This window comes from Strongylocentrotus purpuratus, unplaced genomic scaffold, assembly GCF_000002235.5.
Source record: "Strongylocentrotus purpuratus isolate Spur 01 unplaced genomic scaffold, Spur_5.0 spur5_scaffold_7, whole genome shotgun sequence".
Classification (NCBI taxonomy): Eukaryota; Metazoa; Echinodermata; class Echinoidea; order Camarodonta; family Strongylocentrotidae; genus Strongylocentrotus; species Strongylocentrotus purpuratus.
In genome coordinates this window covers 28,742,212-28,886,390 of record NW_022145613.1, presented here as the reverse complement: position 1 = coordinate 28,886,390, position 144,179 = coordinate 28,742,212, and the positions used below count along the sequence as shown (strand labels likewise).

General features: G+C 38.3%; 6 protein-coding genes across 7 annotated transcripts; 2 read left to right on the top strand and 4 right to left on the bottom strand.

Annotated features, from left to right (window-relative positions):
- Positions 1-60,601: 60,601 nt before the first annotated feature.
- Positions 60,602-76,710, bottom strand: LOC579208 (peroxisome proliferator-activated receptor gamma). The gene is made up of 9 exons (XM_779336.5): positions 75,583-76,710; positions 69,407-69,847; positions 67,524-67,666; positions 65,593-65,669; positions 64,761-64,914; positions 64,161-64,360; positions 63,130-63,404; positions 62,021-62,187; positions 60,602-61,430 (listed from the first exon to the last, which is right to left on the bottom strand). Exons 2-9 carry the CDS (start codon positions 69,739-69,741, stop codon positions 61,099-61,101), a joined length of 1,683 nt encoding a protein of 560 aa, XP_784429.4. The 5' UTR covers positions 69,742-69,847; positions 75,583-76,710; the 3' UTR covers positions 60,602-61,098.
- Positions 76,711-78,379: 1,669 nt separating this feature from the next.
- On the bottom strand, positions 78,380-84,455 carry LOC765071 (methyltransferase-like protein 27). Of its 2 annotated transcripts, XM_030975005.1 has the most exons (6): positions 84,121-84,455; positions 81,952-82,074; positions 80,968-81,106; positions 80,317-80,409; positions 78,917-78,989; positions 78,535-78,643 (listed from the first exon to the last, which is right to left on the bottom strand). In XM_030975005.1, coding segments are annotated over exons 1-6 (567 nt in total). In that variant the 5' UTR covers positions 84,259-84,455; the 3' UTR covers positions 78,535-78,642. The 2 variants fall into 2 exon arrangements, with proteins under 2 accessions (XP_011675534.2, XP_030830865.1); XM_011677232.2 differs by lacking the exon at positions 78,917-78,989 and having other exon boundaries at positions 78,380-78,643.
- A 2,014-nt stretch (positions 84,456-86,469) lies between these two features.
- On the top strand, positions 86,470-88,832 carry LOC105443436 (cAMP-dependent protein kinase type 1-like). The gene is made up of 4 exons (XM_030974509.1): positions 86,470-86,717; positions 87,060-87,201; positions 87,570-88,239; positions 88,651-88,832. The coding sequence occupies exons 1-4, from the start codon at positions 86,470-86,472 to the stop codon at positions 88,830-88,832; spliced, it is 1,242 nt and encodes a 413-aa protein (XP_030830369.1).
- Positions 88,833-95,990: 7,158 nt separating this feature from the next.
- On the bottom strand, positions 95,991-110,368 carry LOC105440606. The gene is made up of 4 exons (XM_030974815.1): positions 110,045-110,368; positions 102,010-102,161; positions 97,122-97,319; positions 95,991-96,323 (listed from the first exon to the last, which is right to left on the bottom strand). The coding sequence occupies exons 1-4, from the start codon at positions 110,118-110,120 to the stop codon at positions 96,090-96,092; spliced, it is 660 nt and encodes a 219-aa protein (XP_030830675.1). The 5' UTR covers positions 110,121-110,368; the 3' UTR covers positions 95,991-96,089.
- A 5,376-nt stretch (positions 110,369-115,744) lies between these two features.
- On the bottom strand, positions 115,745-124,987 carry LOC754379 (COP9 signalosome complex subunit 8). The gene is made up of 7 exons (XM_001185403.4): positions 124,882-124,987; positions 121,610-121,680; positions 120,669-120,717; positions 120,009-120,144; positions 118,779-118,886; positions 117,675-117,737; positions 115,745-116,754 (listed from the first exon to the last, which is right to left on the bottom strand). Exons 1-7 carry the CDS (start codon positions 124,936-124,938, stop codon positions 116,675-116,677), a joined length of 564 nt encoding a protein of 187 aa, XP_001185403.2. The 5' UTR covers positions 124,939-124,987; the 3' UTR covers positions 115,745-116,674.
- A 205-nt stretch (positions 124,988-125,192) lies between these two features.
- On the top strand, positions 125,193-135,421 carry LOC587071 (MPN domain-containing protein). The gene is made up of 13 exons (XM_786825.4): positions 125,193-125,345; positions 126,488-126,675; positions 127,460-127,606; positions 127,812-127,883; positions 128,398-128,584; positions 129,490-129,574; positions 130,102-130,198; positions 131,448-131,520; positions 132,055-132,300; positions 132,790-132,860; positions 133,430-133,519; positions 134,627-134,719; positions 135,219-135,421. The coding sequence occupies exons 1-13, from the start codon at positions 125,342-125,344 to the stop codon at positions 135,294-135,296; spliced, it is 1,431 nt and encodes a 476-aa protein (XP_791918.2). The 5' UTR covers positions 125,193-125,341; the 3' UTR covers positions 135,297-135,421.
- Positions 135,422-144,179: the final 8,758 nt, after the last annotated feature.

Below are 144,179 nucleotides of genomic sequence, written 5' to 3'. Positions count from 1 at the left end.
ATGTTTCAAGAAAGCAGTGACAATATCAACAACAGATGTGTTTATTTGGCATTTGTTGACGTTGATGCTTGATACAATATTACACATAAATATCAGCGATTAAAACGAGCACATCCTTTCACTTTCACTCACAAGACGCTTGTAAGACAGGGACCAAAAGTTAATTTCCTCTAATTACGCTATGAAAAAGGCGGGAGCGATTGAAAGTCGTCAAAGATTTATCACCGAGAAGCCCGTTTAAGCGGAGAAAGAGAGAAAGCCGTGTTCAGAAAACGAGCGACATCGGGCGATGAAATGTTGGGAGTACAAACGTCGGAGCGTTTCTATCAGAAGTCAGCGAACACTAAATGAAACTCGACTTTGTCGCCGAGTCGAGTTTTTATCCGAATTACTGAGGGGAAAATCACAATACGAATGAGGCGAAAAGAATTATGCTGCCCTCATGGGTTGTGGTCTGACCGAGTACCCGTCAATTATTATTGGTAGGGATGGGGTGGGCCGTTGAAAGAGGGAGAGACTGTAACATTTATACGGCTTTACCGCTGCCAGATTTTAGGAAGTGCCAAGAAACGAGTCAGCTGAGTGAATGGAAGGAGGAGGGGAGAGGAAAAGGTCGAGATGAATCTTGCCTATAGCAAATGTTAATATTTCCCTTGCTTTGGCACGCTGGTCTCCTCGATTTGATACCTAACAGATTGGAAACGACGATATACAATTATGTAAAGTTCGATTCTACGTTTCATACTTAAATCACAGCTCTGAGATTGTAAAGTATATAAACAACAATATTGTTTCGTTATGTCAAAAACAGTATCAATGTTTAATGGGAATAACGATCGGTACTTTCATCCTAATATAATTTTCCGATGGCATTATATTCGAGCCCTCAATGCATCACCTACCCTCTTTATTTGCCCCTCCCCCCCCCTCTCTCTCTCTCCTTTTCTATCACTCTTTCTCGATTTTTCTTTCTCTCCATCTCCACAAACTCTCCTTCTTTCTCTCTCTCTCTCTCCCTCTTTATATATCTCTATCACGTCTGTGTTTTGTTTTGTTCTGTGTTTTTTTACTCTCTATAACCATCACTTTTCGTCTGTCTCTCAAAATGTATGTTATGTCTCTCTACCCATCTATCTATTTATCTTATCCTATCTAATTATCTATAATATATTTGTGTTTGTTGTTTGTTTGACTATGTCTCTCTCTCTCTGTCTCTCTTTCTCTCTCTCTCTTTCTCTCTCTCTCTCTATCTCTCTCTCCCCTCTCTCTCTCTCTCTCTCTCTCTCTCACTCTCACTATCTTCCGAATCAAACCAACATCCCCCACATTCAGGAAATAAGGGATTCCAGGACTTTGCCAGGGGGTAGGCTTTCGCAAATATATGACAGGAAAAGAATTACATTTTACGTGCCTTTTAGGTATTAGAAAAATGACAATTCAGGCACAAAAGTACAATCGGAGGATCACTAGTTTTTTTTTTTCTTAAGGTGTGTACGATTGGATTTCATAAGGGGCATGGCCAGTTCGTTATTCCGCTTAAATCCACCAGTGATGCAACCAATCTGTCGCTTTCAATCCGGAGTCGAAGTCGTCATTGTCTTCCATCCACTGTGCTGAATGAACGCCCGGGAGCACACGGTCACGATGACGAGAAAAATCAATCAACGTCTTCGTCTCCACTTGACCAACTCTTAGCTAATTGTATCTACGGTAGTGGAATAACGAGCTTACGATTATTAAAGGTTCGCTAGGAATGTCATTCGCGGGTGAGCAGACGTTAAGGAAACAATGGCTATGCTTCAAGGCGGCTGCTATGCAGGGGGCAGGCTAGTTTGGGGTGTGGGTTTTGGTGTAGTGTGGGCATGGGTACCGGGTGTGGTGGATGTGTTGATGCTGGTTTGGGATGTGGTGTGATGGTGACGGTAGCGTTGGTAACGGTGGTGTTAGTAGTGGTGGTAGTGGTGGGAATGGTGGGGGTGGTGGGGATGGTGGGGATGGTAGGGATGGTGGTGGTCTGGATGATGGTGGTTGTGGCATTTGTGGTGGGGGTCATTTTATGCGGAAGTAACATATTATTCGCGGACGGGACAAAAAGAATATCAACTTGTGTCGCATATCACTTTTTATGACATAATTCACTTTACCCTGGAAATCAAAAGTGCATATTCAGACTTTTTTGGTTCATCACTGACGATTAGATAAATTCCAATCTCAATTGTTCATGGTAGACGGAACGTACGGTTCTGATACAGACTTTTAAAGATCGGGCCCAAATCATGCTAAAAAGTGACTTCATTCATAATTAATTTGATTTGGGCATGAAAAACCTATGCTAGTTAAGTTCTTACCAATAGTAAATACAGCTCATGGATATAAACAGTTATTAATTTAATGCCCATATTTCATATTGTATATCTCATTCGTGTAAACGTTTAGAAGAAAAAAAAAGAATCGAGTGAAAAATAAGCATAAAAATGAATATGTTTATAAAATAGTTGTTACAGGTATATAGGTCGTGGTCCTTATTCCATCTTAGTTAGATATGAAACTCCTATTCTGCAATGCCTCTGTAAATCATTATGTTCATGAAATATGGGAATGGCTGTGCAGCGAAATAGGCATTTTTAGTGATGTTGTAAGGATAAAGGGAGGGCGTAATGCCCTGTTTTATGAAAAAAGTAGGGACTATTATGTATGAAATAGAATCTAGGAAAGAAAGTATTGATTGTTATGATGATCTTATTCTAAGCTATTCGGTGTAATGCATTCGGAAGAGCAAAGTTTTATCATTACATTTTATATAAGTTACCCCTAAATTTCTCGAGTTCTTTTTGCTGTATATATAGATATCATTCACTTCATTACCTTTATGAAAGTTCGTCTCATATCCACTAAGTGTTACCCCTTTTTATGAATATTTCTTATAATAACAAGTCACTTTCTTCCTTTTATATTTATGTGTCATTCAAGTGAGGGCTGCAAGCACATCAAGTTTCAAACCCATGCTGTTGCCCTCACATATCATGTCTATCTTACTCATTTATATGCATTAAGCATGTAACTTAATTTCTTAATTTTTCTATACAAGGTCATATATTCCGGTGGATAAAATGTATGAAATATGAATGGATGAAATGTAAATGTTACATTAGTACACATGGATATGTATGTTTGAAAAATATGATAGAGAAATCAATAAATCAATTACCAATCAAATCAATTATCAATAAGTCAAAATGTTTGTCTAGAACAGGTATTGTATACCTGTTCGTAATTTCTCCTATCCTGTCTTTTATTGATGTCGCTCTTTCTTTCTAGGTAAACTCACTTTACAGTGACATCGGCTGAGATAAATATCTTTTGAAGATGACTGGAGTACTTCGTACTCGGTGGTGCTACAAGTGTTTTATTTAACAGTGAACATATTGTCGCTCATCTTTGGTTCATGAAGTAAACAACAAAATACATAGAAGTCGATATGATCACTTCATTTTAGGTCATATGTACTTAATTTCATGATGCAACAAACCTTGGGTGCTAGTTGAAACACACAATTTGACAGAAAAGCCCTATAGTTGCGCTTTCTTTGATCCGTTCTCAAGCAAAGAGCTCATCATTAACAATTATAATGCTTCACAATTCCTCTTTAGCGACTATAAGTGCCATCAAGTACCGATATTTAAAACACCGCGCTTTATGCGCATCCTTATGTTAAAAATCTCGAGGCGAAACTTAATCGTCTGCAAACAACATCTAAATAAACCGCGTTATTATCAATTCTAGAAAAATGCACTGAAGTGTTCGGCTGGCGGTTTCACAAAACATTCATCAAAAGAAAGATGTTGACCTGAAGGATGTTCTTTAAGATCAATGCGTCATTTTATAATGTTAATTTTCACACTAGAGTAAGAGTCATCTCATACCGCCGATTGTTCAAGCACTCTATTCCATTATAAACACACTTAGTTCGTCGAAACGAAGGTTATGTTAAAAGAAAAGAGAGGAAGGGTTGTTGTATTTTGGTGCTAATTACGGCGGGTTGGGGACTTTGTTGATGAAAGACAATGAATATCCTTACATTTGAATTACAAATCTCGGCCTTCGACTTGTCTCGACATTTTTTCTTCTTTTGTTAAAAAAGAAAATTAATTTCTAGAGAAGAGAATTACTTGCGGTGTGAGAGAAAGGGATGATAGTCGAGAAGACCCAGAGTGAAATAGGGAAAAAGGTTTTTTGTTATTTCATTAAAGTATATTTATTATATATGTGGAGAAAAAGTATCAATATTCACGGGGGAAATCGACTTACTAAGACTTAAAGGCATGATTGCTCTTACCATTTTCCTTTTGATGATTAAACAACATGTACAATGAAAAATGCGGTTTTGTGGAACCGATCTGTCAAGCAAATCTGAGCTGTAAGTATTTTTTGTCTTGCTTTGATACTGATTGTTTACAAGGCTTTTTAAATTGATTTTATATTATTTATTGTATTGTTCTTCGTATCATTATGTTATTTATTATAAACATCCTTCCGAAATCACTTTTTCATTTTTATATTTATATGTTCAATTTTGATCTAACATCTCCGTCACGAAAAACAAACTGCACTTTACCAACTGTCCCGTTCACCCCCCCCCCCCCCCCCCTCATTGTATTTATTTAATTGGTTTATGCTCACGGTTACTATTAATTGCGAATTGCGAATAATCCTAATTGTTTTGATTGAATTCAATAAAATTTGAATTGAATTTTTATTGAATTGCAATATTGCCAAAATAATGTTGTGATGGAACTCCGTAGTCCCCCCCCCCCCCCCCTCCCCCCCCTCTCGCCACCCCTTTCCCACCTAATGCGGAATTATCTACTCTAGGCATATTAAATAAAGTATCAAACTCAACGACTATTCAGGGCTATAGGATGTTTAGGAAAAAAGAAAGCCAAAAGTGAGTGAACAAAATAAGTCCTGCTATCATGAAGAAAAAAACGAATTGAGACCAATTTTTGTTGAAAGATTTTGTTTTTTTTGAAGAAGAAAAAATTTGTTATCGAACATTCTGTTTTGTCTTATTTGACGAAGCACCAAACCATGAAGTAAGAAAAAGAGAAAGGAAAAATCAATCCGCCATTAGCGCTCATGATGAATGTTGGAATGAATTCCGCACAACATAATCGTCTACGTGTGTGCTTTGACGTGGTTAGCAGCACGCCAGCTGCAACCGAACACCGCGCGGAGAAATCACAACCTAGCGGATGATTAGATGGAATTAGCCCAGGTGTTCCCCGAGGATGCGCTGCTGGCAGGCCATATATGTTCTTACCACCCCACCAAAGGTCATGGGAGGGTATACACGGCTTGTGGCCGGGGAGATGGACAAAGGGAGGGAAAGAGAGAGGAAGAGAGAGAGAGAGAGAGCGCGAAATAAAGAAAGAAAGAAGGAAAGAGGGGAGTAGGGAGAGAAATAAGGAGAACAGAAGAATGAAAGCCTAGATAGAGAGAGAGAGAGAGGGGGGGGGGGAGAGTGTGAGAGAGAGAGAAGGGGGAAGGGAAAAGAAACAACGATATATAGAGAGAGAGAGAGAGAGCGAGAGAGAGAGCGAAATAAAGAAAGAAAGAGGGGAGTAGGGAGAGAAAGAAGGAGAACAAAAGAATGAAAGCCTAGATAGAGGGAGAGAGGGGGGAGAGAGTGAGAGAGAGAGAAGGGGAAGGGAAAAGAAACAACGATACATAGAGAGAGAGAGAGAGAGAGAGAGAGAGAGAGAGAGAGAGAGAGAAAATATATATAACGAAGGAGAACAACATAATGATACATTGTTTAGACACATTTTAATATTTGTAGTCCTTTCTAACAATAATGTTCAAGCGATAGGCAGGCAGGTAATACCAAGAGGGTTCTTTTTTTATAAGTCTACTATTAGTATAAGCCCATATCCCCCCCCCCCCCCCCTTTCCTGGAAATGCTGGCACTGTGCATGTACCATGATAATACAAATGCCGCTTGAACCTTGACAACTTTGTTTTGATTTAATCACACAATGACATATAACATATCTTGGGGTAAAAAAAAAAGAAGAGACTTCCATGACATTGGTGGTCAGTAAAGCGTGTATGGATTAATATACAAATAATGCACTGCAGTGAGGGCATTAGTAAGAATTACCCACACAAGGGACCTTTGGAACAGTCTAACACGCCCGAGGCGATAGCCGAGGGTATTTGGACTGTTTCAAAGGTACCCAGTGTGGGTAATTTTACTAATGCCCGAACAAAATGCTTTGTATTATTTGTTTCATAAAATTATGACGTGGATCCTTGTTATTTGATAAATCACCCTCCTCTCTCAGTCCGTACATTACTAATTATAGGCCTACATTTATGACTGTTCTAGATCTAACTTAGATAACTAATGCGTTTTAAATTCCGCGGCAGCCATTTTCGCGAGTAAAGGTAAAAATAAATCTCAATGGTTGCCATCGCAAAACATGATCGCCAATGACCGGTCATTACCATAGGATAATGACCGGTAGTTATCCAAATTTCGCGTTAGGCTAAATAAATGCATGGTCACGTGTACGCTTTCAGCCAATCATTTGATTAGGATCTACGTCATCATTTTATAATAAGCATTCATTCTTCCATTGCTACATCTCATAGTGTATTTACAGTATCCGTTTGTTTTAGGTTATCTTTCTTTTTTCATAGAACGCACTGTATATGCCATAAACATATCATAGGACAGGTAGGAATTATCATTTCGCCCACTGCCACAATGGAAACTGTAACTGTCATGTCATCTGCTAAATAAAACAAAAAAGCTCTAAAATCACGCATTTACGAAAATAATGCCTCGTTGAGGAGAAAAACGAGAATGATTGAAAACTTTTGGGTAGAACCTTGCCCGAGGATCTAACCACCGCAATTGAGAATATTCTGTGACCATCGAGCAGCTGCATTCGTTTTCAAGGCCAACGACGCTTTAAATTCGTTGGGCCGCCTGTAAGGCATGTTTTTACCGCATTTTAGCCCTTTGAGAAGAGTATCATGTGATAGCAGACGGCTTTAAAGACGATATCAAATGTTTGCAAAGATCATCATTTCCTTGTACTGTTTGTGCAGGAAAGGCAGATGGATTGTATCCGATTTAATGCGAGGATGGTAAAAAAGAATAGACAAATGAATAAAAGAAACACCAAAAGGGAATGTACATGTATATGATGTGCGCCCCTGGGACTATCTCTCTCTCTCTCTCCCTCTCTCTCTCTCTCTCTCTCTCTCCCCCTCTCTCTCTCTCTCTCTCCCTCTCCCTCTCCCTCTCTCTCTCTCTCTCCCTCCCTACCGATTTATCTTAGCTTGCCGTCTGCAACTCTTGCGCCCCTGGGACTCTCTCTCTCCCTCTCTCTCTCTCTCTCTCCCCCCTCTCCCCCTCTCCCCCTCTCTCTCTCTCTCTCTCTCTCTCTCTCTCTCTCTCCCTCCCTACCGATCTATCTTAGCTTGCCGTCTGCAACTCTTTCGCTTGTATGCATAAATGTTTCAGTTTCAACCCATCTCTCTTTCACCCTTTAAAATTACCTCCCCTAGGTGCTTACTGCTCACCCCTCCCCCCCCCCCCCCTCTCTCTCTCTCTCTCTCTCCCTCGAACACACAAACTCACACTCTATCTATGCTTTTTTTCACTTTATCTATCTATTTTCATTTTTTTTGGTTCTTCTTTGTAAAACTTGATTTGTCCTTTTTGTCATATATGTCTGTTTTTTTTTAAAAGTTTGTACTTTTGTACCTCTCGCCCTTTTTCGGATGAATACAAATTGCCATTACTCCAAGCAATTTTCAATCATACAAGCATTATTTGATACATTAGTACGTAAAATAAACAGTATATAATACAGAGATTTGTTTGAGCTTTTAAGACAAGGATTCATAAACTTCTTTACTTCATTGTGATAAGATTATGCGATTAAAGGCGTTTATTTTTTTTGTTACGGTATACGCTTTATCCGAGATCTACTTCTCCATCCCTTCAATTCCAGGCGCCATTTTGTAGAAGTGATCATTACGACGGAGGAAACCTTCTGGTAGCTTCCGTAATAAAATGAGACCTTGGTTTTACTTTTCACCCGAGGGATGAGACTGGCTTCCTTACAACAATGTAACACGATTCGGATCGGATATCAAAGAACCGGACAATAATAGGGGGTCGCTTGATATTAGAAGGGGGTCGGTCTGCTTGGTTTTCTTGCCATACAGAGAAGCACCAGTAAAAAATAAAAATAAATAAAAGAATAGAGTTGGAATTCTTTTCTCCTTTGATTGTTTGTACACGAGTATTTATCATGCAAATAATGTATACGAATGAGCTTATTATACGATCTAATCGCGTTCGAGTTGAGGCTGTATGTATATATACAATATTTTAAGGCGCTTATTGAGCGCATTAACCCGCATTATGATACGATGACGCGGATCCTAATCAAATGATTGGTTAAGAGCGCACAGGTGACCAAGCATTTATTTTGCATAACGCGTAATTTGGATAATGACAGGTCATCCAATGGTAATGACCGGTCATTAGTAAAATCATGTTTTAAAACATCATTTCATAAAACAAATAAAACATGATCTTATAAAAAAAATAATACATATCATTTTGTTCGGGCATTAGTAAAATTACCCACACTCGGTACCTTTAAAACAGTCAGAACACCCTCGGTTATCGCCTCGGGCGTGTTTAGACTGTTCCAAAGGTACTTTGTGTGGGTAATTCTTACTAATGTACTCACTGCTGTGTATTATTTGTATACTAACCACTATACGCACTGGTGCAATTCGCGTACTTCGCGTACAAAAAAAAACAGTATTAGAAACAATTATTGTGCGCCGCTTCATGAAAAGAACGTGCGATAGTGTCAGTAAATGAAACACACGTCATTGCGTTTGACCTGCTCTAAAAGAAAAAGGCTTTGCGAACGCTAGAAATTCGAAGCAATATTTATATTGTATTTTCCACTCCCTCTTTTGCTGCGCATCGCCATTATATGATGCGTAAAAGCAGACGACGCCTCGTGTGCAACGCGTATCATTTCTACCCTTTTCTACTGCCACCACTTACTGCTACCGTACTGTACAGTAGTACTACTACTAATACTGCTGCTGCTGCTTCTGCTGTTAATTATTCCACTGTCTAGTACCACGTTTAGGCCTAGTACTACTATAACTACTCAATGAAATATTACAACTACTACTACAGCTACTACTACTACTACTACTACATCTCCCCTACTTCTGCTACTACAACTACTGCTACTACTACTACTACTACCTACTAGTAGTTTGCCTATACTATATTTGCTACTCCTACTGATGCGGCTGTTGATGTTTATACTACCACTACAGACACACACGAAAATTGAACTACCAAAACCACTTCTAATGCCTGTACTAATCCCCTTACTCACATAGGAATTCCACGCATGCCGGCAACTAGCCGATATCGATCGCATTGTCGGTTAAATCGATCTCGCCTATTTCCCCTTCGGTTTGCCGCGCGCTTAGGTTTCCTTTGGGTTTCCGTGCGCCGTTATTGACGTTTGGCTGGCGTAACAAATCTCGCCCTCTTTCCAAATCAGAGTCTCCCTTTCTTTTCTCTCTCCCTCTCTCTTTCCCGTCCTCTTTCTTTGTCCTCTTTCTATCCCTCCCCATATTCTTTCGTTTTCTCTTAGTTTGTCATCAACATGTCATCGCCATCGCTGACCGCGATGCATAACTTAGGTGTAAGGTTCAAAACCCAGAGGAAAGTCCCTTGATTTGATAGCTAGTCGACTTTCACGCTGTCCTGCGAGACTCTACAACCGTTCACTCCTCCTGCGACTGGGCCATTATACGCGTTTACAAACTGCGTGTGATTTCGTCACGATGCTGCTATCATTTAAACATCCGCGATTTCGTGGAAAAGCGAACGTAAGACGACCTCAATAACAATGCGATGGAGCCAAAATCCTAGATGCCTTTGAATGATAACAACTTCGAAAAAAAGGGGAAAGGGTGTTACGCGGGGGGGGGGGGAGAAGGAACGTGAAAGATTTATGAAGAACGTAGCATGAGAAGAAGTCACATGCCCTTCTACCAAGAAGTTAGTAACTTCTTGCTTCTACCACATCGTGCCCGCTCGATCGCTTTGCTCTCTTGCATTTCAGTTTCGTAGACCCCCCCCCCCGCCTCCTCTTCAGTGACTGAAACCATGTTTGCCATGTTTAATCATAAGAAGAGAAACCGCGACAGAAACCTGTTGTACAAAGGACTGTCAGTGCAGGACAGGAGAGACGCCTATACAAAAAAGTGTCATAACCAACTCCTTTACATGCGTCACGAGAGAAAAGGCAGGTCTACGTTACACCACGTTTCTCATCCATTACATCCAAGGTTCATTCAAGAGCAGATTAGAACCGAAAAAGTTCATTCTCCTTTGATGAAGACCTTACCGGGTATTAGAAGCAAAGCCTAAATTAATCCGCATATAGAGAAAATCGTAATCTAAGGACCATTGCATACGCGGTGTCATTTCGTTTGCGTTACTATCTGCGCCAATCGAGCCCGTGAATGCAATCAGCTCATACGCTATTACCCCAAAGCATTTATGGAGCATTGTATATTTTGAATTCACCTTTTTCTTCCATTTCAGTCTCTCATGGCGTGTCAAAAGCCACGGCAGTCGCTAATACAGATCTACGTCAGGCAGAAGTCGCTTCGCCTGCAACGCGCATCAGATGTAAATTTCACAGTATATAGCTTCGGAACGTAGCCATTTTATTCATTCAGCAACATTGACATCATGACTGATTCCAAGTATCCAGGGTAATTATAAAGAAATACGATCTCCCTCGAAATCACCGCCTGAATAACTAACTATTCCCCCTTTTAGGAACCTTCTATACGGTCAGAGACCTTTATTGTGACTGTCAGAGTGTCACACATCGAAAATGGCACGCAGAGATTCGACCAACCGACACAAAATGTCTATCTCCGCGAAGGCTAACTCATGGATTAATCATGGATTGCAGCCACCGTTTACATCTTTGAAGTAGGGTTGCAAAACACTGAACGCATCAAATGCATGCAATCCGCATTTTGATGTGTTTATAGAACTGTCGGTATACATAAAAAGTGTAAATAGAGATTTGTTTTCTTCCTGAAAGCGTAGTAAATATTATGTGAAATGCTTTCATAGCAGTTTTACAACATGACAAATGACAAGCTGTATGAACGTTGATTTTATTTATTCAGAAATTCAAGAGATAAAATGGAGTACACAAAAAAGGGTTCTGAATTATATAAGAACTGCTTTGCAGAGGACATTGAATAGGAAATATGTAATGTTCATAGCATTATCAATATGAGTTGAGATAGCATATAAATATTGACAGCTTTGAGAGGCATGGTTAAAAACTATTGCCCAACATGATCTCTCGACTGTACTTTGACCCAAGACAAAGTCGAGAGGCACAGTGCAGTATCGAGATCCACGAGGAGCTATAGTTTTAACCGTAACTCGAAGAAGAAAAAAGGCAGTCAATGTTTTTTACAGTTTCCCCCGTATCAATTCTCAAAAAGATGAATTTGGACAAGATATGCCTGTCTAAAGCTATGGTCACATCCCCCAAAAGTATCCTGCTCGGCGACCAGGCGGCGAGTTTTTAGCCAATTTTGCCCGGGCACCGCTTATTTTTAGGGCATCGCTTGGTCGCCTCTGAAGTTTTAGCGTGGAGTTGAAATTCGGTGGCGCCTGCTCACTTTCACTTGCCGCCCTGGCACCGACCCGGGCACCGAGCGTTCGCCGTCGAGCGATTTAGGTAAAACAAAATCGAAGCCGCTAGCTCAAAGACTGCCGAGTGGTCGTCACCCGGTCGCCGCTAGGAGATCAGTCGGTCACTGGGCTGCGAGTTAAAAATTGATCGGCCACCAGGAAATTTCTTTAAAATAAGCCGATGGCCGGTGAAAGACCGACTAATGACCCACCGATTCCCGATGGGTCATTAGTCGGTCACTGCCGGGACGCCGCCCGGAGAAGATCCCCGATTTCACCCAGTTTTTATATAAATTCGACCGGCGAACGAAGGGAAATCAACAGGGTGCCGCCCAGGGATCACTGGGGCTCTACAGCCTGCTCGACTTCTCCAAAAATCATTGGGCGATGCCTAAATTCCAGCGGCGACCGAGCACGTTACATATCGTCGGTCGCCGCTCTGAGTTTTGACCATAGCTTTAATGCATCTAGCGAAATGAATCCGTCTACAAAAATCATTGCGCGTTTCTGACTGCGCGTATCCATTGTTGATTTCTCAAGCATGCAACCATTGCGGCCTTGCATAGTATGCGCAAGTAGAACTATTGCCCAGCAGTCAATAGTGAATCCCATGCCTACATGCAGCTCTAACCAATCAGAGGCCTAGAATCTTGATAAGCAGTATATAGTACATCATGAACGTTACTCATGTTCATTCAGAAAATCAGACGAAAGAGAGTACATGGATGGGTAGATATTGTCTGAAAGAAATCTCAGAGTGGAAAGGGAACACCTTTGAGATGTACACACCGTAGCCAATACACGTGATACATGTTACTTAGACTATTTGATTTGATAAATGAAAAGACAGAAACAAACAAAAACAAAAACAAAAGTCAAAAAAATTATTCGTAACATAAAAAGGGGAAAGAATTGTTGCAGCAGAGAAAGATCGAATGTGCGATTTAAGTAGTTTCCAATTATTCTTGCATCCCTCCGTTAACCAATAAAGAAGGAGGGAATGACAACACACAACCTGAAGGCTAATAGATTCATGTGATGTATTTCCACTTTCATTCAAGCCTTGAAGCCCGAAGATAAATGCATTAGGAATGCCCAATTGTATGCACTTTCTGCATCCTTTTAACATTTTAACACGCGCGGTTGTCGGAAACTATCGATCCATACCCTGAACGTGAATCGCATCATCGCTCAAATAGAATCGTTTACCTTTGATTTTGAAAACAATAAGTAAGGAAGAATAATTTTATACTACAATTGGCGGATTCAAGGGTTGCAAATGGCCCATCCCCCCTTTTTTTTATTAAAACCTAAGTAGTTTGCCTTTTTTTAAACAAGAGAAAATAAGCCACATCCCATTATGTCTTGTGCCTCTATGGATTTTTTTTTTGGGGTATAATAAGTAGAAATCAAATGTCACAAAGTTATTCAGACGGAGGGGTTAAAATGATAAATATATAGACACATTGCCAATCATTAAAATCGTCCTGGATTAAGAGATTGGTAATTGGCTCAATAGATAACAATATCCTCTGTCTTTTGCAATCTTTCTTGCCTGAACTGCAAGGTTTAAACTTATATATGGGAAACAATTTTTTTCGGGAACTGTCAGGTAAAACAAAGAACCATTTTTGGAAAGAAATGTTCATGGCTTATAGTACGCTCTTGTCCATGCATTATGATAACATTTCTTGCCAACTCTTATGGAATAATGATTACATTAAAATAGGCAATAGCTCAATATATAATATAAAATTGTGTCAAACAAAAGGGAGTTCGTTTTGTCAATGATATTTTTGAGACAAAAGGTAATTTTTTTTCTCTCTGGAACATTTTCAAGAAAAGTATAATATTCAAATAAATGTTCTTTTTTATCGTGGATTATGCGATGCAATTATACAGGGTTTAAAAATTGTACTATTTTTAACAATGTACCACAACCTCTTTTCCCAGATACAAAATGGCATTTGTTATGAAACGTATTAAAGGATGTTCACATACATGTATCTATGCAATTTTATTAAAGAGAAGAAAAGGACTATGTAAAAGTTTTCTTAAATGGAAATGCATTTTCGACCTGAATGATAAGAGTTGGGAAACATATTGTTTTATTGGATTTAATTGTACCATTGATGTGGGCTTACGATGGTTTCAGTTTAAAGTTTTGCAACGCATATTATATACGAACGATCTACTATTTAAAATGAATTTAGTCCAAAGAAAAGAATGTACATTTTGTAATGAACAAATTGAAACAGTTATACATCTGCTATGTGGTTGTACACATGTTAAACAAATTAGGGATAGGTTAGAGCACTGGATTTATACTGGAACCGGAAATAAATTAACATTTTCATTACAAGATAAATTATTTGGTTTAAGAGGTTGCAAAATAAAGAAACAAGTGCCCGACTTTGATAATATTAGAGTTTCGATTATAAATTACTTCAAGAACGAAAAGTATATTGCAAATTCGAGTTGTAGAAATAATAAATTCACAAGAAAGTGGTTTCAATTCAGGAATTTGTTTATATAAAATGATATATTTTCTGTATTTTGTTTTCTTTCCATGAATATCAGAAATGAATTTTTTTTTTTAAGTTTTCTGTTAACTCAACTGTTCAACAATACGTGTATCTTCAAAAGCCAATTATATTGATGTTATAATGTTAGAATATATATTTAATTTGTTCCTAATTAATATCAATAAAATCCCTGTGGACGGAAAAATATGGAGAAAAAAAGAATAATTTGTTGTGTTTACTTTTGTCGTGTTTTGTTTAGTGTTTTATATGTATATATTATTTATGGTTCTAGGACACCAACCCCCTGCCCCTGGACATCCACCCGCCTCCCGGATAACCAACCCCAGTCAACTACCCCCTAGGACAACTACCCCCTAGGGCAGCCACCCTGTAGGACGACTACCCCCGGGACAACTACCCCCTAGGACAACTACCCCCGCACAACTACCCCCAGACAACTACCCCCTACGACAACCATCCTCTAGGACAACTACCCCCTAGGATAGTTGTCAGGGGGGAATTGTTGACTGGGGTAATTGATTGGGGTGGTTATCCAGGGGGTGGATGTCAAGCGGGTAGGTGTCCGGATACGATTATTCATTGTTTTGCTTTTCCGAAACCTTTCGTAGTTGTCCCCACCCCCTGAAGAACCCCCTGGATCTATCACCGAATACAATCGTAGGCGCAATGATTCGATATCCATTACAATAAATGATATTCAGTTTTAGCCGTATAATTCAGTGATCCAATGTATTTTCCGACTTGGCGTGACATGACTTGCGATCAAATGTTCATTCAAAGAGACTGGTAAAAAAAAAAACTTTTGAATTGCCAAGATGAACAGATTTCTCCCTTTCCTTCATTGTTCTTTGATATAAATCTCAGGAATTCGTTACTACCTGATTCATTCTGAAAAACAGAGTTAGCTACAGCATTAATTGGATAGTACACGTGTAGTGTTTTTAAAGTGTTTTAACTATAAAAATGCAGATTGTGAAACATGGAAGTTTAATAATAATAATAATAATACAGACATTTATAACGCGCAACATATCCACCCAGAGGGTGCTCAAGGCGCTTACAATGAGCTACATAATATACTTAGATACAATTTTGCTTATACATTACATTACACATGGTTATAAAAAAGAAGAAGATGATATTAGTTAAAGTTGGCAATTAGATAAGTTTTCAGGCTGGCCTTGAAACTATCTACTGATTTACAGTCGTTAAGTGTGTTAGGGAGACTGTTCCACAATCGGGGAGCTGCTGAGGCAAATGCTCGATCTCCCCATGATCGTCTGGTCTTAGGGATGATCAGAGTTGATGTATTGGCGGAACGCAGACCAGAACGACCAGGCTTGCGAAAGTTGAGTAGAGAAGAGATGTACTGTGGCGAGGAGAACTTCAAGGCACGGTATGTGATCAAAAGGATTTTGTAGGTGAGACGATGTTCAACAGGAAGTAAATGCAGGGATTTAAGGACTGGAGTGATGTGGGCGAACTTGCGTGTATATGTCACTAGACGGGCAGCAGCATCAGTGGCGGATCCAGGGGGGGGCCCGGGCCCCCCGGGCCCCCCCCCCCCCTTGAGAAAAAAATCATGTAAAATCACGTGATTTTTACCTTTTTGGGAGGTTGGGCCCCCCCCCCCTGGCGCTCAAGGGGGGGGGGGGGGGGTGCAAATTGAAATTTTTTTGAGGATCAAAAAAAAAAAATTGTGCTCTATACCCCCCCCCCCCCCCCCCCCCCCCCCCCCCCCCCCCCCCCACTGAGCGACTTTTCGGCCGGCGCGTTTTTCAAATTTTCGGGAGCAAAAAAAAAAAAAAATTGTGCTCTATCCCCCCCCCCCCCCTCCCCCCCCCCCCCCCCCCCCCCACTGAGCGACTTTTCGGCCGGCGCGTTTTTCAAATTTTCGGGAGCAAAAAAAAAAAAAATTGTGCTCTATACCCCCCCCCCCCCCCCCTCCCCCCCCCCCCCCCCCCCCCCCCCCCCCCCCCCCCCCCCCACTGAGCGACTTTTCGGCCGGCGCGATTTTCAAATTTTCGGGAGCAAAAAAAAAAAAGTTGGGCCCCCTCCCCTAAGAAATCCTGGATCCGCGCCTGAGCAGCATTCTGAACAAGCTGGAGCCTCTTAACTTGAGACATAGGGATGCCATAGAGTAAAGAGTTACAACAATCGATGCGGGATGTAACAAATGCAAATACATGCACAAGCTTAATGTTTAATGTGTAATGTAATGTTTAATGGAAGTGGTGAATAATGAAGATAATGATGATGATGATGAATTATTTCAAACTGTGTGACTCAATCTTCCATATTACAGAGACATGCTCCCTGCCCACATATTTTGTTTCCGAGAATGTCTCCTGGTTAGATCACATAATCAAACAAAGCCAGGATATATTCACTATAAATAAGGAATTGCATTCTTGATTTCTTCTTTCTTTGAATTTCGTTCACCGTGCGGATTATGTTGAATGTTGTGTGGGTTAGGAAGTCTCTCTTTGTTTTTGTATATTATCTCTTTCTGCTTCTCTCTCTCTCTCTCTCTCTGTTTCACACACACACGCACACACACCCATAATTTCACCCACACACATATATGAACACGTTTTATCTTCTCCTCTCCCTCTCATTCCTTATGCAAAAACAACCGCACAACGCAAAAGCACACACACACAGTCTCTTTCTCTCTCTCTCTCTCTCTGCCTCTCTGCCTCTCTCTGTTTGTATGTCTGTCTGTTTGTCTCTCTCTCTCTCTCTCTCTCTTTCTCTCTCCCTTCCTATGAAAATGAAGTTTCTCAATCTCCGTCCTCGCCCCAATTATAGTCTCCCTCTGTCATAACTACACAAATGCGCAAGAGACAGCTACATACAGTCATGTTTACCGGATTCCGCTTTCTAGTGCCTCCCAATATACAGCTACCTGCATCTTACTACGGTCCAAAGCATGCACTTGAGAATTCCCTTTTTTCTGAAATTCTCTGATGTTTCATTAAACCTAAGCAGGACCTTACATCTCCCAAGAACTCACACCTGTCCATAACCTTCAGTGGCCGTCCAAGAGGAAGGCTTCTTGCATGACATATTTATGATAGGAGTGGTTCGAGAGTGTGGTAATTAGGAATGATTAGGACCCGTGTTACACTTAAAGAGAAGGTTGAGTTGTGAGTTGAAAAATAATTTGTGAGCGTTATCACTGTATTATGCAAGTGTGCAGAACATCAGATAAAAAATGTTCCCTGAAAAGCATGTTTCTTCAAACGCCTCAATATTCTAAATATGGCATGTAACATCATACAAATCGGGACGGATTTTTATGCAACATGTTCGTGTAGTCCCATATACATCTTTCTGTGAACAGTGCTTGTAACTTTACCAAGACTTGGCCCAATTTCTTATCATTTTGATGATTCCAGAACCTTGCAGTACACACCAATATTTATTTGCTAGATGATCAACCTTTTTCTGATCGAGAGTCCACAACGTTTCTTTCACTATGCAATCACATGACCAGAACTCAAATTTATCTTTAAAGGCGAAGTCCACCGTGATATGGAGTTGGGTTTAAGAGTAGCACAACAAAAACGAGAGGAACAGGTCAGTGAAAGTTTAAGAAAAATCCGATTGAAAAGGAGAAAGTTGTGATTTGTTTAAGTTGAGATCAATCAAACACAAAATGGTGACTCTGTGACGTATATTGCGAGGTCCTTCCCCATTTGCTCTGTACTGAAAGAAAACAGCAACGAATTTTTTTTCCCTACCGAACATTTTCAGTCATACATGCACCCTTAATATAAGAATTGCAATTATGTTACGTTACAACCTCTGAAGGAAAGAAATCTATTCCGTCATTAATAACTAAGAAAATGAACGTTTATACATTCTCTGTACGGCACACATTTGAGAGAGCCTCGCAAAATACGTCACAGTGTTGCCCGTTGTGTTTCACTGACGACAACTTCAAAAGTTCGTAATTTTCCTACTTTAAATTGTATTTAGCTCAAACGTTCAATACTTTGTTTCTCTCGTTGTTCTAGATGTATGAACACCAGCAATTATTAGGGCAAAGACTTCCCATTTAATTAGGTCGTGTTATAAAATATCAAGATATTGCCTTTATACCTTGCACAGAGTCGGATACAGTAAAGGTATAGTGGGAATTGGAACTCGAAAAATATGATGAGTTTTTATATTGTTTTGTGTTTGCTTTTTTTGTTTAGTTAATTTTTTTTAAACAACTATTTTCTGTTTTCTTCGGCTTCCTTTTATCTATTTGTTTACATATTTGGTAATGTGTTTCTCCTTCTCCTTTTTTATTTATTCATTTTTTCTCCTATTTGTCAATTTATAAGTTTAAATATTCATTTTTGTTTACTTATTTATCATTCATTTATTAACTAACTCATTAATTAATTTATTTATTTATTCATTCATTTATTCATTCCTTGACACAGATATTTCGGGCTTAATTTGCCAAACACCACCCCCCCCCCCCCCCCGCCGCCGCCGCAAAAAAAAAAAAAAAAAAAAAAAAAAAAATCCGATGAGATTATCCTCCATTTGTCACTGTAACCTTGCAAACAAAATTAGATACACTGAGTCATTTTCTTTTTTCTATTTAAAACCATCGCCAAATATATAGCAATAGCAAAAGTAATATGTTGATGATCTCGAACGATAATAATGATAATATCGTAGCAAATTTTTTAAAAAGGATGGACAGTTCGTCCCAGAATAGTATCCATTAATATAGAATTATTAGCAATATATGATCAATACCTTGGCAGAGAGATAAAGCAGGTCCCAAGCACATTTTCTAATCCGAATAGTCAGTAATATAGCACCTCCGCTTGTACACCCGTTCCATTAAAAGGTCCTATTTCCCGTAAAAAACGATATAAACTTACAGCTGGCGCGTTTTTAGAAAAAAAAATGATGTAAGTTCTCAATGATCATTTTGCTGATGACGATGATTATTATTTTTTTCATGAGTTATACTGCTGCACCAATTTCGTTCATTTTTTCACCCGTTTGTCCACACCTGACTATCAAAATTGACTTATGTTACTCCGTCTTCTCGTTTATTTTTTTTATTTTTTTGCATTTGCATTTGCGAGAGATATCGAATTTTCATAAATGATATCTGATATAACTACTGTTTAATTTCCTTCCATTGATATCTCTCTTTACCCCCCCCCCCCCTCCCCACCTCCCCTCTCTCTCTCGCTCTCTCTTTATCTATTTCTTTCCTTCTCTTTATCTCTCTATCTCTATCTCTCGTATTTTGGTTTTTCTGGTATATCAGTCATTAAAGGCAGGTATCTAACATGCCATTACTCGGGTGACGAAATCGGAGATAAAACGTTTGAATATTCATTTGAAAATAATCTTTGTTTTTAATCCGAAAACACCACTATTATTTCAATCAAAATTCGATCTAAATTAAGCCATCCAAAGGGAATCTACAGATAAAGAGAAACACTATCCCCGCTTTTGCTCAATTTATCTATCTCCATTTTCCCAGCAGTACAGACGTTTTTTGTATAGATATTGTAAGTTTATTTTCTATTACAAGAAACTTATCGGATTATGAATTTGATCTAGCTGACATGCCCTCCTTTTTATCAAGTAGTATTTATGACATGGTCTTTAATTGATCAAATTTCGCTTTCATATTAAGTTGCTATCTTCTACTCGCATGGGGATGAGTGTACGGGTTCATTGAACGGGTAAATATGGCGTCGGTAGATATAAATGTATAGTTTAAATCTGTGTTTTCCGTGATGGATGATTTCATGGTCGCTTAGGGAAATAAAGCAAGCTGCAATTCGCATTGTATCTTCTTTTTTGTAGCCCATATGCTGAAAATACAATGTAAATCCATGGTTATGTGATATATTAGGAGAAAGGTTAATCTTTTGGAATGGCGCATCCGTTAAAAACAATAGTCGTTCTTATTGTACAGATATAGGAATATCAATGTGTTTTTTCTTCTTGACAATACATTTTAGGGGCATACTCACAAAATCTATTGCTATTTTATAGAACAGTGTTTAAAGTCTTTCCATTTTCTGGATATTCCTGTGCATATGATGTCATTGTGGCATATTATTATTTTAACCTGATGTGTGTGACGATCTGGTTTATTTAAACCGTATAAGCCATAAATCTCTGTGTAAGATAATCTATTTATTCATGATTTCTTTTGAAATAAAGGGAGGTGTAGTCCCATTCAAAGCCATCATGGGGGCTGGTCTGCTTTGATACAAGATACACAGTGTATGCAAATATGACATTTTAAAAATGGTGCATGATAAAATTGATAACGGTATATAAAGGGCTGCTACTCGAGAAAAAACATTATAACTTGTTTTAAAAAAACACGAAAGTGTCCATATTGTTTATGCCTTGGCCACCAAGCCATATCGAAAACGTGGTAAGGAAAGTATATTGTAAAACGATGTAAATCATTTCATTCATAATTTAAATTGCTGAAGGAAAATTGTATAATATGTACATCTTTATGCGTACACATTGAAATCGGCGATTAGTATGTAGTGGATTAGAAGAAGAATGCTCCTACCTTTGCAGTAATTGTGTCATCTGCACTTTTGCAAACTAATAATGTCATACTAATAATATTAATGGAATCATATCGAAAGGACAAAGTAGTTCTCATTCCAAATGCTGGTCTTTTATCAGTGGTGTTTCCGGGGTACGTAGGGGAGAGGGCCTTGCATGATTTAAAGTGGTCGCTAGCATTGGCGAATCAGAAAGAACTCCACCGTCTTACAACCGTTTGCAAAGGCTTACGACTGTTTTGTAAACGCTTGCAACTGTTGCGGACAAATAAATTCGCAAAGAAATTTTGAACACGTTCAAAATAACAAGAAAAGCTTTTTGCGAACTTTCTTGCAATCTTTTACGAACCCTGGCGAAATCCCAAATTCGCTGCGTTCGCAAGCATTCGCTGCTTAGTGAAATAAACATTAATAGAAAAAATGGGGATCTAATAATTCGAAATATAAAGGGGCTGTTGTTGTTGTTTTTTTTTGTTGTTGCTTGTCATAGGTTTTCCAAACTTGTACCTAGCCCTCTCCCATCAGAAAAAGAGATACATGGATTCGTCACATAAATTAATCATATCCTTCCTTCTTTACCAACTGATATTGGTGGGCTATGCATGTAAATCGGGAGAAATGTGTTTAACAGAAGTGTATACACAGTCACGATGATCAAAATTAATGAACGAGGCTTCGTTTTAATGTGGCGCTGTAAAAGCTTGTCTATTTGTTTAAAACCAAATACGCAGGACGTATATTTCAAGCCACGACGGTAAAAATGAATTGACTATCTCTTTTTATTTTAATATCTTTTTTTCCCTTCAATTTCGTAAAAATATCGAGCGATGGATAGAGTGCAATCTGGATCCTCACTTATCTATTTTTTATTTCCACTTAACACAATAGCAAATATTTCCGACAAATTAAGGCAATTTCGAAAGCCGTGTGCGTCACCTATCGAAATCTGCAGATATGACAATGACGTATCGTAATTATTGTTTTGCTCCAGTTGTATTTTATTTGAACTACAAAGCGATGGTTGGACTCACAATAATTTATTTCGAAAAATTATGAAACGTTATTCTCCTAAAATCATTTGCATGATAAAGTCATTAATCTCTGTAGCAAGATTGATGTTCTGAAATTACATTATGGTGTCCTTTAGAATTCTTGATTGGAGGCAAAAGAAAATGGATTATGCACATCACTGATCGGTAAATTATGATCCTACTCATTTATGTCACCCCCTTGAATAAAATTTAGATTTCCGCTTCTAATAAATTTACATTCAATTTCTGTAATTATACGAGTCAATGATATGTATAGAACTGATACATTGCGATTCATGATTTATATATAATGTCATGAAGAAAAAAGAAGAAATTTTGAAAAATAAATAATCAACGACGGATTATATAGATCAAAACGTAAATGTATATATATTCCGAGAGAGTGGATTATAATATAATGCTAGTATGATGCAAGCCTCCAAACTTAGTTCTATATAGTAATACACATGTAATTGCAATCAGACAAATTATGATAACGATGATAAATAATGGCAGAATTTACAATTAATTAAAATGATGGTATCCCTTAGTATATTTCTAGGTAAAGAGAGTGCATGATTCCAAGTTAAACAATTTCAAAACAAGTAAAACAAATATGAGATCTACTATGGGGCAGAGGCAGATCCACCCCCCCCCCCGTGGCGCTAAAGGGGGGGGGGTGGAATTTTCAAATTTTAGGGAGCAAAAAAAGTTGGGCCCCCCCCCCCCCTAAGTAATCCTGGATCCGCGCCTGCTATGGGGACAAGAGTTATATACAAAATATTAACAGATTGTATTTCCACAGATGGAATGAGACTTTCAAAATATTATTTTATCATATTATATTTATTATACTATTATAAATATTGATAAGAATAAATTGGTTATGTTGACTGCAATAATATCTAATGAAGCAGAATCTCAAACGGCGGGTAAAAGAAAGAAACAAATCCTAAACTTTTTCAAATGACTTTCGTCTCAGTTGATCTTTTTGCCCTATAAAAGTTTTGTCAGCTGTTTTTCTAATCTTTCGAGTTTTCATTTCCGTTTGCTTATTCCCTTTGCTTGTGATCAAGTTGCTTTCAAAAAACATATTCTTTATTGTTTTCTTTAACATCTTTCTAACAAATACAGACCGCGATACCCCGCTGGTAATGTTAGGAATTTGCCATCAGCTCACCATCGTATATATTTTCCAATCTCAAGTTTCATACCTATAAACAAGAATCAATAAATCCAATTCGATGGCCAATTTCTCAAATTCCTTCTCTAAAAACCTTCATGGCTGCTAGCCGGCACGTAGTAAAACTCCATGGCAATGTTTTAGGTGTTCAATTTCTTTTTTATAAACGTGACTGAGATAAAACAGATATATGAGTCGCTCAAGAAAATGTTTAACGGCAGAGTGTTATCGATTGGAACGCATTGTAGGATGTATTTTCAAGGGTAGTTGCCTGCTATTTAGTACCAATATTGCAGCCAGAAAAATATTGTAAAATATTGTTTTAAGAGTTTCCAAGAAAGGGACAGTTCTAAAGAAAGATTAAATTACATGCTTTACTCCAGCTACCCAATTCGTGTTGATTTCAAATACATATGGATCTCTTTACAAAGTGAACATGTAAGTGCCATGGTTTTAAAGATTGTGGCTTTAAGAAGTACCTTTACTGTTATATTCAAGGAAAAAACGGTTAGAAATCCCATTTCTGAAAGTTAAAAAGCTTAGAGTTACAGTCCCGACGATAATAAGCAGGTCTCGACACATTACTTAACCACAAGTACATCGATTGTTTTTTCTTTTGCATCTTGAAACTAAACATTTGAAATTGAAATTATCAAGTATTTCTTCTGATAACGCTCATCTAATTCAGCATTACAACATCAATCGACACACTTCTTAGTCAGAGCAACGATAACGAATCCACAGCAAACAATTTTTGCAATTTTAGGTGATAAAAACACGACATTTTATGGAATACGGAGTAATAGATTCCACTTTGGAGAATTGTCAATGATTTGTCAACCTGTATATTCCGCTGCTGGTCCATGCATGAAAATCAGAGCTTGTTTTATTGCCTTTATAGTTATTCATCAAAATATGTAAAAAGTACATGCTCTAGATTCAAAATGATATATGCATCGTGAAACTCATAATTCAGCTTGCTTATTCATATTTCATTAAGGCCGAATACAGAGGTTGGAATATGGAATAGATGTGTAATATTTCGGTATTGGATGGGAACTTAGAGAATGATATACATGCATGATTTAAAGCTGGTATTTGGGCTCGCATTAGGTTATAGACTCTCCAATCTCGATCAAACTAATTTCCTGCGAGTGTCATTACGTCTCAAACGAGAGTGTGCGCTTATTTTCCACCTCGCGAAAGTAAAAAAAACTATTGCGCACTCTGGTTAACACATCACGTAATTGTAAATTAGCCCATAGGATAGAAGTTTACAAATAACCCTTTTAAATCTTAGGCAGAGAGGGGCCTTCAATTTGACCGGTGAGACTTAGTTAAAAAGAAATGGCTTCGAAATTGGCGAATAAACAATATGCCTAATTCATAAATATGGACTTTCTCTCTCTCTCTCTCTCTCTCTCGCTCTCTCTCTCTTTAGACTAATCTAAAACATTTGTTTAATTCGACTCCTCCCTGTATTTCTATACTCTTTCAACCCAAATGCCAAGTATCAATTATTAATCTACGATAGGAATCACTATCTGTCATACGAAAATGATAACAACAATCACTTACCTACTTGTTACTTACGTGCATCCTTTTCAAACGTAATCATCTCTGATAGTGTTCTTCCTTTGAAAAGTGTGTCCAAATTTCGTTCACCTCCAAAGACAAATCAAGGTTACTATGAGATGAAACAGATTGCAGATGGCCATGTATCAGTGTATAGAAAAAACGGCGTTACTGTTGTGGACAAACATTGACTGAAGCTGAATCCATGTAATAAATGCATGATCAAACTATTTCCTACAGAGATGATGGAAATGAATATTCCACGCAGAAAATATGGAAAGGTGAAGAAACAACTATAACATCAACAAGAAAGCCCACTGAACAAAGTAAACAAATGAACAGGCCTATCAAATTGCAAATGTTCAAGTGTTTCTTTACCAGGATGTCGTACGATGCTTTCTCTAGTTACCCTGTAGAGATGATCGAAATTGATATTCCATGCAGAAAATATGGAAACGTGTAGAAACACCAATAACATTAACAAGAAAACACATTGAACAAGAGGGTCATATCAAGTACAGGCCTATCAGATTTTAAAATTATCCAATGGTTCTGTACCAGCAAGTCGTTCGATGCGTCCTCTAGTTACTCTGATGAGCTTCACTGTGACTAGTAGATATTAAAGGCCCACTGCACTACTTGTAGCTACCTGCGCCCTCTATACAACAAACAATGCCTAATCGGTGACCATTGGTCCCCCATGATCCTCTTTTTCTTATGTTAACTGAGAGCCGAGTTGATGAGATAACCACCTGTTCAGTGACCTTGCAGGGCGGTCTAATCCCTCCTGTAAACTATGGCAGATAAGCTTTAAGGTGAATTCGGAACAATTTATCAGGCACCTGCTTCCTTTGAAGTGAAGAGTTTATTTGTTTTCCTGACACCATCTTCATTCTAAAGGTTTGGAGATGATCATCAACAACACGACACTTTAAATATAGCGCGTTGTGAAATACCATGTACCAAGATGATTTCTGACCGTCTTCTCTCTTATAGTCATGATATTTTGAGACTTCAAATAGTTTCAACGTGCCTGTTTCCTTTTGTGACGCGTTGCCGCAATAAGATGTGACGTATCATGTAGTCTTGGTTATTTTTGTTAAACATTTGAGGAGTATAAACCCTCAGAGACAAGTTGTTATGAATATGATATGATAAATTAAAAACCTCAGCGTGTTGTGAATGTTATCGGTCTCACGTTACCAACTGCGGGCCGCAGGAGGTAGAAAATTGCACGTATGCTCCTAAAATGACATCGTTTGTCAAATTGTATTCTGTTTTTGCCACCTGTTGTGTGTAATATATACGATAGAAAATAGTAAATTGGGTACATATTGGGTGCTAGATGCAATAAACATCAAGATAAATAAATGTGGTAGGACTAGGAGTCTCAATGACATTCTTGACACGTGTCTCCCACTTTTATCATCTGAAGTAGTCGTATAGTTTTATTCCACGAAAATGACGTTAAATGGAGGCCCCGTGTAAAGGAGAGTCACCACATGTGCACGTTAAGAACCCAATGCAATATTCGTATAAGAGTAGGGGGAAACCCCGGTGTAGTGGTTCACCTGGATAATGCAAATCGGTTATTTCGGGAGGAGAGACCCGAGGGTTACAGTGACTCATTTCGCTTTTCGCCTCCCAGGCACAGGTGACGCCAAATAAATAATAATAATAATAATCTATAAAATACAAGTCATCCTTTTCTCCCATACCCTCCATCTGTGCTTCCCATGTAAAGATCACTTTAAATTTCTCTTACATTAAATTACTCTTATATTTCAAAGTACAAGTATCTTTGCTCAATTCTACTACTTGCTGTCGTGGATAACACAACATCTCTTTTTTCTTCTATGACCATCGTAACTAAGTATTTTAGAAGATATTTGCGATATCAATTTGTGGGTAATTTAATTATGCTCTAACGTAAATAATTTTGTGATGTTATCAGACAAAAAGGGAACGACATAATTATGTGGAAGTAAATGAGCTTTTGACTTTCAGCAGACACACTACATCTTTTTTATGAGATGAATTTCAGTGTTCTTGGTCTACTTATATAGTCGTATTCTCAATCAATTACGTTTCCATATAACCCACTTTTGTTAACAATGTCGAGTCGAGTAAGGCCCGCAGTTTTTACCACTCCCATCCCATTTATTTCTGGATACCCTGTATTCACGAAAGTATTTCGGGTTCTGTTTCCAATTCAACCAAGATTGAATATCAATAATGCAATAATGACATATTAATGCAGGAATAGTCGTTTGGAAATTATAATTTTGTGCATTGTCACAAAAGGTTTGACGAAGTATAGAATGTGAGATAATGGTGATGTATCGTTCCAATTTCAAATAGATGGCAGCATTGAGGAATTATGAATGAGTAACGCACTATTCTTATCTTTCTCTCTTCTTCCTAACATTCCGTATTTGTTGTCACAAGAGTAAAGCTCTCTGCGTTTGTCCTTTTCTTTTCATTGTTTAGTAAATCTTATGCACGCTTATAATTATATACGAAAAGGAAATTAAGATTTATTAAATGTCACCTCACCTTGACCATCTCAGCAGTCTGTTGTATCAGACGAGCACTGGTGAGATCGTTCCCGGCATGCACTATCTAGGAGATCGTCAACCCGCGAAAGTAGGCGATTGAAAAGCTGAAGAAACGTTCACAGTTCATTGAATGCATTTTCCCCATCTCTGTCAAGTGTCTAAAAGGTTAGTAGTGGATACAATGTTTCCTCTTAGAGGTGTAGCGTGAGAGTCCAACCTTTAAAGGGGCACCGGTATAAGGAGGGGGCGGCGGCATAGGTCCTCCTCGACGGATGAAAGAAACAAGGCTACAAATAATAATAATAATAAGTAGAATAATGATTTTGTTTACCTAGGGAAAACTAATTAACACCAATACTGTATCCTCCTGAAAGCATTGCAATTATTACTATTACCCCTAGCAAAAGATAGGCACCCATTTACACCTGATTGGAGAGTGGCCAATTTGGATTAATGTCTTGTCAAAAGGTGGTAATGTCGGACTGGGGTTCGAACCCTCAACCCTTGGATCAAGAGTCAAGTGAATGAACCACAACATATTCACATGGAAGTGTCGGTGAGGGGGGTCTTTAGATCAATCATGCTCTAATAATTTTCATCTTCTCGTTTTCCTTTTCCTCACATTTTCCATATTCTGTTTTGCTGCTTGTTGTGGTTGTTGTTTCGGCATTATATACATGTAAAGGGAATCGTGATCCCACCCCTGCTGCAAACGACACCGGGTGTCGCATATGTACCCATGCATCCAAATTGATCTTATGACTGAGATTAACACATTGTCATACACATGTTAACCGCTAATACCATCATGTCACTCAAAAGTCGTTGTTAATTCACTTTGTCGCTTATCTAGTCGATATAATGCAGCGTCAGCAAATGTGGCAGAAAATCAAAATGAGTATTAGAAAGTCACCAATGTATTCATTGAATCGAATAATTGTATCATGTGAACGTTTCTTTCTATTGATTTTCCTGTTCAATTCTTTTCATTAACGATAAGCAGAGTTTGAGCTAAGAGAAAAAGAAACGCAAAATGCACTTTTACGAACATAGTTAGTGAGTGGTGTAGGCTTTACATTTGTGATAATAATAGTAATACTGATAATAGCCACATTTGTATAACGCTTAATATAACCTTTCAAAACGCGTTAACTTGAAATCATTAGTACCCCGGTCATAGGATTCAATAAAATAAAAAAAACAGTACATAATAGTGCACACGCTCCGCCCCCTTTGGAGTGTTCCGGCCAGCCGCCTGTTTACTTGGGCGCACATGCCAATCCAACCACATAAACATTCACATACTACCAGGTACCCATTTAACACCTGGGTAGAGGGTGGCAAATGTTGCTTTGGCAGGACATTAGGGCCGCCGTGGGACTCGGACCACAAACCCTGTGATTCACAGCCCGATAATATTCTCATGAGAATGTTAACGTGGAAGCTTACCGTTTCCTTAATTCTCTGCTATGTCAACAAAAACCTCGATGAAACGGGGTCTTCACTTTTCCCCTCAACGGCAGTGTTGACTGTGTTAACTGGATGCATCCCAGCTACCAAGGTTCACGTGTATCTCGTTCAAATTTTAGTCAAAGTAACAGGTAACAACTCTGTTCTTGAAGGTGTGATGAAGAAACACAATAGCCCGAATTCACAATGGGGGTTTTGTCGACAAACCTAGATATATGTGCGTCATATGACGCGTTTCGACACGTTTCAACTAAGGTTTAATAATGGAGAATCAAGCAATACATTCGCCCCAGAAATTATCCTCAATACAGATTCCGTTTGAGCACAGCGGTGCAAAAATTCCCTTTAGTACAGAGAGGTACGTGGTGTAGAGTGGGTGTGTATTATCTCTTGGCACACCCCAAAACAAAACCTTCTACATGAAATGCTTTACAAAGTCATCATCAAAGTATGGTGGCCCTGAAGGGACATCGCGAATAGACTAAATCGTGAAAAATATGCGATAAAATTCACGATATCGTCAATTTTATCGCATATTTTTCACGAAGAAATTCACGAAATTGACGATATCGTGAACTTTATCGTGAACTTTTCACGATGAAATTGACGATATCGTGAATTTTATCGTGAAAAGTTCACGATATAAAGTTCACGATATCGTCAATTTTATCGTGTACTCTATCGTGTACTCTATCGTGTACTCTCCTGACGGGCGCTTCGTAAACAAAACCAGCCCTAGCTGGGGGAGACAGAGAGAAGGAAAAAAGGGAAAGGGAAAGAGAAGATAAAAGGAAAGAAAGAATAATAAGAAGAAAAGAGGGAAACGGGGGGGGGCGAAGGGCTCTTGCCTCCTCCTCACTCCCCCCCCCCCCCCTCCCCGCCAAAAAATAAATCAGAGAGAGATACTGAGAAGGGAAAGGGAAAGGGAAAGAGAAGATAAAAGGAAAGAAAGAAGAGGAAGAAGAAGAAAAGAGGAAAACGGGGGAAGGGCGAAGGACTCTTGCCCCCCCCCTCCCCCCCCCCCCGCCAAAAAATAAATCAGAGAGAGAGAGAGAGAAGGGAAAGGGAAAGGGAAAGAGAAGATAAAAGGAAAGAAAGAAGAGGAAGAAGAAGAAAAGAGGGAAACGGGGGCAAAGGGCTTTTGCCTCGTCCCCCCGCCCCCCGCCAAAAAATAAATAAGAGAGAGAGAGAGAAGGAGAGAGAGAGAGAAGGAAAGGGAAAGAGAAGAAAGAAAGAGAAAAACGAAAAAGAGGGAGAATAGGAAAGAAAGGAAAAGAAAGAAAAGAAAGGAGGCAAGAGCCCTTCGCCCCTGTTTCCCTCTTTTCTTATTCTTTTTCCTCTTCTTTCTTTCCTTTTATATTTTCTTTCCCTCTCCCTTCTCTTTCCCTTTATGGCGGGAGGGGGGAGGGGGGGGTAAGAGCCTTTCGCCCTTCCCCCGTTTCCCTCTTTCCGTCTTCTTCTTCTTTCTTTCCTTTTATATTTTCTTTCCCTTTCTCTCTCTCTCTCCTATTTATTTGTTGGCGCGGGAGGGGGGGAGGAGGCAAGAGCCCCTCTTTTCTTCTTATTCTTCTTCCTTTCCTTTTTTATTCTCTTTCCCTTTCCCTTCTCTCTCTCTCTCTCTTATTTATTTTTTGGGCGGGGGGATGCAAGAGCCCTTCGCCCCCGTTTCCCTCTTTTCTTCTTCTTCTTCCTCTTCTTTCTTTCCTTTTATCTTCTCTTTCCCTTTCCCTTTCCCTTCTCTCTCTATCTCTTATTTATTTTTTTGGCGGGGGGTGGGGAGGGAGGAGGCAAGAGCCCTTCGCCCTTCCCCCGTGTCCCTCTTTCCTTCTTATTCCTCTTCTTTCTTTCCTTTTATATTTTCTTTCCCTTTCCCTTCTCTCTCTTATTTATTTTTGGCGGGGGGGAGGAGGCAAGAGCCCTTCGCCCTTCCCCTGTTTCCCTCTTATTCCTCTTCTTTCTTTCCCTTTCCCTTCTCTCTCTCTCTCTCTCTCTCTCTCTTATTTATTTTTTTGGCGGGAGGGGGGGGAGGTAAGAGCCTTTCGCCCTTCCCCCGTTTCCCTCTTTCCTTCTTCCTCTTCTTTCTTTCCTTTTATATTTTCTTTCCCTTTCCCTTCTCTCTCTTATTTATTTTTGGCGGGGGGGGGGGGGGGGAGGAGGCAAAAGCCCTTCGCCCTTCCCCTGTTTCCCTCTTATTCCTCTTCTTTCTTTCCCTTTCCCTTCTCTCTCTCTCTCTCTCTCTCTTATTTATTTTTTTGGCCGGGGGGGGGGGGAAGGTAAAAGCCTTTCGCCCTTCCCTCGTTTCCCTCTTTCCTTCTTCCTCTTCTTTCTTTCCTTTTATATTTTCTTTCCCTTTCCCTTTCCCTTCTCTCTCTCCTTATTTCTTTTTTGGCGGGGGGGGGGGGAGTGAGGAGGAGGCAAGAGCCCTTCGCCCCCCCCCCCCGTTTCCCTCTTTTCTTCTTATTATTCTTTCTTTCCTTTTATCTTCTCTTTCCCTTTCCCTTTTTTCCTTCTCTCTGTCTCCCCCAGCTAGGGCTGGTTTTGTTTACGAAGCGCCCGTCAGGAGAGTACACGATAGAGTACACGATAAAATTGACGATATCGTGAACTTTATATCGTGAACTTTTCACGATAAAATTCACGATATCGTCAATTTCATCGTGAAAAGTTCACGATAAAGTTCACGATATCGTCAATTTCGTGAATTTCTTCGTGAAAAATATGCGATAAAATTGACGATATCGTGAATTTTATCGCATATTTTTCACGATTTAGTCTATTCGCGATGTCCCTTCAGGGCCACCATATCAAAGCCATGCGACAAATATTTCAAAACATGTTTATTGCTTAGTCAGTCGGAAAAACTATTTGTGATGCAAATCATATATTTGGCCCGAGCTAGCTATTTGCCGTCCCAAATATTATGAACGAAGAATAAATACAAGTAAATACCAATGTTCTTTGGTCTTTTTATAGACCTCGGCTGTCAACTTCAACTGTGGTATGTGTGTGTAATTGTTTTTGTTTTTTTACAGACGTGCATCAATCAGATATGATTAGGGACGTTTAGATTTGCGTGGACTGATACGTGTGAGGTCCATTCAAGGCAGTGCATTAAAAGAACGTCGATCGTAGCAATCCCCATTGTCTTCGTGCGAATCTAAAAGTCCCTATTGTTTACGTCTGTGGACCGACCTTAATAGGGACTTTTAGATTTGAGTGGACTGAAACGTGTGACGTCCATTCAAGGCAGTGCATTATTAGGACGTCGATCGTAGCATAGACCTATTGTCTTCGTGCGTATCTAAAAGTCCCTATTGCCTCAGTCACACCTTTGCGTAGTTGGCTTGCGTATTGCTGCGTATTTATGGCAAACCGTTTTAACATTTATTCATATTTCTTGTTATCACAAATTAAATTCTTGATATTAAAAAAGAATTTTTGAAATCAGAAAATCGAATTATTGATATCAAGAAATAGGAATAAATGTTAAAACGGTTTGCCATAAATACGCAGCAATACGCAAGCCAACTACGCAAAGGTGTGACTGAGGCACGTCATCATCCGAAAGACGTGACTTAGTTTCGAACCTTCGTGCTCGGCTGAATTAGTTTGTAACTTCCATTGTTAGCTGGATTACAGGCGCACGCCACAAAGGTGAGGTATGTAGCATAGTTTTATAGTCTAAAAGCACAGACTCTAATTTGACACTCTACCACAATCATAAAGCCTTGAGCAGAGCTAAGACGCGTCGGTCTCTGACTGTATAAAACAGAATCTTGGCTACAGTGGGCGTTGTGGCGTGCGCCTGTAATCCAGCTAAAATTGAAAGATACAAACTGATTCAGTAGAGGACGCATGTTCGTAACTGAGTCACATCTTACGGATGGTGACATTTGAAAATCTCTCTCTCACACACAAACGCACACACACACAGTGCCAGTTACGTACCGCGACAAGGGTTGGTTCACTGCGAACCAGTGGCGTACCTGGGGTACTCCGTCAGGGGGGGCAAGCGACCGAAACAAACAAAAAAGGCGATGCTAATTTTCACTTCTGGCGAGCGAGCGAGCAAAAAAAAATCTTTAAGTAACGTTTGGTATATGGATCCGGGCTAACTCGGACCAGGGGACAACTCGGCCCAGCTGCAAAAACGGTCATTTTTTGTCATTTTACCCTAACTCTAACCCTAACTCTAACCCTAACCCTAACCCTAACCCTAACACTAAACCTAACCCCAAACCTAAACATGCAAAAACTGACCGTCAGTTTTGTACCTGGGCCGAGTTGTCCCCTGGTCCGAGTTAGCCCGACTCCTGGTATATAAACTGGTATTGTTGCAAGTTGGGGTGGGAACATTCACTTGTTAGCGACGTTAATTTCATTTTTTTGCAAACGAGCGTAGCGAGCAAGAAAAAAATCACTCCTTTTTTAATAATTGCCACTTAAACTTGGTTCAATTGTCCCATGCAGGGCGCGGGAACAATATTGTGTTTAGGGTGATTTCATACCCATTTTAGCTAGCGAGCCTAAATACATCTTTCTCTCAATGAATTGCTATATAAAATTTGTTTCATTGTTGCAGGTCGGGGGCGGGCACAATCGTGTTTAAGGCAATGTCAATCCCATTTTGGCGGGCAGGCAACCCCCTACATTTCTCTTTTTAATGATATTGTAGCAGGTTAGTGGTGGGCACATAATTCCACGAGCTAGCGAAAAAAAATCACTTCTCGTTTATAGGGAAAATATGGTACATACAACTTAAGTTCATTGTTCCATGTCAGGGACGTGATTATTAAAAGCGGTGTTATTTCTATTTTGGCGAGCGAGCGTAGCGAGCGAGCAAAAAAATCACTTCTCTTTTGTAGGGAAAATATGGTACATAAACTTGGGTTCATTGTTCCATGTCAGGGACGTGATTATTAAAAGCGGTGTTATTTCTATTTTGGCGAGCGAGCGTAGCGAGCGAGCAAAAAAATCACTTCTCTTTTATAGGGAAAATATGGTACATAAACTAGGGTTCATTGTTCCATGTCAGGGACGTGATTATTAAAAGCGGTGTTATTTCTATTTTGGCGAGCGAGCCTAGCGAGTTAGCAAAAAAATCACTTCTCTTTTATAGGGAAAATATGGTACATAAACTTGGGTTCATTGTTCCATGTCAGGGACGTGATTATTAAAAGCGGTGTTATTTCTATTTTGGCGAGCGAGCGAGCAAAAAAATCACTTCTCTTTTATAGGGAAAATATGGTACATAAACTTGGGTTCATTGTTCCATGTCAGGGACGTGATTATTAAAAGCGGTGTTATTTCTATTTTGGCGAGCGAGCGTAGCGAGTGAGCAAAAAAATCACTTCTCTTTTATAGGGAAAATATGGTACATAAACTTGGGTTCATTGTTCCATGTCAGGGACGTGATTATTAAAATCGGTGTTATTTCTATTTTGGCGAGCGAGCGTAGCGAGCGAGCAAAATTTTTGTAATGATAATTGGTTCATAAATTTTAGATTTTTTTGTTGCAGGGCAGGGCTTACACAATGATGTCTAAGGTGATGTTAATTCCGTTTTGGCGAGCACGAGCACACCAAAACTTCTTTGAATAACGTTTGGTACATAATTATTAACTGGTTGTTGCAGGTTGGGGCGGGCACGTTAGCGGTGTCAATTCCATTTTGGCGAGCGAGCATAGCGAGCAAGCAAAAAAAAAATTCTCTTTTAATAGAAATTAATAAATAAACTAGTTTTTATTGGTGCAGGTCAGAATGGACGCAATCGCGTTTAACGCGATTCAATTCCTTTTTGGTCGAGAGGGCGAAAAAAACTCTTCCATTTTTAATGATATTGTTGCAGGTCAAGGGTGGGCACAATTGTTTCCAAAGCAATATCTATTCATTTTATTCGCGAGCAAGTGTAGCGAGCGAGAAAAATGAACTCTCTTTTAGTAACATTTGGTACATACACTGTGTGTTATTGTTGCCATGGTTGCAGGTCGAACTGGTCATGAGGGTACTTTTGCATTTTCAAAAGTAGAATTGAAGGATTTGGTATAGGCCTACACTACATTTTCAGGAAAAAAAACTGTACGTTTTCAAAATATCTGGGGTCAACTGCCCCCCCCCCCCCCTGGTGCGTACGGCCATGGTCTTTTTTTTTTAATTTCCCCATTTTTTTCCTTTCCTTTTCTTTTCCCTTTTTCTTCCTTTTCTCTTCTTCTTCCTTTTTTCTTTCCTTTTCCTTTTTTTCCTTTTTTCTCTTTCTTTCCTTTTTTTCTTCCCTTTTCTTTTTTTCTTTTTCTTTCTTTTCCTTTTTTTTCTTTTCTTTCCCCTTTTTCTTTTTTTCCCCTGGAGCCCGTCAGGGGGGGCACTCTGCCCCCCCTGCCCCCCCCATAGGTACGCCAGTGCTGCGAACTAGGTAACATACGGTATAAGATTTTTTAGATTTCCCCAGGATCATACCGGTTTACGGGCACAATTTTCGCAAGGGGGCTTACACCTTTTGCCTTACTATCAAATGTTCCAGGTTAAGAACTTTGCGAATAAGCCGAAAAACAATTTAATATGGTAAAAATTGTATATAATTATCTGTAAAAAATCAGATAATTTAAGAGATAGAACAGACTTGCAAACTCGCACATCGAATTCGCTGCCTGAACGTAAGCTGATAATAATGTTGATAGGCATATTTCAAATTTTAGGGCGGGGAGAGGGGAGAGCTGCAACCGCCACAACCCGCCGCCGCCCGCCCCATCGTAAAGCTTTTGGTTTATATAAAGCTTTTCATTTTATGGGTTTTTCATATGGTACTCTTTGATAGTGTTTCACAAAGACTAAGATCGACTTTAAATACTTTGATAAGGAGCTAAGCCTATTGATCAATCAATCACGGTGAGTGATGTTGTTTCGGCACAACTGCTCGATTTTTTTTTAACAAATTGAACTCGTCCTTTTTTAATTGGAAAGGGGACGTTTTCGTTTTCAATTCCAGCACTAGCAGATGTATAGATGAAAATGAAACACATATATGTATGTATTGTCTTTCTGTCCGTCTGTTCGACCACCAATTTATCAATTCGTCTATCTATTAATCTATTTATCGTAATTGCTTTGTAAGCTGAATCTGAGCTAAGAGAAAAGGAAATACAACATGCACGTTGTTGAGTGGTATTTCCGCTCCTTTCCTCAACCTCCATCCGCATTGACCAACTACATGTACCTAGATCAAAGGAAAAGGTCGCGTTGAATTACCGATATATTGCGAAAACAAAATGCAAAGCAAAACGACAGACGGCATGATTCATGGCAACAATATTTCATTCATGTTTTGTACAACCAACGTTTTTCAGAGGTATAGGAATATTGTTCATGAAGACGACTCGTTGATCACCACAGTAATGATATTGTATTTTCTTCATTTAGCATCGGTTATTGGCTGCGGCAGATAATACACAGCGTCTATTTACCTTTCTTGGAGGGTCGTGGACAAGAACGTGTATTCCCTTGGGCCACAATGAAACAATAGCATTTGGAAAATCATTTCAACGATGTCCGCAAGTTGTTTATAGAGCAGTGAGACGTTTTAATATTGCCTCATAGTTGATATTGAAGAGTAGACTGTGTTCTAGCGAAGGTGAAAGTGTTCTTGTTATGCCATTGTGAAAAATCATATTCCGTGATTACAAGTTGTTAATGCCTTATTTGTGTATGGTCCCATATACACATTTTAGTGTGTAGTGCTTTTCACCGGATGTCTTTTTTTATAAGGATAATAAGGACAACTAATTATGATTTTGAGGGTTCCGAAACCTCATAGTATTCTCCTTCTTTTTTTTCTTCTTTTTTTTTTGGGGGGGGGGGGGGAGGGTCATACAGTTCCGGGCATTTTCTTTCACAATATAAGCCTACACATGAATGACCGGTACCAAACACTATCTTTAAATGTCCATCCTAAATATATTCTTGAGCTTACTCATCAAATCTCTCAGGCATAGAGAAAATCGGCATGGAAACAGGAGTAAGCGAAGCATGAATGTAAGATGCGGAAAAGCAGAAACGGTCAGTGAAATCATCATCGTATAATGTTTACAAATACTTCACGAGTCAGCTTCAGCCACTAATACGCAACAAAACTGAACCGAAGGTGTTGAAAAGGGGGAAATGTAAAGGGAGGAAATGAGATCGGATCACTTTTAAAGCGTGAAGAATCACTGCATAGGATCAATTGAATATTTAATAGAAATTGAGACATGTTAGACGGACGTTGATACTAATGCTAGGTTGCGTTACTTCCGAGAGAGGAGTTAAAGAGAGGACGAGAGAGTCTAAAATTGATAGACAATTAGATTAAACAATTTGGGCTCCGAGGATAAGAGCGTCAGCAGACAGGTAGACGAATGTTGATGTTGATGGTTAATTTACGACACAGCTCAGACAAAAAGATTGTGATCAGAGGTAAATACAATTTATTAGGGAAGTATTTCCTTATTCATCGAATCAAATCATGAGAACTTGGGTGATGGATGATAAATGCCATACCGATCCCTTGTCCGCTTCAGATCGGGCTCCAATCATTTTTTGCCGTTCTAGAAGGATGCAGGTAGATGTTAATACAATGTACATCATACAGGGGAGGGGGGTTTCACAAAGATCCTAAGTTGGACATAAGAATTATGAAAAGCCGTTAGCATCTCTAAAATATATTTTGTAAAAGTTATTTTAAAAGGCATAAAATGTTGAATCAAATTATTCATGGTTTCTATTATCAAGGAGATTTCATGTTCTTGATGTGGAATATGTAAAAAGTCTAAAATTCTTGTACTTTTGCTTTTGAATATATTTTATTTAAGACTACGAATGGCTCTCCATAATTGTTTAATCGAACTTAGATTTAAGTTCGACTTAGGATCTTTGTGAAACACCCCCTGGTCGCTTACTAACAAGCAGTAATGCTTTCTTAGCAGTCAGGTAAAATAACCACTACTAAAACATTAACCACCACTAAAACATCCATGTATGTATTCAGAGAGATGGGGGAGGGCACGGAGGGAGGAAGAGAGGGGGGTGGGTGCGTGGGAGGCAGAGAGAGTGTTTGGGATTAGCTAGAAAGATAGATAGATAGACACAGAGGAGTAAGAGATACAAAAAGAGAGATATACATATATTATAATGTTATGGCCATCATAACAGGATCACATGCCCTTCAGTAGTATGTAACATTGACAAGAAACCAAAGCACACATCTGGTGCCAGAAGATTTAGATCGTTGTCATGGGAACGCTCTCACTCCTGGTCATACAAAAACTTAAGTTAAAGATGGAGATCGAGTGGTCTCAGAAACCTTCTCTCCGGGCGGTTTGATGCATTAGGTTCTAAGCAAGCATTTATCCTCCCAACTTTGCTTGGTATGTGTAAGCACGGTTGAAAGAGACAGGGCGAAGAGAAAGTTGGCCGTATAAACAAAGGACTACCGTAACCGCCAGTCACACTGTCAATTTGGAATTGGAAACAGTTCGGGTTGAAATGCAGTCAAACCTGTTTATTAAGACCATCAAAAATGTGTCCACTGTTGGCAGGTGATCTTTATAGAGAGGTTCCTTGCACACATTTCCTTCTAGAGGGATGGAATGTGGGTGGCCACTATAGAGAGGTGGCCTTTATGGAGAGGTGGCCACTAAAGGCAGGTTTGATTGCAGTTTAAAGAAGCCAAACTAATCAGTGACATCAACAGGAATATGATCTGGTTTTGTTTGAAACAGATAAGGCCCTTTTCGTGGAATAGTCCACTCTTGAACACACGAAAAACGCACACCCTCCCTGGCTCGCGGATGCACATCGCACACTGACAGGTGTTAATGTTTCTAAGTAGCTCTATTTTACCATTTCCTGTATCATTTTTTTCGACTTTCATGCTTTTTCTTTTTCTTTTTTTCTGCGGGGACGTTTTGGTTTATGAAAGTGCTCTTTACATATTCTATTACTCTGTATTCATACTCTGCTATTACGAGGATGATACTAGACGGATAGGCATTATTACAACAAAAAACCTCTTTTGAAAGAGCACTCAAATTGGGAAATCATTTCACTGTCACCAAGCCCTCTAAAACTCGAGTAAAAGGGCTAGCCACTTTAATAAATGATGATGATGCTCATGATGATGACGATGATGATAGTGGTGGTTATAACGATAATGATAATTATCACCATCATCAATAACAACATCATCAGCATCAGCATCAAAAGGGCCTCGAGTCCAGTTCCTGAAGTAAAACAGCGTTACAACGACGACATATTTAAGACATTCCCAGCAATGACATCATTGTTGCATTGAACGTTCTCTCAATTAAACAAATATATATTATATACGATTACGTTGTGATACTAAATTATGAACACATATTATAACCTCACCTCCTTCTTTCCTTCTCCAACACTCTTGAACTTGTATAGAATTTCTTCGATTCGTGTATGGGTTTGCTTTATTTTGGGCCTTTTCTCATTCTATTTCTTTTAAATTATATGTTATCTAAATATCGATTCACCTGCAGATCTGTACATTATATATTTATGATGCAAGTATATAATTGAGAATGAATTCATTTAATCCTCCTTCGACATAATCGGATTTCTCTCTCTCTCTCTCTTCTTTCTCTCTCTCTCTCTCTCTGTCTCTGTCTCTGTCTCTGTCTGTCTGTCTGTCTCTCTCTCTCTCTCTCTCTCTCTCTCTATCTAATTATCTTAATATCTATTTCCTGTTCTCCCTCTGTCATTGAAAATATGCATAATGTGAAAGATGATTTTTCCGAATGATGCATTCTATATGACCACTGTGACCAGATCTAAAGGGGTAAAAGGGAGGAGAATATATTTATTGCACGTAATATAGTCAAAGTAAGTGACACTCACAGAGGAATAGAGTGGGTTCATCCACTGGGGGGGGGGGGGGGCACTGTCGTGGGGGTCGGGGGGGGGGGTCATCGGGAAGTAGGATAGTAGGTATAATAAATGAGAGCAAGCAAGGCAATAGAATGATGGGGATATAGGAGGAGGTTAATTTCAAGTCATTTCCTTTTCCTTTCTTCCCCACTTCTTTCTCTCTTTTTCTTCTTTTGTCTTCGTCTCTCGATAGGGCGAGCCCCTTGCCCCCTTGCCCCCTGAAGCTACACCACCACCGGGGTACTTTGTTTGACAATGGGTCCCTCCTGCGCCTCTTTGGTATGATTGTCGCTTCAAGCAACATCAAACAGGACGACAAACAGCGAGAGTTGACACACCGAATCGTGATGTGAAATCTATCCGTCAAGGTTTTCCATTCCTCTCACTGCCTTTCAAATGAAATTAAGAGATCTACCCGCTACATTCAGATCTAAAAAAAGGTCCAAGCTTTTCTCTATTTCGGTGAAATAGTATAGCAAAAATCATGAAAATGCAGTTAAGTCTATGACATATTCATAAATGATAATAAGTAATAATCGGGGCAGCGCCAAGAGCGTCACAACGTGACGGACGTGACTTTTGAGCGCTATATATTAAGCCACCATGATAAATTGTATCATTATAAAGCTAAACAATAAATCTGACGATGATCATGGATGATCACGGAAGAAAAGGAAAATATCCAACGAGGCTATTTATCAAATATGGGGTTCGGGTCATTATGTGGAGGCTCGTTTAAAATATAGGCCTATTTTGAATTTGTTTTGGGGGAGTGAGGGGCTTAAATTCAAGCATGTGATTAATTTCTGGAGTAATGATTTTAAATAAATCTAGATTTTCTTTTTTGAATTATGAATTAAATTGATACTGATATTTTGAGAAAAATGCTCTTTGAAATTAAAATGTATCAGAAGCCTGTTTCAGTGTGTAATTTGTACTCCATGTTTCAAATCCATAACAGCGTTTCGTATACGATAAAAACGTAATCCAACTTTAATACCAACAAGTAATAATCTAATATAAAGCAGAAAATCAGAGAAGTTCATTGGTAAATTGGACATGAAATTGGAATGTTATGAATTTTTAAAAGTAGTAATCACTACATGTTTGGTTACATCAAATTGGCTGAATCCGTATCGTCATTTTGATGTAGGACCTGGCAACTTTCCTTTTTGTTCCAACATACAAGCTAATCAAAATGTTTGGCGTTTTTGTCTTCTTAAAAAGTGTATGACTCGGGAGGGTCTCTTCTTTTCAAAGAACCTTTAATAATATGCTATCCATAACATATTTTGAGTGGTGCCTCGAGGAAGAAGGGGAATAAAAACAGTAATTGATTATATTTTAGAACCCGACACTCGGGAGAGATGTCCTTGAATCGTCACAATCCACCGACAAACTTGCCAATATAAGATTCGCATAGCTCAATTCGTTATCTCACAATATAATTTCTAACATTCATAACTCTCTTAACTTAAATCCCTTTTATTTCAATCCTTCACCATTCTGTTTATGTCATTTGTCTATTTTCAGACAAATGAATTTGTCACAAGGGTTGGCTTGCCCTTTAAGGTTTCCGAGCTTGTTAGGATACTTACGGTGGAGCAATTATTGTAGTCGGATCATATATATCGTAGAACGTCTTCTAAATTCGAGTTTTGTAAGGTGAAATTTAAACAATCTATATCATGGTATCCCCAATTTCCATCAATTTCAAGTTATACACACACCCACACCCACCCACCCCCCTCTCTCTCTCTCTCTCTCTCTCTCTCTCTCTCTCTCTCTCCCTCTCTCTTCCTCTATCACATTGGTAGCTTTATCTACCCTCCCCACCCCCATTTCACATTTATTTTCCAATGAACAAATTGTTTTACAGAGCACGGGATACTTTACGTCATTCCCTTCGTTTAAATCAAGGCATGTTTTTCTTTTCTCTCTTTTCTCTCTTTGTATTGACTTATCTGTATTTCCCTTCCCTCCCATCGCTAGGGGATAGGCCTAGGGGCGACCAGGGCATCTCAAATGTTACTCTGACCCGGTTTGTTTGAAAACAAGAAAGGGGGGCCGCATGTTTGGTCACATTTTGGCGTTCACCTCCGCTCTGCGTCGTTCAACGAAGGAGTTGTGTTGCGCAAACAGTTCATGGCTCTCTTAGCCTATATACCGCCCACTTCATATCTGAAAAATTACCTGATACTTGTTGCACAAGAGGCGTCAGTGACCTGACCTAGCATCAAGAGGAACTGCGTTTGCAGCTGCTACGGCTTTTTAAACTCGAAATGTGACAATGAATACAAAGTGAGAACAGTGCAAACTATGCTGTTACTGCTATGTGTAGCAGGCGCGTAGCCAGAGTTTGATGTTTGGGGGGCACATACATGTAATCGATCGAGGTCAAAAAAAGGGGTCTACAAAATTTCAACCGATCCTGGAAATTTTAGGGGGGGCACGTGCCCCCCCGTGCCCCCCCCCCCCCCCCCCCCCCCCCCCCCCGTGGCTACGCGCCTGATGTGTAGTAGTTATCTTTCCAGCCTTGATTAGCTCTGGTGTATAAACCCAATCGAAATTACATCTCGTGTAACAGGTATAAGATTGGTATAGCAAAGCATAGGGATAGCGGCGCGTTCACTTGGTCAGCTTTCTGTCTTCGCCTACAAAATGGCTCAGGCGACCCGGTTCGAAACAGAGTCACGTCTTTCGGATGGTGACGTTAAACGTCGGTCCCCAGACGTATATAATCATATATGATTGATGCACGTCTGTAAAAACCCAATTCAACACATACACACATGTTTCGTGAGCCACAGATTTGTATATTAGTATTAAGATATTGATGTAGGACACAGACTATTTTCATTTAAACTTACAGAAAGGACTCTTTTGCCCATTTTATGTTGGCATAATTTGATTTAATAACGCAATCAGAAACAGTTACCTCTGAAAAGTTGAATACACCCAAACGAGCTAGTGGAATTGATAAGATGAATGTTTCATTTTTTTTCTTTCTGCAAAATATAGATTGCAATAATAAATGGACAATCCAAACTGCGTAATATGTATTGTATTTTAAACAAATATATACAAAGAGAAATAAATACAATTCCGTTCTGCCGCAGGAAGAATTCATTGAGGAGGGAAATAGCTTTACTAATTTTATCATTTTATTTGAATTTTTATGGCCATTTATTCTAATGCAATTACGTTTTTTTTTACATAAAAATCAACAAATTGGTAACGTATGACTAACGGCGCTCCAGGTTTCAAAATATAGGAATGGAATATAGCTAGAACTAATGTCATGTAATCAAATATAATGAGATTTTTGTTTTTACGGTGAACAATAATGCTTTTGATTTACTTGCTACCTAAAGGCCCGGTCACACAGGGAGGACGCATGGGGAACGCACGGCCAGCGCATTGGAAATTTGCAATTTGGGCCAGTGCGTTGTCGTTCGCTAGGCGTGCGTCATCATTCGTTACTCGTTCGTCGAGCGCGCTGGACCAAAGCTGGACCAGCGCTATGCATGCGTCGTCATTCGCTGTGTGCGTCGGGATTTTTTGAGCATGCTCAAAAACGTGCGCCGAGCTCGACGCATGAATATACACGCCAAAGGCACGCCAGACATGCGACGGAGCGCGCTAGACCAGCGCCAGACATGCGTGGAGCGCGCTAGACCAGCGCCAGACAAACGCGGAGCACACGCCCTGTATACGCACAGCGCGCTAGCTACACGCCGTGCATTTTGTGTCAGCTCGCTAGCTTTTCCAAAATTATGACAAAAGTTAGGCACACGTTCTTTTCAGATTTCCAATGCGCTGGCCGTGCGTCGTAGAACGCGGTGCATGCGTGGACCATTCGTCCAGCGCGCTAGCAACACGCTGTGCATTCGTGGAAGTTGTTTTCATATGCGCTCTGTGTGCGCCCTGTGTGCGCCCTGTGTGCGCCCTGTATACGCCCTGTATGCGTCCAGCGCGCTATGCATTTGGTGTCAGCTAGCTGTATAGCTTCGACAAAAGTTGGGCGCACGACAACGCACTGGCCAAAATTGCAAATTTTCCATGCGCCGGCCGTGCGTCCCCCATGCGTCCCCTCTGTGTGACCGGGCCTTTACATATAAACTTCACTTTTCTATATTTCTATATTTTAGTTTATATACTTAATATGATTTTCACCTGAATGTTAATCATTCTAGCTATGTGGTGTAAGTCTATTTTCTTTTAAAACGAAGTCCGTACGATTGAACTGGTATCAAAATAAGTCGCATCTGGCGTCATTTTGTATCAGAAGTTGCAGTCAAGTTATTGTCAAGCAGTCGATTCAACTGTCTGAGGCTTGTTGTAAATCATCCAAATATAAATGAATTAAGAACATTAACTTTATCATATCATAATCAGTTTCCACCCCGAGCAAGATTTGTTACATTCTGTCATGGAACTGCTATTTGAACAAAGGCTCAGAATGCATTAAATACTTGACGCCTTATTTATTGTTAAATTTACCCGTGTTCGCTTGAGAAAGAAAACGCCTCGTATCCCTTAAAAGTAATTATGCACTGCAATGCGCGCGCAAATCACTGTAAAAGCTGATTTCGATTCAATGAAAAGCTAATCATTGCGAAGACTGTAATGCAAGTTACCACAATCCAATCAAGTAATTTATTTACATGTGAAGCAGTCCCGGAGCCTGGGACTTTTATCGATTCGCTGCGTCCCACGGGGAGCATCAGGCAATAGGATTTTCTTATTGACTTTGAAGCTTTAGCTATCCCAGCGAAAAATGACGGCACGCACGGGTTGGGATAGCCAATAAGCAGATAAAGGCCACAAGTGAGCGGGAGAATTCGATTTTTTTTCTTCTCCTTTCCAATTCTTATTTTAACACTTGACTTCTTTTTTATTTTCTTCCCGGGGAGGAGGGTAGTTTTGCTTTGGATTGTCGCGGAGACCACGGTCAGCCCTTTATAGTGACAGGTGGGTTGATAGGGAAGAAAAATAAAGAATTCTGGAGCGAAGACGGAGGACGGATAAAGCGATTTGGGTGATGCGGCTAACAGGATGAGAGAGGAACTGGCGCGGTCTCGAGAGTTTTGGGGAGTTGGGTTGATGAAGGAGCGCTGCATGATGGGATTGAGCTGGAATGAAAACATGGTATTTCTTCCGGATGAAGGCTTGATGCTTGATTGACAGATCGCCTGTTTGTTGTTGCAGTGGCCAATAGGGGTATCATGGAGGAATACCACGAGATGGTTTATTTCCAAAATGCGGCCGACGTATTGGTCGAGATGCCTCTGACAATGACTTTCTTGAAAATAAATGATGAGTACGGTGATGACCACGCAGATGTTAATAGTTTAATGATGACTTCATGTAACGGATGGTTTAAAATGATGTTAGCAGCAAACAGTTACATGTTTGAGAGTTAGAAGCCTGATCTGTGCTTTTAATTAAACTTCAATCACCGCATGTATCTGACTGCGCATTCCAAACTTATTTCCTTTGTTGCCAACATGTAATAACATTCAATTGTAACAGTGAATGTTATTTGTTTTGATGGCGAAGATATAGGAGAAAAATACTGAGCTTAGTATTTCATCAAACATGTCCGCCTCCCCCCTCTCTCTCTCTCTCTCTCTCTCTCTCGCTCTCTCTCTCTCTCTCTCTCTCTCTCTCTCTCTCTCTTTCTCTGTCTTCTCTATCAATCTAACTTTTTGTATCCGATCTCCCACTCTAACTCATGACGTCCCTCTCTTTCTCTCTCTATCTGTCTCTTTCTCTCTCTCTCTCTCTCTTTCTCTCTCTTTCTCTCTCTCTCTTTCTCTTTCTGTCTTCTCTATCAATCTAACTTTGTTTTAATCCAATCTCCCACTCTAACTCATTACGTATCTTGCGTTTTCCTTTCTCATGCAATTTCATCGATACTTTTTTCTCTTATCTATCCACCCCACCCCCTTTTCTCACGCTCCCTCTCTGCTTCCAACTTAAATGAAAGGTTATTGTATATTTTAACCCAAATAAAGCAGGTATATAAACTAAAATTCATGACCTGGCTCACCTTAAGCACACCAAATTCCTTGAAAGCTCACCCCGGCGTCACGGGTTACAGAACTTTTCAACTTGCGGTCAAGAAGTCGTTTAATTAAGCCGACACACGCGTCTTAGCAAACGTCGTTCATCCCCTGTGGCTGGGACGCCGTACACCGTGCACGTGACCAACGCAAAACAACCAATGGCAAACGAGATAACGTTATGTGTATCTGTGATAATAAAACAGAGGAAGTATGGCGTTTAAATTGAAATCGTTATGAGAAAAAAAACTCTTTCTACATTTCACATTATAATGTTGATCTAATATATAGAGAGCTAATATTAATTCCGCATCTCTCTTTCTCTCTCTCTCTCTTTCTTTTCATCTCTATATATCTATCCCTCTCTCTTTCTCCCGTTGTATATATGTACAATGTACTCTCTCTCTCTCTCTCTCTTTCTCTCTCTCTCTCTCTCTCTCCCTCCCTCTCCCTCCCCCCCCCCCCCCCCTCTCTCTCTCTCTCTCTCTCTCTGTATCTCGCCCAGCCCTATATCTATCTCTTTTTTTAATTTATCCTTGTACCTCCCTCGCTCCTTTTCTCATCTTTTTCTCTCCCATTTCTTTAGTGATTACTTTTGAACATTTTGTAAATTCTTTTTAATAATTATTAAAATAACCACATACTTTGATCAGGATTATCAACGTTACATTCGACATGACTTGTATGCCTTCATACCACTTGTTCTATCATCACGATTATACTCACATACCATGAAAATCATAAGCATTTGAATGGAGGAAGCTCATTGGCCCCTTGGGAAATAAAACCTCTGGAAGTGAAGAAGAAAAAACGGAAACCATTTACAGCTCGTGATATAGGTAGCCATATTGATAACTCAACAGGGGATAGACGGTGGGGGCGTTAGTACGTCTCAGGGGATATCTAAACGATACGAGTCCGGGTATGAAATTGAAATTAATCTCCGCCTTGTAATTTTCTTTTTGATCCAAAGTGCAAGGCTCGCCAGATGTGTCTTTTGGACCTTTGTTTAGGAGATAGCAATTTGGTCAGGAGCTTCAAGGTAAAGTCATTGATTTGAAATCACGAAGATTTGGAAACTTTCATTGTCGTTATATTAAAGTTAATACCGCTCAGAATTTATTGTGGTACATACATTTTGAAATTATCCCGTTGTCTACCGAAAGAAATTTTAGTCTTAAAGGTATAATTTGTTAAGGTGCTTCGTTAATATTGATAAAAAATGATAATACAAAATAAAAGACACGTCACAAGTTGAATGAGAGAGAAGAAGCCCGCTTCTGGATAATAATAAATGTCGTAAAGTATGGAGATAAGAAAGTTCGATAGAGGGTGTTTTTTTATCAATATGTATGCCATTTCCTTATCTTGGTTCAACACAATTTAGGATAAACTTTGTGTTGACCATACGTCTAGAGAAAACCCAGGGCAGAGGCAGATTTGACATGAATTAGGAACATTCTGCTGTTTTACTCTAAACTATATAAATGTTGTTGATCAAAGCGTCAAACTTATGAAAAATGATAGGCTATAATAATATGAGCATCTTTGACAAAATTGAATTATTTACTGCTTGCAAGGATGTTTCATTTTTAGGGTTAAATCTGGAATTCCTTTTTCTGTGACTCACACTGTTTATCACCAAGAATGATATTTACACACATTGTTAACGTTTATAATAATGATCATCATAAATAATATTTTTCAGTCTACATCTACATGTAGGCCTATATCTAATAATTGCAACGTCATTTTAAACATACATTTATACTTTGTTATTTATCATGTTGTATATATATATATATATATTCAAATTGTTTATAGGTGTAAAGCGCAGAGAGAAATTTTCGATCTATTATGCGCTTGATAAGTATTTTTCTATTATTATTATCATTATTTAGGATATAAACTGGGGCTCTTTTTTCGTGACTCTTACCGTATATCGCAACGACTAAACTTTATCCACATGGACAACAAAGATAATAACATTCATCATAAATAATATATGTTTGACTAAATCTCAATGTATATCTTCTCATTGCAATGATATTTTAAATTGAATCTGGACTTTTTGTTTTCGTGACTTACACTCGCTGCTACTAGTCTTTACATTGAGAACGAAAACAAAGATGATCTTGGTCGTCATAAATTGAACTCGAAGGCCGGGGCAAACCAAACCGTCGCGGCGGATTGGCACCTCCACTGGTAATCATCGACCATGGCACAAATATTAATCGTTTCTTCCGGATTTCAAAGAAATATGGCAGGCGCCAGGGGGAATACATTGACCAGGAGAGGCTTAAGGGGGAAATGAGTTTGCTTCCTTTGTTAATGTAGAATGATGTATTCAATTCATATAGGGTTTGTTTTAAAGGACATAACTGCTATATTTAGCCTCGATTGATAACAAGGTGAATAAGGTTATCGTGATATTTACTTTTTACACTGAATGCATTAGGCAAAACCGTGTCACTTCAGAATCTACTGGATAAAAACAATGCAAGGTCTAGAAAATAAAGTGAACCCTTTTTCTCCCTTTTTTGTTATTCGCTTAATCGTATTGGGAAAAAAATATCTAAAGCAGTTTAAAATTAGCTTTATTACCAACATAGGCTTAAATCAGTTGCTGCTTTCTGTGGTTTTCGAAAGGTGAACATCAATATTCATTGATATCTTGGGACTACGATGGCATCATCGTGATGAAGAATACGGACGATAGTTTATCTATTATAAATTTAAATTTGATTTAATCTAAAGTGGTCTATTGATTTTAAAAAGGCACATTCAAAATAGCAGCAACAATAAGAACAATATTGAATTTCATAAACAAAAACAAAATACTATTGAAAAAAAAGGTTCGATAAAATACAGTAATATGCACAGTAATATGCAAACTAGAAATAACATTGCACACACAAAAATCCACGAGGAAATGGAAAAAGACAGACGACATGGAGCTTGAAATAGACGAAGAATCAGAAATTTAGGTGGCGCAATCGAAAACAAATTAAAAGCGGAACAAATTCAGAAATACATGAAAAAAGACAATGAACAAAATTCAGATTCGGAAGGAAAAATTGTTGACACTGTAATAAGTTTGCATTAATTAAAATAACTGCATATTAACATTTGAAAGTACTGATATGATTTCAAAGGATATTGTCTTATCTTTTTCTTGAATGTATAAGGGGAAAGGTTCAATTACCTCGGGCAACATGATCACTATTAGTTTGTTTTTAAACAAAATGTGCAAATAAAAACAGATGTATGCAAATAATTTTAGAGGAAAAACATGAACATTGTTTACATCACAAATCGATGATAACCAGAACCAGCAGAATCTAAATTCACATGTCCATTGCGACCTTGGCATTCATTCAAAAGTCACTAACCCAGTGAATCGGCGCAAGGCACGCACAAACAAGTGCAGATAATTATGAAGGCAATATTGCACGGCAAAACATGAAGCTAATAACATCTACCAAGGTAATTATTTTTCCTCCGAAAGACAACGTTAACCTCACCAAGAAATTTAAGAGCTTACAAGAGAGGGTCCTTCTTCTTCTTCTTCTTCTCCCTTCTTAGGGCCCGACAGGTTCCCGAGTAACACCTGCCTCGTAATTACCAGGGGGGAGACTGAGGTCTCCTTTCTCGATCGAAACGTCATTTTACTCCTCACCGGTTTTCCATTACAGCGCGTATCCTGTTCTTATTGAAATTAGAGAGTCTTTCTTCAGATAGAAAGGAAAATACGGAAGAGGTAAAACAAATAGGGCGGAAAAGGGAAAATAAGAGAAAAGACAATTCTTTTGTTGAAGTATAGTTTGACTTCGAAAGCTTAGACACATGTTGATCTTGTTCTTTTCTAACTGTGCTTGTAGATTTGGTAAAGTCTCTCGCGGTAATTGAAAATGGCTGATTCTATTATGATAGATGATATTCGCAATCTTCACAAACTCACAGAGTAAAGATAAATCCCTTATGTGTGATTATCATAACCTCATCCGTCAATTTATATAAAACGGATAATGTATTCAAATATTTAGGACTATGAATAATTCGAAAGCAATATCAATAATAATCTCTATACGTTTGATGACAATTACTATGATGATAACGTCAATATAAGTGGAAATTCTTACGCTACTGGAATAATAGCTGTGATTATGATGATAAAAATATTATTGATAAACTACAGTACCCAATTTTCTTTGCAAGTTATTACCGAATTCTTCGGTAGTATGGAAGTATATTGTTTCTGAATTCTATCATTGTCTGTTCGGAGCCAGTATAACACATCTACTTTAACACAAACAATCTTAATAACAAGTAATTGAAGTTCTCCGTAGACAGTTATTGTCCTTTGCGTATTAAACTGACCTTATTATTTTTAGGTTGTCTTAATTTTCCTTCACGCACCATAATTCATAAAAATTGCGCTTTCTTATTCTTTAAGTTTTTCAATTTTTTTGAGGCGCATTATACGTTTATAATTACAAAGTACATCAATTGGGTGATAGCACATGTACATGTACACATAATCCTCAATATCCACAGATCTTTTAGATATGGAGAAGACGCACTTTGCACATTTGAGAATAATCATTGCTATTAAAAGTAGTATAGGTTGTTCATCAATACCATTTTTGTGCCTTCTTGAAAATAATATGTCTATAGTGCATGATTGAAGAAGGGCATTTATGGTTTTGTTTTCATTAAAAAAAAAGATCGTAACTATTTTCGAGAACTCAACCCAAGGGCAATTTCAATACCATATTGTATGTCACATTGAAAATTAAGGTCTGATTACGTAATATCTCGTTGTCATGTTCGCACATTTAAAAAGGGGACACACACGAGTATTAAAATTGCCTAAGGTTGATTTTGTTGCAAAGAGTTGCAATCGTGTTTGAAATGGCCTTTATATACCCATGCACAGATAGTATCTCGGAACTGGCTTATTGCAGCTTAATTTGAATCATTAATTGCTCACTGCAGAACATTGAAAAAAGAGAGAGTTCAAAGGCAGGGAGATAAAGAGGTCGCAAAAAGGAGAGCTCTGGTATCGAATGAAAACCAATCTCTTCATGGTAGACGTAATCAGTGCGTTGGCGAGTTCGTTTTCACCTGTTCGTGGTTGATGTGGTATACGATCGTCGGGAGTTAACATAGGCGCCATCGAGATTGGCGAATTGATGCGGCAAAAGCTGACCTATCATTGTTTTTTATCCTGGACTCGGTCATCACCGCGGTTGAAAACATTCCTCTCGATCTGTCTGTCTGTCAGGTCCATGGTCTCTCTCTCTCTCTCTCTTCCTCTTTCTCTCTCTCTCTCTCTCTCTCTCTTCCCCCCCCCTCTCTCTCTCTCTCTCTCTCTGTCTCCCTCTCTGTCTACCTGTCTCTCCTCTCTATGTCTGTCCCTCTCTCTCTGTCTATCTGTTTCTCCTCTCTCTGTCTCTCTTCCTCTCTCTGTCTCTCGTTCTCTCTCCCTCTCTTTGTCTCTCTCCCTCTCTCTCCCTCTCTCTCCCTCTCTCTCTCCCTCTCTCTCCCCCTCTCTCTCCCTCTCTCTGTCTTTCTACCTCTCTGTCTCTGTCTCTCTTTCTAGATTTTAAAATATGGCTCTCAAACTTTTCCCTCTCTGTCGCCATCTTCTCCTCCCCCCCCCACCCCCTCTCTCTCTCTATCTCTCTCTCTCTCTCTCTCTCTCTCTCTCTCTCTCTCTTTCTCTCTCTCCACCAGTTTCCCTCTCATTTTCCTTCTTGATTTTTTTTTTGTTATCCAATGCCATTAAGTCTGCTCCCCTCCCTCTTTTTTCCCTTCTTTCGGCTGAGATCATGACTTACCCATTAGAACATTGAAAATGGCCTTGTGCGTTGCCTCGCAAACGCACTAATTACCTCTTCCATGAGGAGATCGGCTTTCATTCAACACCAAGAGTTTCCCCCTTTTTGTGCTCTCTTTATCTTTCGGCCTTTCATGTTTCCTTTTTACGTTCTGCAGTGAGCAAATAATTACCAAGATTAAAATGTAATGGGTCGGTTCAGAGAAAACTACCTGTGCATGAAAAGATAAAGGCCATTTTATTTTAAATACCATTGCAACTACTTTACACAAACTATAAAGATGAATCAACAACCAAAGGCCATTTCAATACTCGCCTGTTAAAATGTGCTATAAAAAATGTTACATAATCCTACACGATTTCGGTCTCGAATACAAAAGAGTATTTGAATTGCCCTGAAGTTTATTTCTTGAAATCCCCTGCGATTTTGTTATAACTTTGGTATAAGTATAGTATTAGTGGTAGTAGCGATATAACGGGCAAACCTGCGTGACCACCTGTCTGCGACGACCATACTGAGTGTTTCCCTTGAAGAAAAAAAAACATTTTGAAACATGTACTAAAGGAAACTGCCTATACAGACCAACTTTCTTGGATCCCTTATGTGGTCTGTATAGACAACTTTCACTATAGTTGTACCACTACTACTAGTAGTAGTAGTAGTAGTAGTAGTAGTAGTAGTAGTAGTAGTAGTAGTGGTAGTAGTGGTAGTAGTGGTAGTAGTGGTGGTAGTAGAAGTAGTAGTAGTAGTAGTAGTAGTAGTAGTAGCAGTAGTAGTAGTAGTAGAAGTAGTAGTAGTAGTAGTAGTTGTAGTAGTAGTAGTAGTAGTAGTAGTAGTAGTAGTAGAAGTAGTAGTAGTAGTAGTAGTTGTAGTAGTAGTAGTAGTAGTAGTAGTAGTAGTAGTAGTAGTAGTAGTAGTAGTAGTAGTAGTAGTAGTAGTAGTAGTAGTAGTAGTAGTAGTAGTAGTAGTAGATCTAGTAGGGTGTTGAAATAGTACTCGAGTGAAATTTTCGAAATTCTTTACGATCGACATAGTTCCATTCTTACTTGCTGCCTGACATGCTTACATCCGTTTCTTCTATGTAGCGTACTCCTCTTTGTCCAACTTGATGATGAGGAGAAAGATGGAGAGAGAAGGAAAAAAATCGCATCGTCTCGACCATCGTTCGGCCCGAGGATGCCAGCAAATCGCATTAAGGCGCGCCAGCTTCAGGTCATGTGATTCACCTCCTGTGTCATGTGATACGACCTGCGGGTGTCACCTGACAATTTATGCCGAAAGTTGAGAAATGCACTTCGGGCTATACGTTATGGCCTGGAATTGGTGTTGCTATTCTGATTTCTTTCAACATGAAACATAAGAGCTACAGAAACAATATTTCCATCATTAAGTCAGGTGAAACAATCAGTTGACGACTTAAGGCGTTGATATAATAATTAAGTAACATGACAGCCGTAGGCATGTGAGCAAACACGTTTGAATATATGTTGATGTGCCTCAATTCGTTCTATAAATATATAGATAAAATGATTCGATTAAAGGGTCAAGAGAGTCTCGCAACATCCTAGTTTCCATGTAAAAATATGTATTTTTGTTCACATGACTACTTTGATAAAGGTTTAATAACAAGTTTAAGAGAGGTATTTTAGTGCCCGCCCCCCCCCCCCCCCCCTCCGTTCCGAGAGAAGAAAAATAAATTGGTTGGACTAATTTATGTTCTATTATTTTCTCCTTGACTATGATACAAGGCGGTACTTTGTTTAAAATCGATCACAAAACTATTATACTGAGGCAGCATGTGCCAAGAATCAAAATAGCACTAAAAATATGGGCAATTGTTTTAAGACAAGACAGTGTACAATTTGACATGTCAATTCGATACTAGTACACCAGAAAGCTGCAATTGCTTACATTGAAAACACGGTCTCGTCAATATTAACATTACATGCTGAAAGGAATGTAAACCAGTAATGTGAGTCTCATTATTTGTCTGCCAGGGGTCTGAAAATGAATTTATGCAATTAGAGTGTGCAGTTAGTTTCTAGTTTTATAGAACAGCCTCCCGAGTCGGGAAATGAAACCTGTGCTCTCTCATGGGGCTGTAGTGTAACAGTATACATGTATGAGCTAATAATACTTTTGCCTCGTGTTTGTGTATGGGAATCTGATACTCATGAGGACTTATTTTTCTATTATTTTTTCTCTTTTTTTCGTTTACCCTTGCAATGAGAATGGAATTGGTTTCCATCGGGTCTAGATTTAGTTTGGAGTTATCGATGGTGTTTGTTTGGAGTTATAGACGATGTTTGTTTCGAGAGGGAAGCGTCGCAGTCATTCTCGTCATTATGGCCATCACAATTCTTCTTCATTTCATCATCATCGCCCTCGGGTTCATCATCAACACCATTATCATTACCATCGCCATCAACAACAAATAAGATATCAACCATCGTCGTCATCATCACCATCATCATCGTTATCATTATCATCATCATCATTATCATCATCATCATTATCATCATCATCATCATCATCATCATCATCATCACCATCATCATCATCATTATCATCATCATCATTATCATCATCATCATTATCATCATCATCATCATCATCATCATCACCATCATCATCATCATTATCATCATCATTATCATCGTCATCATTATCATCATCATCATCATCATCATCATCATCATCATCGCCATCATTGCCATCATCATGACCAGGACTAAAGGCATCATTGTCGCATTATTCTTTCCCCTATTTTGTAGTTCCTTTTGTAGTTACGGATTAGTTAATTTAATTACTCATTATTCCTAAGTATCATTTGAGGTGTTCACGCTTGTACAAGCATTGCTTTTAAATGGACCCCTCTGTTTCCAACATATATTTCTTACAATTGTTTTAAATGCTTATAATTGATTTGTAATGTTTTGTTGGAAACAAGGTTCCTGGCCCTGTGAAAGAGATTTACGCCCTAGCATTCTCGTAGTAGGTAGCTCCGTTTCTTCGCAATTCGTCCACCAGAGGACCATGGGTTTCCAGAGGACGTAATGATTACAGTTCCTCGATGTTCTTAGCTGTTAATACTGCCATTTGTCGAATTGTTGGGCCCTTCAGTCAATTAAAACATTCAAGATTCAAGATTCAATATTCAAGATTCTAGATTCAAGATTCATGCATTACATATCTAATCTTCCTTTTAGCTCTCCCTCTTAGCTCTCAGGAGAATGTGTATTCCATGTGACATGAGTATCTTTTTATATACATGATAATACTCTGCAGATTTCTACCCACACAGAACAAGACGCTATAAAAGCTCCCGATGAGAAGGCTGATGTCCAAGTCACCAACTGCCTTGGTGAATTCTTTAGTCCCTAGGTGATGCTTTAGCCATAAGCAAAGAACATGACATTGTGTTTTCGTCCGTAGCATGGCACACGAAAAACATCGAAATAGATCAATGTTTTTTTGTTAATTATAATTTCTGCTATTTTTGTGTATGAGGCCCTGGGGGTAAGCCCTCCCCCCCTCCCGTTTCCTCCCAATAGCAGAACTCTACATAGAGCTCCATAGTGCTGAAAGTGCTAACAATTTCTTTTTCTTCGGAACGCTGACTGTTACAGAAGAGAACATTAAAATGAAACAGGTCTTTTCTGACGAAACAGAATCATGCAAACCGTAAACCTATGTGAAGCATGAACACGTAGTTCTAACATTTATGACAGGAATTATAATATATGATACAAATCTTTTGTCTGGACTAGAGTATAGAATACTTTCAATCATTGAAGTGTGCAAGCATCGCTCTTAGGTTAGCCGGTTGTATTTCGAAATGCATAATATGACTGGGGAAATTATTATATTGGGTGGGGAATCGGAGCCTATTCCTGCAAAGTTTTTGAGAAATTTTGGAAATTGGATGGATAGTAATTCTTTAAAATTTTGATATATTTAGAGGCCCTTGTGGATGTGGGTATGAGCACTAGAAATGTTTTCCCTTAAAACACTTCTGTTCTCGAGAAATTGAATAATCAAAATTTACCGGTGCTCCCAAGTAGCGCCTAAGGCCATTCCATGGTAGCTGCGAACATGAACATCTCGGAATATGCAGTTCTGATATATAATTTCCAAACGGGAATAACAAATCGGTCGATTGTAGTCAAGAGACATTGTTTTAAAGTTAAAGTAATGTCAGCCTTGAGAGGGAGTTATAATACATCATAAAGAGTATGTTATTTACGATTTCATCACTTTAGACCCGATTTCAGCCTCGACAATCATTGAATATACTAAAATCGCATATGCTTCCAATATATTCATTTCAACCAAATTCATGACCCCATACCAAAATATTGTGTCATCTTTGAATTAAATCTCCATGAGTATGCCCGTCCTAGGAAAAAAAGTTTCTTCCTTAAAAGACTTGCAGGTGCTTTTTTAATGTATCTTTGAAAAATAGATCGTAAGAATCCGCCGAGGCCTTCTTCTTCTTGCCCTCTAATAAGTAAACTGCTATAGTTTTCACTCACTACTCAGACAATGATCTCTACAAATATATGATGTTGTCATTTTGCCATGTACACATTAATAATAATAAATAACAATAGCCTAATAGTCCACTCCAAATTTTATTAAACCGAAACGGAAATTCTTTTTGCCCAATTGATCGTGAGCCCGGCAGCCACTGAGCAGCGCCAGAGGAAATAGCATGGAAGTGAATTCATTGGCGTTATAACTAATACTGATCCGTTCTATGTGAAGAGATTTGCTTTTAATTTGGAAGAATAAAATTGAGGATAATACGCACAGCTATCCAACCCCACCCTCACACAAATCCATCCCACCCACGCACTTACGCACCACTTGAAGGAAAGTTCCCGTATTATGTTTCGACGTGGTACTTGTATGTTTGTAACCTATTAACATGCTCTTCAAGAATCTGTTTTCCAATGGCAAGGATCTTTGTTGATATTTACACACCCACACGCTCACGCACACACACGCACACACACACTTTTGCACACTAACACATACACACGCACTCACGCACACACACACACAACCCACACTATGTACAAAATAATAATTAAAATAATTGAAATAAAAGTCTTTAAGAGTTCACTTTTTCACTATTACCGTTTTCAATTTTGCAATTATGTTGCCAATTAAAGTTGTTGCATGGGAATGAAATCGTTTTCTTTTTTTGTCAATGGATTAGATTTTTTCTCAAAAGAAATGAAACATTATAGCATAATGCACTTCGGTCAGATCAGTTTCAGGATAACCTGTCACGCCTGTTCTAATCATAATGATGAAACAAATTCTCTAACAAGACTGCTTCGGGTTTCATTAAGGTCTGTATCGAATCCCCAGATTGTTATCGTTTGACCTACATATTCATCCGTTAGCAAGCGTATCTCAAGCTTATGTAGGGGCAGGCGTATGTCCATTTCACTTATCCGCTTGCAGATTTGTGTTTAATGTGAACACGAGGAGTGACTGAATATGGTCAAATAATGGGAAAGTCCAGGTTATTTGCGAGTTAACAAAAATTGACAACAAATCGTTTACCTCATAATAAGTTTTCCCTAAATTAAAGGAGATTTCGTGGTATAGTGGTTCATTCACTTGGTTCTCAGTCCACGGATTGAGGGTTCGAATCCCAGCCCGGAATGAACATCTTTTTGGCAATACTTTTATCCACTTTTGCCTCTCTTCACCCAGGTGTATATGGGTATCCGGTATGCATCAAAAGCGCTACATTATTGCCCGACAGCTATGAGCGAAATGATAATGCCGGAGCACCAATTCAGAGTATCATACATAAAGGATATCCTTATCATCATTTACAGTGGGGCTAATAAATTGATGCAATCTAAATAATAAATAATCCTATATCTTAGGTGGAGGGTTATTGTGGGACAAAATAGCTTGGCCTTGCTCAAGTACAAGGTATACGAGCAATGAGGTAGAGAAAGACGAGCATGCTGTCAGCTTCGGCTATACTCAAAACTCAATTCAGTTCTCCCCTCTTCAAAGCAAAGTTAAACAATAGTTTACTTCTAAAGGTAATAAAGTTGACTAGCAAATCTCTGTTGCTCAACATAATGATGTCAAATGTTTAACTTTTACATCGACTTACCTACTGATTTGGGTAATGTAATTTAGGCTGGTTTCTATTTATATTGCACAATTATTGGTACGAAATAGGATTTAAATCATTTCTATAGCCTCTCAATCACACTTTGACAGACAAAACTTGTTCCACAAAGCCAACTCAGGCATCAGATTAAGTTTTCATATTTCTTTAAATTTCATTATATTACAATACGGGATAACAGAGGATGATAATAATATTTTTTTTAATATAAATAACAATGAGAAAAAAGGGAGTGTTCACTCCCCCCCCCCTCGTTTATTCAACGGCTGGCTGATACGGCGCTAAATGAATGTCACGATTTTTATTTTAAAAATTGCCAGGGGAGGGGGGGGGGTGCATTTTCATTTTTAATTTTAAAAAAGGTAGAATTATTGTTACCATCTTTTTTTTCACCTGTTTTTCCCCCATTTGTAAACACCTGAAGCACAGATAAAGGGTGTCTTTAAAATTCTAAAACACCCCCTTTTGCCGGGGGGGGGTGTTTGAACATCTAAAACACCCCCTTGTTTGCCAAGGGGGTGTGTGAAAACCCAAAACAACCCCTCCCCTCGATACGCCAATGTATGTTTGTCATGTACTTTTTTCAGAAATGAGATGAGTAAAGTTAATGAACTGAACTGATTAGAGATGGCGCACTTTAATAGAATGTCTTCGTTGAGGATTGAGTTTGATATGACAAAAATGACAGTGGCTAGTCCCGTTTCTGTTTTCACGACTTCAAAATAAACTACTATTAAGCATTAACCAAATCATGCGGTATCTGTAGCATTTTTTTTAATTCAGCTATCCGTTGTGGTTTAACATGTTTAACATTATTTGTATTCTTCATAAAACGATAAAAGACCACGAATTTGTAGTTCTATACTTGCAGCAAAAATCATAATATCATTAAACAGAAATATCGTATAAAACACATGAAATTAAAGATTACAAGTAAATAAAACCTAACCAGAATATTCCATCATCTAGGCAACTTAGGAATAAAACACACACTCAAGGAGAAAACAAAATTGCTAGAAGACAGTTATAAATTTCAATATAAAATCCATAAAGAGTCTTGTCCACTTAAAAGTAAAATTGTGCATTGTTGAACTGAAATGTTGGCATTATTATAACCATAACTTTATACACAACAAATAATCCTAATATTTTCTCTCCATCCTTATTTTTTCAGTTTTACCGTTGAAGAAACGAAATAAACAAATCTTTTCAGGAATGAAAGCAGAACCAAAATTATCCCCCAAAATGATTGTGCAAATCAACAAAGCACTCCACCTCCACCTCCACTTTACCGAAAGACAACAAGGCGATGAAAATTATCAGATTATAAACACATGAAAAGTTATTTTAAGGTAATTTTAGCAAAACGAAATATTAGAAATAAAAATGCAACGAAAGAAAGAAGCGAGGTATCATTGTTTAGAAGCTGATTCGATCTTCTTACATTTAAAAATTAACTTGACTTCTAATCAAGCGGCGAAGTATAAATTTATATTGAGATTGTATTTAAATCCTATAAGTTTTTAAAGGAATTGACTCAGTCTCGCTGAGAAATTACGTTCCCTTTACACAGAAATGTGTATGTGGGACTACAAAAACATGTAGCATTGAATTTTGGTACACAAACTTTTAGCTCTCTCTCGTTATATTTCGAATAAGGATAGCATTTGCATTCCACTGGACATATTTATCTGTGATATCTTTTGTACACTAACATAAAATCATAAAAAGAATGAAAAAGCTCACCAATTAATGTTCCCTTTCCCAAAATCCAACTTTCTCTTTAATGAAGGGAGTGGGTGTCTACATAAGATCAAAGTCTTGATAAAAATTCATAATCGCTATGTTCGCAAGTGGTCTAGCGTTGAACTAGACATTTAAGGAGGCATGAAAGAAAGGGCGGCGACCCCGATCCTACTAGGTCAATGAATTGCGAATTAACAGGTTTCTTCATATAGTTGGAGTATGTTAAAAGACGTCCTTTGGTCTTCCTTTCTCGTAGCCATTCTCGTGCCTCCATTTCTGTTTTTTTATGCTCGCCATTCGATGGGGGCGGGGGGCACCCCACCCCTCCCATAGCTACATCACTGATGCCCGCGTTTTCATTGTCAGCCCACATTTTATTCATTATGGCAATTATTTTATTTTTTTATATATATTTTTAATTTTGAGAGGGGAGGGGGGGGGGGTTCTCTTCAACTTTACACTGTAAAATGCTGAGATGATTTTGTGCGTTTAAACTACAATGTGTGGGGAATCTTTAACGAACCGGTAGACAGAGCCATTACTACATTATAACACATCAACAAATGAAAAAGAAAAAGGTTTCACAATGTTTACATCGAATAGCCCAGTACAGTAATGTTAACACTACCAATTAGAGACAAAAACAATATCCACTTTCATGTTATATTCGAAAAGAATCTTTGGAATAATCAAACAAGTTATTGAATTTCAAATGAAGAAATTAACGTTGCTTTGAAACTGATACAATGATAATATATTCTGCTATTTCTTCTAGTTTCAATCATCACACTGTGATATTAGACCAAATCCTCTTAAAATGTAATTCAATTACAAAAATGGTATTTTACCAGAATTCATCAATATCACTCAACTGTATATATTTTTTTTACAAAATCGTGTTAAATCACTAGAAACATTAGAAAATATCATGTACACACGAATACAATCAACAATGATTTTTGAATTCTTTGTCATTCAAGTTCTCCCAAATTTCGAAGGGGATGTTTCGTCATCCAGGGCAGCGTTTCACAAAACCGTCATTAGTGCAAGTTCACCGACATCCCATTTGAAACTCATGTTAAACTTAATACACGAATTTCAATGGGATGTCGGTGAACTTGTACTTATGACGGTTTTGTGAGACGCTCCCCTGGCGATATATATTTCAGTCTCAAGAGAGTTTCTTGATTGCAAATCATCATGTCTGAACTTTGACCCCGGAGATCAGGAACAATACCGTGAAATCTCTGCACGCAATGTATACTGTGATAAGGGCAGACGTGAGGCCACAGTCGGCTTTAATAGAAGCCGGTTGGATGTGAACATGAACAAATATGTTGTGACGTAAATATGTTTTATTGATCGTTTCTAGGCTGCTGTCCTGAGCATACAAGTCTGGAACCATTAGGCGTTTCGACATTTTGTTGGGTCTATTCCAACTGTTATTAGTCAGAGTACGAAGTTTGAGGATGCAATCTACCACGACACGAAACGCTGAACCAAGGAACCCCTTTCTAAAAAGTGTTTGTGCAGTCTCCGTTATCTCCTTTGCCTGTGTTTCCTTCCTCGCGCTCTTGGTATACCTTCATTCAATAGTGTCAATTCACTTTGCGGCATCGTAGAGTCACGTGGACATCGTGGATTCGCCTGTTTCAGCCATTTCCGGCGCGTTCGGCGTCGTTTGCTCGTCCGTCTGCAGCCAAACGATACTCCCGTACACCTCGTTGAGCAGCGGGCTAGGCTCGGCTGGCAGGTGACCGTTGCATCGCATCTTGATCTGCTCCAACCGCGCTAGATGGTCAGGTACCAAGGTGCGAAGGGCCACAGCCACGTCCATTAGCTTGGCGTAGAGGTTGCTCCGGTCCGGGTGGTTCTTCTTCACCTCAAGGTACAGAGTTTGTGCTAGGTGCTCCTGGTGCCGCTCAACAACCTCTCGGTCTACAAGACCTTCCCGATCTGTAAAAAAAAAATGCCACTCTGTTTATTAGAAAATATTAACTCGTTGAGACATATTTTGACAGGACGTCACTATATTAGAAAATACTGTTTTTTAAAGCCCGTCTACACTAGTTTAGCTAGGAGGATTAGACATCCCTGCAAGGTCACTGACAGGTGCTTTTCTCATCAAATCAGCTCTCAACTAACATAAGAAAAGGGGGATCGTGGGGGACCAACAGGCACCGATTAGGCATCGTTTGCTATATAGAAGGCGCAAGTAGCTATAAGTAGTGCAGTGGGACTTTAAGGCAACATACATTACTTATTTCTCATGTATCATTTAGAAACATGCGCTCTCATGAACACGGGAAATTTCTATGTTTGTACAAAAGCTGTGGGAGCGTTCCTCATGCATGAAATGGCACGTGTTGACTTAAAAAGATTCGTAACATTTTAATGTTTTCTCACAAATTTAATAAAAAAGTTAAATTACTCAGTTCGCAGGTTAAGAAAGTATGCGCCATAATGTTTCAGCCGAATTTGTTCCCCCTTTCCCCCATCTCAAAGAGAATCAGCGCCGCTGAATAAGAACACAAGAATTCGATTACCTGGCGAGTATAGGAGGAAGGTACAGAAAACAGCCTTCTCCTTGTCCGTCAAGCCCAGCTCGTTGAACATCTCATAAAACATCATCTCGGTCGTGTAAGTGGTCACCTTCCCGAACGGGGAATTCTCCGCCACGTCTCTTCGAATGTAGGTGTTGATCTCCGGGAACCTAAAACAAAAATGTAACATGCGATCAATTGTATTGACGTCATTTTATTCAGTGGCCTTTCTTCTCACATGAAGATGTAAGGTGGTTGTCCTGGAATTAGTGCGGACCTGGGGAGTGTTTCACAAAGATGAAGATCGACTTTAAGTTGGACTTAACTATGGCAGGTCGTTCATACCACTATAGTTCCTCTAACCATTCCTGAAATTGGTCTCTCAAGGGACGTTCAAAGCATGGTCACAAATCTTCATAATTTACCTTTTTTGATGGTTCATTGTTGAAGGGAAAAATATTATCTAAATATCATAATTGAGAAACCAATGATGAGAGCAACCAGTGGCATGAATAGCCTGCTATAGTTAAGTCTGACTTAAAGTCGATCTTAGTCTTTGTGAAACACTCCCCCTGTTGTTGAATGACGAAGATTAAAGCTGGATGTTCTTGCCACAGCAGGTTCAGGGTATGTGTAAGAAATATAGGTGGAGTCGTGTTATAGCGATTGTTATTTCCCCCATCGCTGCTCTCCTCTTTTAAACTTTTGATTTGTTTTGGAGGAAGAGGTGCCCATAAAGCCTAAAGCCCAAGTAACCCTAAAGTAACCGAATCGGAAGCATAACCCTTACGAAGTGTATCTTTGGCGAAATGCCGACGGAACAAACACTTTGGGGACATCGCTCAGCCCATTCCTGTACAGTTAACACGACCGCAACTATTTTCGAAAAACCAACCTATTAAATGCAATTGTAATGGCCTTGTATGTCACCTTCGGAAGTGTGCGAATATTACGTAAACCGGATGTGATTTCTATGGGACAGACAAGATTGCGATTTTCAGTTTCCCTTACAGGTTTATTGAATAAGATATTGTAAAAATGAATCTTCCCACCTTCGAAACATTGGAGCCCGTGAAAGTCTACCGACAGCCGGAATTTCATGAATTACATACCTGTAAACACCATGGTAGTACCTGCTGGCACTCAGTGTGGCGCACACCTCTAGGGCGGCACCCTTGAACAAGGTCAGCTGATCTGAAGAGGAGAGCCGTCTGAACTCGGGGAGCTGTTTGGCGAAGGTAGCGAATTTCTCGATGGTGACTTCCATGCTGACGAAGCACTGCTGGGCCATCTCGGCCCGGCTGGTGATCTCCTGAGGTGGACCGTCTTTGTTCAGCTGCATCCCCTCAATGACGTAGGTACCCGAAGGCATATGGGCTGTAAAAGGCTGATGGGGAAGAAACACGAGAACAAAGTATTAGTTTCTACGCAGCTGCATATATTTCACATTTACATACGTCTTCGAAACTAGACTGTAATAAAAGACCTAAATATTTTTATGTATTACGTTGATATCAAAATTTTGTTTCGTTTCGCATTCTAAATGTTCCAGGTGGATCGGAGCAAGAGACGACTCGGCGAGAGCTTATAATTTGTCCGTTGTGCCAACTTTCCATTCTTCGATGATTCCTCCATGAAAAATACCTTGTTTACTACAACAATCCCATTAAGTCATCGAGTCGTCTTTAATAACGTAGATGAGTTTTAAGACTTAGTCTATTAGTAGGATTTGAATTTCCATATTTTGCCTTACTCTCTCTCGTATTTGTTTCTTTCCTTCTATCTCTCTTTCTTGCTTTCTTTCTTTTATTGTGGGGTGAACTACATGTTTATGCCATGAAATGGTACTCAACCATCTGAAAGGGAGGCTGCTCATTTCATTACATTTATTTTACAACACATCATGTCAAAACTCCTTTATTCTATTTTCTCTCAGTTTCCAAATAGATACTTTTCCAAAGATGACAGACAGGGGCCCGTTTCATAAAACTTTTTATCTATAACAAATGCTTAATTTCTATGATAAATTTGCTCTCTGCCAATCAGATGCCTTGGTTTCAGTAGCTTATAACAGTAGCTTGTAACTTGTTATTGATATCAAGTCTTATGAAACAGGGCCCTGATCCATTGGCAGTAAAGTTACCCTTGAGCATCGCTTCCAGAATTTCTCCAAGTCCTCTTGCGTCATTGCACAGACTATGTCATTGAATTGCTGGGCGATGGAGTCGACGAAGACCCGATGCGTTCTCTCGTCCTCCGTCTCGTGGAGGACATTGTCCTTCTCGTCCAGCTCTGTCTTAAGTTTGAGGACTTCGACCTTCGGAACACGTCCCATTCGAACGGCTGATTGGCATTGGAAGTGAACGTAAACGTGAAAGAGTCATTTACATTTTTACAAATATAGGTTAGCTATCTTGGACTAGGCTATGAATGCTGCCCGGCACGATCACAATTATCATTAGACGTTATTAAAAAACAGCACGTGACTTACGTCAGAAATTTTAAAAGAGATCACGTGACATGAATTTATTGATGGATTTTGTTTCATGACGATAAAAAGATTATCATGTTTGAACTATGAAATATAAAAGCTATTCAAACTAAATTCGGAAAATGAATTAGGAAGTAGTGAATTTGTGATTTCCGTTATTGTCCTTTGAGAATGTGAGCTACGATCGAGGGACTCTCTTACGATTCCCTTACGATTCTCTTACGATTCCCTAGTGCCTGCATGGTAACCTACCTGTAGAGGACATGCCAAGTATAATGCACTTTTGGTATCTGCAGTACTGGCACTTGTTCCTTGTACCTATGTTGACGATGCAGCCGTCAGGTTGACCCCAGTATGGGCAAGGCTTATAATCAATCTTCAGTCGTTGGGTTCTTCTAAAGAATCCCTATGATATAATATAATCAGATATCAAGATAAGAAGCATCTGGTAATATACGGTATACGGTATACGTTTTCAATGGATCAATATTTGTAGTAGGTCAACGCGTTTAATTTATTTGAGGACGCAAGACTTGTAAGTACTTGGGTGTGGACAATTTGTGGTTTATAATTGACATTTTGAACTTTATCAAAGTTTATTTATTGCAGACAATTTTCTTTAGTTTCACAGACAAGATAGTATTATGCCTTGTTCGTCATTTAAAGTACTTAATAAATTGTATTACATTTATTTGGTTATGCTCAGTTTAGCAAACCGTACGTAGGTTGAAGCTTATCTTAGGATGTTTGTTATAAATGCGTCATCAAATATTTAACTGTTTGGATCATATGAAATAAACTTCGTATAGCATGTAATTAATTATTCAGAATCCGTCTCAATCCAAATCTAGGCTTTACATCAATGGCAAGTTACAGTGTATATTACAAGTTACTGATATATTCAATTCAATTCCTTTATATTCCATTGAAATTCAAAGTAAACAATACATAGAAAATGAACAGCAAAATCGGAAGGACCCCAAGATAAGCAAATCTTGTGAGAATGGGGCCGTGTACAAAAATAAACAAACATGGAAATTATAATTGAGAACAAATTTCAAAATGAAATGTTAAAGGTCTTTACCTTACACCCTTCGCACGAGTAGACACCATAATGCATACCAGAAGCTTTATCACCACAGATCTGACATCGGATAATATCTAATGATGGAATAGCAATAAATAAATCTGCACTGTTTCGAATGTGATATAATTGTAAATTACTTCCAAAAAAAATTAAATAAATGGGAAACCTATCCAGAAAATCATCATTAGTGATGGAAATATTATTCATTTCATTTCGTCTCTTGAATGATTATATCATCAAGGTAATTTTGTCCATTCAATGCCTGAGACAGTGTGATAGAAAAATGTCGTCGTTTTGAAAAAGAAAATCACATCTAGAAAGTTGCTTACGTTGGTAATTATCGACTAATTTCTGAAAAAATATAATATCTTCCTACGGATCTGAGCCTAACTTGAAGCTACACACATCTGTTCAAATATTCCTTGCAAAAATAGCTTGCAATATATTTACAAATAATAACATAATTACCTAATACCTAATTGAAAGCAAACATTCTGATACATTATCAAGATAATGTGATGATTACAGTACTCAACTTATGTTTCTTCGTATTAATACCATGATCACATAGTGACCTACTACATAAGGAAATGAAATAGAACGACAATCGCCTGATGAGTATGAGACCATATTGCAAGTAAACCTACTGATATAATTATGATTATCAAGATATGATGATTACAATACTAAACATGTGGTTTATATCTTGTAAGACCCTCTCCCTTATCGCAGTCACGGAGAGACCTACTTTTTTGAATTACCGAGGTACTAATTCAAAATTGAGGAAACGAAATCGAAGACTTGGAGAGTATCCATCAACATAATTTATATATGCTGCGGTTATCATGGTTACAGACATGAATTTCCTTGGACCTATTCGCCATTACCAATATTCATTATGGAATATTACAAATATCTAGGTCAACGCCATGTTATCAACATGAAATTTTGTATGTAGAATGAAAATTCGTTCCCATGCCTTTCTGTACATACACATACATGTATAGGCTTTCATTGACAGCATGTTTTGTGGAAAACTGAATGACAAAAGGATGATTTAAGGGTTCATGATCGGCTCTAACATATTATAACTGAGACGAAAAGTGTAACATTTGATTATGCATGTAACACAATAAGGTGAAATCCATATAAGAAGTGTCTTGAGGACGTCATACTTGTATCATTGGGATAGTAATTTAAAATTTATAGAACATAATTTTGAAATGAGTATAAAATAAATATATGTCTAAGGACAGATGCTCCGGGCAAAGATTTGATCCCTACACCTCTAGATTCAGGTCCAAGTGAATAGACCGCTAAACTTGTTATAACACTCTAAGTTCCAAGGTATTCGAGCCCTACACATATATATGTATAGTCAAATGAGTGAACCACTATACCATGGTCCTTCCCTTGGTATATCACTCAAAGGTTCAAGCAGGGATTCGAACCCCAAATCTCTCTATTTAGAGTCAAATGAATGAACCACTATACCACGATGCTCTTCTCCATAATATGACGACAAATATTAAGATTTCTCTAGCTATTACTGTGTTTATATTTCTCCCTCAACAAACGCTACGTGGTATTTCCCAGATTAACGGAATCCCTCACTTCAAACCCCCCCCCCCCCCCCCCACTCAGTGTTATTTAGGGTACGCATGTGGCGTGTTCCCAGCGACCCCCCCCCCCCCCCCCCTTTCAGCAAAAGTCCGGTGTGTAAAGTCAATACGGGTAGACCTTTTTCTTTTGTTACGAGCCGGAGAGTTTGGGAACACGCATGGTATCCCTCCGTTAACCCAGTTTGCAATCCTAACCTACACTAACCTACCACCAAACCTATACTAAAACCCAGTTGCAATCTTAACTCTAACGCTTTAATATTTATGAAATAAAGCCTATATCAATAATTGATAAAGATTTTGTACCTGAATACACGGGATCGTCTCCTTTATTTTTGTTTTTTCTAGGTTTTCTTCTGCATGCTGTCTTTGTTTCTTCACATGTGGAGCTGCATTTTACTTTCTTAGTAGGAGTCGACTCCTTCTTGAACTTGCATTTGACACTTCCCCTGAAAATGAACAAGAGGATATTTTCACTAAACACACTATATACTTACTGGGGGTGTTTCACAAAGACTAAGATCGACTTTAAGTTGGACTTAACTATGGTAGGCCGTTCATGCCACTGTTTGCTCTCACCATTTACTGGCATTGGCCTCTCAAGGGACGCACAAATCATGGTCATAAATCTACAGATTTTTTTAATTCTTTTTTATATTTCATTATTGAAGAAAAAAATATTATGTAAAGATCATAATGGCGAGAGCAAACAATGGCATGAACGGCCTGCCACAGTTAAGTCCAATTTAAAGTCGATCTTAGTCTTTGGAAAGAAGTATAAACGAATGGTGAGCATATCCGTGTATAATCACCCACAAGCTCTATTACGGTCATTAATTGGGGTTTTGTTAATGAAAGAAATCAATCAATAGATTGATTCATTTGAATTCAAAATGTAAATTTTGCTAAAAATTCATCATTCATGTCACATATAGAATGACTAAAAACGTTTAAAGTTCGGTTTATATTCACAATCCGTGACAATCTAATTTGTCAGATTTAGGATTGTTTATCTTCATATAAATTTTAACCCTTTGGAGTTCCGTTGCCTTAGATGAATTTATTACTCATAGATATTACTGCTCGTAGCTCTGTTCAAATTTATATTTTTGAGCGTTTCCTCTTTTTTCCCTCTTTTTCCCCTCTTTTTGTTAGGGGGTGGCATTATTTACCATTTCTACCGTGCTGTTTATAAAATGGTATGGATTCGGTAATAGGGTGATGATTAATTAATAATTTTGGGGCGTTTCCTCTTTTTCCCCTCTTTTTGTTAGGGGGTGGCAATATTTACCATTTCTACCGTGCTGGTAAGGCTTCGGTAATAGGGTCATGATTAATTAATTATTTTGAGGCGTTTCCTCTTTTTTCCTCTTTTTCCCCTCTTTTTGTAAGGAGGTGGCATTATCTACCATTTCTACCGTGCTGTTTATAATAAGGTATGGATTCGGTAATAGGGTCATGATTAATTAATAGGCCTATTGGTCGGTAATGACGGTGATCTTACCATTGCCATGGTTGCATTTGTATATTCCATTACCTTTGTACGAACTTTCGGCTTCTGTTTTTGATCAGAGTGGTTTACAAAGTAGGTTACCTATTTGCTCAGTAATTGACCTACTCTCTCTGTCTCTCTCTCTGTCTCTTTCTCTCCCTCTCCCTCTCCCTCTCTTTCTCTCCCTCCCCCCCCCCCTCTCTCTCTATCTCGCTTTCTACACGGTATCTCTCTGATGAACCTGGTAATATGATAAATGCATTATTTTGAAACGAAAATGAAACTTTCCTCAAATTATATGATTCTCGAAACAAGAATAACCACAATTTGTCAACGGCGATATATTAAAAAAAAAAAACGGAAATCAAAGTAATACACAGCAAAATCTGAATAAAGTCTGTCCCAGCATGGATACAAAATGCAAATTCAGAAACTTTGGTAGAATGCAAATCGGTAACACTAACGGCCTGTACCCTCCAATCCCCCCCCCCCTTAAAACCAATTTGGATTATCTCAAGTACACAAGTACACAAGACACTGTGCCCCAATATTGTGTGCCCCCCTTCAAGTGTTACACCTAAACTATCTTTGTTCGTTTTGTTTTCGTCTTTAGATTTTATCAGAATACCCCCCCCCCCACACACACACACACACACACACACCACTACATCCATGGACACGCCTTTGATGTATTTACCTGTTTGGTGATTCTGCTCTCGAGCTTGATACATTACACGTCTGCGACGAGATTGTGTCCTGCTCCGTCGTATTCGTCGTTGTCTTCGTCGTCGTCGTCGTCGTCGTCGACTCCCTGTCATTCACCATTTCTTTGCCGATCATTATCGAGTCGTCTGAACTCGACGAAGAAGCCTCCATGTCTTCGACATCATTGTCCACTTCGAATGGGTGATTTTCAGGCTTGACTTCTAAGAAATAGTCGTCGGTGGTTTCGACGGTGTCCATTTTGGATTTTCCTGTTGAATCCTGTTTACCTATCTGGAGCCCGTCATACCGTACCGTAATGGAGTCCATGGTAGAGCCGGATAAAATATCAGTTGTATTTGACCAAATTTCACAATGCCTCTGAAATCATTCCTTAGGTTTTACTTGAGTTATTGTAAAATAAGATCAATGGACCCTGAAAAATAAAAAAAGACATAAACAAAAGTGACAGCAATTTTCAGTCACAACCTGATGAAATATATTATTTAGAAAAAGAATAACATGAACATTATCACACATTTGTAGAGTTTCTATCAGCACTGGGGGTCGATTGAGCAACGAAATGAAGTGAATCCTGACGCACACATGCCGAAGACCATTAACACAAATGCGAAATGGCATAAATTTAGTATCGTCATGGTTGAAACTGAAAACGAAATCATGAGACAATATTATTGCTAATTAAACAATCAAGTTTTGTGATTTATCGCTACAGTACGTGTGTCTCATATTTATTTCATTTGTATAGATCCTGTTTATGAATACATTGTAGCATTTAAAGGTAAAGACCAGTATTGGAAACGCCCCAATTTCAAAAAATGAAATGGAAGCTCTCATTACCAATCATGTGAAAGAATATGTTTTGACTAATACATGATGATACAAAATTTGCCGGGAAACCGCCTACTAATTCATATATTTGGTAAATTTGTTTCTCTCATGGTCTGTGAGAGATATAGGGTAGTCCCATATACATCTTTCTGTGTATAGTGCTTGTAACTTTACGAAGAATGGGCCAAATTTCTTATCATTTTGATGATTCCAGAACCTTGCAGATGCTAGATGCTAGATGATCAACCTTTTCTGATCGATTCCACAACGTTTCTTTCACAATGCAATCGCATGACCATAACTGCTCTTTACCTTTACGAAGAATATTTATTCTTTGAACCAAATATATATCTGTGTTTGAATACTCGTTGTCCTCGACTTTTGAAGGTTGTAAAACAACCATTTCCATGAAACATTAATTTGTAAGGCCGAAAACTCGACTATTTTATATAGGCCTACAACAAAATATTGTGCCATCGGAATATGATAACACGTATGCACAGGATGTTTATCAAGTGGAGAATTCCTGAGTGGCATAACAAGGAGAGAGAGAGAGAGAGAGAGAGAGAGAGAGAGAGAGAGAGAGAGAGAGAGAGAGAGAGAGAGAGAACAAAAACAGAGAGAGAGGGAGAGAGAGAGAGAGAGAGAGAGAGAAAGAGAGAGAGTAAGGGATGAGGAGGGGAGGGTGTAAAATCAACGTTTGATTCATATGCAGCTTCCTTATTTGGGGAGAATGTTAATAGGTATCCACACATGTACGTGTCGTTCCGTATCAGACCTTTTTTCTGCAGTAACTGCTTTAATATCGATTACCAAGTCTGGCATAGGTTTCATAATGCCAATTGAGCAACCAATTAGGCCTATTAACAAATTGCAGAACAGTGGCTACTCCTTTCCCTGCATATCGCACTCCCAAAGAACAAGGCAGGGAGAAGGCTGGGAAATCCCCATTGATATCTAGGTCGACCTTGTACCTTTGAGCTGAAGGTAACTTTCAGCTCAATGGTACGAGATTGGAATGGTACGTGACTGACGTAGAAAAGCCGAGATATCTTCTTGAAAATATATAATGTCAATATTTGTTTTCGACGGATATTTGCAGTAGTCACTGTTATAAAACAGGAGTGCAGGAATTATAATGCACAACCCCCTACACACCCTTCACAAGGTCTAGTTGTATTTTGCGAGTCTCAAGATGCTTATATCAGCTATTTTGTAGTATGCATTTGTATGTACCCGTAATCTATTTGTACTACTGTCTATGTTGATCAGGAATTAAATACTTCCACAATGGGAGCACTGAAGTCTTAATTGCATTCATGAAGAGTGCCAGGAAGCCCCCTCCCCCCCCCTTTTTTTTCCTAATTGGGTCAAGTTTATCATTTTAACTGTCTAGGGGATGGATTGCCCTTTTAGCACCAATCATCCCTCCCCCTTCCTTGTTTCCTTGGGGAAAATTCTATAACTGTGACTGTAAAAGGGGAAATGCCCTCAAGTCCCCCCCCCCCCCCTCTCCCCTAAAAATGATGGATCCGCCACTGTTTGAACAGACTGGTACAATAGCTGCAAAGTCCTAGTAGAATAAATATCGTGAACTACATATCATTTCAAAGTCAGAGTCCTTAAAAAATTGTGATATGGTATAGATGTATTTTTGTAAAGGTGTAATTTGTAGTTTAAACACTAAATAGCATCAAAATAATCGCTGCCAAGTAACGATCTTTTCCATTTAGAAAATTAAACTAGTAATTATTTACTTTTGAAGTATACACATGAAACCCAACCCACACAGCTTGGTTTGGGAAGGAAATGCGACAGACGCAGATTTCTGTGTTTAAAACAAATTAAATGGTAATTATTCTTAATACGAATATCCAAGCATGTCAGGGGAAAATGTATTTTATTTTCAACTAGTTTTGTATTATAATCAATACCAGCAAGCTACCCGGGCCGGGCCCATAAACTAACAGTCAATAAACTTAATATGCCCTGTGTATATAGTTAGTCGACTATCTTTACATAAAATTAGTAAGGTTTTATTAATAAGGCCCCATAAAACCAAGGCCTAATAACAAAAATAACGTGTTTCTCGTCCGGACTTTTAAAAAAAAGGAGGAGGCAGAGCATCGCTTTTTACTATTTTGCTAACAAATAATTTGTTTCACTTTAGAAGCTATTTAAAAGAAATGTATAAATTATATCACAGCTTTTTTCTTTTTTTTTTTTTTTTGGGGGGGGGGGCTTTAGACTTTTCTTTTCTGAATAGTAAATAGTTTTTTAAAAAGGGAGGCGGTGACCAAAAAGAAGATGGGCGGGGACGAGAAACACTTCATTTGCGTAATTTGGCCTAATGATGCAGGTGGAGATAGGCATATTCAGCCGAGGAATTAATTAGTATATAGCGTGATACATGACGAAGAGATCATGCCTGGCTGGTTTCAGATTTCACATTCGGTACTACCAAGTCTTGCTCTCGTCATTTTTTCTCTGCACGCTATGTACAATACCGCGTTTCTTTTGTAAAATGTGTCATGTGGCATACAGTATACGCATGTAAAAGAGTTCGGGGCATGTTTACACCTGACCTTGAACACAAACGCTATTCATATGTGCTTTTCTCAAACATTGTGGACGCCGCGGCGTGCTCCAAGATTGTATGGTGGTATTGAGTTGTGTTATTAAAGGTATAGTATTCCTTTCACAGTCCAAAATATAGAATTGTATGACTTCATGCAATGGTATACGTCACGAGAATGATAAAGGTCAAGGTATCCTCTCTGAACAGGGAATTGAATCTGACTTTTCGTTAAAATTATCGACTGTTCGATTTCGAATGGGAAATTTGACAGGTCACAAATATATTAATTTCGCTGTAACACTGTGTATAAGGCACCAGTGTTAACAAATGGAATATTTAACAAAATTAACATAACGAATTCAATCTTACCACTTTTTTTAAATTTCTTTGCTGGAAAGCGGAACTGACTGATCTTGTTTAAATGTAATTAAATACTCTTGTTTGAAGTCACATGAGTATCTTTAGTACCTTTAGTTTTCCCGAGTGTACTACGCGTAAAAATAAGAACTTGTTGTATTGCCCTTTGCGACCGGCCCAAAAATCTGAAAATCTACGGTCGGCATTTAAAAAAAGTATTTTTTAGATTTTTTTTAAATAAATGAATAAAAAAAATATGTATTTTGTTTGTTTAAATGGGATATAAATGCATAAAATCAAATTATTCCAAAATTCTCACTCGTGCAAACCATGGATAATTATGAGGTGAAAAAGATATCAATGGAATGATGACGTTGAAACACATGTATTAAAGCATTAAAAACTGAGAAATATCAGCCAAAAGAGGGCGGGAAAAAAAGAAAAACAACAACAACATTCGAATCTGAAAAATATCGGCCCAAAGAGGGCGACCAAAAAAAAAGTAAAAAAAAAACAAAACTTTTCCGACCGACCGACCCATGTTTTGGCACCCAAAGGGCAATACAACAAGTTTTTATTTTAGGCCTAACTGCTGTTGACCTGTTGTTGACCTGTTGTTCCTGGTTGACCTAACCTGCCTATAGTGGCCTTAAAATTGTTATGTCGGTATTCCGTTAACTAATACATAGCTGTTGATATGGGAGGCACACCTCAGAAAAATTATCGGGTAGCTGACAGTAGCCTATAGGGATATATCTATAGGTGTAGGGATAGCTATGTCCATTTATATTATGTTTCAGGATCTTACATTGCCAGAATACAGCCCATCGCACATTATGATCTGACTATATACGATCCGATTTTGGAAGAATTTACAATACAATTTGATAAGAACATTCAAACTTAAGTAATAATCTTAATGACCGGAGGGCCGAATGGTCATAAGATCGAGCAAACAATATATGTTATGGTATTTTATGCTTATTTGCCATTAGAGGAGGAAAGCTAAATCAGCTCATAATCATAGTGACGTCACAGGTCCGGTCGGGTTCAGGGTGTCATATATACCCGGATAATGAGTTTTTGTTTCTTTCCTGGTGCTTAACCTTCAACTTACGAAGTGCGCCCGTGTTACACACACGCACGCTATTAAACATTAGGATACATTCCTTTTGATCTATTTTCTCGTCATTCGATATACTCTATCTCCAACGTACAACATAACCGCAGACGTAAACGTGTAACCAATCCTTAACACACGTATACTGAAATCTCAAAATTGATATCTAGGCCTACCTAAGTCAACAAGTTATTCATAAGTCACATCGACTTATAAATTGCTCAATTTGTTGCCTTCCTCATGGCCAGTGACAAAGTTACGGTGGGCATGGGGGCAAGTCCCCCCCCCCCCCCTACCATCACCACCATAAACTGACGGGAAAATGGGGAAGGAAAGAAGAGAAAAGGCTAGAGAGGATTATATTTCATGTGTGTATTGTATACAAGCACAGGGGTTGGGGAGCCTGTACTTCACTATAGGACCGTGCATAAATAAATAAAAAATCATACAACATTACGAAAGCATATTATATGAAAATATAAAAATAATAACAAACTATGTAGAATAAAACAGTTGATAGGGGAAATACATAAAAGTTTACAACCCCGAAACACGCGATATGCTTCACTCGTCAATGTCTCTTTGATTCCGTATACTTATTTAGGATACGTTTGAAATTCGCAAGGTGGGAAAGAACAGAACTTCAATTAGCGATATCAAAAGGAAATATTTCCCCGAAGTTATTGAAAGGCCTACATAATGACACAAAAACTAGTTTGATTAATACAGTGAGCCTACATTAATGAATCAATAATGCTGATGCCTACTTAAAATTTTAAAAAGGTATTACTTTATAGCTATCAACTTGATCTTGGTATGCATTTTCATCAGCTTTTAAAATAAATTGATCCCTTTTCACTTGAATCGAAGAAGAAAAAAAAGACAACTTGTTATTGAATAAAACTGTATCGGGCTGACATATCACAACGCAGTGGAACACTGCATGGGCATGTGGTGCCATCTTTATTTGCCACATGTAAACATTGTACAGATAATGCGCAAACATTAATGCAGTTGCAATCGGGAACAACGTCACGGGGGCAATGTTTTGATAAAAACTGCTCAGTCTGAATACATGGGAAAGCTATAGTCCTAGTATGTACAGAGAACCGTCTGTAATTAGATTGAGTGATAGTTCCGCCCATTATTGGTGGCGAATGTTAACCAAGTGTTGTGAGATGGTTGGTAATAGTCTCGATCATAATAACAATGATAATCACCGTAATAATGTCATAACCCGGAAGAGAGAAAAAATTATACTTACGTGTAGAACGCAGTCCCGTACCAATAGATCTGTAGAGTAGCCTACGAGAATTAAAACGTTGATACAATCATCATGTTGCAGATAATAGTAAAGCCTGTATGAATTTTACCAGCAGCGAATATTATGAGTTCATCTAAAAGCTAGTCAAAACATGTTCATGGTATACTCGTGAAGCCTTAACGTTGACCGCTGTAGAAGTTGGCATGGTTGATGGTATCGTTTGCGTAATTAAACTCAGCGGTAGAAAAGCGAGTTCTTGCTCATTAGTGAGAATGTAATACAACCGCGTGTCATATTTTAGTACCTTTATGAGCAGTAATATGATTCGCCTTGGTTACTGCTCTCGTGTTGTCGTAAAAGCACATTCATTACGATGACACGGTTCAAATCCTTTGGTTTCTGCCACATACATACGCATCGGTAGGAAGCACGGCAGTGGTAGTAAATGAAGAACTATTTTTAGATCAGCTACACCGATGTCGCCTTCTTCGTATAGCTCGGTTATTAATAACAGTTATATAGATGTACTAATATTGCTTGTGATGATCTTTTATAGACCAACGCTAGCAGATGGTAAAATATAGGTCCACACGGGGTGTGTATATCAAAAGAAAGCAATATGTGATTGCGTTTGGATAATGCAAGGTGAACTTGAAGAATAAAAGCGAGTGAGAGAGCGAGTGAGACTGGGAGAGCTAGAATTTACGCGACCTGGTTTCAGCAAAACACTAGCGGTACGATTTAGGACTCTGTGACGAGCACAAAATTATTGAGCAAATATCAGACAAATAATGCAAACAGAGGAACAATCGCATAATCATGACTGTGCGGATATCGAGCAACGTACAGCAAAAAATATGAAATGGTTTGGAGTGAAAAAGGGCTAAAAAATATCTGATAGAAAGAAACCAGAAATTGTAACAGTGATGTAGATAGGTATATGAAAAAGAGAAAGGGGCGCACAGAGCTATATAAAAGCCTGAATAAATACGAGAGAGGGTGGGTGGGAAGAAAGAGAGACAGGGACAGGTATAGAAAGATAAACATAAACACACGTATAGAGAACCATATTGTGTTAATGAATTGAATTGGAGAGAGAGAGAGATAGAAGAAGAGATCGGAAATGAGATATAGAGTAAGAGTAAGCTTGTGTTTGTGTGTGTGTGAGAGAGAGAGAGAGATATATATATATATAGAGAGAGAGAGAGAGAGAGAGAGGGAGAGAGAGAGGGGGAGGCAGGGAAACAGAGAGATAGAGACAAACATACACACATAGGCAGAGACAGATAGACAAGGACAGAGGCAGACACAGACAGACAGACAGACAAAGTTAACATACACAGACGAGGAATGGAAGAAATGACTTATGGAATTGAATTGAAGAGAGAGAGAGGAGGGAGATTAAAATGGAGATAGGGGTACTAGTAAGTTTGGTGAGTGCGTGCTTGAAAGAAGGAAAAAGAGGAATATAGAGACAGGGAGAGAGACACAGAGAGGCAAAGAGAGGCAGAAAGAGATGAATGAATTAATGGGTTATTGTGTTGGCCTTATCGTATTGACACAAAGCAAGCTTAACAAGTTCAAAGTGCATTATATTTTCAGATGCGACCCGAGTGTGAATGATCACTGAAAGACACAGTGATGATACAGCGAAAATGAACAGACAAACAGATATGTATTAGTGTCGCTATTACTACTGGAATACCGATGGGGTGCTTTCGGGGCTGCACACCCCTCCCTCGTAAAAACACAAGAGAGAAAGAAAATGACATGAGGAAAGAAAGCAAATATAGAACTTCTAGTAACGTGCGATTGTAGATCTATAAAAAGAAATAAACGTTGTGTGAATGAAAACAAATCACTAGCGCCCTCTGTTTATCTGATGAAGTACAGTATCTTTTCTGTTCAGTGCAACTTCTTTTCCTATTAATTACAATCGTTATATTCATTTCAAATCATATCAATTCATGTTTTGTCAAAATGTGTTTTATAACCTGATCACTAAATTGGACTAGTTTACTATTTCATTTTTTTAAAATCCTCTTTAATGGCAAAAAACGACATTTTTGCACAAAATAGTGTACATATTGTGGCATAACCGGGCTCTGCCGGGTAGCGTTCTGCCTTGCAGTCTCTCAAAACCCGGTCCACGCTCTCGACAATCATTCATCAACTATATCTCTCAGTGGGCTCTCACAAAAATATATCGTGTAAGAATAAAGTGAACTAGCTCTCATTCACTTACTCCCGCAATCACTGAATGCCTGACAGGAACTCAAGAAATAACACTTGCACAGTATATCTCAAGTCAAGTAACTTTACTCGTTTCTGGTAACGGACCTTTCGCAACGACAGGTCAACGCTGACTGACCGACATCTCACGATGTCTACATATATATTTTACAATTAACTATAAGGCTCCCTATGTCTTACTAAATTACTAGACTAGTTATGCTACAATATGAAAAAGTCAATTGATTAAAAAATTAGATTTTTAAAACTACATAATTATAAGGTCCTGGAAAACCAACTTTGTCGGTAAAATTAAATAATTTGTACATCCTCTTCAAGCTCATTTCCTCTTCTTTCATACGACACCGTATTGTCCCCGAAATTTGAAAATTTGGCCGATCGATATTTCGTTCCGTTGGGGGGGGGGGGATAAGGTCACCCTTTTTTTTTGGTCACCCATTAGCACAACTTTGTTTAACTTTTTTTTTAATTTAAAACAAAATGTAGGGGGGGGGGGTCCTCAAAACCACACCCAGGCAAAATTGAGGGGTTCGACCACCCCCCCCCCCCCCCCCCCTTTGCGTACGCGCCTGCGTGCATGATTATGTCGAAGTTTGAAGTTTTCGCATGGTAATGATGACGATATCTTGTTCCACTGCCTCGTCGCCCTCTCCCACACCGTCTGGTCTACTGTAGTAGATCCCTCTGCCGTCGGAAAGGCGCTCCCATTGCCCGCTGGTCACCCACCCCTCCAAGACCGCCTTCACGTTGAAGTTTTCTCGTTCCATTTCAAGTCGCGATCTACGGATAAACATCATAAGGTACCCACCTGTTTAAGGAGAAGAAAAGGCACGTGCATTTTTTTGGTGGAATAAGAAGTCAACATTCATGAAATTCTGGCTTGTGTGGAAACAGAATAACTAAAGAAAATAGTTCAGAAACCGAAGACAGAAATATTTTTCGAAGAATCGATTATTATTTATCTAGGAAAGAAAGATATGATATAATAAATTGGATACTGAGTCGTTACCAACAATTTTAAAGCATTCCACGACTTCTAAAGCGTTCAATCACCTAATGGAAAGTATTGTGACACACTTACTAAGTAGTGTGACGATATTTTTCCACGCATGTCTTCTCCGTGGCTCCGTCCCTATTGGCTATGCAGTATCTGTCTTTAAATACAACATGACGGCATTTCTCAATTTATAAGATGGGGCAGACATTTTCAATAGCAAAAGAACATGTAAGTTTCCCATAATGACAAGCAATAGACTGCTCTATCATTATCTGACCAATAGCGGATTCTCCTAACTTCCGAACTTTCAAAAGTTCTTACCTTCCTTACAATGCCTGGTTCTTTTTCAAACTTTACTTAAGTTTCTTAATAATTTTCCCGTTTCTACAGGCTAAGCCAACTATCTATGAAAGGAGTATGACTAAACGGATACAAAAAAGTTCAACTGGAAAATGTACAATAGTAAGCTGAACGATATGAAAATGCATTCACAAAAGCATTGGTCAACATAAATATTAATAATCATCTTGATAATAGTAATTGGTGGGCAAACTTCACTCAATTAATATTTTTTAAATAAAAAATGATGACATTTTATCCGTGAAGAGAATTTTCAGCCACCTTGTCGGCAAATTCGCCCCTCCCCACGACACCCCTTGTATTTATTTCAGCATTTATTGCATACGTGATCGTACAAATGGTTTTTAGTGGATGCGTCATGGTATAGTGGTTCATTCATTTAAATCTCTATCTAACGGTTGATCGTTCGAATCCCAGCCCGGCACTAACGTCATTTGGCAAGACTCTCCACCCAGATGTAAACGGGGAACCTGGCAATAGCTGAGGTAATGGTAATTACAAGGCCTGTAGAATGAGCAGTAATGGTATTGATGTGGCTATCCCAAGTAAATAAGTCGACCAAATTATTATCATTTATTAAAGGTACTGTGTCCCATTTGCAGGCCAAACAAATGAAAAGGTTAATTTAGAACTTCCCTCAAAACAAAAGGGCTTGAAAATGGCTCTTTGCGGGAAAATAACGACCGTACGTTGTCGAATCGAATTTAGCGATCGCGCTCGTTTAACTAAATATTCGTATATTTGGTGCTGCGCAAAGATTCAATCAGTTTAATTTTGGCCATTATAAGAAGTGGGTTATTAATGTAGACACACTTTTATGTACCCTTTACAACTCATTTTATGTATGTTATTACAAACGAAGAAGAAAAAATCAGTCAGTCGCGCAGTAGTGTCTGACGGTTAAGTCTAGAAAGTAAAAGGGTTTCCTTGCATAATTTGAATACTAGGACACTGCTAACGTTTAAATTTCACAGATAGGACAGACGTGACATATTTATAATTGCTGCAAAGTTCTACAGAATTTGATGTTGGCTGCAAAAGGGATACACTGCCTTTACATAATTATTTATTGTTATTGGATAGAGAAGAATACCCTTATAATGGCTCCAAGAAAAACAGATTACCTGGGGATAATATCCTGTCGATCTCATAGAGTGCAGTATGGTTGATTGTATTGGGCCCAAATACAGATATAGACATGACGACATCAAAGGAACCTGTATCATACAATACATAATTGATAACAATACATAATTGATAACAATACATAATTGATAATAATAAGTAAAACAAAACATTTAAGAGCGAAACAAAGTTCTTAAAGTTGTAGAGTTATCTAACTTCTAATTATTAATTGAAGTATTTTAGTACGTAAATCAACTGCTAAATTTGAAGCATCATGCTTGCTCACTTTTATTCTTTCAACCTCTCTCTCTCTATCTCTCTCTCTCTCTCTCATTAAACACAAATTCTTTTGCAAATCAAGACGTAACGTTAACAGTCACATGACTTGTGTGTCGATAAAACAAGTAAAATGTTCGGCCATCTTTTGGTTTGGTTTGCTTGAAAAACAAAAATGAATATTAGAGACTCAATTTTGAACCAGCCATTTTTCAGTTAATGGGAAATTGTAAACCTTTTACACAATTTGAGATGGCTATACATAATGCAATCTTCAAATTGGCAAATTGTTATTGTCCCTTTGATATACTGTCGTTCACCTCTCCATTTTCCCAAAATTTGTCTGCACTGGAATGTATATTCTTGTTACGTACTGTCATTGTAAGGTGCATTGAGGCCGATGCCAAATCTATGCTTTTCAAGCTCCAGATAAACCTCTTTCTTACGACTTTCCTCCAGGAAAGAGTCAGCTGCGTCAACGCCAAATGTGTTCATGTATCCTAAAGATCTAAGCTGCATGTTGGAGTGAAGAATATGGAGTGATAGGTATGAAAGTCACCTACGTCAGCACCATATGTCACTTGCGTCAATGTGATAAGTGTTCATGTATCCGTAGAGATAAAGTCACTTGCGTCAACACCATATTTTTTCACAGATCCCAAAATCGAAACTGCATTTCAAAGTTTTAAAAAAATGAAGTGTTAACTATAAAAAGCCATTTGCGTCAGCACCATACATCAATTGCGTCAACATCATATTGGTTCACGTATCCCAGGGATCAAACCTGCATGCCAAGATGACGAACTTAGAATAATAAGTATTACAGTTTCTTGCGTCAGCACCAAACCTCACTTGCGTCAACACCATGAATAAGTCACATGTATCAGCGGAATGACGCCTCGTGTGCAACAGACATTACCTAGACCGAATGTTTGATTAAAGATTAAACCGTTGAGGTCCAAGCATGCGATTACAGTGTAACGAAACTTTATCGAACAAGTGAGAAAGTCTGATTATGTTTTTAGATTTGGTGTATAGCCTATTGTTAGGTTATGGGAATCACCAAAACGAGAAGAAAATGACTCGATCTCGCTGACTGTCAAATGCACTGGACACAGAACTGGGTTTCTGGGACTACACACCATGTGGCATAAACGTTCGGTCCAAACTTGTTAGTTGATCCTCGTCATATATCAGAATATTCGTACATTTAAGGAGCAATACTTCAGGAGGGACTTTTCAGCTACAAAATTCTTCTAAACTGTTGGAAAACAGAACGAGAAAGCTTAACAATCATTTTTTAAATCTTAATTACCAGAACTCAAAACTTTCTTTCAGACTGTCAAAGAAGTTCCTACCTTCTGACCAAAGAGGCCGGTGCCACATCCGAAATCCAGGATCTTTGCATTCTTGTCTGCCACAAACTTTATAACGTTATCGCCCATTGCTTCGTACCCTCCATACCCGAGTGTGATCATGTCCTTTTGATATAGAAAGGAAGAGAAGGGAAAGAAGAAAAAAAATGTAATTGCACTCATTTGTGGTTTGTTTAAAAATAAAAATAATAACTTAATAGATTAAGTTTTTTTTAAAGGAAGCCTCACCCCAAGAAAATAACTACCCCTGGCACAACTATCCTAGGGCTAGTTATCCGGGGTAGTTATCCTTGGATTTTCAACTGGTATCAACTGGAATCAACTGGTACCAGTTGATTCAAGTTGACGGAACTGGAATATGTGCCAGTTTATTCTACTGGTTTCAACTGGATTCAACTGGTACCAGTTGAAGCCAGTTGACACAACTAGTAAACTTCACATCCACCAGTATGTCCCAGTTAAAACCCATTGACTCTACTGGCATGCTGAAAACAACCAGTTGATTCCTGTTGAAACCAATTAACCATACTGGTATTAAATTGTTACACCAGTTGATACCAGTTAAAAACAATAGGCCTTACTGGTACATCTACCAGTTGATTCCAGTTTAAAACCCATAATACCAAAGTGGACCATTTTAGGCCAGTTGTTTCCAGTTGGAACATACTGAAATCCAATGGGTGTAGTGGGTACCAGTTGATTCCATTAACTATAGGCGTATACTGGTATATTATTAGACCACTTGATACCAGTTAAAGTTAATGGGCCTTAATGGTAAATCTACTAGATAACTACCAGTTGCAGCACAGTGGCCAAACTGGACCACTTGATACCAGCTGATTCCAGTTGGAAACCAGTAGATGATTACCAGTTGATTTACCAGTTGAAAACCAGTAGACGATTACCAGTTGAAACCCAATAGCTGGTTACCAGTTGAATTTACCAGTTGAAGTCAATAGATGATTACCAGATGATTTACCAGTTGAAAACTAGTAGATCGATGATTAAACCAGTTGCTTTACCAGTTGAAAACCAATAGATGATTACCGGTACCAGTTGAATTACCAGTTGAAACCAGTAGATGATTGTAAGTTGATTTACCAGTTGAAACCAGTAGAATACCAGTTGAAAACCAGTTCATTGTATCCTGTGCATATTCATGCTTAATTTGCATATATTTTCACAGAAAATATAATTATCATGATCTGTCAAGCAAATGTGACAATACACATCAAGATTTATATTATCTTAGTCAATCATTGACAAATATTATAAATGTCTGAACATATTTTACATCTAATTTAAGACGTACAAATAGATATAAAGATAATATGTAATTAGTAACCAGTAAAAACATGTATAATTTTGTATATATGTATGTACAATCTCTACATTTGTTAATTAACATTATACTCGACTGTAATTCACTTCAAATGATCTTTGTGATTGGGCAATTGCAGGAGTCTATACAAAAAATGGTTTAATTGGTGGCCAGATGTCATGCAACATGGATTATTGATTATCAGTTTATTGATGTTGAAACCAGTTCACTTAACTGGAAACAACTGGTACCAGTTCCCAACTGGTGGTATCCGGTCCTAACTGCTACCAGTTGATTTCAACTGGTACCAGTACCAATTGATTACACTATACAAATTTCCATATTGAAACCAGTTCACTTAACTGGTACCATTTCCCAACTGGTGGTTTCAACAGGTCCTAACTGATACCAGTTGACAACTGGTATTTCAACTGGTACCAGTACCAGTTGATTCCAGTTGATTCCACTTTACCAATTTCCATATTGAAACCAGTTCACTTAACTGGAATCAACTGGTACCCAACTTCTTTTTTTTTTACCTGGAGGGGGGGGGGGGGGGGCTAGTCGTCTTAGAGGGCGGTTGCCCGAGGGGGTAGTTGTCCTAGGGGGTAATTGACTGGGGGCGGTTATCCGGGGATGTATGTCCAGGGGGTATGTGTCCGGATACGCTTTACTTGATATACTCAGTTAACAAAACATGTATCTAATGTAAGAAAAAAATACATTCTTCAAGGTATGTATAACCTCTAATTATATGAAATGAAATATCAAATAATTTAAAACGTAACTAAACTAAGCTAAGAAATATAAAATATGGGTGTGACGCATACCTCGTCATAATAGTGAGCCCAGGCATCATAAGCTTTATCCGTTTCCTCGTCTCGAGAAGCAATAATAGTTCTGATTCTTTCCCGAGCGGGACAAATGGAATCGTCAAACTGATATGCAAGATGGCTGCTGTCGGCCATATCTATAATAGGGACTTTTAGATTTGCACAACGACAACGTGGATTGCTACGATCGACGTCCTTTTAATGCACTGCCTTGAATGGACGTCACACGTATCAGTCCACGCAAATCTAAAAGTCCTTAATGCTGTCTAGTCAACTTCTGATGAAATTCGGGCCCGAGGAAGAGGATGCAGATGATACCGGTCAGAATGATGATACGCCAAAATGCCAACTGGGATTTGATAATCTACAACGGGAGTAGTCAAAGGCTTATCCAAAGTCTTTTCTGTATAGGTCCATGATAAGCTTCTTATACTCCTACTGCACTGTACATGTTAAGAATACAACAACATCACAAATCTTGTTTTCTTTTTTTCTTCAGAGTCGGTCCAGTGCGTTGCATGCATACAAATAAGAGGCCCTTTCCAGGTTCCACTCCATTCAAACACACAATAAAGGATCATAATTACGAACGTAACATCTATTTACAGCAAGTGCGGTTCCAGGAGAGGTTCTTTTTTAATCGCGAGACTATGCATGACTGACCGCTTGCACCCATCTAACGAGGCGCGTACACAGGGGGGGGAGGAGGGAGGTTTTTTTTTTTGGGGGGGGGGGTTAAAGCCCCCCCCCCCCCCTTTGGTATTTTTATGTGTGTAACCCCCCCAAAAAAAACAAAAAACAAAAAACAAAAAAACAAAAAAACAAACAAACAAACAAACAAACAAACAAACAAACAAACAAAAAAAACCTAAAACCCCCTTAACCTTGAATACTTTTTAAATTATTGAAAAGAGAGGAGAGGAGAAGAGAGGAAAGAAAGAAAGAGAAGGATAGAGAGAGAGAGAGGCAGACAGAGAGAGACAGAGAGAGGGAGAGAGAGAGGGGAGAGAGAGAGACAGAGAAAAGAGGTAGAGAGAGAGAGAGTACGTTTTTGTTTTAATTCTAAAACTCATTTGTGAAAGAGGTGAGATACAATTTTTTTTAATCCATAAACAATTGTCAAATTTCCTCATAAGTGAGATTGCCCACCGAGGGATTTCCACCCCCTTGTGATATATGTTTCACGTTTTATTGAGTCAAAACAGAGTAACAATATATACATTTGATTGGAGGGTAACACAATTTTAATCGTAAAATAACAATGAAATATGAATACGGCAGGAATGCAGGCAGCCACAAAAGATATTTTATTTCAAACCTCTAATTAGCAAAAATGAGTTGCCTGTTAGTATTCTCTTTTTTACTATACGGTATTCAAGATCTTTTAGTTGTAGAAATATAAGCTTTAGAACCTTGAAAACTGGGGATTTTGTTTTAAAATTTGCACATATAAATATAATATTTAATCAGAAGAAACAAGTATGTTAGATTTATCATCGTCATGACCCCTATGTGTTTTGTCAAAATAAATAGTTTGAAATGAAGGTGGCACATGGCCCCCATTGACCCTCCAGTAATGGATTTCCCGGGGTATCTTTCTACCCGAATTTCTATTCAACCTGCCAATCGAACTCTGGTAGGTGCGAAGCGCATGCGTAGAAGTCGCGCTACCACTGTGACCTCATGATGCTACGCTCCATAATCCACGCTCTAGCTTTCATTTACTGCGTTCGGATTGGCTTAAAGTTTTTCCTCAATGACGACACAATGGTTGGTATGGGTGCGCGTTGAATGGTCTCTTTTGTCAACAAACCGTTGCGCTTTGTGTTCAGTTTTGATCTAGCTTCCGAGTGCACATGTTGCTTCTTTTGAAGTGCTTTCGAAACTTTCTTCATTTAATCAGCGAATTCAATCACTTTCTTCAAAAGAGACTTCTCCCGAGATTTCTACTTTGTGAACAGGTAATTCAGTCAAAATTCCCTCTCTTCCACATACTAATGGTGACGTAATAAACGGAATAATAATATATAGTTGCCATATAATTCCAATTTTCATAAATGTTATATCATAGGCCTAAGTGTTGTATGTATTTTATCCAAAGGCTAATGTTATACGCGAATTCAATGATAACCCTACTTACTGGTAGGCCTATGCCAAATAAAGAAAAATGTATGTACGGACGATAATCAAAGAAAATATGGATGAAATAAATGTGAAAGAATATTTGAGAACCGTTTTTTTTTAGTTTTTTTTTAAAGCTTCTAACTTAATTTGCTACAATTAAAAAAAAATGACTCCAGAACTGAATATCAATTAATTGGTAGATCAATCGTAAAACCTCTGACAATGGTAGACATCGGTATGTCAGCTCAGAGAAAGCGGAGGGCTCAACAGATTGCAAATCGCCGTCAAAGACTACTGGGACCAGTGTCCGACCACGGGGATGAGATCATTCAAGCCATTGAGATAGTCAAAGCCGTACTGGTCAAAGCTAAGCAAGAAGCCCAAGCTTACCCCGGCGGAGATTTCCCCGAGGAATCGAAAGACCAGCAAACTGGCTGTCCTCCAACCTCAACGGTCATCCCAAAACAGAGGTACAGCAAATATTTCTCTGTTTTTTCTCCCTTCTTAACATGTAAATTCGGAATTTAATTTGTTTATGATACATAAATGAACTACCATCGAGTAGAAAACTAAGTGTTGTAATTAAGCATGACGATGCCCACAATATTTGAAAGCCTTCTTGTATACTGCCGAGTCAGAAGATCTCAATACATTTTACATGAAAGTCATGAATTCGATGGTTATGCACTTAAGGATCTGTGAATGCCTCTAAACATTTATATTCGGTTTAAGAGAGGACCCTTTTTTGTATATGGGTGGTATTTATTTATTGCCTTTGTGGAATAATAATTATTGTGTCTTTTTCAAAACAGTAATACTCTTGAGCCTGAGAAATCGGCCCAGCAGAACAAGAGTGTTGATGAAGAGGTTATCCAAATGCTGCAACCTAAGGTCTCATGTCAGACTCTCATACTCGATGACCTCTTGACCTTTGACATGGGATGGACTGTAAAGGTATGGAAGTCAAACTTCTTTGTTTAATAATATAAATGTTGCTTTCATGATCCATCTAAAGAAAGACAGAGGATGGGAGCGAAACAGAGAGAGAGGGAGAGAGAGAGAGGGAGGGGGGATAATGTTTTTAGCAAGAACGGATATATCCACTGAAACATTGGATGGACTTAGTCAGAATTTTAGTCCCGATTAAAAGATTAAAAGTTATAAATTATCAGCTAAGAGATTTTGGGAAATAATATTTCATCCCTTCTCAGTGATGTTGTAGTACTGATGTCAAACACATGGAATTTACTGCTGTATTATATTATTTTGATTATAAGTAGCTTGCTTTAAATTTCAATATAATTTTTTTTTTCTCTTCACAGAGCTTCAATATGCTTCAAGAAATTGGAAGGGGCAGCTATGGTCGGGTTGTTATAGCACGTCATCGTTCCACAGGCGCTCCTCTTGCCATCAAAGAGCCGTCATGGTCAGACGACTTCGCCTCGCCTGGTGAAATGGTTGAAGAACTCAAGGCAACCAGGGCCAGAGCAACAAAGGAGGCAATGGTTCAACAGTTGTTGTCAGGCAGCCCTTACTTTCCCAAGTTCTGGGGTACCCTTGATCTCGGTAACGAACTCTGCCAGGCCGTCGAGTTCGTGGGGTGTAAGAAAACGGGGACTGGCTACCCTCTCCACGAACCACCATCGCTGTCGATGTGCAACGTTGTCAAGATCGCAGAGGACATCGTCAAGGGAATGATGGAGTTTCATGAACATGGACTTCTTCATAATGACCTCAAGAACGATAACGTGCTCCTGGAAAAACGTGGCAAAAGATACAATGCCGTCATCATCGACTTCGGGATGGCAAGTTCGATCACCGCCCCACCGAAAATGGTCCGAGTTACCAGAGAAATAAAAATGGCGTATGTACATGGAGGAGAGGCAGACTATATAGCACCTGAGGTTGTTCTGGATGAGCAGCCGACATCCATCGCTTCAGATGTGTTTTCAGTCGGCCGTATACTCTCCGATATGGGAGAGATATTTGGAGGTAAAACTGACTTTTATACTTATAAGTTCGTAATTATAGTTATCTTTTTCATAAAACGAGATAGGTTTACGAAAAAAAACTACAGGCATGTAAACATAATATGTGTAAGAAACCTGCTCAGTCTGAATAAATTTCTTCCCAGTTCTTTTCCTAAAAAAGTTCACGACGGCGCTGTATCGTGGGGGCTGCAGGTACATCTAGCTTTAACCTGAAGCTATGTCTATATCTAAATTATGTTAATATGCATTCGAATTTTATTTTCCATGGTGTTTTATAATTGGTCAATCCCACATTCATGCTCATAAATAGTGTATATCAAAGAAAACAATAAATATTTTTTATCTTTTTTTAACGAAATAATTTGTGTAACGCCTCTTTTATTTTCTATTTTCTATTTCTTTCTTTCTGCAGGTCACCGTTCTCCCGCGGTTCGAGAACTGTCCAAGCTAGGAGCTCAGTGCATGGCTGACAATCCAGACCATCGCCCTAGCCTCGATACCATCCACAGTCAAATTACCAAACTCCAACGGCTCAGTAGATGGAGGCGTGTCAAGCGATGGGTTGCTAAGAAACTGCATCTACGTCGAAAGTAATCGGACACAATATTTATTATAGCATTCATTAAAATAAAAAAGGGATTTCTGTGTGCATTTGTTTTTTTTAGAGATACTTATGTTGCATGATGAACGATACAAAAACAGATAAAAGAAAGATAGGGTAAAGGCGGAAAGAGAGTGAAATTCGATATACAGATCGATCGATCGATCGAGAGAGAGAGAGAGAGAGAGAGAGAGAGAGAGGAAAAGAAAGCAGATAGATAGAAAAAAAGGGAGATGACAGAGAGGGAGAGAGAGAGAGATATATAGAAATAGAGAGAGAGAGCGAGAGAGAGAGAGATTTTGAGAAAAGGAGGGGGAGGGGCACGTATATCATCAAATCTCTTTGGGGAAAAACGACATCTTTGAATAAATACATATAAAATCATACCAGTTCAATGAATATGAAGATTATGAAGGTAAAACAATAAACCAAGATCCCTTGTTACGACTACAAAATATCGAACAATTTTAATTGTTGTTGTATTAAAAATTACATTCCTTAGCAAAACTATTGTATACTATAGAATTTTCCGGAGGACGATCCCCCTAAAAAGATTGAGGGGGGACGTCCCCCCCCCCCCGGATGCGTTATTTTTTTCGGCGGCACAGATTTGGGTTAGGTGCGTGTTGAGCCTATGGGAAAGTTTAGGGTTAGAGTTAGGGTTAAATAAAGACCTCTTTTTAAAAAAAAAACACCCCAATCTGTGCTGCAGAAAGAAAATGACGCCCCCCGGATTGCCGCCAATGCACATGGGTATAGATGGCTCTGGTAACCATACTGTTAGGCTGCCATCTAGTGGCAAGAATAGGATTTCGGTATTATTCCATGTACGGAAAGCTACACCATGCCCCACTAATAAATTCGTCATATGCAACAATATTATTCCAATCAACTTGCATATCTCTTATTTTGTGTGTACAAGATTTGTGCTTGAGTAAACAAGTAAACAATGGACTACTCTGTTGAGTGGTTTGAAATATTACTATTAACATGCAGAAAATTATTCCTTGATATCAAGAATTACCATTGCTTTACAACAGAAAATCATTTATTGATATCAAGAATCCAATTTTTGATAGTAAGAGATAGGAATAGATGTAAAACACGGCTTGCCATGGACACACATGATAAGTGGACGTTCACGCCGTTCTCGTCCACTCAATCTAAAAGTCCCTAATAACTCGGAGATAGCACTTCTAAAAAATGACCCCAAATCACATCCCATCACTGATTTAATTTGCATCCGTTTTCCTTGCCATGCCATTCCCACACGGTGCTGACTCAGTCCTACCTCAAAAAATAGGGACTTTTAGATTTGCACGACGAGAACGTGGACTATCCTTTTTAAGGCACTGTGACGTCCTTTTAAGTCAATGTGACGTCCTTTTAAGGCACTGGCAGTGACGTCACATTGCCTTAAAAGGATAGTCCACGTTCTCGTCGTGCAAATCTAAAAGTCCCTAATGACGCCTCGTGTGCAGCAGCCATGATAACAGAAGAATGAACATGCGCCGGGTTACGTCCAACTGAAACCAGGGCCCTGTTTAAACAAACTTTTATCAATAACACGTTACAATTATTGTTATAAGCTACTGAAATCGTGGCATCTTATTGGCTGAGAGCAAATTTGCTATAGAAATTGAGCATTTGTTTTTTGTTATAACAAGGTTTATGAAACAGGGTCCGGGGTGGCCAAAGAAGACGCTGGTCGTGCTATAACGACGCAGTGATCTGTCATTGACTCACGTGTATGATGAGCCGGCTGGTGAGACTACAATAGACCTAATATTTTGTTTTGCAATAAGCGTGCAGTCATTACAAATAGGCCTATCATATGATATCATTTCTTTTTCTGCTTCTTCTGAACAATGAACAAACAGATAAAAGATAATTGAAACTTCAAGGTTTAAAATTTATTGTTCGTATAATACAGAAGACATCATTTAATTCCAAACACGAACATTTGCGTATTTCGTTTGCGTATTTCAAACTCATTTAAGATACGGTTCAATTTATTGTTACCTTTATGATCTGCTCGATATCATGATGAAAACTACATAATGATCATACTGATATTCTTCAACATTTCAACATTTCTAGGCGTATTTATATAAACGAATTTAAATAAATAGAAAAAAACGTTTTACAAAAATACTAATTTAAAAATTCTGTTTAGATCTTTTCCAGACGATTTCATATATTGACATAACGCATTCTTCAAAATAATACAAATACGAACACAATTTATATTCTGGACACTAACACCATGTTTTCTCAATATATTTCTTATTCCAGTTCACTGGAAGTATCATGAAGTTTGCATCATTGCTTTATTTTTATTATTAATCAATCATAAGTAATCACTGCTTTAGTATTGACACTTTGGCTAGGAATGGGCACGTTCACATACGGGGAAGGCTTCAGTCATTCGCTAGGCTGTATTAAAATCCGTGTTCGACAGGCATTATACGCTCGTCGACTCAGCTAGCAAATTCAGTGGAACCTCGATACATTCACAAGTTAAGCTTATAACCAGCTTCCATTGGTTATCCTGTCAAGGTATTTTTTATTTTTTAAATCATAATTCATCATCTATCATCTTCTTTTAACCTCCCTTCTGTATGGCTCTTGCTCTCTCTCTCTCTCTCTCTCTCTCTTCCGTCGCTCCCCTTTCTCTCTCTCTCTCTCTCGTTATTTCTATCTCCCTGTCCCTCTCCTCCCCCTCTCATTCTCTTAATATTTTGATGCCCCCTTTAGCTACGCCACTCTACTGAAACACTCATGGCAGTGCATGGAACATACTGAACGCGTCTTTATCGATACGTCATCTATAAGAACAATGCACAGTAGATGAGAGCCGTTAGAAAGGTAATTTAGTAAAGTGGTGAAGCACGCACGTATAAGCTAAGGGCATTAACTGCCATGAAATCGCTTAATTGGCTTGTTCCTTTGAAAAATTATATATAACCATGACACGTGTATATTATTAGCAACCTTTGTACCTTACATATTTCACACTTAGTAGTAGCAATGTAGGCCGGTATTCATCATAGCGTAACTGTTTTCCAGATTCAAGTAGACAAATTGTTAGTCCCCTTAATAACATGGAGCGCTAAGTGTCCACCACCCCATCATCCCGTAAAACTATCATCATTCTGTAAATTAATGAACAAACAGAAATCACAAGCTGAAATCAATTTCTCTTATCATTTCCCGACATTTTATAATTTTGTTTAATCGTTTGCTTTTAGGTAATTTACAAAAAGAATTATTGTATATCGAGTTTGGAGATGGTCATCCATAGATTAAGGTACTGGGTGAAACTTAGCCCTTAAAGGGGCTGTAGCATGACGATACTGCGTGCAACATACGCGAAACCGAAGCGTGAGGAGAACTTCGGTCTGTTTCGCGAACGCTAGCGCGCGCTGACCCAGTTAAAGGTAATACAAAGTTTTGGGAAATTTTGAAAATTGCGTGGATAGTGATTCTTTACAATTTTGATATCTTTGGATGTTCCTGCACAGTTAAAAATTTAGTGAACATGTTGTTTAAAAGTTTAAACAACTGTTGATTAACGGGTGACCTGATCTAAGAGTTGTTTAAAATGTTAAGCAACTCGAGTTGTTTAAAGTTTAAACACTTAGTTGATCAACATTTTGAACAACTTGTTTAAAATCACAATTTAAACAACTGGTGTTGTTTAAAGACGGTTGTTTAAAACGGAGCTGTTGTTCAGTGGGGGTTGTTTACACCAACTGGGTTGTTTAAAGAAAGTTGTTTAAAAAGGAGCTGTTGTTCAGTGGGGGTTGTTTACACCAACTGGGTTGTTTAAAGAAAGTTGTTTAAAAAGGAGCTGTTGTTAAATAATAATAATAATATTGGATTCTTATATAGCGCACGTATCGACCTTGCAAGGTCCTCAAGGCGCTCCAACATTACCCGGCTATGCTAGGCTGCCATAGGACATTAGTTCCGCGGCGGGACTCGAACCGTGGACCTTGTGATCGACAGTCCGGCGACGTTTCCACTCATCCACGACACGTCTACAGCTTGGTTGGCCATGATTTGAAACAAATCTTTTAGCCAACACGCACTTTACTGGCACGTGACACATGACGTCATATGTAAACAACACTGTCTAAAAGCTCTCGTATAGTAAATAAAGCAGTCATTAAATTTTAAACAGCGAATGTTTAACAAAATTACTTTCGTTTCGAGCAACATTGTTTACAATTTGTTCAACTGTTGTTTAAGATAGTGTACAACTGTAAGTGAACATCACTTTTTTAAGCAGCGTTTTTACTGTGTGTGGATGTATTATAAGCGCTAGAAAATATAGCCCCTAAAACACTTCTGCTTTCGAGACAGGTTGAATATAAAAATTCACCGGTGCTCCCGGTAAATGTTGATAAATTCCAAATAGCGCATACGGCCGTAAAATGGTAGCTGCGACCATGAAAAAACTTTGTAATACCTTTAAAGTGACTCGGTAACATTGTTAATACTTACTCTCTGACATGCAAAAAATCCTGAACAAATTCTCAAACCACAAAGATATCTATGGTTTTCTTTGAAGGCGTCGATGGGAGGCACCCTCTAACAGTGATTAACAGTAAACTCTCCCAACCATTTTTTAATTTTCCCAACCGTTTTTCCATGAGAAAAATACATAAAACAGGCTATACAAATCTGTCAACACTTAACTGTCTGGAATGTAATGTAGAGCCATTTTATTGCTTTGTGACGATTTACATTCACCTAAAATGTAATTAAATTGTCCTTGTCTTGATGCTGAACAGGCTTTGACAAGTAGCAGAATAAAAGTAGAATAATATAGTTGGGAGAATTAAGGAATCGATCAGATCAGTTTTCCCAATTTGTACCATGAATAATGATCCGTTTTCACTCAAATTTTCAGATTATCTTTAATTGTACATCTAGCATTGAAGTCACTACCTTAGCACCACTATCTCTCATCAGAACAATGTTACAAAGTCCCTTTAATCAAGTAAATTCGTTTACGTGCAGTTGTCCAAAATAAGTCGTAGATGTCCATATAGCTCCGTTTAGTCTCATTTCACAACGCCCCCTATCGTCAGAGTAAGCAGCCATACATGTTAGCCTATAGACGTTTTTTTTTTAATCGTTAAAAATTCATTTTTTGTTTAAACGAAAAGCACATCCACCCGACGTACGTTATCACTAGCTCTTTCATTGGAGCCCTCATGTCTCATTGACTTTTGAAAGTTCACCCACCGTAATTTTTCAAAATAGGTTGCAAGCTCGCCATTGCCTACAATACACGTGTGAAACAAGTCGAACTTTGGACTCAGTCTGCCAAGTGATTGTAAGATTATAGGTCAAGCACACGAAGGATAAGAAGCATGAATTATCAATTATCACTTCTGCTATGTTTATTATGTCCATTTCATCCAACCCCCCACCGTAATTTTTCCATTTAGTAAAAGCAAACATTTTGCCGAGTTTAGCAAAAACATGAATATTCATGAACGGTCAGACAATACAGCCTTTTAGTACGTAACGTATAGTGAATTGGAATGGGCGATGATCCGTCCAGGAGGTAGAGGTCAGTGTTTTGTGCTGGCAAATTAGACAATCGGAGCAATATGGTTAACCAGTATTTGCCATGCTATACCCCCCTTTAAATTGAGCCTTTTTTTATCATCAGTCAGTTACTGCTTAGCCCTTTATATGCCATTCATATCTAAATACTAGTATACTAACCCTTTTTTCCCTTTCTAATTCTTTTATCGTATTATAAGATTTAGGCTCACAGAATGCGTTTGTGTAAATGTAATTTAATGTCACATTGAAACAGGAAACATATTATTACAAGGAGCAATTACAATACACTAGGCTGAATGTGAATTGCATACATTAGTTGATGCTTAGTAGCAGGCACGTAGCCAGAGTTTGATTTTTTTTTTTTTTTTTTTTTTGGGGGGGGGGGGGCACCTACATGTAATCGATCGAGGTCAAAACAGGGGTCTAAAAAAGTTCAACCGATCTTGGAAATTTGGGGGGGGGGGCACGTGCCAACCCCCCTCCCCTCCCCCGTGCTCCCCCCCCCCCCCCCTCGTGGCTACGTGCCTGCTTAGTAGAAGTCAGCTTACCTAACAACAAGTAACACACGCAATTTCTATTCTGACAACCGAAATGAGGTTATTCGTAACAAGGCACTTCACAAAGGAACACGAATTAAATTTGATTATAATGGCCTATTGCTTGTCATGTAGCTCGATACTCGTGGCTCCCCTCCAAATATGCAAATTGGCTCAATCAGTAGCATCATAAAGGTTTTGTCAAGGCATCATACTTTGAAGGAGGTTCCATCAGACCTGGGTTTCATTCTGTTTCAAAATAAGGCTCGTTCTCATTACCCTGGACTGGTAATTGCATGATTTTGATATCCACTCTGCATGTGTGTAAACACTCTTCCCCCTTTTGTTGAACAATATTATTCCAGGCAATTTGGCACGTACGAAGACACTAATTACAATGCTACATACAAGGTGGGCATGAAATTACCAGGAAGTTTGTCAAACTCATAATTACCCCCTCTGTGCCCCTGTTGGACAATGTTTACCCATCATTTTTGTATTAGTACACAGACCAAAGATCAATTCCTGGACTTCTCGTATTACTATTAGAGTCAATTAGACCCTTCATCAATATACCGTATCACAATGATTACATTTCTATTTTCAGTTAGATTAATTTACATCAGCAGCGGTTCTATAAGGGTTCGTGAGGCTCAAGCCCTGAAATTTTTCTTTACCCTCCCCCCCCCCTCCCCCCCCCCCCCCCCCTCCCCTCTCCCTCCCCACCCTCCAAAAAAAATATAAATAGCCTAAGCTTAAACAAGGCACATATAGAACAATAATACAAGAACTCCCACGCCCCCCCCCCAGCCCATCCCTCAACCCTCCCCCCCCCCCCCCCCAGAAATTGTTATACCGCACCTGATTTACATGATATGTGTCTATTTATTTCGGGGAATATTACTTTCAGTTATTCATAAAGGTCCATTTCGGTAGAGTACCATGTAAGCTATACAAAAATATATGAAAAAAAGGCAAAAGAAGAGAGCCTTATGCCCAGCCAAGATGTCCAAGTCTCAAAGAAGTATTCCGTGACCGATGACATGACATATTGGTAGTTTCAATAAAATAATGATCGATTTACTTCAAATATTGCTTTGTAAGAACAAAGAAAAAGAAAAAAACGCGTCATCTCATATCAATTATCCATTCATCCGCGCGTTCAGTTTGTGTAACGGTCGTCACGGTGTTTAAAGTGGCGTAAAAGTAGCGGTAAATTTGTTCCCTTTCACATCGACTCGTTGTAGAATAGAGTAATTTGGTTGACGGGGTCGTAATATCACTGCAGTCAAGTTGGATAATCCGAGGGGTAGGTGTGATGCTGGTGACGGACACACTGCTCTTTGTTTTCCAGGGCGTTATCTGGAAAGAGACAAATTAAACATGATCGTAAGGAATCAACAACCAATCAGCATAATGGGGCTATTCGGACACAGCCGTGCACGCTTCGCCACTTATACACCGATTCCGGCCATTAATACACTTTCTTCTCCTCTTCTTTTTCGATCGTTTTCCACGATAATGGATGGTGTTATATGTCAAGTTGAATTTGTGTAAAATTTAAAATTCGTGTAGCTTGATTTTGTATAATTCTATATATTAATAGTTATAATTGTACTTATCATAAATGGGATCAGTAGATCTGTGATATTTTTGTATTTATGTAAAAATGCTATTGGTGATAATAGTATAATGTTAATATTATAATAATCATAATATTGTGCTCCGCGCTGAAATATTAGAGTGTCTAGGATAGTATGAAAGTGTAACCTATTTTCATCTCATGTGCTATCTTCCCGAAAAGGCCCGAAGAAGTTTCTAAATTGTTGCTATGATTTTCTCTCTATTGTAAATTTGACATTTCAACTCAAGTAGTTTTGTAAACTGCATTTTGGCACTATAACTAGAAGTTCGAATTTATTATCCCCTTGTTAATTGTCAGGTAAGAATGCTCCTTCAGGTTTGGATTTGAATAAATAAAATAAATTTGAAATCTGTTTTTAAGATTAAATTTAAATGACTAAACAATCTTTAAACGATTTTATTTATTTATTTATTTAGTCTTCTTTGAAATACAAGGTAGTCCCTTTATAGGGTCATATGGCCTGTTTTTCGACGGAGCCCTGTAAGCAAGTGACAAAGTACATGGTAATGATTTACCAGATAGATTTCCTTTAGACCTCCGTCCCCTTCGATGAACACGTCTAGATTAACGGCATGTTTTGTTACGACGAACGCCACCCTGCTTGGAGACGAAAGATAACTTGTTCTTACGACAGCAGTCATCACCCCGACGCCGCCCGCCAAAGATAAGTCATTGGGCGCGTAGATCGTCTCCTCCACTTCGAAAATATGGAGCTGAAAGAAAATAATATAATGAAATAAAAGAAGGTTCAGCAGGTTGGAGAGAAAAATGTGACCAAAATCTCATTATTTGTATGTCAGTTTGACAGAATATCATATTAGGATTGTCCCCTGAAAAGTTTTGCTCTTCAAATACCCTCCTATTGAATTCTAGCTTTGATTGAAAAATATCAGAAATGTGTATACCAAAGTGCCACGTGTTTATGCGGTCCCACATGATTGTGTTCAAGTATGCTTTTCAGCGAGGCCGAGTAAATTTCTTGCCAGTTGATGCTTCCAAGAATCTCACAGAAGACCCTGGTTTTTATGTACAAAATAATAACCTAATCCTCATAACCACAAAAGCACAAAGTTCGGCAATTACACTTGACTTTCGTATTTTATTATTACTATAATGCCTCTTTTGATTACGCTTCTGGTATAATAACGACTTTCAGACGAAGAGCGGGGTTGATTTCATTGAGTAATATAAACATTAATCGGCTGATTTTCAGGTCAGAACTAGCCCTAGTTCGTGTTTTAGGCCTTTAATGGTTTAACAACAATTGAATTTTCTCCCAGGGAGCCTAATATTTGATTTTTACACTTGACTTTATTTTTTTTTAATTATTACTTTAATGCCTCTTAATATGATTACGCTTCTGGTAAAGTGGGGTTCATTGAGTAATATAAACTTAATCGGCTGATTTTCAGGTCAGAACTAGACCTAATTCGTGTTTTAGGCCTATAATGATTTAAAAACAATTGAATTTTCTCCCAGGGGACCTAACAATTGATTGTTTATTTCTCCATTAAAAAAGCATAAAGGCGGTGAATTTTTTTTTATAATGCTCCGTCCTTGATGGTGAGAATATTCGATTTAATAGCTAATTCCTGCGAACAGTGGACTCAACCAAGCGTAATCAACTCTTAAACGAATTTGTCATGATTCTTGGAATTTCAATTTGTTACAAAGTATTAAAGAGCAGCAATGGCGAACGATTGTCGCAAAAATTAAACAATCGTTGCTTAGTTTGCTTTTCCTAAAAAATTACCATGAGACATCAAGCTTCATAGAGCTATGATCGACAAACATGACATTGTCTTGAAAACATCCAAAAAACATTACAACTAGAATGAATAAGAGATAATGCGATCAGTTTGACCATGTTATTCATCCAGTACCAAATACCCAAGCCAAACTCGAGCCAGATGCAAATAAAGGTAAACTTAAAGACATTTAATTTATGACATATTTTCTATTGTCATGATTGTATTCTCTACTTATTTCTTCTTTATATTTGTTTTAAATTTAAAATATGTACTCTAATGTTTCTACTTTTCTTTTGATAGTATTTCAGCAACGAATCGAGAGTTTTGGTAAACATATTGGTTGTATTATAGAAATAAATCCGGGGCATAAAGATAATTAAGATAATAACAATAACAATAATAATAATAATAATAATAATAATAATAATAATAATAATAATAATTACGATATTTTCTATTATAGCAACAACACCAATCCTCCCTCTCTCTCACATGGTGCATAAACACCAATGATAATAAATATAATAATGATTAGTATGATACTGCTGATATTACTACTACTACTTCTACTACTACTACTACTACTACTACCACTACAACTACTACTACTACTACTAGTAGTAGTAGTAGTAGTAGTACTACTACAACTGCTACTTCTGCTACTACTGCTACTACTAGGATGAAGAATATGACGAAGAAGGAGAAGGAGAAGTATCATTTAATTTTGCGCGATATTAGTGATTATATTCTCTATGATTGAGGCATACACATACACATTACATACTCCGTGGTAAGAAGTAATAAGCGAGGGGAAAGGAAGACAATGACAAGAGTGAGAGAGAGAGAGAGAGAGAGAGAGAGAGAGTGAGCGAGCGAAGGCCGGGTTCAAATTCAGTATTCGTTAAAGGTAAAGACCAGTATTGGAAACGCCCCAATTTCAAAATATGAAATGGAAGCTCTCATTACCAATCATGTGAAAGAATATGTTTTGACTATACATGATGATAAAAAATTTGCCAGGAAACCGCCTACTAATTCATATATTTGGTAAATTTGTTTCTCTCATGGTCTGTGAGAGATATAGGGTAGTCCCATGTACATCTTTCTGTGTATAGTGCTTGTAACTTTACGAAGAATAGGCCAAATTTCTTATCATTTTGATGATTCCAGAACCTTGCAGATGCTAGATGCTAGATGATCAACCTTTTCTGATCGATTCCACAACGTTTCTTTCACAATGCAATCGCATGACCATAACTGGTCTTTACCTTTAAATTATTAAACCCGGTGCTGATAATCAATTATCTGCCGTGTGATTGCAATATGACGCTTCATTAAAGAGAAGTTTCATTGATTTAAAAAAATAACTTTAATGTCATTATTGCAAAGGTGACACTTTGATTGGCCAAGGTTATCAAAAGCCAATGCTTGGAAACATTCGAAGTTATGATTATTAACAATTACAAAACGCTTAGATACAGCCCTGACATAGCACCTGAAAAGCTCTCCGGTCGCTGCTGAGATATGACGTCACATGTTGAACATGACGTGCACAAGCAGACGATGTCCCATGACATCTCACACAATTTCAGTGCCTGTTTTGTCATGTTTTCTTCAGTAATTTCTCTTACTTCAATGCTCTCAAGCGAAATGTTTAATCTATTGCCTCACTCTAAACCCCGTGCATGGTATTATTTTGATGAAAAATGCGAGGATTAACAAAAAAAAGGAATCCGTCGCTTGTAAACAAAATAAGACGCCATTGTATTTTCAGCTGCATACGCCGCGGCATGTTCGGCGTTTCAAGAGGGAACAAATGACGTCCATGCTACCATTCCGGAGGTTTTTTAATTTGAAAGTGTGGTTTCTTTGATTGTTCATTAACTCCTATCCTGTGTATTTACAAAAAAAAAATTAGTTATCAGAATGGGGGTCATATCCCTTTTTGAAAGGTGTAAAATTCCATTACAATTATATACACTAAACTCGTTATACTTTGAGAAATAAAAGCATTGCAATTATGTTCATTCTCTATGGGATGTCGTCTGCTTGGGCAGGATTGGTTCATATTGTGACGGCATTAAAACATCGTTATTTTCGGGCGAATCTCTCGCATATCCCAGATGCTATGGAGGTTGTTTTATTTGTATTTTTATAAATCACCCGATATGTAGTTAACCTAAAACTTGCATGATGGCCATCTGTCAGCATACCAGTTTCTAGTAATACGATATTTGCCATATTTGTGATTTTCTATGAACCCGCACTTTAAATAGTACCGGAGTGCCGTTTATTGTCATCAAATGTTGTTCACATAGCATTGTAGAGACGATGAACAAGTAAGAATAATAGTGCAATGTCGTTAGTCATGAGGATGTCAATTTTCTCAGCTTAATAATCGGAACAATAGAATCAATCGAGCAGAATCAACTGAAATGTATTAACAACAATTGAAACTTTTCCCTGGAAGCCTAACTTTGATTATTCTCCCCATTCAAATACCATTGTAAAGGCGGTAAAAAAAAATCATGATAATCATAATACTTCGTCGTTAATGGTGAAACAATTCCTCTGTATCTCTCTCAGTTAATCCCTGTCAACTGTTACGAATTTGTCATGAGTCCTGAAATTTCAATTTGTTACTGCATGAAAATATTAAAGAGCAGCAATGGCGAACGATTGTCGCAAAAATTCAACGATCGCTACTTGGTCTGCTTTTCCATGGTAATGATCTTATTTTTTTTTTTACTTCAAATGACTCAAATTTTAATCAAAATCAAACAGACATCTGAAGTTATTAGAAGCTTACTATTTGCTTCATGTTGTTGAAAATCATAATATTCCCTATAACAAAATCCAATATTTCCTGATTCGTTCTCATTATAATAGCCCAGCGATCACGTCAATCACTTACATCAGGCAACCAGACAGATCATTATGCCCGAGGGTCATAGACAACAGAAAGTAATCATTTGGAATTATGCAAATTTTGTTTTAATTCATCAAATTTATAAACAAATTGTAAACAAGTAAATAAAGTGGAAAACCTCCTAAAAATCCAAGGCTTATCAATTATCATAAATTTGTGCTGGAAAGAGTCACAGTTTTTTTAATGATATCCTGGCAAAAAGTATACACCGAATGGCACGAATTCAATGTGAAAAATTTGTCCGCTCAAGCGCGGAACGCGCCTCTAAATATTTTTCTCACAAAGTGCCCCCCCCCCCCCCCATCGCCGCCGGCTGGATCCGCCCCCGGGTATGCCCCTTAGGTTTTACGGACCGGTTGATGCCCTCCTATACCTGCGAGTGGCCCCGGTCACATCCGATAGATGAGAGACTTTAGTTTGTTCAAATGTTTCGAAAATGATCATTTGATAATAAATAACCATAGGAAAGGAAAGCAAGGAGAGGGGAGAGAGAGAGAGAGAGAGAGAGATAGAAAGAAAGAAAGAAAGAAAGAAAGAGATATGGAGACGAGAGGGAATCAGAGGAAAGGACTGAAAGGAAGAGTGAGGGGAAGAAGAGAGTTGGAGAGAGACAGAGACAGAGAATGATGGCGGAATAGAGAGAGGGGAGGGAGGAAGGACGCTGAGCAAGGTAGAGAGAGAGAGAGAGAGAGAAAGGAGAGAATCTATAAAACCCAATCACACCTGATGTTTCTCCCCTGCTTCATTGCTAGCTTGTCCATGGCATATCGTCAGTGGTTGTTCTCTCTCATCGTAGTACGCCGTCGTGGTCGTCGTCGTCGTCGAATTTCGGTCGAAATCGGTATCGCACTGGAGTGTCTCAACGCCAAGATAAGCTACAAATGAAATATACCAAAGGGAATAAGTTTTTAAAAAAAACAGTTTTTAAATCGCTATTAGGAAATGTTATTAATCGCAGAAACCGTTTTTTTTTTCTTGTTCTAAATCAGAAGCCTTCACGAAAGTATCTTTATTTTTACTAATATATAGCTCAGTGGAAGTCAGGCGCGTACGCAGGGGGGGGTTTAGGGGGTTAAACCCCCCCTTTGGAAATTTTTTGTGTGTAAACCCCCCTAAAAAAAACCTAAAACCCCCCCCCCTTTTGGATTTTTTTTTTTTTTTTTTTTTTTTTTTTTTTAATTATTAAAAAAAAAAAAAAAAAAAAAAAAATTACTCCCATGGCCGACCTAAAAAAGGTGACCTTACCCCCCCCCCAACGGAGCAAAATGTCAAATTTCCAAATTTCGAGACCAAAAAAAAAAAAAAAAGTGTCCTCTTACCCCCCCCCCCCCCCCCCCCCCCCCCCCCCGCTTATTCAGCGGCTGGCTGAGTCGTTGCGAAATTTTCGGACCGATTTATAAATGTTAAAACCCCCCCCTTGAAAAAATCCTGCGTACGCGCCTGGTGGAAGTATACATGTTTCGTACAAACTACAACTATTTGCAGTAGTATTTCAATTAGATGTGTTGATGACTTTTGTCTGAATCGGTTCATTTCAATATTGAGTCCAAACAAAAATGTCAAAAGTATTTTTTAAAAACTGTCGTAGGATTTTAATTATGAGCGTATGATATCTTGAGCTTAAAATATGCCGGAATACCGAAATGTAATTAAATCGTAGTACTGGGTGTTAGTTTTATGTGTATCCTTTTAATTGTCTTTCAATAACCCCTCTTCTTTTATTGTACACCATTGAGTTGAAAATAGAATGAGTTTTGATTTTGATGAGTTTCCATACGTCACGTTCTCGCGTGTTAAGTAGTAATTCTGGTTATTTGATGTGTAGCTTTTTAATGTAAGATTTTCACTATCCCGTTTTCTTCTCGTGTGTACATAATGGAGTTCAATATAATTCGAGTTCGATTTTGCAAAGTTTGTGTACGTCGTCTTTATCTTATGTTCTCGTGTATGAATTGCATAAATTGAAACATGCATACTATGCCTCTAATGTAGTTATGTACGTAGCATGGTTATAGTGATTGAAGAACAATGATGTTTTAAGGGGGAGGTCACATATATAAAAGAGAGAAGAAATTTAAAACACCAAAACCATAGATTGAGAGATTGAGGGGTTGGTGGCGTAGGAGTCCATAATAGCAGTGTCTTAATACATTTCATTTAACCCATAGCAACCATTTACCATGACGCGGTCATAATAATTGATGATTTCATTTAAATTTGCTTTGATCGACATTGGCGTATCCAGGATTCTCTGGCGAGCGGGAATGGGGGGGGGGGGTACAAGGGGGTACATGAAGGCGGGGGGGGAATGTAAGAGAGGAAGGGTAGGGAAACACGGGAGAACTATTATATAAAGGGGGCACCAGATACTGCGATGCCCCTTTTCCGAAAAATAAATATTCGTGGACAAGAGAAAAGAGTGTCTTTTGGGAGTCCAAGGTAGCCGGTGGGGGGGGGGGGGGGGTTGCCCTCTGTCCCGCTGATCACGGTATGTATGTAAATAAAAGCCATTGTGTATTTGCTGTAGGTCAGAAGTTATGCAAACTTAGACCATCGAAAAGTTTGTATTCATTTCACGTAGAAACCGTTTCAAGCAAACGATACAGCAAACTCTGGACTTTACTCCTTAAGCTATAGATATTAATTTTATCCTTCTCCAATAAACAAATATTGCTGCCGTAGGGAGAATGTAGGTTTTCGATGCATGGTATTGGTATATAACTTTCATGCATAAAAGTAATATGCATCCATTTGTGATTGATTGATGCAGAATCATTCTTGGTATTCAAACGAGAAAACAAAAACAAAAACCGAATTACGTTAGAATTTGTCCACTTATAATTGTAAATATATCACAAAATGAATGCGAATCATCACACCCATTTACATTAAACAGAAACTACCAAACGATTTAGAAATGTGTACATGATACAAGAGAAAAGATTACGTGGATGTACTTTGTACGATACTTCAAAAGGGCAGTGGAGTGACCACATTTTAAAAATGGCAGCCTTTGTCATGATGCGTTGTACAGCCCTGCGTTCAGTGGCGTAGCGTGGGCTCAGGCTGGGTCCATCTTGCAACATTCAAGTTGTTGGATCGGCCCTTTTAAACGGTAAAAATTGCACTTTGTTTTTTAGAGTGAAGAGACTGGCAAGAGAGAAGAAACTGAATTGTTGTGCGCTGTTGTGGGAGTAATCGTTATGAGGGGCTGGAGGAGGGGGGGGGGGGGGGGGGCTACAATTATTGTTGGTCATGTCGACAGAGCGGGGGGGGGGGGTGTGGATGTTTACAACCCAAAGCAAGAAGAACATTTCGCCAGGCCAAAACTTTGGATTCTAATGAGGGAGCGAGGCGAACGAAGGAGACACAACCAGAGAGAGCTTTCACATCGACAAGTTCGTATATAGATGCAACTCATCATTGGCGTAGATACAGGAGGTATAGGGAGACATAATCCCCCCCCCCCCTCCATTTAATGCCGAAGAAAAAAGGAAAATAGGAAGAAGAAAAAAGGGAGAGGAAGGGGGAAAGACTATTGTGATAAGGACGAGGAAGGGAGACAAAAGGATCCCCTCGCACACCCCTCCACTGATGTTCCGTATGCAAGCGGTACCCCCCTCCCCCCCCCCCCCCCACATCCCCCCTTCCATGCCGGGTGCTGAGTCTCCTCAATGGCGACTGTTCGGATGCCATTCACTCTCGGGATGATATGACGATGATTTTGTTTGAATTTTACAGAATTGAAGGCAGCCATTCTGAAGGACGTTATCAAACATAAACATATTTAGCAAATATTTGCATCACGTTGGGATGGAACTATACAATTTGAGCATTATCATATACAGCTTATATGAGTGTAGTTATGACTCTATTAACGTGCATGGGAAAGTTTCTTCTTTTCAGAATGCTTAAAGGGAATCAAATGTTGTAATAGGCTCATGTGTGTGAAAGCAGAAAAATAATATAAACCGAATGGCAAGAGTTTAAAATAAATCGGACCAATAATAAGAAATTTATGATTTGTTTTTAAATATGAAATCACTAAGTCTACGCGAATCTCAAATTGTAAATTTGGTCCTTGGATTGTATTCAAGTATATTCCTCAGTGAGGTGCCCGCATTTGTGTAAGTCTTATCTAGTATGTTGATTGCGAAATAATTTTTACCATATTGTTAAAAACATTTGCGGAAACAGCTGGAAATTGATTTTTATGTCATGTGAATTGAACATTAAAATTTTCTTTTTTTTCCAAAGTTCAAAATTAAATATCAAATTTTGCCCGTACGTACTTGTGTACCTAGCAATTGACGAGGGCCAAAGTGATGCAAAGTGAATCTTCTTTTGGTGAATTTGGGATAGGATGGACGCGAAGCTTTTTATATCTTAAAAGGGTTCCGTGGCTAAAAAACACCAACAAAAACAGTGATCTAGACTGGTGCCCCCCCCCCCCTCCCCCTCCACCTATGACTTAGCCTACCTTATGTCAGACTGCGTATAATCATGATGGTAGCTTACTCATGGTGTTTGCGGGCGGCATGATTGATCCATGGCGGATTTTATGGAAGTGGGTACTTCTTAGGTTGATGGTTATTATGAAAAAAGAGCATATATACAAAACATATATATATAATTATATCATGTTTCATGTTATATAAGAAATTACATTGAATAGCGTGAATGGTAATAGGAACATATTTGTTATTGTTATGCATTCCTTTTTCCGTTTGTTAGCAAAAAGGGTAATAATAAAAAATAATAACAATAATATTTCCGAATTCTATGCAATCGTACATTTTCAATATTGTTGTAAGTCCGTTTATTTTCTTGTGTGATTCCATGTACAAAAGGATTCGAATCCGCGTTTCTACATGACTACGTCATTGTAAATTTGCTACTGTGTCTTATCTTTGTGTGTATATTATTTTCTATGTATATTGTTCATGTGTTATGCCAACAACTGAATTTCCAAATGGACCAATACAATTAATCTGTATCTGAATCTGAACACAATTGTTAATTCTGGAAGAAAATAATCTACGTAAACATGATAAGACAATGTGCATACCCGCGTGTGCGTCATTTATTGATTGTGCATACTCAATAATGACAACATAAAATGTACATGCATTTGAACTTGATTTCAATAGGAAAACAAACATGCATGAGGATAGTAAATATGCTCTGAAGTTCATACTATACACAGTATGTGAGAAAGTGTTGTATGTAGATAATGTACGTGTGTGGGTTTAATTAAGAATAAGTTTGGGCTAAAGCAAGTGTATCCATGTTGATATGAAAGGGAAAGGTGGAGTGAACTGAAAAGGACAGAAATGAAATGTAATGAAATGGAATAGAAATTTAGGAAAGAAATGAAATGAAATGAAATGGAATAGAAATTTAAGAAAGAAATGAAATGAAATGAAATGTAATAGAAATTTAGGAAAGAAATTAAATGAAATAAAATGGAATAGAAATTTAGGAAAGAAATGAAATGAAATTAAATGGAATAGAAATTTAGGAAAGAAATGAAGTGAAATGAAATGAAATGGAATAGAAATTTAGGAAAGAAATGAAATGAAATGAAATGAAATGGAATAGAAATTTAGGAAAGAAATGAAATGAAATGAAATGAAATGGAATAGAAATTTAGGAAAGAAATGAAATGAAATGAAATGAAATGGAATAGAAATTTAGGAAAGAAATGAAATGAAATGAAATGAAATGGAATAGAAATTTAGGAAAGAAATGAAATGAAATGAAATGAAATGGAATAGAAATTTAGGAAAGAAATGAAATGAAATGTAATAGAATAGAAATTTAGGAAAGAAATGAAATGAAATGGAATAGAAATTTAGGAAAGAAATGAAATGAAATGAAATGAAATGGAATAGAACTTTAGGAAAGAAATTAAATTAGATTAAATGAAATGAAAAGAAATGAATTGAAATGGACTGAAATGACATGAAAATGAAAGAAAAAAATTGAACGGAATGGAATGGAATTTAATGAAATGACATGAAAATGAAAGAAAAAAATTGAACGGAATGGAATGGAATTTAATGAAATGATGTTCATGGCACGAGATCAAATGAAATCCCTTTAAATATTAGCATTCACCACCATAGGCTGATATATCATATTTAATCTTCATTGATGCGTACGAAGTATTATCCACAAACTAGATACAGACATTCATTAAAGGTAAAGAGCCGTTCAAGAATGACTTGCTTTCAATGAGAAAGTCATGATTTATTCCTTTTTTGTAAATCACATTAATCTGTTTGACTGATGTTTCTTCTTGTATTGAATATACAATCTTTGTTCATGGTCTTTTTTTCCTTGAGTAATCCACAATAATACGAGCACTGCTTTTTATTGGATTTCTCAATTTCCTTTAAATACTACTTAATTAAAAAATATTATGTTTAAATATAAATTGTATCTTAAAATGGGTGTTTTACTTATCGACATTTACTATGCAATAATTACAAATAAACGTTTTCATTTTTTGTCACATTGCACATGATAATTGATATCAACTAGTTTTTCATGTTTTTATTGAGTTTTGGAAATAAAATTATTCGAATTGAAAGTTGAAAATAAATAGAGTCACAAGTACTTCACGTGTGACTCACAAGTACTTCACGCATGAGCTGTATGATAATGCGCAAATTGTATAGTTCCATCACACTTCACCAGATACAAATATGTTCTGAATAAATTATGATTGTGTTTAAAACGTCCTTGATAATATCATGTAATTATTTGATCACAATCCTTCACTGAATAGGGACTCTGGCTTGTCATTGTAACCGTATCTTCGCTCCAATGATCGCGAGGCTGCCTATAATTATATAGCAGACATCAATAAACTGTGTGAATAACCAATTGGCTTGATGGACGAAAGCTTGCCCACTAAAATAATGTTATAGGGTTGGTAGGAGTTTAAAGTACATGCTACCTTGTCAACTATTTATGTTAGTAGCTATTGGGTAGGCCTTATTGTGCCTTGACTAAACTTTACAAACTATTACATAAAACATGTCCTTATTGAATAAGTTGGATTTGATAGACAAGATATACTCAGTCTGTTGTTTGAAACTTTTAACAGAATGGCGCCCTTCCAACTAATATAATTAGAGCATGCATGGAGCTCCTCACATTTTGGTATTGATATGTTCATATTGATTTAGAATATGTCCTATGCTGTGAGAAAAAACTATATATTCAACCTTGAAACTTTCGCTATCAACACAATAGCCAACGCTATTTTCCCAGCTATATATCTACAGGCAGAACAAAAATGTATTTGATAATATCAAGAAACGCTGTTTTATGGCTGTTACTTCATCAATCCAGAAGTTATTATTACTATTACTTTTACTATCATTAAACTTAAACTATCAATTTTGAGAGCGTATAAACGAACAACTTTAGAACTACTCTAATTTTTCAACTCAGTTTGTTAAAATTTTGAATTCACTAAACCAAGGACCCCAATTTTGACACGGAGTGGCCTTTTCCGACTTAAACACAATCCTTGCTTTAGCTCATTATAAACCTTTAGGTCAGTCAGGAACCCCATGACTTTTACAAGCCGATCGCCTGTCTGATTATCAAGATATTTCTGGTTGGAAATCGAAATTTCAAAAAACGTTTTCCTTATGGTTTTTATAACACTGCGGTCTATTGGGGGAAATGAGTATGGTAAAACCAGTCATTCAAAGATTTTTTTACATTTTTGAGGCACTTCATTTTTTAAATAAAATCTCCGAGTACCATTACGATGAAGATACTCTTTTCATCTTTATGTATATTATACTGATCCTATTTAAAATTAATCACTTAAAGAAAAGGAATAATCGAGTGTCTTTTCTTCCACGATCATTGATACTGATGTTTTACCTTGTTAAAATAATAAGAATAGTTATGGTAAGATAATGTGATTGTAAAGCCACTGTAACAAGGATATTTACGATCAATAAACGGTAAGAGTCAGTTTCTCTGACAGGTTTAATACTCAATATGAAATCAAATCGTGTTTCATCGGTTGTAAAGGTTTTTTCACATAATAGTATAATCTTTCATGAGCAGTTTCGAGCAAACCATCTCCTTATATTTTAGCTCACGTGTTCCCCCAAATTCTTTCCCCACGCGCTCACTCTTCCGATTGGGGAGAGAGAGGGGGGGGGGGGGAGAATGAGGTAAAGAACATTTATATAATTATGCTTGACTTTCACTTCATGTGCTGTAGAGATTCAAATTCAAAATTAATGCAACAGAATCCACAAGTCTACACTACATTCAACATGTTCACTATACAGATAGAATTAAAATCAGTTATCAATAAATACGTTATTGAAGTTAATCGAGTTGCAAATGTCAGTTTCAAAAGTGGATACAGACCGACAAAGGAGTGAAAAAATACAAATTTATTTTAGAAAAATCATCAAGTACATGTTTATAAATAATCAATATGCATTTACAAAAGAAGCAAATACTGTATAGTTTAGGATCATCATCCATGTCTTAGTACTGATAGAGGTGACACAAATTTAATTTCTAGGCTATCATAATCATCATTCTGCGTTATTATTATAAAGACTTATCACATTCGCAAATATTCTTAAATGAGAGCACTGTATCATGAAATGGGTTTTCCCGTCTGTTCTTTACGGGATGAACACCGCATTGTCACATAAAATTCTGTTTCTATTTCTAATTTCGATGATTAATGCTTGTTTCGTATACTTACAACTTGAAGCAAACCTGGCAATGGTTAAGATTGACGTGCACATGCAGCATGCATACAGCCCCAGCGGTGACAACATGTTGCTTCTTCGATTACAATACCAGTTCCAAACTTTTATCGGATACCAGCTGAATGTTGTCTAATATCAAATATATTTATGTATCTATGAGACGATAGAATACAACCAGACGTGTTGTTGCTGTTGGTTTAGTGGTAGATATACTCGTATCCTCGCCTGCGACGTTCGGTGATATTAATTGCTTGTGGTGAATGCGGGTATTCACTTTAATCCGTTGGTTGTGCGGTGTATACCGATATATGAATAGCATAAATAACATATTTATATCTCGTGCAGCTCACCTTGGCACTTTATTAAACGAATCGTTGAAGCGTGAATCCAGGAACTGACTGCGTGGCAATCCGGGGGGGGGGGGGGGGGGGGGGCTTGTCGAGGGGCCGGCTTAGGGGTTTTGTTGTTATTCTCTAAATGTACGTCGCTTATATTCCTTTAAACCCAAGACTATAGGCCATTTTCGTAATGTAACCAAATTTAATATATACAAGTACCTCAATACAAATAAACAAGATCAAAAGGGGTGGTACGGATCGAAGGGATCCTTTCATCCTCATTTCTCGTCCTTTCCTCCTTTCCCGGCCCCCCCACTCAGAGGTCGGAATGACCGCATGCGTGTTGCCAAAATGTCCGGTAAAGGGGTACTTTTCGTGCGACAAAGTCCGGCCCGAGAATTGTAAAAAAAGGGGTGTATTTGACTTTTCACCCGGAGATTTCTTTAAAAAGGGGGTGTTTTTCTTTTTTCTCTTATCTCTTTGGACTCCTGAGAAATTATTCCGAATTTAAGGGGGTATATTGAACATTTGTCCTGATTTAGGGGGGTCTCCAAGGCAGGAAAAGCCCGCGAAAAGCCCGCGAAAGGGGGGTTCGGAAATGTTGGCAGTCCTCAGATAGGGGGTGCTTTCAAAAAGAGGGTACGAGCATATGCGTACCCTAAATAACACTGAGTGGGGGGGCCGGGCCTCCTTTTCTCTCTTTTAATCTCCCAGTTTTTCTTTTCGTTCCTTTTCTCCATTTGATGGGGAGTGTTACATGCCCCATGCCCCCCCCCCCGGTCATGCACTATATGTAGCTGTACGCATCTACCAGTACTGATATGGCAATCTAACCCTTGTAATAAATGAAAGCAAAATGATAATAATAATAATAATAATAATAATAATAATAATAACAATATTTATAAAGCGCAACATATCCATCTCTAGAGATGCTCAAGGCGCAAACAAATAATTTAAATCAATATTCAACATACTTAAGATTAACAAATTTTAAATGTTAACTTGCATTAGATCATACAAGTTCATGGTGCCAAGGTACATACAATGTGGCACAATGTTATTGTTTGTTTTGCATGCATTGTATAAAAAGAACATTGAAATTTAACAATATGCATTGAGCATCAGGTGAGTTTTAAGCCCAGTTTTGAAAGTAGAGAGTGTTGGCCGTCTGAATAGAGAAAAGTAACTTATTCCACAAAGAAGGAGCTGCTGATGCAAATGCTCTATCCCCCCAATTTCGTTTGGTACGTATTTCTTTAAGTCTAATATTATGTGATGAACGTAAACCAGAACGACCTGCGGAGTGGGGTGATAGAAGGGATGAAATATATATATATATAATATACACAGAATGGCGAAAGTTTGACAAGAATCGAACCAATAGTAAGAACGCGTTGAATGTGTGAAATATGATATCACTAGTTCTACGCGAATCTCAAATTGAAAGTTTGGTCAGTGGATTGTGACGTACTCGCTCTTCACGGATAAATCCCGTTTATCGTATACATTTTTTTTGGATTTTGTAATGCCCTTCTCCCTTGGGGCACTGCTCAAAATATATTACGGATATCATATAGGTCCTCTAAAGAGAATAGAACCTCCTCAGTCATATATTTTATTTGTATTCTAGTCATTCTGTGTGTTGAAACAAGCTGCCCGCCACTACATGACAGCTAGAGACATTACCGATATAAATGTTGTTGTAGGTAACAAACTATACACCGTGGACTCATGACAATGCTTGGGGTCCATTTTCTGTCGGCAGTTTCATGATTAAATCGTAATTAGGGGCCAACCGAAGGGCTCATTGTCGTGCTTGAATAATGCAGTGATCATTACAACTGCTACACTTTATATTGATCTCATTATAAAGAAGTAAGTATACACAACTTAATTTTAAAATGGAAGCTTTCCAGTAGATATTTTGAATGCTCATCAGGTGTGACGTGTGAATCATGCAAAGCTTATTACATGCCGTCTGTGACATGGAAGTTGCTGAATTATAATATCTCACCTGTCTTCATTTTCAAGCACTTACCACTATCGGTTTCGAAAAGTTTACTTTAGAAACGGAAGGGGTACGTTGCAGCTGTTCAATTACAGTGGCTAGGGTGTGGCCTACAAAAGCACATTTAGGTGTACATTGAGAACAGTACACACAAAAGAAATGTCACCGTACTGAGTGAAACAAAGTTGTATCAAACATCATATTATAATGATCACTGTTTTTTTTTCATAACTGTTTAATGACAGCCAATTTCTTTTTAAAGTGAGGTCCACCCCAAGATAAAATTATGGGTGTGCAGACGTGGGCTCTTGGAGCAGCAGCAGATAGAAAGAAAATCCACGCTTTCGAAATGTAGTGTTGGAGGAGGATGCTGAGGATATCCTGGAAGGTTCATAAATCAAATGATTTTGTCGAGAACCAAATGAAGCGAGGTCACCATATGCCAGAAGATACATTGTTGGTCATATAATGGTGGAATATTTTTTTTAAACCTCAATTTACCGCCATGATCACCTCAACCTCCACCCATACCATTCTGTCGCTTGCAACATCCAACATCTCAACAACCAGCCATACTATCATCTCTCTTACAACATCTGTATGTTCAACTACCACCCTCACACTAATTCTACCACTACTTGAACACCTAACTACCATCTATACTACCATTGTTATAATTTGCCGTCTCAGATATCATCCCTTCAACAGCCTCCTCTGTCTCACTTTCCACCCATACCACATACCAGGCGCGTACGCAGGGGAGGGGGGGGGGTTGAACCCCCCCCCTTGGTATCTTTTATGTGTGTATTTTGGAGGAACCCCCCCCCCCTTTACCACCTCAGCTACCATCTATACCACCATCTCTCTTACAACATGTGTGTGCTCATCTGCCACCCCCTTCCACCCCCTGTACCACAGCCTCTACCACCTCAGATACCATCTATACCATCATCTCTCTTACAATCTGTGTGTGCTCAACTGCCACCCTTCCACCCCCTGTACCACAGCCTCCACCACCTCAGATACCATCCATACCATCATCTCTCTTACAACCTGTGTGTGCTCATCTGCCACCCCCTTCCACCCCCTGTACCACAGCCTCTACCACCTCAGCTACCATCTATACCATCATCTCTCTTACAACCTGTGTGTGCTCATCTGCCACCCCCTTCCACCCCCTGTACCACAGCCTCTACCACCTCAGATACCATCCATACCATCATCTCTCTTACAACCCGTGTGTGCTCATCTGCCACCCCCTTCCACCACCTCAGCTACCATCCATACCATCATCTCTCTTACAACCCGTGTGTGCTCAACTGCCACCCCTTCCACCAAATGTACCACAGCCTCTACCACCTCAGCTACCATCCATACCATCATCTCTCTTACAACCTGTGTGTGCTCAACTGCCATCCCCTTCCACCCCCTGTACCACAGCCTCTACCACCTCAGCTACCATCTATACCAGCATCTCTCTGACAACCTGTGTGTGTTCAACTGCCACCCCTTCCACCCCCTGTACCACAGCCTCTACCACCTCAGCTACCATCTATACCATCATCTCTCTTAAAACCTGTGTGTGCTCATCTGCCACCCCCTTCCACCCCCTGTACCACAGCCTCTACCACCCCAGCTACCATCCATACCATCATCTCTCTTACAATCTGTGTGTGCTCAACTGCCACCCCTTTCACCAACTGTACCACACAGCCTTTACCACCTCAGCTACCATCCATACCATCATCTCTCTTACAACCTGTGTGTGCTCAACTGCCATCCCCTCCCATCATCTCTCTTACAACCTGTGTGTGCTCAACTGCCACCCCCTTCCACCACCTCAGCTACCATCCATACCATCATCTCTCTTACAACCCGTGTGTGCTCATCTGCCACCCCCTTCCACCACCTCAGCTACCATCCATACCATCATCTCTCTTACAACCCGTGTGTGCTCAAAAGCCACCCCTTCCACCAAATGTACCACAGCCTCTACCACCTCAGCTACCATCCATACCATCATCTCTCTTACAACCTGTGTGTGCTCAACTGCCATCCCCTTCCACCCCCTGTACCACAGCCTCTACCACCTCAGCTACCATCTATACCAGCATCTCTCTGACAACCTGTGTGTGTTCAACTGCCACCCCTTCCACCCCCTGTACCACAGCCTCTACCACCTCAGCTACCATCTATACCATCATCTCTCTTAAAACCTGTGTGTGCTCATCTGCCACCCCCTTCCACCCCCTGTACCACAGCCTCTACCACCCCAGCTACCATCCATACCATCATCTCTCTTACAATCTGTGTTTGCTCAACTGCCACCCCTTTCACCAACTGTACCACACAGCCTTTACCACCTTAGCTACTATCCATACCATCATCTCTCTTACAACCTGTGTGTGCTCAACTGCCATCCCCTCCCATCCCCTGTACCACAGCCTCTACCACCTCAGATACCATCCATACCATCATCTCTCTTACAACCTGTGTGTGCTCAACTGCCACCCCCTTCCACCACCTCAGCTACCATCCATACCATCATCTCTCTTACAACCCGTGTGTGCTCATCTGCCACCCCCTTCCACCACCTCAGCTACCATCCATACCATCATCTCTCTTACAACCCGTGTGTGCTCAACTGCCACCCCTTCCACCAAATGTACCACAGCCTCTACCACCTCAGCTACCATCCATACCATCATCTCTCTTACAACCTGTGTGTGCTCAACTGCCATCCCCTTCCACCCCCTGTACCACAGCCTCTACCACCTCAGCTACCATCTATACCAGCATCTCTCTGACAACCTGTGTGTGCTCAACTGCCACCCCCTTCCACCACCTGTACCACAGCCTCCACCACCTCAGCTACCATCTATACCATCATCTCTCTTACAACCTGTGTGTACTCAACTGCCACCCCCTTCCACCACCTGTACCACAGCCTCCACCACCTCGATTACCACCGAGGTGTAATAAGTGGGTACCTGGCAGAATTTATTCCCTGAATGCACTGATCACTATGGTTGCCGGAGCTAAAGCAGCAGTTTTAATAACTTAAAGATAAAGACCAGTTTTGGTCACGCGATTGCATTGTGAAAGAAACGTCAGAAAAGGTTGATCATCTAGCATATAAGTATTGGTGTGTTGCAAGTTTCTGGAATCATCAAATTTATAAGAAATTTGGCCCAGTCTTGGTAAAGTTACAAGCATTTTCCAAAAACTGGTCTATTCCTTTAAGTCCATTGGAAACGCAGAGAAAGAATGTCTTCATAACCCCATGTCCCATCTTTTACCACAACACTGTTTAAAAAAAATAATCAGCATGCATGAATCGAGACTGAACATATTTTCACACATACTTGTTTATTTATATGTTTCACATATTTTAATACACTATAATGACATTTACAAGATGATTATTTACAAAACTGTGTTTTCTTCACAGTCCAACTGTCTCATAATCCCCAGCATTATATTATGTCTTTAAAGTAAAAGGGCTATTAAGTATTCCACCTTTCCAGTCGGGCACATTCTGCAAATATCCCATGATGTTACTGCAAAAAGCCTTATTTACATGAAGATGTGGACTGCTTTTCAGTTCTAATGTAACACATACGCTTCCAATAATCACTATCCACCATTCCACCCAAAACCTACCGTGTTTGGGTCCAGAATCTGGCTTATTTGAATTTTGCGGGTGGTCTCTAAAGCAATATCCACTGCTTGTGCTAAGCCATGGACAGCATAATCCCTGTGGATTACTCCAAGCGACTTGAGTTATAAGGATCAGGCCATCCGCGGCTAAAAAAAAGTAGGACAGTCTTACAAAGTAGGAAAGTGCTCTGGAAATATAAAGGTCAAAGATCAACTTTGAGTAAATAATAGGAGGAAAACCTGTGAGCATGTTTCCCATGAAAATGAAGAAAAAAATGTGTATATTTTTTTTTGTAGGTATAAATACAGAGTTTGTAACTCAGAGAAGAACGATAGACTGTCTTTAGTTTACACTACGTCAAAGTGCAGATGTATCACTTCCTTAGTATATGGGGGAAATTGTTAACGGTTTAAGTCTTCTCACTGCATTTCAAGGGAAAGAAAGGCATGTGTTCCAGATACTGAATTTCTTTTTAAAGATGTTGGTTCAGTTTCAAATCCTTCAGTCTGAATGAAAAGTATCCAAAGTCTCAAAAGCTGGCTACAATGCGTCAGCTGGAGAACTGTTCAATATCTTCTTGCCTACTTTTTCATTGGTGGAGTTACACGTATTTTCAATTTTCTAAGAAAGCGACAAACTCGGTCAGTTGAGCTATTTGTTGTTCACTGGGTGCTGGAGCTTCTCTTGATGGAACTGTAAGCAAAGATAAGCAAAAATAAACAGAAGCAAACAATATAAGTAAGGGTAAGAAGGATTAAGGCTTAACAAATACAGAACAAATAATGGAAAATTGACTTCACATATTTCTTTTTCTAATGTCCAATTTCATAGAAAGTCTGCAGCATTCATTGTTTTTGTTTTTTGTTCTTTTAACAGTCTGCAAAATAAGGACTGTGTTATTAAGGCATACTCCAAATTCCTGTCCTGACCAAATATAACTTTTATTAAAGTCTTGATTCCTTTTCACTCTTGAAATTATATTCTATCAGCAATATATGTAAAATCTCTGCTAAAATTATCAATCAGTTGATAAATTAACCATGATTGTCCCTTGCTGCCGAGCCTTCTAATGACTTTTTCTCATTTATGTTAAAGGGATAGTTGAGTTCTGTTTTCAGACCGCAAATGTCTTCAAAGTTCATGGTTATTGCTCTTATTCTTATCTATGACATTTATAGTGCCCTTTTAAACCCCAAAATGTGTGAAATTTGGCCAATACGATCATACCAATTCAGCTCCACTTAAAAAAAACACATGGTGACCGTTAATTAATCATTTAATTAAAAATAACAATACATGGGCCGGCTAATTGTGGGTAATATAAGCAACACGAAAATGCAAACAAAAAAGTCTACATCGTCATTGGCTGAAATACGACGTAAAAGGCGTTATTTCGTTTTTTCAAATTTTTCAAAATATCTAATATTTGTGGTGGTACACAAGTATTAGAAATCGTTATATTTCAGCCGTCAAACAAAGATGATTTTGTCATTTAAATATTATGTTCTTTCAAATTTGACACTCAGTTTTTCATTATCTCACAGAAAAATTATTTTGTGTAGCGCCCTCTGCAACAGAACTCAACTATCCCTTTAATGACATCATGTGCTTACCTGGTTTCTTGGGTAAAATCATTTGAGTAGTAGAGTTGTACGACCAACCTTCTTCTTGGACAGCTGTTGATAGCAAATGGTAAAATGAAATTCAGAGACGTATGAAAAACAAACTTAGTAATTTATAGACTTTCTATTACTGTACTGGTAAACGCTATTATTTTTGCGTGATTAATTTTTCGCGCTGAGCGACCCCACACCATATTCCCTGGTTCTTTAATTCACTTTGCACGCAATTCAGGCCGTTCGAAACACGCATAAGAAGTCATGCTTATATTTTCGCAAGTACTTAAATTGGCGTTTGCCGATCTAAGCACAAAATCCATAAACAAAATAATGTACCGCAAATATTTCTACTTTTACAGTGCAAGATTTACACATGATTTTTTTAATTTTCATACTTCTCTTTTTCTGTTCTTGCTTCAAATAAAATATTGAGGTATGTCAAAGATTTATGACAAATAAACTCAGATATTCAATTATTACACTATTCAATCATTACACTAATTACAGACTACACAGGCAGGCCGTTGTTGGATCCTGCTAATATCTTAACCCCAACTTGATATTAATTTACACAAAATATAGATATCATTTTGCTGCTGGGGTGCACCGACTTAAACCCTACTTGCTATTCGGCAGTAGTGCTTGAAGTACAGTATGGCTTTAAGATCATCCTGTTCTATGGAAAATAGAATAACATCTTTTGAAATGTGGATCTACAGAAGAATGATGAAAATATCCTGGAAATGAATGAAAACCAACAAAGAGATATTGCACATGGCAGGGCGTAAACAAATTGCACTAGTAGGATTAGTTAAGGAGAGAAAAATCAAATACTTTGGTCATGTTAAAAGGCACCAAAGCCTCTTAAAGGATGTATTGGAAGGAAGAGTGGAAGGAAGTAGACCTAAAGGGAGACCCAGAATCAACTGGGAAGAGAATGTCAAGAACTGGAGTGGACTAAAACTGCAAGAGTGCACCAGAATGGCAGAAGATAGAGTGAAATGGAGAGATGTTGCAATCAACCTCCGAACAGGGAGAAGATACTTAGATAGATAGTTCTATGACTACTGGTGTATCGACTGACCTACAAATACTTACCATTGATGGCTTGCTCCTTGGACATTCCGAGATAGGATGCAAACTGATCGTCTTCTATTGATGTGTATGTATTGCCTACAAGCTGGAATAGCCTTTGCTTTATAGAGTCTGTAATGTAAACATGTAGGAAAGACTGCTTTAAGACACATAGAAGTGGGCGATCATTGGAAATTTGACACCATTTGGGTGTTAACCCAATAACAGGTGCTGTCAATCACCAGGATTAGCCTTCATTTTTATAAACAACAAGCTTTTTGTAATGCTCTGCCTTTCCCCATATAGCAAAGTCATTATCTGACATTTGCATCACTCAAAGAATCTCCGAGAGATGAAGGGGTATTTCTAGACTGGTCTACAGCTTTGCGGTGTGCAGACTTGTACACCAATTAAGGCATTAACAAAAAGCTAGAAACCAGCAAGATTTGGGCAACGTTCTAGATTTTGAGTTTTTTGGGGGTGATGGTTGCTGTTTTGAGGGGGGGGGGGGGGAGAGTTTAAAAAATCTAAAAAATCTGATCGAAAAATCTGATCGACCGACACAGGTTCTGGCACCTAAAGGGGAAACATCTTTTTTTATTTTTTTAGGCCTAATGGTATTTCCATCAAGTCTGGTGTAAGCTAATTATGACCTTCTGCACATGATAACTTGACGATCCACTCCCTTTAAATAGACAAAAGTGTGATTAACAGATCGAACCTAGATGAGCTCCCATAGAAGGATCCACAAAAGTTCCATTTTTACATTCTTCTTGGACTAGGGTACAATCGTTTTAATCTGACAAATGTTACACATAAATTATCCACACACAACACAGCGACACTTTCACTGTAAGAAACAAGAAGAAAATGTCAAACATTGTTATTTATGCACAGTGTGAACAAAATATATATATATATATATATAATTTATACATGTAACTTGGAATTCCTCTAGACGAAAACAGATCAATTCTATGTATGTTTTTTGTTTGTTCTTGTTGTAAATATCCCTGAAGTACAGGTTTCAGTAAAAAAAAAAACCAATTTTATAGGGAAATAAGAAATGCGTCTTCATAGACAGGTTCTACACAGGTGATTGCAGGTTCACTGTATTACACTTTATAAACCAAAAATTTAAAATCATCATTTGTGTTTGGATTTTAATCAATAAATTAACTTGAATATATGTAGATTTGGTGTGCATGTAATGCAGCCTTTTCTGGCTGAAGAATCAACAACAAAAAAACATACCTGAAAGTGCTGAGATGATTTCCTTGATGACATCAGACCATTCTCTGTTGAGGGCGCTATATAACTTTGACGAGGAGAAATCTCTCTGCCACATGTTCTGACCAATCTCCCATATATAGCCAAGTTCTGGGTCGGCCTATTTGGGGAAAATATTCACATAGTGAACTGCACTTACTCAGAGTAGGCACTGCGTGGCTTTTCGAGGCAACACAAGTTCTGTCATTGTACATTGGCTAAAATATAACTGTCCTTGCCCAATAGACCACTTCACTAACATATTCAGATTTATGGATGTTTCTTTCATGGGGACTTGTAACAAGTTCTTCATTATCCTGTTATTAATGAATGAACTACAATACTTATAATCCAGTCTGCATACATTACTTGTTGATATGTTGGGCAATCCTCAAATAGGCATTCAGGTTGTCAAGAACAAACTTTGTTTAAAAGTGTGCATACAATTAGAATATGTTAGTAAGCTGGTGTATTAACATGAAGTCTAATTGTGACCACTCTTTAAACAGTAAAAAAAAAAACGTAATAGATAAAAACTTTGCATTTTGAAATTGAAACCAACTGACTTTAACCAATCAGATCAATAATGGGCTTTGTTCAGAACTTCAGATGGCATACTCAAGAATAATATAGAGACAGACTTACCGTTTTCACTGCAGCTGGAATTCTCTTCCACAAAAATTTTGCATTATTTCTGAAAGAGAAGGCAACAGGCATATTTAGAAAACATTGGCAAATTGTAGTCCTGCACTATGTACATGTACATGCAATGACGGTACAGACCGAAATATATAAAACAAAGATATAATATGCTTTCAATGAAACTGGTATACTTGAATTTGATGCAATTGTGGCTCTGCCTTTTAAGCCAAAAAGGGGAAGAAGAGGGGAAGAAAAGAGGAAGGGAAAGACAAAGAAAGAGGAGGAGGAGGAGGAGGAGGAGGAGGAGAACAACAAGAGAGGAAGCTGAAGAAAAAAGAAGATGAAGAAGATATAGAAAGGGAAGGAGGAGAAGAATGAGGAGAAGGAGGAGGAGGAGGAGAAGGAGGAGGAGCAGGAGCAGGAGCAAATAATCCTTGTGGAAGTTATATCACAGGCTGGGCTTGACGTTAATTGGACTCCATTACACAATGACCAAAAATATCAGTCTATGAACCTAGGAAAAAGGTCATAATCGATCCTGCACAAAGGATTTACGCACCCAGTAATACAGTCAGTAACATCACTATTTCCTGGCAGACTTCATGAAAATTATTTTATTTTCCAAACACCGACTGGAATCCATCTTCCTCAGTCTACGGTCACAGCACCCAGTTTGAATATTTTCAAAAGATTACTCAATAATTATTGGTCTAAATTCCAGTATGTTGCGTGTGATCCATCTCTCTAGTGTACCCTCAAAGTTGTTTTCGTCTGTTAATCACAACCAAAAGAAGAAGCGACCGGAAGACCAACAGAACCACCTTTTCTTCCCTAAACTGTTGATGTTGATGTTGATGTAAAAGTCGATCAACAATACTATTTACATTTAAAGAAATTAATTTACAAGATACAATTGCACATTGATAAAATTTGAGATTACTTACAAATCATTTTGTAGAAGGTAAAGAGCAAGCAGCTTCTTATAGAGTTCTGGTGAGGCGACACCTCCTGGGGCCTATATGGAAGAAGCAAGAGGGAGGGAGAGAGAGTGAGGGGGAGAGAGAGTGAGGGGGAGAGAGAGAGAGAGAGAGAGAGAGGGGGAGAGGGTGATGGAGAAGGAGAGAGAAAGATGGAGAAGAGAAAGAGGGAGGATGGAAGGTGTAAGTTCATTTGAGTACCAGGAGCATGTTAGAGGATTAAGGATTTTAATAAGTAACACTTCATACAAAAATCATGCAATTTTTTCATCAACCTTCAACATTGTCACTGGTTACTGGTAAAAGACACCCTGTAGGCCTGTACTGAATCTCAACCAATACACAAAATTCACCATAATTCACTAAAAATCACACCTATGACGTTAAAGGGATAGTTGAGTTTTGTTGCAGAGGGCGCTACACAAAATAATTTGGCGCTAGTTCAGAAGTCTATCCAAACTAGCTTTGACCCGTAACTCCGGCGAAGAGATACCCTACTAAAACATACCCAAAATGAAGTAAATATTCATCAAATGGCACAGGTAAGCGTCGTCCTGGACAGTGCCAGGTGACCGGGAATTTTTTATTTTTTTTTGTTGCTAAATATTTGAGTATGAGAAATTGTACTCGAGTAGTTGTCAACAGTGCGGGTACTCGAGCATTCGACTACTCATCGCAGCCCTACTTATAATAATGCACTTTCTTACGGGATTCACAGCAAACTGCAGCACAACATTACGGTCCGCTAACTGAACACACGCGCACACGCGCACCCCACCGTCGGTACAGTATGCAATTGTATTGTGGTGCAGTTTGCTGTGAATCATATGAGAAAGTGCATATTTAATCATCTTTGTTTGATCAAAATCTGTTCAAAAGTATTTCAACAATAATTTGTATTTTCTCCCATTTGTTTTGTAGAGTAAAACCACCAAACTTCGGACACCGCCAAACTTCGGACACCGCCAAACTTCGGACAAAAATTACTTCAACGGCTCGAACGCAAAATATGAGCCTAGCTCAGGCGGGTAGCGTTATTTTTTTATGCGGCACAGATTACAGATTGGGGCATGGCGCGTGTTGAGCCTATGGGAAGTACGTCCTTTCCCTTCTGAATAGTGTCTGCACGTACGTGAGACTAGTCATATTCGCTAGCGCATTAGCGCTGCGAAGAAGTTTGAATATCCATCGCGAACTATGTGTTTAGATAACATTCCTCTTCGCTTAAGTTAGTTAAGTTTTATTGACTAATTATTGTGATGTTCTCCTTATTGACGTGCTGCCTCCTCTTCAGATTTCCAATTTCATTTTAATTGTTGATGTAATGATTTTCCATACGGCAGTGGATTACATGTAACACTATTAAAAACAGACCTCGACTACTTATACTGTCTAGTACGCACACGACCACTATTAGTCTGTAAATCAAGACCCCTTTTAAAAAAAAGCCCCAATCTGTGCCGCATAAAAAAATAACGCAGGCGGGTAACTTGCATGCATTTGATACTACTACTATACTAACCTACATCGTTAGTACAGAAAGTTAGGGCAGGTTGCCGTCTGCAAAACTCACAAAAAACATCGAATTCAGAGACAGATTTCAGGTTACCTGGATTTTTACAGTCCCTTAACAGGGGAGTTAAGGTATAGAGCCTTCAATATATCGATTACAAAGAAATCCTTGGCATATTTCACATGGTTTCTGCCAAATTTATGGGAGCTTATGAGATACTTTTTCACTCTATCGCGAAAATTTTCTAATGGCGGCCGGTACTATACAGGTACCCCTACACGAAGATGGCGCTCTTCCAAACTTCGGACAGGCAACATTGAGTGTCATTTTGATTACGAAAAAATAGCGCTTTCGTAAGATTTTAGCACCAAAATATTGTGTGAGTGTTGTGAAAAACACCTTTCTGATAGTTCTACCTAAAATAAATTTACCCAAAACAAGAAAATAATACTTTTTTCATGTAATCAACGCAGTCAAACTTACCCCCGTCGTACCATTTTTGATCCGGTTTCCAAACCTCCGATGAATGCGCACTTTAGCACGCGCGCTATACGTGCGCTGTACGTGCGCTATGCGCTATACGTGCGTTATACGTGCCCTACTCATGAACGTCCGAAGCTTGGCAAGTGCGTTCGAAGCTTGGCATGAAAAAAGGTTCGGCGGGTAAGTAAATAATTCTAGTTTTCCATTTCCTTTACTAATTTTCTTTTCATGATATACATAAACAGTATTTGCACAATAATAGTATATTTGATCTTTCAATAATTAAAAAAAGAATTTAATGTTTTCCCCCGTTTTGTCTTAAGTGTCCGAAGTTTGGCGGTCTTACTCTACACGTGTGTACAAAATTGATGCCTCTCAGCACAATGATATAGCGCAAGAGGTCAATAGGATTAGCATGGACTCTGTGAGTCTGTGCTTAGCCGCCTCTCCCGAATTCTAGCACCAGCTCGGGCCGCGCGCGGCCCCGGACTTCATCGGGCGCGCGACCGGCGACCGTAATGTAACCGCTGCAAGATCAACAGCTCGCTCCAGATCCAGCGGCAGAGCCAGTATTCAGTAGGGGCGCTGGTCCGAGAATGAGGATCGTCCTCATAAACAAGAATATCCTCATATACGAGGACAAAACGCGTCCTCAAAAATAAGGGTAATCTGCATTTTCGCGGACGTTTTTTTTCATCGGCGCTCTGGGGGTTTCATGTTACAGAACGGCCCGCTGGCGATGCCAAAAATGGATTCCCCGGGGGAAAATAACCCTAGTTCACCGTCTACTTTTATGGGTTGTCCGTCTTCCCAAGGATTTATTGCTCATAATGTGAACTGAAGGTCTCTGTACAATACAAAGTCAATGTAAAATGCATCAAGAAAATCATTGCAGAATCCGTTTTTTGCATCGCCAATGCGCCGATCAAAAATATGAAACGTCTGCGAAAATGCAGATGGTCCTTATTTTTTAGGACGTATCTGTCTGTGTTAAAGTAAAGAAGACGATCCTCGTTTATGAAGACGATCCTTATTCTCAGACCAGCACCCCTACTGGTATTACGTAGGCCCCTACGTGGTTTTGATTGTGTGGGACCATACAAATAACAAACCTCATATCGACTTACCCACCTCACACACAGATTGAACACCAAATACGAGTCATTTTCACTTCAAATTCAATTTTCAAAGTCATTCTATTGATTGTTAATCAGAATTCGCAAACATAAACGTGAAATCTCACCTCTAATTCTTGCTGCTCACACTGCTCGACGAGCGAAATTGCATCAAAAGCAGCCATCTTTGCAAATGGACATGGGCACTTCTATTTTATTTTGTAGGGGTAAAATATTAAAGGTGTAGAGATCTATACTTAAATGTCATACTGATTGAATATCAATAACTACATAACCCTTTAAAAAGATCGAAATAATCATACAGATTCTACAAATCTGTATGAATTTATTTGATTGTGTGATATTTTACTTTTGCAATACTGATCAGTTCCATAATATTAGGCTGCAACCCCCTTCCTGGAGATGGAATCCCTACAGGTGTTTCTCACACGGAAGAAAACAAAGAGAGACAGATAACATGCGGATCATCTTCACTTTACTCAATTGTCATCTAAACTGTTAGCAACTGCAACTGCATTTTACTGTAGTCATTGCTATTACTTTGTGTTAAATATCCTGATTTCATTCATGGGTAATGTTATACATTTTATTATGATGATTCGTTAAGAAGAAATGACAATGTTTTGAAGTGTTATTGTTAATGTTATGAATATGATTTAGATCTATGAACTTAACCGGCTCGCGGCGCGGCTCAGGCTCATTTCAACAACCACTGCACACTGTGACTGTGTCAGTTTGTAACGTGTGTGAATGTGATAAGATTTGACCTTTGTGAAGTGAATGAAGTGAAGTTGCTTGTTAATACTAGTAATACTAGTTGTTTGTTCTACAAATGAACTTTTCACATAGATGATTGGGCGCTGTACAGCTAGAAAACGGCAAATATAATTAGAATAGGCCTAACGGCGCGTTCCCATTGGCCGAGCGCCGACCCACTCGAGTGGTTTCGAATTTAAGTGAGAGAACTTGGGCTTTATACTTAGATCTAGATCTAAGTTAAGTTAAGCAAAGAGCACAATGACAATGCCAATACGACAAAAAAAAATTGACAAACATTTCAGTACAACTTGCAAGTTTGTACCTTAAATATGACGATGTCGATGATGATGATTCACAGCATTTGTATGGCGCCATTTATCTGTTTCAAAAAACATTCAAAGGCGCGAGCTCCTCCAATAAAGGAAGATGTGTTAAATGAAAATTTAATTTTTCAAACTTATAAGTAAAACTTAGACTAGAGGTCTATATGAAATACTTAACTCTTTAAGGATGCTGAAAAAAAATCGTAAAAAAATCAAAGATTTTACTGGAATATCAATGTGTGAGTGATTTTCTAAGTTCCATAGAACTAGTTTTTCATACTTTAATAAACAAAAATTCATAATTTCCTCATTACTTTCTCTTGTGTTTCTGCATCTATCAAAGACAAATTATTTTTGGAATGGACTTGGCCTTTAAATTTAAACATAGAGTCTAGAGAGAGAGCGAGCTATCCTGATTTTTTTTTTAATGTAGGCCCTATATAGGTAAGGAGTTATGATGTAGATCAACGTTGATAATTTGAATCCTTGGCTTCATAGTTCCTTAATTGTTTTGCTTTTTTACATTGTATTTGGCCTGTTAAAAGTGAATAATAGTTATGTTATTTATTTGTTGATTAATTACAAATTAATAACTTGTCTTTGATGATCATATTACTATCTCTCATTAAAGACCGTAAGGATGTTCTGAAGGATGACGAGGCAGCAGAGACGATGTCGGAGGCTGACAGCATCGACTCTTTCACAACGAGTCCGCCCAAGAAGGAGAAAGTACTAACAGGACGAGGAGTGACCCTGAGTATGCTCATGGGTGATGGGGTAGTCGAGGCTGGGAAAGATTGCCTCTCCATTGAATACCTGGTAAGCATATCCAGGATTTTCTTGTATGGCAAGGGAAGGGGGAGGGGAGGGAGGAGTATAAGAAGGGTCCTTGTATTTTGGAGATGTCTTCTTTGTTTAATAGATTATTGAAGCACTTTACAACATTGGCACTTTTTATATATTTTGTTTTCCTTTTGTGTGCGCGTATTGTGCTAGATTAGGTTTGCTAAGGTGCACATGACCAATGCCCCCCCCCCCCCCCCCCACACAACCTAATGAACCACCACTGAGAGGCCAGGCTTGAATGATTGCCTTTTGTAAAGTACTCAGAAAGTGTACAACTAATAGTATAGAAAGTCAGGGAAGGTGCTACACTATATGTCATGTTAAGATGAAGGTTCAAAAGCTAACGGCTGCCTTTCTTGGTAATCCAATTTGCATGGAAATTTATGGAAGGAGTTATTTTGTAAAGCACAACAAATTATAAGAAATGGAAGTGTGTTGACATTTTACAATGCTAATGAATCAGGATGAATTTTTGGTACAATGTAATTGAGGAGTTGAAAACTTAAGAGCCCCAGAACAAATAATTTGCTCAAGTACTAACAGATCAAATCACTTTGAAAGTCTTTATCTAAAAGTTAGTGTTCTGGGACAAGCATGCAATTGAAGTTCTTCATTTGTAAGTGAAATGGAAGATGTCATAATCTACTATGAAGTGTGTCCCATTCTCCTAGAATACATTATTAATTTTGTTGTTATTTATACGAATTCATAATTACTAAATACTTTGTTATTCTATTGTATCGTTTTTGTAATTCAGGGGAGTAAGTTCACCGCCGACCTGATGACAGATGGGAGAATATTTTGGAGCAAAGAGAAACAAATCTTCAACTCACCAAGTGCCTGGGCCATTCACATCAAATCCATTCTCAATCCTGGCAAGAGATCTGGATGTGGATGGGCTTCGGTAAGATTACCCTGACTTTGTAACCTGTAGGATAATGAAATGAAAGTAATGCAATTATGAGAGATTTTCACAACAGTATGATTTAATGAGAATATGGTCACATGTACTGCATAAGATGTATTCTGTTGATTCCTTAGATTAATTTATCAAACCATCTGTTAAATCAAGTAATCTATATTTCTTTTCTCTATTTTTTTTTTAACAGGTCAAATACAATGGCAAAAAGCTTGATGTTGTCAAGTCACAATGGTTTAGAAACATGAAGATTCCTTATCTGGTAAGAACATATGCTAGCAAAGTTATTATTGTAAAGGAAATGCATTTGTCCTTGTTCACTGTACTGAATCCATGATTACTTTGCCACAAATTCCAAGATTTGTTATTTGTTATGATTAAAATGTGTATTACTAGCTCTTTTTATGTGGAGGATCTCTACATCGAATGAACCTTGAAATAATTGTTCCTCTCTTGTTTTTCTAGGGTCTTCTGTCCCATAATACTTAAATTAACTTGGCGCCAGAGCTACCTCTGAAATTTATCTATAAATCTACTTCTATTCAATTTTTTTTTCCATAAAGACATTATTCTACACTTACCACTGTCAACTTAGATGAAGTATATAGTGACCCAATGGAAAGCAGTTTCTAGAATGCAGGAGCACCTTAACATGGTATTTCGGCTAAAGCCAGGGGAGTAGCACTTAGTACAATTGTATCCTTGGGGGCGGGGGAACACTTTATGAGATCAACCATTATAATTTTCATTTCTGATCTTTCATTATGTCTTCAAAGGATGATGATAATAGTTCCCACGACAACTCCAGCTTGCTTGAGAATGGTAACCACTCTCCTGGCAGGCCGGGAGAAAGTGACGCCGATGACGAGGTTTCAGAAGACAACCGGCCCTGTCCACCGATGTCAAAGGTTACAAAGAATCTCAAGAGGAAGTTGGGGGATGAGAATGATAATCATAGAATAGGTGATTAGTTTTATGAATCTTTCCCCTTTCATCTCTCTCTCTCTCCCCCCCCCCCTTGTCCCCCTTCTCTCTCTCTCTCTCTCTCTTCTCCTTCTCTCTCTCTTTCTCTCTCTCTGTTTCTTTCTCTCTTTCTCTCTCTCTTTCTCATCACTCTTACTCTTTCTCTCCTACACCTCTCCCTTTCTCTTTCTTTTTTAACAAAATTAGAATTTGGTCAAAGAATTTTTATGAAATGTCTATATGTTTGATTTTTGATTTATGTCATATTTTGTGTGACTTGAATTTGAATTGCAATTGTATTGTATCTTTGTGAAATTGATCGCAATGCAGCCGGTGGCTGTGATGATCTTTTTAATTAACCATTTCTATCTATCTATGAATCCTGGTTGATAACGACAACAAAAGACATACAGGTATATTTACACTCTTTTCAATGAACTGCACTCTTCAAATTTGCCTAACTATGTAAATCTAATGACTGTGTCAACCGTACTTAAGTTATGCACAAGTGGCCTTTGGAATTGAAGCTACGTAGATAAATATATCTATATGTTTAAGAATGTTTGTAAAGAATGAGAATATTTCAATTTGTCAAGGAAAGTTGCTACTATCTCTTGCAGCTGTATCTGGTCTGATGATCATTTTAACAGTACTGTCAACCATTATTTGGCTTCCCCAATAAGGGCCAGGTGAAAGTTTGTGTCTGTTCAAACTGTTTGCTCCAAAACATGTTCTCTGCCATGTCAATGTAAATGAGCACTTTAAATATTGTATGCCTTCCCTTAAAAAGTTTGCTTTCCCTAACATGGATTGTACATGTATGCCTTTTCCAAAAGAACCCCCAAATCAGGATAATTTTTGTATTGACAATCCCTAAATGTGTGTCATATCTTGTTCTTTTCCAGATCTTCAGAAAATGAAAAATGGCGATAGCCCTCCCAAAACCAAAGTCATTCAGTATTCATCATTGAAAAAGAAAAGTGCAAATAAGTAAGTCTGCCCTTTGGAGGTAAATTTTCTAGATATTTCATGAAATTTATGCTTAAAGGCATGAATAGTTACATGGCCCAATGTTTTTATTAAAAAAATATACAGGAACTGATATAATTAACATGGTAAACCAAACCTCAGCCAGCCGAAGAGAACGTTGAAGAATACTTATTCTTCTCTTCAGAATTCTTCTTACCCCCACCCATCTCTCTCTCCTATTTTCACCACCCCCCCCCCCCCCCCCCTCTTCCCATCTTATCTCAGTGGTCCATGTGCATTAATTTTGAGAGATCATGAGGCCTTAATTGGACTAAAAATCTTTGATTTAAACTTTGTGATTCTTCTTCATTTTGAATTTGTAGATAATATATCAATGATGAAACACTGAACTCAGACAAAGGGTCGCTTGGCCGGGGTCAAACAATTTTCTCACATCTTCTAAAAGCATCAATTCTTTTAGTAAAAAAAAACTTTCATCCATGAATATCAACTTTCTACTTTTTCTTCTGTTTGTAAATCATCAACAGGGATCCACATACATTGGTTAAGTGTCTGTCTTTCAAAGAAATGGGGAAGCTTCAGCCTTTCACCGTTTCCATCACCACAAACTGTCTTCTTATAGTGGTAAGTTTTTCTCCAAAGTTAGATTTGTTCTGGTCCTGAGATAAACCAGTGATCCAATATTTGCTCTAGACTTTATTACAACAAAATAAGAGGGTTAGAGTTAGGATTGAAAGTAGGTTTTAAGGGTTAGGGTTAGGTTTACTGTCGCATCATTAAAGCTAGAAATTTGGTTTGTGTTGAATGTTGTCCACATAGTAGTTGATGCTGGAGCATGTGTCGTTCACCTTATAAACCAGGGTTATTCAAGTCGTTTGGTTTGATGAAATTATGAAATTTTTGGTTAAGTGTCCGTCTTTCAGAGAAGTTGAAAGCTTTTATCTCTAAATTGAGACACATCTCTGAAGGCCTAAAAAGAGTGCATCTGTACATCAACAGGAACGGCCTCTGTAGGCTATTCATAAACTACGTGGAGGGAGAATATGTAATATAATGAAGTTAAAATCAGCCCTCAAATAATCAAAGAAAGAAAGCTTGGTTTTTATTCCATAAAACAACGTTATCTTTAATGTTAGTAAAACAATGTTATTTGTCATAAGAAATCAAAAGTAGGACAAAGCATTCGTTCATGTCTGCACAAAGTTGTATGCGTTCACATTATAAAGTTCTGAAGATATATTTGCACAACTACCAACGGTAAGAGTTAGTTCCATGACATTTCTGTTGGTTATAACATTTAACAGCATTTTCATTAACATAAAAGATAACTTCTTTTAAGAATACAGCCCCTGGTTTTTCAGGGAATAATTTTCCTCAAATTTTTTGATTAGCAATTTCAGCCGATGGATAAATATTTCAAATGAAATTCTGTACATTTCTATGGAAGAAAACTGCTACACAAAAGATATTTTGTATAGCAGTCATGCAAAAATGCATAGCAAATTGCGATGCGATACCAGGAAAATTATTCCCTGTTTTTATTAAGGCAGCCATTGTACAGAAAGTCTTCTCCTTTTACTCTCTGATTTTATTCAGTTTGAGATGGAAAGATCTTTACCTTTTAACTGTTGATATATTCTTCTGTGAAACTAATCAGCAGTCACACAAAAGGTGACTTTTTTGGGGGGGGGGGGTTACTCACATCTCCTCCACATCTTCAACCTTTCTAACAATGTTACACATTTTAACAGAATGTCTGCTGAAAAAAACCCTGACTATTATGGGGATGCAATATTTGTATGGATGTAAATACATCATTAAACTGCATGAAAAATACATTATTTATGTTTGTTTGATTGTTCATTGTTAACAGGACTTTCACTGTCATCTCACCACCAGCGAAGTGATAGGTTATTTAGCTGGCAAGTGGGATCCAGAAACTCAACGTAAGTTTAACACCTACTCGAACCGGATGGTTTCTTGATAAGACCCATGGGGAATACCAGTATGACAATTTAGTAGTCAACAGTTTGATAGGATATTATTTCAGAACAACTCTGATTAGCTATAGGGATTCTGTTAATCCTGTTCAATTCTTTGGGGAAACAGTTTCTAAAAATTGTCTTTAACACCATATTAAATGTCCTTACATAAATTATATGTTCTGTGAAGTTGAAGTTCTTTAATCTGTTTTTAATCTTCCCCAAATCCTTCGCTCTTGTCACAAGTTATCCACTTTCGGAACTCAACTAAAGACATACCTATTTCAGATTGCTTACATTTAGTCACTGCTTTTTTGTCTTTCACAGTAAGAATCATGAACAGACATTTTTGGTAGTTTTTCAGTCTCATCATTGCCTTTGATTAGGCAACTAGATATTGGCGCTTTAAAAATATCTGGATTGGATTGGATTGGATACCAGCACCTTACCAAGAAGGCAATAACATATTCCTATTTTACCAACAAAATTTGTTTGTAGATATGAGTATCCTCCAGGCCTTCCCTTGTCGATGTCGACTCGGTGAGAAGCAGAGCGGGGCCAGCGTAGAGACGGAGATCCGTCAGTCCATGACGAGCAGAGGACTCCAGCTGGTCGGCTGGTATCACAGTCATCCATGTAGCCCCGCCCACCCGTCACTAAGGGATATAGAATGCCAGATGAACTACCAACTCAAACTGAAAGGAGACGGGATGTCGTATCAACCTTGCCTAGCTTTGATCTGTGGTGAGAAAAAAAGAATGTCTTCTTCAAATTTATACTTTGTGGATATAAAGTGGATAGTTGTCTCCTTGTGTACTCCTGTATATGCTGTCTAATATTTTCTGGTAGCTGGTAAAAATTTAGTATAGAATCTACAATTGTAATAGGCTCCCTGTAGCAGGTTTGGTTGCATATGACCCAGTTACTATCCTTCCAACCAGTATGAATTACACATTATTTTATTTTATTTATGAGGTTTAGTGGTCAAGTACAAATTTTAGTTCGATTGACATACTGTTTGGAATATAAAGATAAATTAATGTACTAAACTTGTAGCATTAGATCTACAAGTTTACATGTACCTGGGCAATTCCATGTATGTTTTAGCAAGATTGATCCCCCTGGTTAAATATTCTGTAAGTCTTTATGTGATGATGCCCATGGAATTTTCTTGGAATTTTCTTGAAATTACCATCGTGCAGTTCATAGACATGTCTATTTTTGTTGTCACAGCTCCTTATAGTAGACACAAGGCCACCAAAGACTCACAGATGAAAGCACTATGGGTTATGCCGCCTGAAGAAGTAAGTTGGTATTACATCATAGAACTTGATAATAGGTGTAAAATTCTTCAATCAACTCACTTTGTGGATGCTATAATAATAATTATAATAATACAGCATTTATTATGCGCCATCGATCTAGTAAACTATTCTGAGGCGCAGAGGGATAGAATTAGAATGAGATACATAGAGAAATGAGAAGGGGGATATATAAATAGGGGCATGTTTGGGAATCATTGTAAATTGTATAAAAAAACAGGGATGAATGGAGGAGGGTCATAAGAGAATAGTCCTTAAAAAAAGTCCTTAAATCCACTGATGAAGCATCCTTTTTGACCTCATTGCATATCAAATACAATCTTGTTATATCTATGGGGAAACCAGAAACCTTCACAAAATGTGAAAGAAATTTTTGCAAATTAACAAAAATTCAGCGATGCTTTTCATCAATGGATTTGAAATCAAATTAAACGACAATAACCTACAGGAGAGCTCATATTGATGTGATTATGTCGAGCAAAGACACTATTCTTAAACAAGGATTTAGTATTGTTAATTTAGAAACCTCTTTCTGTATTTCCTCTCATTAGGAGAAAGCTAGCCTGTACGGTATGCCGATGGACATGGGCTTCTCGTGGCAACAAGATATATTCCTCACTCAAGAAGTTTTAGCTGAGATGGTAAGATTGCCAAGTCTTAGAACAAGGCCCTGTTTCATAAAACTTGTTATCAATAACAAACACAACATTTCTATGTCAAATTTGCTCTCGGCCAGTCAAATGCTATAATTTCAGTAGCTTATAATAGTTGTTGTAGCTTGTTATTGATAACAAGCTTCATGAAACAGGGCCCTGAATTTGACAAATGTGTCATATAGTGGTGAAGTGTGACGTCATCAAAATATATTTTTAGAATTTCTCAATTTTTTCTTCATATTCCGAAAGAACACCAAAAATAATGTCCAAATGTCGAAAACTAATTGAATATGTTAAGTATTGGCTGAGATATGACCATCTGAATGAATATATGTCCTATGGGAACTCAGTGTTATATGCTCTGGCTCCTTACCATTAGGAGCCAGAGCATATAACACTGAGTTCCTATGGGGAGTATATTTATTCAGATGGTCATATCTCAGCCAAGACTTAACATATTCAACTGGTTTTCGACATTTGGACATTATTTTTGGTGTTCTTTCGGAATATGAAAAAAATTGAGAAATCCCCAAAATAGATTTTTATGACGTCACAGCTTCGGTACTCTATAGGCAGTCTTCTCGTAGTCTGTAATATAACCTAGCCTTTTACTTTCTAATACATGTATGCCCCCAAACTATTAGTGGTTCAAAGTATAAAATTCAGGATTACTGCTTTTTGTGTACCGGTAACTAGTATTCCAGAATCAAATAACCTACTATATATTAAAAACTATGGTTTTTCTTTCCAAGATTGCACAAAACCATTGCCAGATTACCTCATGCTAATTTCCATGCAAGTTTAGGAGTTTATTCTATAGTAATCAAAGAAAACACCCCAAATATCGTATAAAACGCTTGACATCTACACAAGTTATTTATTACTTTAACAGGCTGTAGCCAGGGAGGGAATCTATGCTTTATATGGTGCCCAATCTTTGCAATATTCACTGTAGAGAGACTTTAGAAGAATGCTAGAACAAAGCAGTAACAAAATCATGACATTAAAAATTGTACCTACATTGGAGAATGCAATGCTGTACATGTTTAAAAATGCTTTACCGGTACTCACATAAAATCCTTCTCTTTGCAGAAATACCTTGTGGAATACTATAAGGACAGTTCTGATATGGTGCTTTTGAACGAAACTTGGTTTGAGAAAGAGTCCTTTCTCGACAAAATGAAGGTTAGTATACAAATGTGAATGCAAACACATTATATGAATGGAAAGGTTGGGTCTGGAAGAAACAGGTGGAAGTGGTGAAGAGAAGTGTGGATTGAGATGGATGGGTCATGTGTTGAGAAGGGAAGATGATGAACCTGTGAAAAGAGCGTGAGATCTGAAAGTGGATGGCATAATAGGGAAAGGAAGACCTAATATTTTATGAAAATGATATGGTGAAGAAAGAAAGCAATAAGGTTGGTCTAAATGAAGCGGATGCTTGAGACAAGAAGTGGAGGGAGGGAGTGTCATCATGGCGCAAAAGTCAGTAACCCCTGGTAAGAGAAAAAATGCTGACTTAAACAAATTATGATGATGATGGCGATGATAATCTATCAGGAAATGAGCCTATGTGCATCATTGCAGGTATGCCATGGCCACGATGGGAGGTCTAATCCCTCCTGGCCAAACTAGTGCAGACAGGCTTTAATATATTCTATTTTGTCCTTCCTTATTTTGTCAGGGTTCCCTGTCCAAGAAATTCCCCAAGGACAGATCAGACAAGAGGTTGCTGGATTTCATAGACGACATTCTCACATAGCAAACGTGTAAGGGATTCAATCCAATCTTTCTTATATGATTCCAAGTATAAGTACAGTCAAACCTGTCTACAGCGACCGCCCAAGGGAAACACAAAATGTGGCCTTTGTAGACAGGTGGTTTGTGTAGACAGGTTCCTTTATTACATGTTTCAATAAAAAAACATTTTCAAGGGAAACAAAAATGTGGTCTATATGGACAGGTGGTCACTAAAGCAGGTTTGACTGTATGTTTAATGAGATAACTATTTTCCATGAAATGTATGTTTTCGGTCATTGTATGGAATATTTGATGAAAAGGAATAAGAATGCAAAGCAAAGACCTCATTATATTTATGAGCTTTAATACACTCTCCTATGTCTGTATGGGTGAGCTATTGGAATAAGTTTTGTCTGTGAAAGAGTTTGTAAAATCAATATGTTACGTGTCAGTTTTATGACTATCACACTTTCCTTAATGGATGTACGACACAGGCTCAGATGACAGTTGCTTTGCTGTCAATATCCTTACATGACTCTAATTTGTTACTTTAGCCATGAAACAAACACAGTCATCTAAACATATGTCCTAACCTAAGCTTACCTGTAAATGCTCCAACTCCAACCACATATCATACAGCATGTTTCTACAAGAGACCGGAAAACCCCACATCTGGAGAGGGTATGCCGATATTATCTTTAGCATTATAATTTGATTATGGTGTATTTCTACAGAACTGTTTTTGTGAAAGAGTCTAGAAAAGTCCGGAAAGTAATGGTATTTGAGTTGTGTCACCAAAGCAGGTGTCCGAGCACAGCACACACATGTTGTGGGCGGTCATCATTTTCATAATGTAAAGCGCTTTGAGCATGTTTTTGTAAAGGCGCTATATGAATATCAATATGTATGTACCGTATGTATTTCATAAGATCATACATTGAAGAATCTGTCTGGAGACTATTGTAACTGCCAATCTATAATGCCATTTTTGTGAATAGATGGCTGTCATAACTCTGTACGTGCCACACAAATCGCCCTGTACAACATTGTATTTATCATGGTATAGATATAATAAAGGCATCAATATTGTTTTTAATATTTCCAGAGCAAGATTAATCTATACCTGTGTTAAAAGGGTTGTCACAGAGCTAATCAAGATTTTTAAAATGGATAATTTTGCAAAAGCCATGATGGTGTTTCACAAAGCAATTATTCTGGCAGTCAGTGTTCTGTGCAAAATTGCAAGTGAACATCACATTAATACAACATTATGTAAACTTTGGGTCTGCAATATTGATTCATCATGAAGCTGTCTCAGTTGCTTCTCTTAAAAATCTTTGCTTAATGTGCATTTCTTTTTTCTTACAGTGTTACATGGAAATCACATTAATACAACATTGTGTAAGCTTTGGGTATATAATATTGGTTCTTCATGAAGCTTCTCTTTAAAATCTTTTCCTAATGTGTATTTCTTTTTCTGACAGTGTTACATGGAAATCACATTAATACAACATTATGTTAACTTTAGTTCTATAACATTGATTCATCATGAATCTAGAGTACTTCTAAACATAGTTGGCTATGTTTTTATGCTCAACTCAATTTGAGCAAACATTTGTTATGGTTGATGGGAGACATAGTTTATCACTTCCGGTATGTCATAAAAAGTGCTACCCTATGGAATGACCCAAATATTGAAATATTTTAAAATCACCAGCAGCAATTAACATTTATTTATTTGTTCCGTTTTATTTAATCAGGGTAGCCCTGTCAGTAATCAAAGTACTGTCTTCCAGGGGGCCCTGTAAACAAATAAATACCATAAAATGGATGTTATTAGTTAACAATTAATGTTGTAAGTTGTAACCCTTATATTTTACCAAAATTGATGGAAATTGTGAGGTACCGGTACTTTAATTGCAAAGGACATTTTGTTGTTATATATGTATTGAAATGAGACCTTGAGAAAAGTTGGCAAGATATTTTTGTCTGAAATACTCGATGAAACGGAAATTGAAAGTGTGTTTATGAAGGATGGTTGTAGTACTGTATGTATATTGTGTAAGATATTATGTGTAAATATTGAGTTTATATTATAAACCATTCATCTAATTCTTGTGAAGTGTGTGTCTTTGAAAAATTGTACTAATTTTCTAATGTATATCATATCCACTTGTCGATTCCATTCCAAGTTGCCTTTAAAAGAGTCAATCTACATTATATATCTTCCTAGTTGTAACTTCTTCATCACCATTTCAAGCACAAAGTGCATAATTCTATCAATCAAAGATTCATCTCTATGTATGTCATCAAGTAACATGTTATACACACTTTTCAAGCATTCTTGTGACATTTTACATGTAAGGCCTAAAAAAAAAAAATGTTGTATTGCCCCTTGCTTTTTTATGCCTCCGTTACGAAGTAGCCGGAGGCATTATGTTTTCGGGTTGTCCGTCCGTCCGTCCGTCCGTCCGTCCGTCCGTACGTCTGTACGTACGTCTGTACGTACGTCCCGTTCTCGTGATCACGTTATCTGAAGAACGGATCAATGGATTCCTACCAAACTTTGGTCATATATGTATCTAGCAAAGTCGATGAACTGATTAGATTTTGGGGTCACGAGGTCAAAGGTCAAAGGTCACAGGGCTCATTATGTATGCAAAAACAGCTCGTGATCGCGTTATCTGAAGAACCGATGGATGGATTCCTGCCAAACTTTGGTCATGTATGTATCTTGTAGAGTCGATGAACTGATTAGATTTTGGGGTCACGAGGTCAAAGGTCAAAGGTCACAGGGCTCATTATGTATGCAAAACGGCTCGTGATCGCGTTATCTGAAGAACCGATTGATGGATTCCTGCCAAACTTTGGTCATGTATGTATCTTGCAGAGCCAATGAACTGATTAGATTTTGGGGTCACGAGGTCAAAGGTCAAAGGTCACAGGGCTCATTATGTATGCAAAAACAGCTTGTGATCGCGTTATCTCAAGAACCGATTGATGGATTCCTGCCAAACTTAGGTCATGTATGTTACTTGCAGAGCCGATGAACTTATTAGATTTTGGGTAACGAGGTCAAAGGTCAAAGGTCACAGCGCCCATTATGTATGCAAAAACAGCTTGTGATCGCGTTATCATTAGAACAGATTGATGGATTCCTGCCAAACTTAGATCATTTATGTATCTTGCAGAGCCAATGAACTGTGTAGATTCTTGGTTCATAAGGTCCAAGGTCATGGGCTCATTATGTATGCAAAATAGCTTGTGAACGCATTCTCATTAGAACTGACAGATGGATTACTATTTAACTCTGGATATCTTGCAGAGCCAATGAGCTGAGTAGATATTAGGATCATGAGGTCAAAGTTCAAAGGGTCATATATGTATATGAGAAATTGTTTGTAATCACGATATTCTGAGAACCTGTTAATGGATTACAATTGAACTTGAATTTGAAAAATTTCTTCTGTTTTGGTTTGTAAAATTGCTCTATGACGGAGGCATCATTTTCGACTGCGCGCAGTCGAATTCCATCTAGTTTTTTACTATTTTTTAGAGAAAAAAAAATATTAAAGCATTCAAAACTGAGAAATATCAGCCTAAAGAGAAAGAAGAAAAGAAAAAAAAAAAATTCCGACCGACTGACTCATGTTTTGGCACCTAAAGGGCAATACAACACTTTTTTGTTTAGGCCTAAGCGTAACGCCATGTATTTTTATGCTCGGGCTAATTAAAGAGGCAATATTTCCTTCAAGTCAGAGGTAGCTGATATACATGTTGTTTATCCAGCCACACACAAATTAATGTAGGAAGTAGCTGAGTAGACAATGGATGATCTGAATAGAATAGTACTATACATTTGGGTACTGATAATTTTGTGCACATCTGCATCATAATGCACTGTATTCAATCATACATTTTTAATTTTTTTTTTTACTGTAAATCAATTGTGAAATTGATGTGGTTATCTGAACCGAGTAGCACAATGCCGCCCATGCTACTGTGTTTCTTTGGGGTTAATTAGACATTGAGGAACCCATCTCTATATCCGGGAGGCAGGTTTTTTGTTGTTGTCCTTTTTTTGGGGGGGGGGGGGGAGTGGGGGGGTCTCATTGATTGATCTACCTTGATTCTTTAGTGTGTGAATTATTCAACATTCATGTATTTTCTGAGTTGTGTATTTATTTAAGTTTATTGCCATCCAAGTACTACATTGACTCCAGATATGAAACAATTTATGTATTCCTCTATGTTGGTAAAGGTATTGAATCTTAAATTATATACTGCCCACCCCCCCCCCCCCCCCCCCAATCCAATGGCAAAGAACAAAAGGGAGGGAGAAAAAATAGGGGTAATGGAGAGGAGAAAGGCAACCTAAAAAGAGGGTGATACTACCCCCTCCTCTCAGTCTACGGCAGTATTCTCGTGCCAATTCGTCTTCTATTATCCATCATTACAACAGTACCCCCCCCCCAACCCCCTCCCCCATCCCCCTCCCATTGACTGAATACATACTATACCACTAGATGCATCATCAAACTGTCTAAATTCATTAATAGTATCATTCCAAAGAGGAAATTATCTGTCTTTGAAGCTTCTGTATTTCATCCATAATTTATTGTGTATTCTTTAGGATCAATGTCTACCATTCCTATTAAGGTACTCATATGTATTGTTACTGATATTATCATTGTTATAATGTGATATATTTTGATGAAAGCTCTGAAATTAGAGTACAATCAGAAAAGTATTCAGGGGGTAACTTTTGAATTTTTGCCCGGGTCATATTTTCTGACTGTTTTAAGAAACAAAATCATTCTCTCAAATATCACTATAGCTATATAGATTTGATTGCACAAAACTGTATTCAGATGTTATAGCATTCTTTTGGTAACTCTGCTTCTTCAAAACAAACTGTTATGTGTGGTAATTATTTGTGAAATAATTTCCCTCCTGTTCATGATCAATTATGTTCCATGCCAAAAGAATCAAGATTTTAATTAATACCTTCAATGACATCAACAATATTACAATAACAACATTCAACTTAGAACAAAGTTACGTTGCTTCTTTTTACAGCTAGAACTGTACGTGTCTTCAAAAATCATGTGTCTTGATGTATCAGTAGATTTTATTCTTTCTTTCTTCTTGCAGATGATTTTCAGAGAGATTTTGTAGTATTTTGTTACTCTTCAAACTGTGTAATTTGTACATTTTGTATGAATGATGCATTCCATTTGAAATTACTGTCAAACAGTACTAAATTTTGAATTTTGTGTGTACCTATGCAAAGTATGTTTACAAAATAAAGATGTCAAACTTCTACTTTGAAATTCTGTGGGCTCATTTGTTGTGTATGCTACATGTATAATGCAGATTGCGTATCATGAAAGAAATTTGATAGTATGAATGAATCTAAAATCAAGGGATCAGTTGTGCTAAATGCATTGTGCTACATTCGTTTTCTAGGACATCAAACAACTGATAATTACCAAAAAAATTTTCCTTCGCGATTTTACCCCTATTTTCCTCTTATTTTCCCTATTTTTTCACTATTTTCCCCAAATTTTCTTACTCAAAAGAGGGGAGGGGGGATGTTGTTAGATGCCATTTTTTTTTTGTCCAGTTTTGGAGGGAAATTTCGCAACGACTCAGCCAGCCGCTGAATAAGGGGGGGGGGGGGGGTATGAGCACATATTTTTTTTTTTTTTTTTTTTTTGTGGCCCCGGAAATTAGAAATTACGCCGTCAAATATTTCGTTCGGTGGCTTGGGGGGGGGGGGGGGGGGGGGGGGGTGGGAACACTTTTTGTTTGCCTCTTTGCCCCCCCCCCCCCTGTGTACGCGCCTGACATGTATATCCTGGAGTGAACTCAATATTTAGATGGCGATTTCTTCATTTCCTTTTTTGTTCTGGTCGAATATTTGGGTGGAATGTTAATCATAATTCTCCAGAATTTACAGGTTTAAAAAATAAGGGGTGGTTATGTCACCATTTCAGAAAACAAACAAACACTTTTTTCAATGATTTAAGAAGCTTCAAAAATAAACAATTAATGGAAATCCTGGGGAAAATCGACCCCCTACCCCCCCCCCCCCCAGTGGTTAATAATATCCTTGTTTTTTGACAAAATTGGGAAGTAGCCTAATGTTTTTCAAAATGTGAGGGGACGCCAAGAGATGTAACACTAACTGCTTCTTTGACCCGTTACTGAAAAATTACCACTCGCCAGTGGCGGATCCAGGGGGGGGGGGCCCCCGGGGGCCCGGGCCCCCCCCCCCCCCCCCTTGAGAAAAAAATCATGTAAAATCACGTGATTTTTACCTTTTTGGGGGGTTGGGCCACCCCCCTGGCGCTCAAGGGGGGGGGGGTGCAAATTGAAATATTTTTGTGGATCAAAAAAAAAAAAATGCGCTCACTACCCCCCCCCCCCCCCCACTGAACGAATTTTTGGCAGGCGCGTTTTTCAAATTTTCGGGAGCAAAAAAAATTGAGGATCAAAAAAAAAAAAAATGTGCTCACTACCCCCCCCCCCCCCCCCCCCCCCCCCCCCCCCCCACTTTTCGGCCGGCGCGATTTTCAAATTTTCGGGAGTAAAAAATAAAAAAAGTTGGGCCCCCTCCCCTAAGAAATCCTGGATCCGCGCCTGCCACTCGCCCTGAATTTTAGTCATTCTCAAATATATATTTTATGACCATATTTATGCCTACCCTTCCGTTTTGTAACACACACATGAACGAAAAAGTAAAATGTATCACTTTTAATCAAGTATTCTGAGAAAAGAAATCCCTGCACAACCCCTTACCTGCAGGTCGCCCGCCCTTATAAGGCCCGTTCATTCAATCATTCATTCAAAATGGCTTATTCAAATACTTTCCTCGCGGCCGCAAGGCCCTAATTGCGAGAGTTTATGATTTCGATGTCCTTTCAAGGTGTAAGTTAAAAACATTGACAATAAAAAGGTTTTATTAGATTAACATAAATCAAACAAAAACAACCGCATGGGATGATCAAGAAATAGGCATTAAAATCAATGAGCAATGTTGAAATAATTAAGGCAGATGCGGCGCTCCCGGAGGGCAGGAGGTCGCAGTGCCCCCCCCCCCCCACACTTTTTCAAGTACCCCAAAAGTGCCCCTTTTTACCTAGGGAAAGTGCCCCTTTTAATTTGACAAGTGCCCCTATTAATTTTTTTAATTACCCCTTCTCCTTTCCACCTCTAATAAGTGTCCCTTTTATTTCGACACGTACCCCTTTTCCTTTGACAAGCTCCCATTTTTCTTTGCAATAAGTGTCCATTTTCCATTCTCATAAGTGCCTTTTTTAATCTCTAGTAAGTTCCCCTTTTCAGGTACGAGAAGTGCCCATTTTTCTCTTTGATAAGCGCCCCCTTCACCTCTGATTATTGCTCTATCCAAATCTGAAAGGTTCCCCTTTTCCTTTGTAAAAAGTGCCCCGTCCCCTTTTAATAACTACCCCTTTTTAACTCGGTTAAGCGCACCTTATATTTTCACATGTGCCCCCTTTCTTTTTTTTTAATAAGTGCCCCTTTTAAAAAAGAGCCCCTTTCCCTTCTTATAAATGCCCCTTTTCATCTATGAAAATAGTTAACTTTCATTCGCGTAAGTGGCCCTTTTCATCTCTTATAAATGCCCCTTTTATTTTGACACGTCCCCCTTTTCATTTCTCATAAATGCTCTTTTTCCTTGAGAGGAAATGATACTTATCGAAAGGGTTAAGACACTTATTAGAAAAGAAAAGCAGCACGTGTCAAAGTACAAAGGCTAATTATCAGAGGTGAAAATGGGGCACTTCTTACACCTAAAAAAGAGGCACGCACCAGGGATGAAAAGGGATTTCATAAGAATGGGAAATGGGCATTTGTCGACGGAAAAGAGGCACCCATCAGATTTTGATAGGAGCATTTATAAGAAGTGAAAAGGGGCATTTATGAACAGGGATAGGTTCCTTATTAGAAAGGAAAAAGGGGCACATTTCATGTTTTAAAGGGTAATTATCAGAGGTGAAAAGGAGCACTTATGAGAATGAAAAAGAGGCACTAATGATGAAGGGAAATGTGCATTTGTTAAAAGATAAGGGGCGCCGATCAGATTTTAATAGGGGCAATTATTGGAGGTGAATGGGGTTTTTATGAAGAGGGGAGAAGTGGCTCTTATTAGAAAAAGAGGCACATGTTAAAATAAACGGGGCACTAATCAAAGATGAAAAGGGGTAATTATGACAATGGGAAGGGGCACTTATAAGAAGGAAAAAGAGCATTTATTAGGAATGACAAGGGGGACGTGTTAAAATAAAGGGGCCATTTATTTAAGATGAAAAGAGCACTTATAAGGAGGGGAAGGGGCACTTGTCAAAGTAAAACGAGTATCTCTCGGAATTGAATAGGGTCATTTACAAAATATGAAAAGGGGCATTTATGAAAATGAAAAGGAACTATTTTCATTGATGAAAAGGGGCATTTAAGAGAAGGGAAAAGGCCTCTTTTTAAATGGGGGCACTTATCATAAGGAAAAGGGGCACTTATTAAAAAGGAAACGGGGCACTGCATGTGAGCATATAAGGTGCGCTTATCCGAGTTAAAAAGGGGTAGTTATTAAAAGGGGAAGGGGCACTTTTAAAAAAGGAAAAGGGGATCCTCTCAGATTTGAATAGTGCAATTATCAGAGGTAAACGGGGCGCTTTCTTGTACCTGAAAAGGGGAACTTACTAGAGATTAAAAAAGGCACTTACTATTGAGAATGGAAAATGGACACTTTATTGTAAAGGAAAATGGGAACCTGTCAAAGGAAAAGGGGTACGTGTCAAAATAAAAGGGGCACGTGTCAAAATAAAAGGGGCACTCATCATAGGTGGAAAGGGGAAGGTTCACTTTTACAAATTAATAG

Bases quoted from the DNA above. Each gene is read 5' to 3' on its own strand.
- LOC579208 (XM_779336.5), bottom strand. From the start codon at position 69,741: ATGGACTCCATTACGGTACGGTATGACGGGCTCCAGATAGGTAAACAG. The intron at 64,915-65,592 runs GTAAAGACCTTT...ATTATATCATAG, and splicing joins ACTCGTGCGAAGGGTGTAAG to GGATTCTTTAGAAGAACCCA. The intron at 63,405-64,160 runs GTAACTTTACTG...CTTCCCCATCAG, and splicing joins TCTGGAAGCGATGCTCAAGG to CCTTTTACAGCCCATATGCC.
- LOC765071 (XM_011677232.2), bottom strand. From the start codon at position 84,258: ATGGCCGACAGCAGCCATCTTGCATATCAGTTTGACGATTCCATTTGT. The intron at 80,410-80,967 runs GTACGTAACAAG...TGTATGATACAG, and splicing joins CAATGCACCTTACAATGACA to GTTCCTTTGATGTCGTCATG. The intron at 78,644-80,316 runs GTAATCTGTTTT...CTCCTTAAACAG, and splicing joins CGACAGGATATTATCCCCAG to GTGGGTACCTTATGATGTTT.
- LOC105443436 (XM_030974509.1), top strand. From the start codon at position 86,470: ATGGTAGACATCGGTATGTCAGCTCAGAGAAAGCGGAGGGCTCAACAG. The intron at 87,202-87,569 runs GTATGGAAGTCA...TTCTCTTCACAG, and splicing joins ACATGGGATGGACTGTAAAG to AGCTTCAATATGCTTCAAGA. The intron at 88,240-88,650 runs GTAAAACTGACT...TTCTTTCTGCAG, and splicing joins TATGGGAGAGATATTTGGAG to GTCACCGTTCTCCCGCGGTT.
- LOC105440606 (XM_030974815.1), bottom strand. From the start codon at position 110,120: ATGTTGTCACCGCTGGGGCTGTATGCATGCTGCATGTGCACGTCAATC. The intron at 102,162-110,044 runs GTAAGTATACGA...TTTCATTTGTAG, and splicing joins TGCCAGGTTTGCTTCAAGTT to CTTATCTTGGCGTTGAGACA. The intron at 97,320-102,009 runs GTGTGATTGGGT...ATTTTCTTTCAG, and splicing joins AAGCAGGGGAGAAACATCAG to CTCCATATTTTCGAAGTGGA.
- LOC754379 (XM_001185403.4), bottom strand. From the start codon at position 124,938: ATGGCTGCTTTTGATGCAATTTCGCTCGTCGAGCAGTGTGAGCAGCAA. The intron at 121,681-124,881 runs GTGAGATTTCAC...TCTTCCATATAG, and splicing joins GTGAGCAGCAAGAATTAGAG to GCCCCAGGAGGTGTCGCCTC. The intron at 120,145-120,668 runs GTAAGTCTGTCT...TTCCCCAAATAG, and splicing joins TTCCAGCTGCAGTGAAAACG to GCCGACCCAGAACTTGGCTA.
- LOC587071 (XM_786825.4), top strand. The intron at 128,585-129,489 runs GTGATTAGTTTT...GTTCTTTTCCAG, and splicing joins GAATGATAATCATAGAATAG to ATCTTCAGAAAATGAAAAAT. The intron at 134,720-135,218 runs GTTAGTATACAA...TTATTTTGTCAG, and splicing joins CCTTTCTCGACAAAATGAAG to GGTTCCCTGTCCAAGAAATT.